The 144179-nt window shown below is 42.2% G+C and overlaps 1 protein-coding gene across 1 annotated transcript; it reads right to left on the bottom strand.

Moving 5' to 3' along the window:
- Nucleotides 1–24368: 24368 nt before the first annotated feature.
- LOC126278128 (poly [ADP-ribose] polymerase tankyrase-1-like) lies at nt 24369–131255 on the bottom strand. The gene is made up of 4 exons (XM_049978016.1): nt 131138–131255; nt 75693–76272; nt 47481–47609; nt 24369–27928 (listed from the first exon to the last, which is right to left on the bottom strand). Exons 2-4 carry the CDS (start codon nt 76259–76261, stop codon nt 27448–27450), a joined length of 1179 nt encoding a protein of 392 aa, XP_049833973.1. The 5' UTR covers nt 76262–76272; nt 131138–131255; the 3' UTR covers nt 24369–27447.
- Between the last annotated feature and the right edge of the window lie 12924 nt (nt 131256–144179).

Below are 144179 nucleotides of genomic sequence, written 5' to 3'. Positions count from 1 at the left end.
TCCACAACGCAGTCAAACTCTTCTACTTTCCTTATGTTGTAATTGTCTTTTATTTAAAATCATCCATTGTGTGTCGCGTGTTTTGGTAGCCACAGTAACAAAATGATTTACACCGTGCAATGTCTAGTTTTCTGCGAGGGGCCATGGATCAGAGCGTCTTAATGTCAGTTTAGGACCTGACACAGACCTCAAAGTTGTGGCAGAAAAAGAAAATGTGTGTGAAGCATGTTAGAAAATAATGTTTCAAACAACGACACGGGGTCACAGGGAGCGTCTCTTGCGACTTACAGCATAGTCTGTGGGATACGGTCATCATCGTATAGTACTGGTGATGAAACCTTTAACTGGTCTGCGCAGTTGATCAATACCAGTATATTTAATATGATGGTCACATTTGCTCGATGCCTGCATGCCGTGTTTCTTGACTTCCGCAAGGCGTTTGACACAGTTCCCCACAGTCGTTTAATGAACAAAGTAAGAGCATACGGACTATCAGATCAATTGTGTGATTGGATTGAGGAGTTCCTAGATAACAGAACGCAGCATGTCATTCTCAATGGAGAGAAGTCTTCCGAAGTAAGAGTGATTTCAGGTGTGCCGCAGGGGAGTGTCATAGGACCGTTGCTATTCACAATATACATGAATGACCTGGTGGATGACATCCGAAGTTCACTGAGGCTTTTTGCAGATGCTGTGGTGTATCGAGAGGTTGCAACAATGGAAAATTGTACTGAAATGCAGGAGGATCTGCAGCGAATTGACGCATGGTGCACGGAATGGCAATTGAATCTCAATGTAGACAAGTGTAATGTGATGCGAATACATAGAAAGATAGGTCCCTTATCATTTAGCTATAAAATAGCAGGTCAGCAACTGGAAGCAGTTAATTCCATAAATTATCTGGGAGTACGCATTAGGAGTGATTTAAAATGGAATGATCATATAAAGTTGATCGTCGGTAAAGCAGATGCCAGACTGATATTCATTGGAAGAATCCTAAGGAAATGCAATCCGACAACAAAGGAAGTAGGTTACAGCACGCTTGTTCGCCCAATGCTTGAATACTGCTCAGCAGTGTGGGATCCGCACCAGGTAGGGTTGATAGAAGAGATAGAGAAGATCCAACGGAGAGCAGCGCGCTTCGTTACAGGATCATTTAGTAATTGCGAAAGCGTTACGGAGATGATAGATAAACTCCAGTGGAAGACTCTGCAGGAGAGACGCTCAGTAGCTCGGTACGGGCTTTTGTTAAAGTTTCGAGAACATACCTTCACCGAAGAGTCAAGCAGTATATTGCTCCCTCCTACGTATATCTCGCGAAGAGACCATGAGGATAAAATCAGAGAGATTAGAGCCCACACAGAAGCATACCGACAATCCTTCTTTCCACGTACAATACGAGACTGGAATAGAAGGGAGAACCGATAGAGGTACTCAGGGTACCCTCCGCCACACACCGTCAGGTGGCTTGCGGAGTATGGATGTAGATGTAGATGTAGATGTATTTGGTTTCGATATATGGGAGGAGACAGATGCGTTAAAAGTCTTATATTGTTCTCTATCAGATGAAGTTAGATAAGCTTTCATAGTTCATAATTTTTCTCTGGCTGATCGAACAGAATGACGACGAAGATAGAATGTTGGGGTGGTAGACGTAAATGGACCCTGAGGGACGCGAATCTGTAGTGCCTGCTTGTAGTTTGGAGAAGCACAACAATGCAGTAGCAAAATCCGCGTCCTTCCCCCAGCTCCCGTATTGTCTTTTATACTGCCTTGTGTTGCAGGATAAGGCTTTGTTTCCGTCGAATGATCGAAACGCAGTTCTGTCACAGTAACTCAGCTTCACCTTTTTCTACACGGGTTGCCAAAGGTGGTAGATGTAGCTTTCTCTGACTTCTACTCAGCTCTGACTTACATTGGAACAATCACATGTACAAAGCTGTAGGGGTGGTAGTGCGAGTCTGAAGGGTAGTTGTAAGATACATAGGGGCTACCTAAAACCAAGATAGGTTCCAGAAAGGTGGTTCGTTTTCGAGATATGTGAGTGCCAGAAGTATGATATGGCATCGAGACAGAATGTGTTACAAATACTGGAGAAATATCTAGTGGCGGTGGCGTGAAGGGGTTGCACATATCTGTATCATACCACGCTCCTTAGCCGAATCACTTTCAAAATTCAGCAATTTCATCAAGAGGTTGCATCGTGGGCTACGTGTAACCGCACTGCTGGTATGACAATATACACTCGGGCGATCATCTCGTTATTTGTCCGGATAAAAAAACCACATCATTCATAGCTACTTCCATACGTGGATTCATAAAGCCGGTGTAACTTTCAACATAGATACTTGTGTGCATCTGTAGAACCAAGACTTCTTGTAACAGTAACATACAGTAGTTGTTGAGAGCAGGTTTTTTAAACATATGAGACGATTACGGCTCTCTTTCTAAGACACAGTGATATCACTCACAAGAAAAACTTATGAGACATGTCCACCCATCGCTGATTTTCTCTCAGTATTATTCTGTATCGTAGGTAACCAGTTATTGATGTACTTAGTAGTAGGGGGTGTGTGATAGGTTCACCTTGAGCATCACGCTTATGAAGTAGGTACCGTACTTGTGTTCCGACATATGCAAAGGAAATGACTATGTCCATTCATAAGGGAGGTATGGATTTGACGTCTAGTACTGTGATAGCAAAAGGAAGATTATGTCAAGTCATAAGAATGGTACTCATATTCCTATATCCAGAGCCATAGCTGTCAACGGGGTGTATTTCCGATACTTCGCTCATTGTCGAATTTCGTTCAACATTTAGTTGTAAGTACAGGGATAAAATATGTATGTGACCGATTTCTTGGGATGATTGGTTCTACCTGTGCGTGCTCGGCCTGCAGCGCTGGGGACCTGTGTGGGGGTGATTCACGTTTCCCTTTAACAGTAGGAGCTGTCAGAATGGAGAGGCCTGTTGGAGTGCAGAAATGTAGATGAATGAAATTGTTGCCCTCTAGACTGCCGAACAGCGAACTAATACTTAGTATGTGTTGCATGGCTTTCGTGATCGCATAGAAATTTGAGAAGATTGTGTAAGGAGGTGCGTTTGCATGGGAAAATTATTCTCTCCCATGTAAATTGTTCAGTTGACTGCTTCTGCACATTTCGCGCCTTTATTTAGTTGAGAGAAGGTCGATTGTGAGGTTCGTGTCTAGCATATGGAAGACACGTTTACCGGATCTCTAGACATGAGAAACACCTTAGTTGACTTTGTAAATTATAGGGACGGTTCAAATGGCTCTGAGCACTATGGAACTTAACTTCTAAGGTCATCAGTCCCCTATAACTTAGAACTAATTAAACCTAACTAACCGAAGTACATCAAACACATCCATGCCCGAGGCAGGATTCGAACCTGCGACCGTAGTGGTCGCGCGGTTCCAAACTGTAGTGCCTAGAACCGCTCAGTCACCCCGGCCGGCAATTAAGAGGAAATATCAGTTTTCTATATTTTTCCCGAGTTTCCGCGTAAATGTCTTCACAGACGTGACAAGTTTCTAGTTAGTCAATGGTTTACAACACGCTCCCACCTAGCTAAAGTTTCGGGTTTTGTAGAGAAATAATTTCCGGTCTATATCTTCAGAATAATGTTGCGTGAGCGATCGGTAGGATACTGCTGTGTGCTTGATATCGAGAAGTACCGCGAAAATGGTATAATATTATGGTGAACCATGCGAAAATACATGCATTCTTGTAATCCCAGAGTCTGGAGATCTGGGCAGAAATGCGAGAAAGAAAGCAGTTCCGCACCAGAAACAGTAACGCGTCTTTGCACAGGGGATAGAAGTCCGAATTTGCAAAACAGTTCTGAAAGTGACTTTGGTCTGCTGAGAGCACTCTGCTCAACCGTCGGGGATCGATAACCACCGACCACCGACCTCAGATGGAAATATCCAGTGCTGCGATGAATATATGTCGTGCTGTCTGTCTTTGCGGTATACGTACAGATGATGTAAAAGGGATGATTTTGTATGGCACACGATAGGAAACGTATGTTTACTACATCGACATGGTACTTGGTGATATATTACTGAGTTGCAGATCTGTTTTGCGCTCTAATATTCAAGCTCCTATCCTCAATGGGAGAGCAGTGTACTTGAGTAAGAGTCTTTCTGTATTTTACGATATGCAGGGCACGTTTCAGGGTTTAATTATCGATGCAGTATGGTGATCTGAACAAAATACAATCATAATGCTCTATTAATAATAATAATGAGCATATGGCATAGGTGGCCAGGAGACCCCTCACGGGGTGATTCAGCTGCCACGCCACAAGTTCTTTAACGCCACTACAGCGACTTGCGAGTGAATGAGGATAAGAGACACACAACACCCAGTCATCTCGAGGCAGCGAAAATCCCTGACCACGCCGAGCATCGAACCTAGGACCCCACGCGCGGAAAGCGAGAACGCTACCGCAGACCATGAGCAGCTGACAATACTCTATTCATTCTCAAGACATTGTGCCGGGACAATGGAGTGTCTACAAACTGATTCGAACAAGATGGAGACAAGGTATGTATGGAAAGTTATGAGAAAGCAAGTGTTCAAAGACAAATTGAAGCACACCATCCATCTCTGGCGGGGATGCCGTCACTCATCTGCCACTGTGCTTTTAGGATATCTCCAGACCTGTAGCTGTAGGATACCGACAATTCTGGCCATTTTTTTTCTCTTTTGTAAGACAGTGCTTCGAATTCTGTTCGCGTAACTGTTCTGATTTCCTCTGTCTTTGCTTAAAGAGTGCTCTCTTTCCAAACTACAAGAATGCTTTTATGATTAACAGTGTTTTCGCTATCGTACACAGGCTTTTAGCGGTGAGAACGTTTGCGTATGTTGAAAGCAGGAAGGGTAACACGTGGTGGACGGGCTGCCACGTTATTCTGCCCTATTTTCGTAAACAGGTTCTGTCAGGGCAAGAATTTCCGTGCATACAAGCCGAGACATCACGAAAACTCCAACAAAAGCGCACATTAAGTATTTCTGGGACACCATGCAATTTGCAAGAGTTCGCTATATACTGAGAACCTCAAGATGAGACATTACCTGTACTTCGATCGGTGTCAAACTGTAGCAGCAATCGTAACATTTAATTGTAGTTACACCGGTAAATATGTTTCTGGCTTTCAATATTCTTGTGAGTCTTGTATGTATTTGATGATCTGACGACACCTATTGCGGTGCTTAACTGTCAGTTGTGACGTCGGTAGCATTCGTCACATACAAAGGAAATTACATATATATTTTTATTTTTAATTTATCAGCATGCTTCTTTCTCTCAGGGATATTGTCTTTTCTTATCACTTTTACTTACGTGCATAAGTAAATATGAAACGAGTTCTTGAAGGGCCTCAGTTACTCATGTACCAACTTTAGATTTTGAACGTGATGACTAAAATATAGTTGCCGTTAACTGAATAGAATGTAATTTTGTTAATTTCTGTTTATTGATTGCAGAGCAAGGCTTGAGAGAATTTCGATTGTTGCCGTAGAGTGGCCAAAGATAAAACTTACTGAACTCATGGAACCTATATAGTTTAAAAACATGAACTTTAAAGTAAATTAATTATCTGTTGCAATTTAAAAAGGCCCTTTTAACGAAATCTCTCGCAGTTACAGTTACTGTTAACACTGGAAAATAAATTAATACTTCGGTGCGTAATGGCCGACCAGAGGCTGCATCGAAAGGTGAGCTTCTCGCAACGCAAATTACTGAAAAAATGCTTATTAAAAATAATTAGCCACTGTGAGCATTTGAGGTGACAACTATTACAAAGAAATTCATTTTGTAATAATAATAACAAGTTTATTTTAGCAATAAATACGAATAACTTACATAAAATATGTGTAGCCGCTCAATGGCTGCCTTTCGTATAGCGAAACAAAACAGTGTATCTCCACCACAAAATACGTCCTTCCTCCTCGGCCGTACAATCGCGTCTCTTTCGATCCTTTTTTATTTTCACAGATATTAAATTAAAATGCTATCGCTAAAATGCATATCAGTTGTTTCAAGAACTTTAACTGTATCTTTTATTCCAATTATCTTCGTAAAATACGTAACCTACGATTTACAACCGCTAAAAATGCCAATATTTATGTGACGTACCGTCACACAGTGCAATTTAGCGATCTGCGCAAAATAATTTTACTGCTGAAAGTCTCATCTGCAGAAAACAACGGCGAAAGGACCGCTAGGAACAATGCACCCTGTGCTAATCTGGGAAGGGGGGACGCGGCATGGGGGGTGTCGCACTTTCCCACCAGAGACGTTAATTAATTGACAAATTTAATTAGGTAGCCCATAAAATTGATAAGAATGAGAGGGGGCCCCTTCCAATAACTCAGACCTAAAAGTGTACCTGTAGCAGCGAGAGGGGTGGGGGGGGGGGGGAAGGGGAAGGGGGGGGGGGGCAATCGGTTAAGTGCCTATCAATCAGAACAATAGGTTTGCCTCTTAGTGCATACCTGCCCCTGATGTAGGCAACTCGCACTAACAAAATGGCCGAGCACTTCCTTCCTGAGAGGGGAGGGGAGTAGGGGGGGTAGGGGGACAATAGGTTAAGAGTAGCGACATGGAAAACCACTTAGCAGAACAATAGGTTAAGTACCTGCCAATCAAAGGAGAACAATAGGTGTGCCCCTGAGTACATACCTGTCCCTGATGTAGGCAACGTGCACTAAAAAAATGCACCAGAAATGTCTTGTTTCAGAACTTTTATATACCAAAAAGAATTCATGACTTTAATGTTTTTTCTTGCTAGAGATATGGTGGGTTTTCACAAGTACTTTTTGTTCTTCACAGCCTTCAAATTGCTCAGTGCCAATTTTCCTAGATGTTGATGTTGTACTCTGGATACTGGTGGGAATTTAATTATTTTCCAGATATGCCCCTGTCCTATATACATCATCTGACTTGTGTATCAATACTGGTATTGCCAATTGCGCATTATCCTCTTCGCAGACCATTTCTCTCTTTGTTTCGTATAAGTGAACTACATTCCTCACAGTTTGGTCATCATCAGTTTTTGTACAGCTGCCGACATTACCTGTTGACAACTCTTGTTCCTCATCATTGGACGATTCCCCATTAATTGTCTCCCAGCATGTTGGTATTTGTATCTGATCACCCCCTAAACTTACTTCAGAATCTTTTTGATTAAAGCTAAGTCTGCCAGCCGTTGTGGCCGAGGGGGAATAGGTGCTTCAGTCCGGAACCACATGACCAGTATGGATGCAGGTTCAAATCCTGCCCTGGGCATGGCTGTGTGTGATGTCCTTAGGTTAGTTAGGTTCAAGTAGTTGTAAGTTCTAGGGGACCTCAGATGTTGAGCCCCTTAGTGCTCAGAGCTATTTTGAAAGCTAAGTCTCTTTACATATTTAATTATAAAATCAACTTCATTTGACCATTGGATCTCTTGTGACCGATCTTCATACCTTTCATCTCGTCAACTCTGTCTTTTGCCAGGATTTGGCGGCCTCAACTCGACTTCCTATACCAGTGCGGCTCGCGTGTGTTGTCCTACTGAAGTCTCATTCTCCCAAAACATTCTGCGTTCTAGGCATTCTTGTTCCACCCAAATAATCTGGGTTTTGGGATGAAAACCTTTAAATCTTCCTGCTTCGTTTGCATGGTGATCATATCACGAATTATAGTCACCACCATAATTTCTGGAACCAAAGCCATTATTGTAATTCCGCGGCGCACCAAAACCATAATTATTGTTTGATCTCTGTGAGTTGCCAAAACCATCCCATGGGCGATTACTATTCGCCGGCCTCCGTGGCCGAGCGGTTATAGGCGCTTCACCAGCGCTGTTACTACAGTGGCAGGTTTGAACCCCGTCTCTGGCATTGGCGTGTGTGATGTCCTTAGGTTAGTTAGGTTTAAGTAGTTCTAAGTCTAGGGGACTGATGGCCTCAGATGTTAAGTCCCACAGTGTTTAGAGCCATTTGAACCATTTGATTACTATTCTTCCCAAAACGATTACCTTTCCCGACATTACTATTTCCATTGTAAGCATTATTAAAGGCCAGTCGGTTGCTTATATTCCCCCTACCATTGGTTTCTCTCAATGCACGTTGTTTCTTCACATCATCTTCACTGAAGATGAATTCAGGTTCTCTTAACATCCGTTTAAATGCCTGTACATTATCTCCAGCTCTGCCAACCAACGATTGCTTACAACGCATAATAACTTCATTGTGCACATACGTTATCACTTTCCCATCACTGCATGGATTGTCTATACACTGATTCTTTTTCGTCATTTCTTCAAAAAATCTAACTGGCTTCTTTTCTCGCGAGTTTCAGATGACGTCTTCTGCAACAATGCTTATTTTATCCTATTTTGGGTATCCGCGGACGGGTATCGCTCTAAGAATGCAGACTCAAATTGTTCATACGACTGACAATTTGCAGCGACTCTTTGCATCGTTTCCGCTATTGCGCTTTCCATATGACCACAATTGAAATGAAGTTTATGTCTAAGTGACTAATGTTCTGGTAAAACGATTTGGAATTGATGTATAAACGTGCGGGGTTGTAAGCCGTTCCCGTTTTCCTTGTAATGTTGGAATTTTCTGACTGCCAAAAAATGATCATTGTCATATTTTTCTACTGCACCATATGGCGTTTGTGTTTTCGCAACACTTTCCGTTTCCTTCAATTGCATCACGTTTTCCTTTGTTCGTACTATCACATTTGGATCCTGAGACGACATACTTGAGTCACATCTAGCATCGCACCTACGCAGTGGTGTGCAATTATCTAAACAGTACCGTTCCTTGTGTATCGGACTGGAAGATACGTTTAAATTTCCCGTTGCGGGATCAGTGTTCTGTCTTTGTACTTGCGTCATATTGACCTACAGTATATAACCTATTATACTGTAACTCGTAAATTGAGAATTTGGTATGTGTCGCCCAGTAAACTGCTGCGTTATCGCGTCATTCGCGTACGTTCTGAGGGTCGGCTGCCGCTCTGTTGGAATGCACGCACTTACCGCTTCTCGTACCATTGTCTGCTGTGAACGCACATTATCTGCTTCGCTCACCTGTCTCAACTGTACTCCAACCATTTTCTTCTGTTTCGGAACGGAAAATACTGACGCAACATCTTGTGGACATACAAGTGTAAGCTCATGATTTTTTTTGTTTTTCTGCAACTGACACGGAAGATTGGATAACGATTTTGGTTACCCCTGAATTTTTTTCTACCACTATGTCAGACGATACTACCAATTCCATCGCCTCACTACTGCTATCTCTACGGTTCTCAATATACTGCTTCAGTCCTGTACGAAGCTGTTCATACTGCTGCTTATTGTTCGAGAAGATGTTTATAACGCGTGTATCGAATCTTTTAACGTGGCTCGTGTGACACGTTTTCTGACATTGAGTTCTTCCACAATTTGTTGGGCCTTACCAGACGCCTTATGTGCTAAATTACCAACTCTTTGTTTGATATTAGACGCTGCACCCTGTGCCAGGTCAAATTCAGTACGCATCTTTTTCTGATCGTTCATAAGCGATTGAATTAGTTCGCGCGAGTCTCTCGCCTCTTTCCGGATTTCAATAAACTGTTCATTAACTTCCGTTCTCATATTTTGCTGATCTTCGCGAACATTTTCGAACCCAGCATTGGTTTCAAATTTGCGACATTCAAAGCAGCATTTGTGGCCGCTAACACTATATTTGCTTCTGTTTTTAAATTCGCCGTTTCGGTTTTTAAATCTGCTAACCCTGCTCTCATCGTTTCACTTGTTTGCTTGACAATAATAGTGCATTGCTTCAGCATTGCGAACACACTATCAGACTCTTCGTCATTGACATCTGTCACCATTTGGTGTAAATTTTGCCATTCACGTCTTTCATGTGACGTCTACCGACTTCTGCGCTTAGTGCTGACGCACTTAACACACATTCTCTCCGTAGGAAACTGTCCTGTTTGTTTCAGAATTACAACATTTAAATCAACGTACCGAAGTTGCGCGTCCTCTGATTCTGCTTCTGAACCACTAGATCCGTCATCTGTTCGGTTTTGTACTCTCGCAGCCTGAGATACCGATCGCAAGACTGCCACTACTCCCTCTGCATTGTCACTTGGTTCGATTTCGTGACTTGCATTCGATACATTTTGTTGCACATCATTTTCTGTCCTATCAAGATCTGCAGTTTGCCCTATATGCGATAGTCTACGTTTGTCCGCCATCTCAGACCGTCTAACTAACCTCTGTCTTCCACGATTTCCGCAAGCCTGAGCTCTAGTCAACTGGATTTCTATCACTTGACACGTCTCCAAAATATCATGGGAAGTATAGATCATTATCAACACCTTTCACTGTTTTCGGGTATTCAAACCAACTCAACAACACCATGGATAACTTCACGCGCTCCAGAAAGGTCATGCACAAGCTCTGTTTACCCAAACCACAATTTTTTTCACATTTACAGTAATCTAACCACTATGCAGACACATACATTGAGTAACCTTGTCACTTTTTGTTTTTCAAAGATATTTTTTTGCCAAAGTTTAGTTACACTTTCTAATTTGACTAATTGCCAACCTGGCAGACCAACTGCCATCCTGGCAGGGTCGCCATTATTTGGCACTCCACTCCTTTTCAGATTCGTCAGACATCAGCAAAATCACCCTGTGACTGCGTTAGCATCACTACAATCAGTAAATGGGGTTAGGAGCGGACTCTTATTCTAGGACAGAGCACATTGGTGTTTAGCTGTAAAATTTGTTTATTCCTATTTTGTTGTTAAAGAAGCACATGAGTTTACATAGACTGTAACATGATAATTTCAGGACAGTTGTCAATACAACGCATTATGTCCTGTTTAGCAGAAATAACACTGAACACAACAATATCAAATTTAAATAGAAGGTTCTCTACAAGATTTTTCTTGATAAAATCTTCTCAGGTTGACAACCGAGTCAATGTGTTGTTTTCCAGCAACGTTTCAGCAAGTTTCTTACTTGCCACTTCGCCTGAAGATGGCAAGTAAGAAACTTACTGAATCGTTGCTGGAAAACAACACATTGACTCGACTGTCAACCCGAGAAGATTTTATCATCGAAATTCGCCGAGGAAGCCTGCATTCTCATATAAGAGTTTTCTTACTTATACACAGTGAAATTATCCAGTGTTATGACAAATATAAGCTCAATACTATTTAGGACGACATTTAAGTCTATTTAGGATGGTTAGTTTTTGTGACAAGATGAGCAATAGATTACTCAAGGTTGCTCGAGTTCACAGTGGACACACGCTGGTGAACCAACAAGTTTAAGTCTCTGACAGCGGCATTTACCTTTAGCTGTGACATGATGTTGGCTGCTTGGCTGCTCTCGCCCACTGGAAATCCTATAAAACACTAATCAAAATCTTTATGATTTTGTCAGCTGAAACTGTCCTATGTTTCTCATTAGACAAGAAAACATGCACACATCCCTAGTCTGGAAAATATGGCGACATACACGTGCATAGATGGAGCAGTGTGTATATTTCAATGCCCTCTCAGTTCTTGCAAGAACAATCAACTATATGGCTGTTTCGTTCCTCCACTGGCGGAGCTCAAATACTCTTCAGCTAATTTCTAGCTGAATGTCAGCCAAAGTGAATGCAGTATTTACACAAAATTCCTCTTTTGGCGTCGTATGGAGCGTGATGTGCCCTGTTCTACACTTGATGCTGGTTCAGAGGAGAGTCCCCCTAGTTTTCGGTCTTGTGTCTTTTGTAGCAATCTGTCCCCCCACCTGTGTCCTTTCGTGCTTCACGTCATGCCTTTTTCAAACCAATGGGAGCGTTTCTTTCATGTTGTGGAAACTACTGCGTCAAAATATCATTCCTTTTTACTCCTTCCGAGTTTATTTCAGCCAATCGGACATTTTGCGTCCGCTCCTGACGCCTACACACGTACATCACAACTGTGCCACAGGCATTTCATATGATCAACTGCTGCTGGTCTGTTTGTATCCATCTGGAAATTCCCCAAAGCAGTTTTCTAAAGAATTTCTCCGTAACAAGCAGTGCTGCGCCGCTACCTGCTGCCCTCGACGTATCGCCCGGCGCTTTTGTTGCCCCTCTCGCCATGGGTCACCAACCCATTTTAGAAGCCTTACACTGTACGCAGGACACGATGGCGCAACTCGCGTTTGCCCCCATACTAAAACGTTTCTTCCAGCAGCTTTTTTTACCTTTTGCTCGTTGACATGGGTTCGATGTGTCAATACTGTCGAATCGAGTGTCATCCATTTGCATGACAAGTGTACATTTTGATAAGCAAATCTGCTCATTATCGCCGAAGTAGTGACATATTCATCTACTTGTTATGATGTATAAAATCTCATGTAAGGTGCGAAATTGATATTCACTCAAACTGCCACCTTACAGATCGCAACTTTTATCTTTGACATTGTTTATATGAGACTGCCCTAACAAGTGCCGATTATTCGATACAAGCACTGTAGCAGCCTCTTTCCTGCATGACAAATGCAGATTTATGTTTTTGCTATATCAGATGGATTTCGATCTGTTTGAATCATTTGCCGTTTTGCCTATATTATCTTCTTTGTTTGAAAGAGAATTCACCGTTTCTGTTTTACATTCGATGCCTTCTGGTGTTTCAGATTTGTTACATTCTCTTGAGGTGAGCCGTACGTGGAGAGACGATAGCTTTGTATTGGCTGAGGGTATTGCAATTTATTTGGTGTGGTGAAGTTAGATATTGTGTGTGAGATTAAACTGGTATTATTAGGTAAAAATCAATAGACACGAAGAAACCGAGCTATGTGTTTATGAATAGTACACTTAAGCGCCAAAGAAACTGGTATAGGCATGCGTATTCAAATAAAGATGTATGTAAACAGGCAGAATACGGCGCAACAACACCTATATGAGACAACAAGTGCCTGGCGCAGTTGTTAGAACCGTTGCTGCTGCTACAATGGCAGGCTATAAAGATTTAAGTGAGTTTGAACATGGTGTCATAGTCTGCGCACGAGCGATTGGATACAGCATCTTCCAGGTAGCGATGAAGTGGGGATTTTCCTGTACGAACATTTCACGATTGTGCCGTGAATATTAGGAATCCAGCAAAATATCAAATCTCTGACATCGCTGCTGCCGGAGAAAGGTCCTCCAAGAATGGGACACCAACAACTGAAGAGAATCGTTCAACGTGGCAGAAGTGCAACCCTTCTACAAACTGCTGCAGGTTTCGATGCTGAGCCATCAACAAGGGTCAGCGTGCGAGCCATTCAAAGTAACCATCTACTGTATATGGCCTTTTGGAGCCGAAGGCCCACTCGTGTACCCTTGTTGACTGCATGACACAAAGCATTACACCTCGCCTGGGCCATTCAACACCGACATTGAACTGTTGACGACTGGAAACATGTTGCCTAATCGGACGAGCCACGTTTCAAATTGTATCGAGGGGATGGACGTGTGTGGGTATGGAGACAACCTGATGAATCCATGGACGTTGCAGGGAACTGTTCAAGCTGGTGGAGGCTCTGTAATGGTGTGGGGCGTGTGAAGTTGGAGTATTTGGGAACACTGGTGACGTCTAGATACGACTCTGACAGGTGACACGTATGTAAGCATCCTGTCTGATCACCTGCAACCATTCATGTCCATTGTGCATTACGACGGAATTGGGCAATTCCAGCAGGGCAATACGACACCGTACACGCCCAGAATTTCTACAGAGTGGCTCCAGGAACAGTCTTCTGACTTGAAACACTTCCGCTGGCCACCAAACTCCCCAGGCATTATTGAGCAGTCCTGGATGCCTTGCAGCGTGTTTTTCAGAAGAGATCTCCACTCCCTCGTACTCTTACAGATTTATTTATTCTTGGTGTCAATTCCCCTCAGCACGGCTTCCTGTCCGTGCCACGTCGTGATGTGGCACTTCTACGTGCTCGCGGGGTCCTACAGGGTATTAGAAAGGTGTGCCAGTTTCTTTGGCTCTTCAGAGTAGAATGGGAGCTCTTACATTACCAATAGTTATTTGGATGGAAGATGATTACAGCAATGTAGATTACTTTTTCATGTTGTCATACTATACGTACATTCAAGAGTATTGTCCTCTCCCACAGTACTCTTCTTAGGAAACTTTGAATGCTAAGTCAAATAGGCGTTTAAGAAATCATTAACCATAGAGAATCGTACAAACATACTGTGGTTCGAACTTGGTACTGACTTCCCTCTGACAAGAAACAAGCATCCTTGGCGTACAGAACAAACTAAAAGAAAATAAAATAAAAATGTAAGTCGGCAGTTCCAGACGGAAGTCCAATTTAGTTTTACTGACAGTACTATATGGTATTATCCTCTTACTTTGCTCTCTTTTATAGCAAATCGCTCGCGCAGTGCAGGGCCCTAAACACCTACAAGAAAAGACAGTGAGTCCTATATGCAGGAGGGGTAGAAGGACCTACCCACAAAATTACACACCAGCATCTTTAACTTCGGTTTTCTGCAGAATTCTCAGCAGGAGGGGTAGAAGGACCTACTATAATATAATAAAATAATGGAATAGATGATAATAAAATGTTGAAATGCGTGGCTTTTTAAAATGTATTGAATTAATGAGATTAATTTTTCGGCACGAATGACAAGCACAATAAGCTGAGTTATGCCTGGAAATAAGTTCGTAGTAGTTCATTTTATTTGCAAGGCGAAGTAGTTTGTTCCTCCGCTGTAGATTTGTGCTTACCATTCTTTATAATGCTACGTTTGGTCGCCGTGTTCACCTCTGAAGTCTTGACCGTGTACCCATTAAGCTAATCGGATCTTCGTAATTTTCCAAAGTACACAGGTGGGCTTCAGTTCTTGTAATTATCGTACTATTTGAAATAACAACTCACACGACCTTTCTGTTAATAAAACAATACTGTATTTTTCTAAGCGGTGCACATATGAAATACATACTCCTCACTTATTCATAGCGGCCCCAAAATGGCGGTCTACAATTACTCGCTAAAAATGGCGTGCTTCTCACTCGTTCACTAGCTGAGTGCGAATCCTTCCTTCCTCCTACTGGTAACAGAAAATCTCCTCCCTTTTTTAACAACTGAGAATCAAAAATACCTGACAGTAGGCATAGGTTCTATGATAGGCTACCGCTTCATCTTTCCTCATTGCCTTTAAGAAGACGAAAACATAAAAGAAATGCAAAAGGTTTACCACAAATACCCACAAAATTACACACCAGCATCTTTAACATCGGTTTTCTGCAGAATTCTCGAACAAATTCTGAGTTCGAATGTAAATTTCCTTGAGACTTTTAAGCTTCTGTCCACTAATAAGCACATTTCGGAAGCGTCGCTATAGCGAAACCAGCCATTTTCTAGCATGAAGTCCTACGTTCCGTGGGTGAAGGGCAACATGTAGTTTCCATAGTCAGAGTATTCTGGAATATGTTTGATTCTGCAGACTGTTAATGAAGGTATGAGCATGCGCAGTAGTCGCTCGAAGACTTCTTAAGTAAAGAGCCCAGCACGTTCTCGACGACGGCCAGTGTTCACCAGCGATAAGGATATCGTCACTAATGCTCCAGGCAAGTGTAATAGAAGCGTTCATACCCTCTATGCATTTACTCGTAAATGGTCTGGCTGTCTGGGTGAGAGGCTGTGTATGGCTGTTTTCTGATGATGTTGTGACTTCAGTGACTTTAGGAGGATACAAAGTGACTCAGACAATATTTCTAATTTTGTTGTTGAATGATATCGTGCCGTACACGTAGAAGAATAAAAGTTAATACCGAGCAGATAAAACAGTCATGTTAAATTCGAGTACAGCCGTGGTAGGGTGGTGCTTGACCGAGTCACCTCAATTAAATACCTAGGCATTACACTGTTGCAGTTTCCCTGTTTGACTCCTCTCTGCACTGCAAAACGGACTCCCAAACTTCAGTCGTCACAAACCATATTGGACGTTTCATAAATAGTATAATTTCAGATGTGATTGAAACCAATGAATCTGCCACTTCAGAGTTCTTAAAAATAATAAACGTGAATAAATACCAGATACACATACAGAGGCGACAGGCTGGCCTGGCGAGTTACCATAGCAGTCTCCGTCTCCGTCATCGTCTCCAGGGCTAAACTCACTGACTGCTGGCCTGGCAGTGCACCGCGCGTGTGTAGGAGGGGACAGCCGCGTCTGAAGCCGTACTGACAAGGGGGCAACCGAGTAGGGTAGCTTCTGGCAGTTGTGGCATATACATGACTTGCATTTGGAACTGCTAATATAAGTTACATGTTAACGAATGATCGTAGGTCGGTCTTTGTACCATGTATTGAAGAAATCAAGGAGTGCTTGTATTCAAAATATCCACGGGTGTACTGTCGGTCTATAGTGTCCAACGGGCACAATATTTCGGCGATCAAACATGTCGCCATCATCAGGTGATTATGGCGACATGTTTGATCGCCGAAATATTGTGCCCGTTGGACACTATAGACCGGCAGTACACCCGTGGATATTTTGATTATCAAATACGCCGGGAGAAACTCAAGAATCAGTGCTTGTATTATTTGTCAAAGCATGTAGAAAATTGTTCTACAGCATCATAAACACACGTGGCACAACTGCTGATCTAAGTTACTGTTAGAGTGGACTTATGTACATGGTCTTAAGTCTGTCTCATCTCAATATGAAAGTCATCCAGACGTTGTAGTGACCCTCACGTCGGGGAGTTAACATTATCTTGCAGTACAAAACATTTACCATCCTTTGTTGATAATGCTGACATACGTCATCGTACAGTGGAGACTACAACACGTTTATAATGTTACTTAAAAACCGTCTTGATTGCATTTTTTTTTATTCATATGACCGGTTTCGGTTCATTCAGAACCATCTTCAGATCTGTAAAAATAATGATACTAATTTACTATTTAACGGAAGCAACTCTTTTTCATCCTATCTAATCAACATCAAATGTACCAGAGCGTACCTGATATTTCAGTTACAGGAGTAACCCGTCCAAATCCAGCAATTTTCACATGCTACGTCACATAAAATTGGTTGGGAGAGCGCACGTCATTTGTATTAATTATAACACTATTACCTACAGGTGGCGTCTAGTACATTTCTTACATTCCATTTGCACATACTGTATTCAGAAGATCTTTTTTTAATTAAAAACACTTAATTAAAATATGTAGATGTCAAGGTTAAAATCTGTTCTTGTCAGCATTAAAAAACAGTAAAATTATCATTTTTATACGACTTAAAAAAACATAGGGCGATTTATATATCTATGGTGATGGTGTGAACTTGTTTTCCTCTACGGTCTGCTTCCATAGTTCCCGCCATTTCGGTGTTGTGCTAAATAATTGTATATTACAGGAGATACGTTGAAGACTCCATTTTATTATACAAAGGAGATAAAAATGATATCGAAAACTTAGCACAAAAAATGAGCTCTCAACACCCGAAAATTAGATTCACCATGGAATTTGAAGAAAACAACCGTATAGATTACTTAGATTTAACACTAATAAAGAAAGATGGCAAGCATGAATTTAGCATATTCAGAAAACCTACGTGTACAGATCTAGTTATCAATGAGCGGTCTTGTCACCCACCGCAATACAAATGGGCATATTTTACTTCGATGGTACACAGGCTACTAAGATTGCCACTAAGCCAACAGTAAGTAGAAAAGGAGTTAAGTGTTTTAATAAAAGTGGCCGTAGCGAACGGATATACGTGTAAGCATGTGATGAATATTTATAGGAAGGTAAAGAAGAGGCAAATGGAACAAATAAAAGGAAGTCAAGTAGCAATTAAGAGGAACAACAAGAAAAAATATGTAGCTCTCACTTACAATGGAAGAATTACAGATAAAATTGAAAGATGCTTTCGTAAATCCGACGTTAAAATAGGGTTCCGAACAAATAACACGTTAAAATTGAAGCTCCGGCATAGAATATGTAATAGTAGGAATAAATTTCAGGATTCAGGTGTATATAAGATCAAATGTAATGACTGCTGTAAACAATATATAGGGCAGACTGGTAGGAACTTTGAAACCAGATTCAGGGAGCACACCTACTCTCAAAACAAAACAGCTTTTGGGGCGCATATGGCTGCGACAAAGCACTCAGTCACCAAAATTGAACACAATTTAGACATCCTGCATAGAGCTCATAAGGGCGGTTTCTTAACATTTTGGAAGAAATTGAAATATACACCCACAAAAATAAAGATCCGGATTTAATCCTCAACGAGCAAAGCGAATTCAATCATAACGCCTATTTTAGCATTTATGACGACCTACTAAGATGACAACTGTTGCGTGTGGAGATCCAGGCCGAGGGATGAGAGATTGTGCGCGGTGGAGAAGCCGGAAGACGCGTGCAGTGCCTGGCGTCGTTGAGGGGGCCCTCCTGTGCGGCCCTCTTGCCCGCGGCGATAGACATCACACGACTGAGCGGACCGCGGCACAACACCGAAATGGCGGGAAATACGGAAGCAGACCGTAGAGGAAAACAAGTTCACACCATCACCATAGATATATAAATCGCCCTATGTTTTTTTAGATCGTATAAAAATGATAATTTTACTGTTTTTTAATGCTGACAAGTACAGATTTTAATCTTGACATCTACATATTTTAATTTAAAAAAATCTTCTGAATACAGTATGTGCAAATGGAATGTAAGAAATGTACTAGACGCCACCTGTCGGTAATAGTGTTATAATTAATACAAATGACGTGCGCTCTCCCAACCAATTTTATGTGACGTAGCATGTGAAAATTGCTGGATTTGAACGGGTTACTCCTGTAACTGAAATATCAGGTACGCTCTGGTACATTTGATGTTGATTAGATAGGATGAAAAAGATTTGCTTCCGTGAAATAGTAAACTAGTATCATTATTTTTACAGATCTGAAGATGGTTCTGAATGAACCGAAACCGGTCATATGAATAAAAAAAAAAATTGCAATCAAGACGGTTTTTAAGTAACATTATAAAATCACTGATTGCTGTTATCCCATAAGACATTATGTCTATTTTTACAACACATTTCTCACACTATGCTTCGTCATTTTGCAGAAACCTATCGCAAATGGTGCTGACTTCATGGTACAAGAAATAGTAAAAGCTTCTGACAATTTGGTGTAACATGGAGATGTGTAGGGTATTATACAATAGTTTTCGAGTAGCACATTGAAGTATGCCTCAAGTTATTAAAATTTAGGTGGAGCATGTGTAGTTGTTGAGTGGTTAGTTACAATTTGGAGTAACTTGTTACGATTTGTGATAACACGCTGAAGTATAAGGTATTTTCTTATATACTGGGCAATTTGTTACAACTTTGTTGTATAATAGCACAATTTTGTTACAATTTTGCTGTGGCAGAGCGATGTTTGTGGTAATATGTTACAATATTGCTGCAATGAAATGATGTTTGGAGCACTTTGTAACAATTTTGCTGTAAACAAGACGATGTAAGAGGCAATTTCTTAGAACTTTGCTGTGACATGGGATAATCTATTTTAATTTTACTGGAACCTAGTAATACTCGAGGTAATTTGTTATAATTGTCCAATGGCAGAAATAGTTGATTTCTTTGTTTGGGGGTCACTGTGATGTTTGGTTGACTTCGATATTGGTTTTAGTTGAACTAAGATTAGTTTTGGCAAGTAATGCAGACGATTTAGCTGTGGAACTAACGCTGTTCAATTTCGTACGAACACTGATATGTTCTCACTGACAAGTGCTCTTTAGGCTCGCAGTCAGATTTTTGTATTCTTCTAGGAGACAGTTCTAAATATTTTGTTAAATAATACATATAACTCTGCCCTCTTTAATCTGTGGTGCAAGACTCAGCATGAAATCGTTGATAAACATGAAAGTTGTATGGCTGTTGCCAACATATGAGTCAAATGTATTGTGCAGACTAATACAGACAATTTATCTTAGGAAGGAGTTCTAAGCACTTTGATAAATAATGCACATAACGTCTCGCGTCCGTCGGTCGTCATAATTTAATTTATTATTTATTGGTAATGTTTACTGTTGCCGACTTACGTGGTGGGCCTTGATCAAAATATTTCATTCAATTTTGATTTACAAGTAAATGCTTCAGTGAAGTTCTCCTTTTTAATAAAGCAAAAAATCTTTAGTTATTACTGTAATTACAATTGCGGCTGTAAAGGAACTGAAAATATTGTGATTTAATCGCAGAGGTGCTGAAAAATTGTTCCAGTGACACACCAGAGAAATATCTGGTAAACTTTTTATCTTTGAGAGACATAGGAACAATTTCGCCCTTCGTTTTTTTATTTCTTGTATGAACGACTACTTTTTGTTCTGATGGGCTGGTGGGATGTCGTACTGTCTAATTACTTGTGTGTGTGTGTGTGGTAAATGAATGAGGTAAAAGACGCAAGATGTGTTTTATATTATTTTCATCGCACAACAAGCCTTATTCCCATGCCTATGGAGTATTTATGTTAAGCAGAGAAGGCGAGTTTTAGATGGAACCGAAGATCTTCAAAACGGCGCTGCTCAACAATAAAGGTACGTGATTGTGCTCTCTACTTTCCTTTCGTGGCCGCTAAAATTACTTCCGATTCGTTTTGCCGAGACATTCAGAACCTGCAATCTTTTTTTTTTCTTATAAAAATACTAGTCCGATGCAAAAGAAATACTCTTAGATTTAAATAATTGCCATTCTTTTACCCAGGCCACGGGGAATGATAGAACGTACGTGCATCTACTCTGAATGTACGTTCGCAATCTCCGAGTGTGTTACGACGAAATTATTTCACAATGAAAATTTCTCATCAGACCGCAACCACTCGCACGCGAATGAACGTACCCTCTGAATGTATCTAGTCAGTCACGCGCGTTGTTCAAAAGCTTTACTTTTAATATTCAGTGGATTACATTTCCGAAATTAATTTTTGTTTATGCTGCAAATCGTACTTCACGCGAAGTATTTATTACGTAAGTTTCAGGCTCAATTTAATAAAAAAAAAAAGATTCCGAATAATAGAAATAAAGAATAACAATCAAACAAATCAAACCTAAATAAACAGAAAGAGGGAACGTTACACGGCCCACACACGCGCGAGAGTATTCCTTCTTACCTCCGTTAACCATTGCCTCGTAGTCGGAGTCCTGGCTCTGGCTCTCGGCTGTTGTACTGAAAATAAGAATCTTTGAGCTACGTATTTTCTGCAACGTCGGGCGGCTGTGGAGAAAAATGAATTTTATGTTAATAGCGGGCGAGGTTTTTCGCTTCCGCTAATTTTTCATAAGTTAATATTGCCACGTAATAGCGTCGTTGGCTGCATCGGCCGCTGCGATTGTTGTACTGTAAATTACTCGAATGCAGGTTAATTTAAGGAAGGCGGACATGAAATCGGGATCACCTCTTACAAATTAAAAGTGAACAATAATATTAAATCAATATATTATTTGCTTAATTAGTACAAATATGCTTACATTTGCCAGCACTCGCAAGATGTCCGTCAACACGCAACCAAGACAAGAGAAGTGAAGACGACTAAAAAATTAACAAAAGAGCGTATCTTGCCGTCTCTTTAGATCATTTTGTTATGATGTTTCTTTGCCCTCGAAACTTACACAGAGAAATTATTATTTTACGGGTACATGAGAAAAATGCATATTATTCAGTTTTTAAATGTCTCTTCTTTATAAATACTGTTTTTAAGTCTTTTCGTATTATTTCACTGGGGACGCTATACCCTGCAAATGAAGTCAGCCTACCTATCACCGAAAAAAAAGTTATCTGCAATGACAAAATTTCGTGTGCGTAAGCTCAAAGCGGCTGCTCTGAAAGCTCTCTTACACAAAGAAGAGTCACCGGTGATCAATTTTTTTTTTTCGACTGTCAGAAGAATATGGTCTTGTCCAAGTTATCAGATCAAGTGGCATATTACTCCAGGCAGTTACATTCATATAGCCTTACAATCTGCACAGGTGGGTCAAAATCTCCTCAGAGCAAAGAAACAGTTACGATCTATAACTGGTTCGAACATGAAAGCCCCAAAGGGTGCAATGAAATTGTTTCCGCTTTGCACTAGCAGCTGAACTATTGTAATCCACGGAAGGTTACAACTGTTGAACTGTATGCAGACGGCTGCCCTGGCCAAAATAAGAAATCTGCAATGGTTGGAATGCTGTGTTATTGGTTACAGCTTGAATCACCCAGTTACGTTCAGGAAGTACATCTAACGTTTCCTGTTGTTGGACATTGTTTACTGCCTCCTGACCATGTATTTCGAAGAATAGAGAAGAAGACGCGGAGAAGAAATGTCATTGTGGATCCTGCAGAATACGTTGAACTGTTTGAGGAAGAAGGTACTGTTCTGAAGCTCGGAAGTGATCTCCCCTTACAAAACTGGAAACATGGATTGCATTTCCGACTTCGCCTTGTGTACAAGAATTATCTTCAAGAAAGGCAAGTCTGCAGTTTTGCTTAGAGGTGTGCCCATTTATAGAAGTGAGATTGGTGTTTTCCGTTCTCCCTTGAGGAAACATCAGAAAATTAACAATATTACCTTAAGTACCCTACCGAAAAGTGTGCCACTAAAACCGGAAAAAGTAAAGGGTATCGATAAATTGCACCCGCAACGGTTTGGCAAAGCTTGGAAAAGTAATGAGAACCTCATCTTGTATTCCAGCCTGATGAAAGAGAAACATGCAGAGAATGAAAATTTCGCTGAAGAGCTATACGAAGGGGAAAATGAATGTGGTAATGAAGAAGACACTGACTTCAGAATATGAATGATTTGCTGTTAAATCAGCACTTAAATTGTTTTCTGGATACACATTATTACACTTTAAAAAATATGTAGGATAGTAATGCATATCGTGCATCATTTACTTGTCATTTTTGGAAAATTTTGTTACATTGTGATTGATATTGAGTTTAATTATTGGCGTTTAATATTTTTATGTACTATGACTGAAATATTTTGTGATTTCAAATTACATAAATGATAAAAGAACGTCAATAATAATTCCAATTAATGACGAAAATTACCATTATTAAGAGTTAGCTACATTTGCAAAACCCGCCCTTATCTATGATGACAGTTCCAAACTCCTTACCCAATGTTGATGCCGGCCATTGTGGCAGAGCGGTTCTACGTGCTTCAGTCCAGAACTGCGCGACTGCTACGATCGCAGATTCGAATCCTGCCTCGGGCATGGATGTGTGTGATGTCCTTAGGTTAGTTAGGTTTAAGTACTTCTAAGTTCTAGGGGACTAATGACCACAGCAGTTGAGTCCCATAGTGCTCAGAGCCATTTGAACCAATGTTGAGTTCCAAAACAAGCCTTAACCAATCATAATTTGTAAATATCTTCCTTACATGTCACGAATTATATCCAGCACTCAGATATAACAATACATGTAACTACCTCGATATAATAAACATGAATAAACACATTTGCTTTACTGAAGGCGAACAAGAAACGTTTTCTTCGTTTCCTGAAAAATTTTGCAAAATTGGATAACAAGGGACTTTGGAACTGTGCGCCTCAAATGTGGCTGCAGATGACAGATCTTCATACCACATAATGGACTAATGGTATAATGCAGTTAAACACACAAACTATTACACAATCAGTACTGCAGTCAGGGAAATAGAATCAGCATTAGATTGGTACTGAAGTTGTATATAACCACGCAGGTTATATGGCAGTTGTGATGTCGGTGGCATTTGGTATGTCATATGCAAAAGAAATTACATATATATATATTTATTTTCAATTTCTCAGCATGATTCTTTCTCTCAGGGATATTGTCTTTTCTTATCACTTTTACTTACGTGCATTAGCAAATATGAAATGGGTTCTTGAAGGGCCGCAGTTATTTGTGTACCAACATTAAATTTTGAGTGTGATGGTTAAAATATAGTTGCCATTAACTAAATTGATGTAATTTTGTTAATTTTTATTTATTGATTGCAATTAAGGCTTGAGAGAATTTCAATTGTTGCCGTGGAGCGGCCAAGATAAAACTTACTGAACTCATGGAATCTGTATAAATTAAAAAACATGAACTTTAACGTAAATTAATCATCTGTCGCAATTGAAAAAGGTTCTTATATCGAAATCTCTCATATTTACAGCTACTGTTAACACTTTGAAAAATAAATTAATACTTCGGCGCGTAATGGCCGATCAGAGGCTGCATCAGAAGATGAGCTTCTCGCAGTGCAAATTGCTGAAAAAATGCTTATTCAATATAATTAGCCACTTTGAGCATTTGAGGTGACAACTATTACAAAGAAATTGATTTTGTGATAATAATAACAATTTTATTTTAGCAATCAATACGAATAACTTACATAAAATATGTGTAGCTGCTCAATGGCTGCCTTCCGTACCACGAAACAAAAACAATGTGAGTACCATAAAATATGTCCTTCCTCCTCGGCCGTACATACGCGTCTCTTTCGATCCTTTTTTATTTTCATAAACATTAAATAAATATGCTACTCTTAATTATGGCTGCATATCAGTTGTTTCAAGGACATTAACTATATCTTTTAGACTAATTATATTCATAAAATACTTAAACTACCGCTTACAACCGATAAAAATGTCAATATTTATGTGACAAAAAGAACGTCGATAATAATTCCAATTAATGACGAAAATTACCATTATTAAGTTTTAGCTACATTTGCAAAACCCACCCTTACCCATGATGACAGTTCCAAACTCCTTATCCAATGGTGAGTTCCAAAACAAGCCTTATCCAATCATAATTTGTCAATATCTTCCTTACATGTCACGAATTATATCCAGCACTCAGGTATAACAATGTATGTAAGGACCTCGATATAATAAACATGAATAAACACATTTGCTTTACTGAAGGCGAACCAGAAATGTTTTTTTCGTTTCCTGAAAAATTTGCAAAAATGGATAAGGGGGATTTTGGAACTGTGCACCTCAAATGTGGTAGCAGATGACAGATCTTCACACCATATAATGGACTAATGGTACAATGGAGTTAAACACACAAACTATTACACAATCCATACTGCAGTCAGGGAAGTAGGTTCATCATGAGATTGGGACTGAAGTTGTATTATAACCACACAGGTTATATGGCAGTGATCTGGGTATAGTGTAATCCACATTAGTTTAAGATAGCACATGCCTTTTCTGTAATCGAATAATGCAAAGGATTAGTTCACTCAACTGATGAGCGTGCAATAGTGTCACATCTTCGACACTTGCCGACATTTCGCCGTTTGTGACTAAAATGTTTAGGTGTTCACAGTCAAAGTTGTAAGATGGCAAGAACTATGCCCCTTACATGAAGTCATTAAAGATCACCTAACTCATGTTGAGCGAACAGTAGGGCTGAACAAAAATGACTGATAAGGCACAATGCATGTTGTACAGGGTATATAGTATGGACGTATTGGAATAATTAATGTTGGGTGATGGGTTTAAAGTAATTCACACAACATGAAAACTTTGTGGAAACGTGTCAATTTACTGGATGCTAGTTTATCCCAGGGAAGTATTCGAGTTGACCACGGGATGCAGCTGGGGAGCGGTGAAGCGAAGCGTCAATAGGCAGCTTAGGGCGGCTCAAACTCTTGAGAATGCGGTAAAGGGGCACGAGCTTCAGCTGCCTTAAGATGAGTGACATTGAGGGGGTGGTTGACCCCATGCTGGTGTACCGGGACGCAGCGGAGAACTTGTACACCTGTTGATAAATGTCCGTCGTCCCATTTTCAGTGAAACATGCGAGAAAGCCACGCAAAGCTACATTGGAACGGTCAACAGCGGCCAAAATATGCGTGTTCTTGACTATAGCAACTTCACGCTGAATTCATGGTCCGCAGAGTCTGAAGTAAATCAGATGAAGAGCGACAGAATGAAATACGCCGGCCTCCGATGGGAACATGGGACCAAGGAATTTGAAGTACTCTCCTGGGAGTCAGAATTCCAGAAAAATTCGTGTTTTGTGCAGATGCTAACCTTCATGGATGGCCTGGGAGGAGCTAAATAGCAGAAGTTGAGAGGGAGGGAAATTTTGTGGAAATTTGTTTACTTCCCAGAGCAGGCATTGGTCGGCACTGGGAAGTGACGCATAATTAACGTGACTTGCGCTGCAATTGGCATAAGTGATTTTGATGGACGGGAAACTTAGGCAATGAGCGGACTGGGAGCAGTCTCCATAGTGGTCTTCCGTTCCCAGCTTGCCTAGAGTGCGGACGTGGCATACTCAGCTTGCCTGAGAGAGAGTGAGCATCTCTGTAGTTTAGGACTTAGCAAACAGAACGATTGAGCTTGGAGATAGAAAGTTTTCGTTCAGCTATATACTGAGCAAGATATCTAAAAGTGAATAGACGAGCGCAGCCTTGCAGCACCACAAGGCTGGCCGACGTCTGCATAACGACGATGCGCCGCCACACTGAATTTGGTGATATTGCGCCCGCTCTGGCCACTGATTAATTTGTTGGATCACATCAGCAAAGTTTCCACAATGGTTTCATGGGCCGTGTATTGTAGAATTCTTCTCGCACTTTGCATTATGCCTGGGTTAGTCTATAGGAATTACTTTTGATTTACCACGCTTTACTCCACGCAAACGCAATTTATTACCACTGCCTGTTAGGAGAGTCATGTAATGTAATGATTGAAGGTCGTGAGTTAAAATAAATCTGAGCTAATCGACTGTTTCTGTTTTCAATCAAGTAGTCGAAATCCCAAGTCACTTTCTTAATTAATTTTATGTTCAACATTTGCATGTGGTGTTCAATAGCTGAATATAACATCAATGTGCACCCCTTTTTAATTAAAAGGGATCAATTCTCAATCAATTAATGTCAACACTGCCACCGCAGTTCAATCAGAAGTCACAGGGTCTTATTACTTTATTTGCGTTATCCGGCATTGCGCTCTCTGTTGATCTGTTAGTCAATTACCTGGGATGAACACACACCAAAACCAGATAAATGATGGGTGGGGTGTTACAAAGTATTGGCGGTTGTCAAGGACTTCATCTGACTACAACCCTGTAATTTTTTGAACATTTTATGGGCTAGAAGAATCCCTGGCTGATCAAGTTTCAAAGTATCAAAGCAAATATTTTCCAAATGTTGTTCAGTTTTGTAGAGATTGCTGGAGAAATGTTTCTTCAGACTATTTACTCGAAAGAAAGATTACTTGCAAAGTACTTTCATTGTCATGCTTGTTGAAGTGTTGGTAGAAGAGTTATATCTACTATTCAATGATGGTTACAAGTGAATGATATAATTAATTTTTTGCAGTTTTTGTTTATAAATAACGGAAAGCTATGCAGTGAATATTATTCCTTTTGCCAACGTATGTTCATAGGACTGTAAATGTTACGTCAGCAACTCTATCAGCTCCTGGTGATTGTTCTGCCTGGCCAGTTCCAGGGGGCTTTTCCCATCGCTATCTCTGACACTCCTGTCAGCCCCTGCGTACAACAGCGCAGCAGCCGCCTCTGCACGACCGTGGAGTGCCGCCCTGTGCAGCGGCGTCTTCCCAAATGTGTTCCTGGCATTCAGGTCAGCAGAAGAGGCCAGCAGGAGCCGCACCACAGCCACACGGCCTTTCCATGCAGCCAGGTGTAAAGGCGTGTTCTGCAAGTTGCTCCTGGTGTCTACCTGGGCGCCGCCATCCAGCAGACATTTCACCGCCTGCACGTGTCCCTCCCTTGCTGCACAGTGTAGCGAAGTCAGCATCTCATCATCACCAGCCCCAACATCCGCCCCTGCCGCGAGGAGGGCCCGCAGCTTCTCCACTGCCCCATCAGTAGCAGCCTCTCTCAACCTTCTGGCTCTCTCCTCTTCCGAAAGGCTCCTGTAAAAACCAAAGATTATTACACTTTGTGATAAACATGCACGCAAAATGAAGAAAACTATCATACGAGCTAAACTGTGAGCCATTCTGAATATTCATCTGCCCAGTGACAATCTAGAAATCTCCTTTCTATGATAAAGAATAGTCCAAAAGTCAGCGTATATGGTACAGATGTATAGTAGTATCCTATCATCAAAGTCTTCATACAGATTTCATAAAAAATTCCCTTGTGTTGTGTACATAGTTCCGCCTAGTCAGCGTGTACACAACTTTCCCACTAGAGCGCGCCCCGCTAAGCACAACAGCGCAGGCGCAGCGCTCGTCCGACTGCGCTCTACGAGATGGCACTGCCATAAAGACGGACCAAATTCTGCTTCCGCCGATCCGCTTATTAATATGTCATGTAGCCAATGAGATTGCTGCTAACGTAGAACCTTTCCTCCTCACAGATCACACTCGCACAGTGATACCTGAACGCTCGAGGAGTTACAACGACTGTACAGATGTCTGATTAGTCAGGCGATCATTGTAGGCAAAACCACCCCTTCCTTCCGCCTCCTTGATTTCTATCTCACCATCTATGGCCGTCCTATCACCCTCACCCCCACCCTTAAGTCCCTTAGCGTCACCCTCGACCGTCGCCTCTCCTGGACCCCCCATCTCCGGACAATCCAAGCCAAGGCACACTCCCGACTCCGTCTCCTCATGCTCCTTTCCGACCGTACATGGGGTCTGGACCCCTCCACCATACTCCACACCTATAAATCCCTCACCCACCCTATCCTTTGTTACGCCCATCCGGCTTGGATCTCCGCCCCACCCTACCTTTTATAAATCCCTTCAAATCCTTGAACGCCATGCTCTCCGCCTAGCCTATCGCATCCGTCTCCCCTCCCCCACGCGGATCCTGTACGATCTCATTCCATTCCCCCACCTCCTCCTTTACCTTGAAAGGATACGGATCATGTACACCTCCCGTAAACTGATCCTCCTCACCCGCTTGTCTCGCCCATCCTCTCCCACCCCCGCCCGCTGCCGCACCTGTATTCCCACGTCCCACCCGGTCTCCATCTCTCCACCCTCCTTACCCTCTCCCACGGTGGCTTCCGCCAGCTCACCCTCCCTGATGTTGCCCTCCCCTCCTACCAACTTTGATCCTCCCTCCCTCTTCCCGTGTTTGCTCCTTTGGGCACCCTCCCTCCCTTCTCTCCCTCCTCCACTTCTCCCCACTCCTCCCCTGGGCTTCCCCTCCCCTGTCCCTCTCCTCCTCCCCCCATCTCCTCAGCCATTCGCATCCTTGTTCTCCACTCTCCCCCACCTCACCCTCCTTCTCTCTTGGCAGGTCCCCGGACTCGCACACACTAAGTGGACATTCGCGTGCTGGAGATCATTGCCATCAGTGTCTTGTGTGTGCCGTCGTGTTTAGTGTTCAGTGTTCACCGTCGCACTCCATCGTTCATCTGTGCCATCGCCATCTTCACTGTTCGTGCATCGTGTCAACAGTTTGCAGTGTGGTTTATCGTCGAGTGTGAACAGCTCCGTGTTTGTCTTTATGTGTCTACTGTTTTATCACCCACCGTTATGTCACACCGTTATGTCACTTATGTGTATTCTTTCTGTTGTTTATTGATCTATTCTATGGCTGAAGAGCGGCGTAACATGCTCCTGACAGCCTGCCTTTTTGTACGGGTTTGAAAATAACAATAAAGAAAAAAAACTCCGATTAGTCAGTCTGCATTAGTCTGTACCAGTCTGCATTAGTCTGTAGTCAAGTTTCAGTCTGTGCCTAATAAGATTATCATATTCTTGTACATAGCCATGAAGAGATATGTATAGACACTTTGTCAAGTATCAGAGATATGTGAGAATAAGATTAACGTGCCAAGACCAAAGGAACTTCAGATTGTCAGTTGTAAACAGCATCCAGAATCAAGTTATGTACTATCTATGCTTTTTATTATTGTTATAAATGTGTGTGAAAATTAATCAAGTTCTGTTTAAAGTTGGTCACCGTCAATGTGCTACTCTAAGCGTGCAAGTGGCATTTCTATCGTCTGACCTAACGGCAGAAGATAAACACGCCACGATAAGACCACGAGACATATTGCTGACACTGGCCTACTTCGTTAGAGCGACTAGTCAAATAATCTGATGGTGTGTGTACCGAAGGTCTTACAGTACACACACCACACCTTGTCACATTTTTCATAATCCATTTCTCACTGTGACTTACTTCGAGCTCAGGATATTACTGTTAAGTTCTCATTGCCTCCACAGACAGGAATTCTCAACAGTGATTATACTAGTCATCTGTGTGCAGCTATCCCTTCTGACACGTGCTAATGTAACACGCAAATCAAATCATGTCTTGAGATATTTAACACCATGTCCATCTCCATGTCCATAATGTTATGTTGTCTCCTATGGTGGAAAGAATGCCATGTCCATAATATTATGGGCACAACATCTTTGTCCAAACAGCCACACCTGTGATATTATGGACAGCACTCTCCATTCAACTGTTAGCTCTTGTCATTAATATTAATGGTCCAGAAGATAAGAGAAGTCACGTGAATATGTCTAGTATAGTCAGCGTGGTTAACGACAATGTCGTTTGTCAGTCTAAACAGTCGAACTCGTCAGCTTAGTATAAGACCAGTGTGTCCCATTTACGGCAGCTCCCCTCAAACACTGTACCACATGTCTGCTTGATTTTCGTGGGAATTTGCACGTTGTTTACTCTAAGCAAATCCATGACACATATTTTTCGCATTATGAAATGGTTCAAATGGCTGTAAGCACTATGGGGCTTAACATCTGAGGTCATCACTCCCCTAGAACTTAGAACTATTTAAACCTAACTAACCTAAGGACGTCACACACATCCATGCCCGAGGCAGGATTTGAACCTGCGACTGTAGCGGTCACGCGGTTACAGGCCGAAGCGCCTAGAACCTCTCGGCCACAACGGCCGGCGCATTATCAAACAATCTGATTTTAGTGATCATTTTGTTGATGATGATATTTTTCTAAAGTGGCAGCAAAAACTTTCGGTCTAGTCATTCGTAAATTTCATGAAACACTCTTTTTTGAACATAGAAAATTAATGTTTTCAAAGAAGCTATTTGGTACAAATATTTCTGATGTAACTATGAGCTAGTTTTTCTCCAGCCCCCTATACATGAAGCACTTGTTGGCGGATGTAGACTGCACAGGTCAATGTATCTGCATGATAATGAGAACACGTGTATCTACCCTCCCCCCCGCCCCCACCACACACACACACACACACACACACACACACACACAGACGCTCTTTTTAACTAAGTTCTTGTGATGGCCGTGTGTCTCAAGGCACGAGGAAAACTCGTAGACTGTGATAATAAATTCAATTTTCAGGCACTTGTCTAGAATATCATTCGAACTACAGGAAGTAAATTTTCGATTCCTGGACACATTGTATACCTCCAATTGCTTACACATATACTTAGGAACAATACGTCGTCACTGGCACATGACAGCATTACTACGGTCCTAGTAGGCAATACCAACATTCTCACACTTCAAACTGCAAGTTTAATGTTGTGTTGACTAAAGTGGTTTATAGTAGAAAGGCAATTAAGGGGGGAAACCACATTATGAGGTTCAAAAAAGCCGATTTTTTTTATTACATAAATCTTTGGCTTAACTATTCAAGAACACGCTGTCGAAATTTCAAAGCGAAATTCGCATTCTTTTAGATTTTATGAGCATAAAATCGAGTGCACATTATTCCAATATATGAAGATTTATCAAGGGATGAATTACTGGAGAAACTCCAACACTGCCGGTCCCAAGTCCGGGGCCTCACTTTGCAAGTGATGAGGAAGGAGGAGGGGGAGGAGTAACACCTCGTTAAAAAAACCTGGGTCCATCTGGCTCCGGATGGTAGCACCCTGTAAGGGCCCCTGTCTAGTTTTACTGGGTGAAAACTGGTCAACGGTCTCAAAGGCGCAAGAGGAAGTTCTGATTCCCAACGGCGGAGAGAGCGGAAGAACTACCTCCAGGACTCACGATCTTGGTTGTATATTTTGTGGCCTTTGGGCCACACCCAAAATAACTTTCATCAATCATGGAAGTGTGTGATGTAAACTATTTTACCCCAGGTGGACGATCCACCGTACGCCAGTACGTCAGCAGACATTCGGATTCTGGGAAGTCTGCAACATTGCACAAAGACAAGTCGGAGTGTCTTGGAATCTCATCCAAATTTCAACATAGGCAATCAACGTACCTAGCAACTATCAATGCAAACTCATTGTTGAAAACCGGAAAACTAAAACATCTAACAGATACGCTAAAGAACCACAACGTACTCATAGCAGCCATTCAAGAAACACGATACATGGATACAGATACCTTCGATTCCGAAGGTTTTAGGATATACAAAGGGAAAGTGGGACCGAGAGTAATGAAAAATGTACATCTTGGGACAGCCTTTATAATCAACAAACAAATCTTGAACTCAATAGTTGGCTTTGATTCACAATCAGAAAGAATCTCAAGTCTTACATTCACAAGCACAAACAAAATCTACACAATTATCAATGCACATGCCCCAATAAACGAGGATAACAGGAAAAACAAAGAAAAAGTGGAGGCCTTTTGGAATCATCTAGATGACATTATTCAGAAAATTCCAGATAAAAACATCATCATTCTTCTTGGAGATTTTAATGCACAGATTGGTAAAGAAAAAAGATATATGAAAATAGTTGGAAACTATCCTGCACACAAGAGAACAAACAGAAATGGTGTGAGACTAATAGAACTTTGCCAAGCGCACAATTTAATTCTTAAATCCACAGCTTTCAAGAAACTACCACGAAGACAAAAGACATGGGTATCTTCAAATCCTAGCCTTGGGGAATTTCAACTTGATCATGTGGCAATCAAGAAGATTTCTAGCAAAGAAATCATCAACGTTAGGGTACTCAGGGGTGCAAACTTGGATTCAGACCACTACCTCTCTAAAATTAAGTTCAAAGTCATCCCAAACAGGAAACGCAGCATGAAACAAATTAAGGGTCGGAAGTATAGCATAGAAAAGATATTAAAATCAGATGAATTCACAAAAGCAACAGAAACCATTCAGACACGAAGCTGGGGGGATATCAAGGAAAACCTCATTACTACAGCTGAGCGGATAGCACCTAACAAAAAAGTAAAAAACATGCCTGGTGGTCACTGGAATGTGATGCCCTCATTGAAACATGAAAACAGGCATGGCAAAATTGGCAATCACAGAAAACAGAAGAAAGTAGACTGAATTTCATTACAGTTAGAAAACTGGTAGATAAAAATATAAAAAGGATTAAGAAGACACATGAAAACAAAACTCTCCTCCAAATTGATGAAGAATTTGCTAAAAACAACACAAGAAGCTTTTACAGAACTTTCAAACAAAATAACAAAGCACCCACCCTCCAATTTCGAGATGTAAATGGGACCATAGCTCACAACAACACGGAAAACTGCAAAATACTAGCAGGCTACTTTGAGAAACTCTTGAATTGTGAACCCATCCTTGAAAAATTTGAATCCATCCCAAACAACCGTGAGAAGCCGGATTCGGAACCACCGACGACTGAAGAACTACAGAAGGTCATTTCAGAACTTAAAAACAACAAGGCGTCCGGAGAAAATCAAATAGTGACCGAACTATGGAAAAAGGCTGACAAAAATGCAGTTACATCCCTAAAGTGTGTTTTCGATCAAATCTGGAAAGAAGAAGAGATCCCCACAGAATGGAGAACAGCTCTCATCCACCCCATCCACAAGAAAGATTTGAAGACAGACCCCAACAATTACAGAGGAATATCACTACTGGACATAACGTACAAGATTCTTTCTAAAGTCCTTTTGAACAGGGCAGAGCCGCAATTGGATCTGCAAATCGGGGAATGCCAGGGAGGTTTTAGAAAGGGCAGATCATGTTCGGAACAAATACTAAATCTCAAAAACATTATGGCATACCAAAAATCAAGGGCAAAGACGTACGTAATCTCCTTCATTGATTTCAAAAAAGCATATGATTCGATTGATAGAGAATCTCTGTTGTCAGTCCTGGAAGAAATGGGTTTGGATAAGAAAACAACTAATATTATAAAAGCGACCCTTACAAACACATTTTCGAAAGTTAAATTTATGGGCGATCTATCGGAACCCTTTGAAATAAAAACGGGAGTGCGACAGGGCGATGGGCTCTCGCCGTTGCTGTTCAATTGTGCGCTTGAGAAAATAGTCAGAGAATGGAACACAAATATTAACAGTGGTATAAGACTGGGTTGCAAAAAGAAAAACCTTAAAGTTAATTGTATTGCTTTTGCAGATGATATGGCCCTGTTTGCTGAAACTATGGAAGAAGCACGGGAGCAAATCCTTGAACTAAAGAAACAAGCAGCTAAAATTGGTCTTCACATCTCCCCTGAAAAAACTAAGATATTGACAAACACTCATGTAAATACCTCAACGTTCAAGAACAGAAGATTGAAATAGTAAAAGAATTCAAATATCTCGGAGAATGGATTAGTTGGAATGCTGGGGAAAGCAAAGCAATGGAATCCAGAAAAAATAAACTTGAACTGGCCTTCCAACTAACAAAAAATACATACAACAAAAAATCCCTTTCATGGGGGTCAAAAATTACACATTACAAGATAGTGATTAAGCCAGAAGCACTGTATGCAGCAGAAACACTTAACATGAATTTCAAAGGCCAAATGGAGAAACTTGAGGTAAAAGAAAGAAAAATGTTAAGAAAAATCATTGGGCCAAAATTTCAAGACAATATAATTATATACATAAAAAATGAAACTCTCTACACGAAAATTGAAAAACTTTCAGATTCTATGCGAAAAAATAGAATAAATTTTTATGGTCATCTTCTCAGAATGAATTCCAACAGATTAACTAAACAAATCTTTGATTTCTTCCGTAACCGAAAAACGAAGCCCAACTGGTTTAAAGAAACTGAGAAAGACCTAGTGGAATTAAAGATTTCAGAAAATTCACTTATTGAGCGAACTGCTAAATTAATTACTAAAGATGAAAACATAAGGTTCCAAGACAAATCCACACAAAAGTCCAAACCCTTCATACCGGAAGAAGAAAGGAGAAGAAGATCAGAAAGAATGAAGAAATACTGGGCCCTAAAAAAAAAAGAACAACGCACAAAGAAATGATTGATCCAGCGTACCCCAAAGAGGGTGAAACGAAAGAAGAAGAAGAAGAATTACTGGAGATGTTTAGGTGCCCACACACAAAGTACCAATGAAAGTTTTTATTCCACTATTTGGCGATTAACTCCTAATCACTTGCACTCCGGAATAAAAGTCGTTGAATTGGCATCGTATTTAGCAGCGGGCTTATTGAATGAAGGAAATTAGTCCCTTCTGATTGTCATAAACGAGGCAGGAATTGTAGTTGGCACGCAAAGCTTCAATTATACCGAATAAATGGATAACCAGCACTTCATCCGGCAGAATCGACGTAGTTCACTGGAATCGAAAGAAGCTCAGAAAGCACTGCTGCAAGCGCAAAACGAAGCCTATGAGGAAGAAGACGGATTACTATTTGGTGCTGGAATCGCAGATTAATCGGTAAGCAGTTTACATTATTGTTAACTTCCTAAAATTTCTAATTTCCGAGAATTTATTTTTCCGACGCGTTTATCTCGAAATGACTTTTCACATCTGCATGCAGTCTAATTCAAAAAATGTGAAAATTAATAGTATGATTCTTTAAAAAATTACGAATTATATCAATTAACTTGCGAGATGATACCACGATTTTATTAATTTTCACCTGCACTGAGGTTCATATTCTTAGAAAATAAGTTATTAATGTAAAATCAAAACCTTTTTGATTTCAGGTGAAAATTGGGATAGCACGCAATCGGAGAACTATATTCACAACATTCAGCGAACATCACAGCGTAATTTTGTTATTTTTGGCTGAAATTATTCAAGAAGTTTACAAAAACTGTTCGAAATACGAATGAAACGATGTCAAAATTTGATTACATTCTAATTAATTCTTCCTAACGAAAAAATCCCAATAAATCAGTGTCAAACAGCCTCCTAATGTGGTTTCCCCCCTTAAGAACAAATTCATTTCTTATTCTGCCAAGGGAGATATTACAGTTGATAAATCCAGCGTCCAGCTACATTTTCTACAAATATTTTATGCACATGACTCTGATTTGTACTGAAAGTGATTCTGTACAAACAAACAAAATTACTAAGATCTCATACAGTTTGTGAATTAAAAGTAGTTGTTACTCTTGTGACAATTATGCACGCAGCTTCATGATCTTTCCTACTGAATAGTGAGATTGAAAGTTATAATTTCGAATGACTGTACAATGGCCGACAGTCTGAAAATCATTTTGATCCCGATGTTGCTTTCCTAGGTGTGCACATGGTGGAATTAGTGGAGATTTGCAAGCCCCTGGTATATGCGGCAGTTCACTTGGACTCACAGTTTAACATGGAATACTAGCAATGGTGCTATATCCTTTTAAAGCTTAGAGCTCTGCTAGAGGTGAAAGCCAGATGTGCAAATGAGGGTCAAATCCTGAAATGCGGGATCAGCCACTCTGGTATGGAGCAACCAAGGTGGTTCGTGTACATGGTGTCTACCACTGGTGCTGTTGTAATAGTAATCAGCAGTAATTTTATTTGATTCACTAATGTTGTATGTCATTGAGCCTATCACATGCTCTCATTATTATTGTGCATTTTCTTAGACCAGTACTAATTAGCAGCTGGTTGTCCCATGATCACTTCCATTGCAAAAAAATCACCTGCTCCAGTTCTACATGTACTGGAAGGCTCAGTTACATATGTTTTCAATCCATTTGGTTTGTGTACGGGAAACACGTCAAAAATCTACAGTACCTTAAAAGCATTTTTTACTCTAATAAATAACAATACACACATCAAAAAATGTTTTTCATCACCTAGGGTCCGAGAGCTCCGGAAACTGTACAGAAAATTGGAATAGTGATCAACATAAACATCATTTCCGCCATTTTTATTGCTCATGAAAACCACACATTACATGTTGTACCACCATACAGCGAGACCTTCAGAACTGCTGGACCAGATTTCTGTGCACACCGATACCTCGAATACCAAGTAGCACGTCCTCTTGCATGGATGCATGCCTGTATTCGTCGTAGCACACCATCCACAAGTTTATCAAGAGTTTATCAAGACACTTTTGGTCCAGATCGTCCCACTCCTCAACGGCGATTCGGAGTTGATCCCTCTGAGCGGTTGGTGGATCACGTCGTCCATAAACAGCCCTTTTCAATTTAACCCAGGCATGTTCGATAGGCTTCATGTCTGCAGAACATGATGGCCACACTAGTCGAGCGATGTCGTTATCCTGAAGGAAGTGATTCACAAGATGTGCACGATGGGGGTGCGAGTTGTCGTACATGAAGACGAATGCCTCGCCGATATGGTTACACTATCGGTCGGAGGATGGCATTCACGTTTCGGACAGCCATTACGGTGCCTTCCATGATCACCAGCAGCGTAGGACCCACATAATGCCACCCCAAAACAGCAGGGAATCTCCACCTCGCTGTACAATGCGTATAAGGCCTTCAGCCTGACCAGGTTGCCATCCCAAAACGTCTCCAAAGATTGTCCGGCTGAAGGCATATGCGACACTCATCGGTGAAGAGAACGCGATGCCAATCCTGAGCGGTCCAATCGGCATGTTGTTGGGCCCATCTGTACCGCGCTGCATGGTGTCGTGGTTGAAAAGATGGACCTCACCATGGACGTCGGGAATGAAGTTGCGCATCATGCAGCATATTGCGCACAGTTTGAGTCATTACACAACGTCATGTGGCTGCACGAAAAGCATTATTCAACATGGTGGCTTTGATGTCAGGGTTCCTCCGAGCCATAATCCGTAGGTAGCGGTCATCCACTTGGGTGGCCTGAGCGAGGCGTGTCATCGACAGTTCCTGACTCTCTGTATCTTCTCCATCTCCGAACATCATCGCTTGGTTCACTCCGAGACGCCTGGACACTTCCCTTTGGGCGAGTTTAGTGACATCTCTTAATAGTCAAAGGGACTGTGTCTGTGATACAATATCAGCAGTCAACGTCTATCTTCAGGAGTTCTGGAAATAGGGGTCATCCAAAACTTTTTGGTGTGTGTATAACACTAAAATAATGTACAGTTGTTAGTACATTGGACTCGTATTCACGTGGACGATGGGTCAAATCTGCGTCCGGCCATCCTGATATAGCGTTTCCGTGATTTCCCTTAATCGCTTCAGGCAAATGCTGGGGTGGTTCCTCTGAAAGGGCACAACCGACTTTCTTCCACATCATTCCCTAATCTGATGGGACGGATGACCTCGCTGTTTGGTCCCCTCCCTCAAATCAACCAACCAACCAACTAAAATGATATGCTTTGAGATATGGAACACATTACATCCAGCTCAAATTTCCAGTTTGTCCTGCACGAATTCATACGTACGTCCTAGCAATAATATTTCACTGTCAGCCTCGTAACTTCCCGTTAAGTGAACCTACATTCACCAGTATTAATTTGTTCCCTTGTAATTTATTATAAATTTATTGAGGTCCTTAGGTGTACAGCTTGAAACGGTGGGTGGGAAGTATAAAATTTTCGTTGTTTCTTTCGTCATGCAAATGACCAAAATATTTTCTTCGAATAATTCATGTGGCGCACAAAAAGACAATAATCTCATAAATATATAGGGGCGGCAATGTTAATGTAAATAATATAAATAACTTATGACATGGTTGTTAATGATTTACAGTGACATACAGGTATATTTCAAACAGTTCTTTCTGTATTTTTAGTTTTTGCACTATGTTCGCCAAATTACCGAAAAAAGTAAACCATACCTAATAATGGATTTAAAGTAGCTTATATATGCTACTTTTCGTATTTCTGTGTAAGGTATTTTCCATATCAGTGCTGTTCACCTTGCAGATTTCGGTAAGCCCTAAACAGTAACTTTTTTTCTTTGTTCATCTCAATATGATGTTCGGGATTTGCTTTAATTTGGTAACTACCTCCAGGTACGTATGGATTGGGTCTCTGTTGTCTGTAGTGCCAAGTCAAAGTTGTTCTTGCAACTATGTCAGCATGACGTGCCTACTTTAATGGTGATCAGTCCAGTTTCGTGGAAAGGTGTGCTGCAGTTCAATGTGCTTGCCGTTTACTATGCTGATTGATGTTATTTTCATCGTCATCCAGTTTCATATGGCATTCTGTAGACTAGATGGCATTACAGGCATTGTGAACCTGCGCTTAATAGAATCCTGAATAGCTTCCCACTGGCAGAGGAGTGTTGTCTCGTGCCTGCTGGCCTTGATTAATGCAGTCTGTAAGGAAATATTAATTTTTTCTTGGAAGTAACTGGTTTCCATGTGTTACTGATGAATAAACCTAGTTGTGGATTTATCTGTCCTCTGTTCATTGGGATATCTTTCTCAGGGGCCACAGTGTCATAAGATATTTGAATATACGGTAGTGTTTGTTTTGAACTGTTTCCTTGCTTCTTCTGATGTTCAGTGCTATTGATTGAGTTCCACCCAGTAGTACATGAGCGTGCTGCAATGTTCAGGCTGAGAAGATAGTGCTGAGGATGTTGGCACTCTCTATAGTCTAACATACCTTTGACTCTCTCTTCTTTTAACAAATGTGGTAGGTATTAGAAGAACTGCTTGTAAATAACTTATTTTGATGACATATTTTTGAGTATACCGTCGTTTTCATTCCATACTCCTTTATTGGTGCACTAATTTCATTAAGTTTATGCTCTTAATTAAACTACGCATTTCGCGCCGGGTACGATATTATATCCCAGTTACATCTCTCTTCAGTTATGTGAGTACAAGTTATGTTAGGTTGTTAGTAGACACATCTAGTTTTGAGAGTTAGGAACTCCTACACTTCCTTTTCACTCCTGTCATTTGGACATATGTTGTTAATCTTTGTTTGACTCCCTCCAACTCAACCACCTTGTTTATCACCAGACTTACTGCATATTCCAGAAGCATCATCTTGCTGTTAATAACCTTGGGTCCTTGAAGCATTTCAATGAGTGGTTCCACGTCAGTTGGCTATATTGTTGCTGCATGCAAGCATTCCTGTCGAATCCCCATTTTATTGATAATGGTGCTGTAAGTCAGCCTGCTAAAATTTTATAACCTCTCAGAGTTATGTAATCGATTGGCAGGTTTCTTTAGTTATTTATGCTTGACTCCATCAGCCCCGTAGTAAAGTGTCTAAGACACATCAGTGTGGCTAATAGTTCATGAGACAAACATGTGACGTAGGTGTCAGTTAATGACCATAGCTTCTCATAAAATTGTAAAGGCACACCAACAATATTGCCTCTTTTTTTTTAATATGAGCTCATTATAACTCAGCATTCTTGTTTAATTAAAGAGAGTACTCCGCTGTCAGCTTTCGCGGTTATTACGCCTGTAGTGACAGCGTGCAACTGTTCTAGCCATCTGTGGAAAGTGTGGTAAATCTCCTAAAAATGTGATGGATAATTGCTTCCTGCGTCCTTCGAAGCATTCACCCGTTAACTGTCCCGTTGGTGAACGCTTTGTCCTTTTATTTTCTTGTGTAGTGTGGGAAGCCGAAGTTTACTCTTCACTGTAATAATTTCATGCTCATATCGGTCTCGATTGTAAAAAGTTGTTGTCTTCTATTTGTTGCTGTCGCTTCTGTCTGCTTAATTCTCAAAAACCTACATAATCTGTTCACACTTTTTGTAGATAAGTTCGATTCAGCTTTGATGAGCCAGAGATCTGCAGAGATCTGTATGGAATCTAGTTCATCCGAAGTGTTGTCAGAGGGATTTCCCCTAGTAACTCTGCAGTCCTTTCGCATTATGAAATGAGAGGTATCCTATACAAATACTGTTCACCACTTTTTTCGTGTTACCCCCAGGGTCGACAGAAAATTATTTTCAATGCAGAATTTCACGTGCCCATTCGACACAGCTCTCACAGAGCGGTTTTGTGCGACACTCTTTTTATCGATACTTATGAACAGGGACAGTAAAACGCGAAGCACAGCCGATACTGCGGCAGTGGCAGAACGTCCCTGGCCTGCGCTGGCTGCTGCTGCCGTGCAGCGGCGGTCCTCGGTTGCTGCTGGAGTACTCGTCACTCTTCGCGTTATTGTCCCTGTTCATAGGTACCAATAAATACCGAATCGGCATATGTAATTCCGATGAAAATAATTTTATTTGTGACAGGAAACACGCTGATTGCTTCCGTCGACATGCGCGTCACATGAAAGGAGTGATTAGCCATGTTTGCTTGGTCTTATCCCACTTACACAGCGCAAAAACTAAACTGCAGACATTTGCTGAAACACAAGACAATGTGTCTTATTCTTAGTTACAAAAAGGTACGGCTAAAAATTCAGGAAACATTCCTCACAGCCGGCCGCGGTGGTCTCGCGGTTAAGGCGCGCAGTTCGGAACCGTGCGACTGCTACGGTCGCAGGTTCGAATCCTGCCTCGGGCATGGATGTGTGTGTTGTCCTTAGGTTAGTTAGGTTTAAGTAGTTCTAAGTTCTAGGGGACTAATGACCACAGCAGTTGAGTCCCATAGTGCTCAGAGCCATTTGAACCATTTGAACCATTCCTCACACGCAAAGAAAGAAAATACGTTATGTGGACATGTGTCCGGAAACGCTTACTTTCCATGTTAGAGCTCATTTTATTACTTCTCTTCAAATCACATTAATCATGGAATGGAAACACACAGCAACAGAACGTACCAGCGTGACTTCAAACACTTTGTTACAGGAACTGTTCAAAATGTCCTCCGTTAGCGAGGATACATGCAACCACCCTCCGTCGCATGGAACCCCTGATGTGCTGATGCAGCCCTGGAGAATGTCGTATTGTATCATAGCCGTACACAATACGAGCACGAAGAGTCGGGGTTGCGTAGACAAGAGCTTTCAAATGCCGCCATAAATGAAAGTCAAGAGGGTTGAGGTCAGGAGAGCGTGGAGGCCATGGAATTGGTCCGCCTCTACCAATCCATCGGTCGCCGAATCTGTTGTTGAGAAGCGTACCAACACTTCGACTGAAATGTGCAGGAGCTCCATCGTGCATGAACCACATGTTGTGTAGTACTTGTAAAGGCACATGTTCTAGCAGCACAGGTAGAGTATCCTGTATGAAATCGTGATAACGTGCTCCATTGAGCGTAGGTGGAAGAACATGGGGCCCAATCAAGACATCACCAACAATGCCTGCCCAAACGTTCACAGAAAATCTGTGTTGATGACGTGATTGCACAATTGCGTGCGGATTCTCGTCAGCCCACACATGTTGATTGTGAAAATTTACAATTTGATCACGTTTGAATGAGGTCTCATCCGTAAAGTGAACATTTGCACTGAAATGAGGATTGACACATTGTTGGATGAACCATTCGCACAAGTGTACCCGTGGAGAGCAATCAGCTGCTGATAGCGCCTGCACACGCTGTGCATGGTACGGAAACAACTGGTTCTCCCGTAGCACTCTCCATACAGTGACGTGATCAACGTTACCTTGTACAGCAGCAACTTCTCTGACGCTGACACTAGGGTTATCGTCAACTGCACGAAGAATTACCTCGTCCATTGCAGGTGTCCTCGTCGTTCTAGGTCTTCCCCAGTCGCGAGTCATAGGCTAGAATGTTCCGTGCTCCCTAAGACGCCCATCAATTGCTTCGAACGTCTTCCTGTCGGTACACCTTCGTTCTGGAAATCTGTCTCGAAACAAACGTACCGCACCACGGCTATTGCTCCGTGCTAATCCATACATCAAATGACCATCTGCCAACTCCGCATTTGTAAACATTGCACTGACTGCAAAACCACGTTCGTGATGAACACTAACCTGTTGATGCTACGTACTGATGTGCTTGATGCTAGTACTGTAGAGCAACACAAGCACCGAAGTCAACATTACCTTCCTTCAATTGGGCCAACTGGCGGTAAATCGAGGAAGTACAGTACATACTGGCAAAACTAAAATGAGCTCTAACATGGAAATTAAGCCTTTCCGGACACATGTCCACATAACATATTCTCTTTATTTGTGTGTGAGGAATGTTTCCTGAATTTTTGGCCGTACCTTTTTGTAATGAGTCAGACAAATTATCTGGTGTTTCGGCAAATGTCTGCAATTTAGTTTTCTTGTCAAGTTGTGCCACAAAATTCTCTTCTCCCCAATCCTATTCAATACCTCCTCATTACTTATATGATCTACCCATCTAATCTTCAGCATTCTTCTGTAGCACCACATTTCGAAAGCTTCTATTCTCTTCTTGTCCAAACTAGTTATCGCCCATGTTTCACTTCCATACATGGCTACACTCCATACAAATACTATAAGAAATGACTTCCTGACACTTAAATCAATACTCGATGTTAACAAATTTCTCTTCTTCAGAAACGCTTTCCTTGCCATTACCAGTATACATTTTATATCCTCTCTACTTCGACCATCATCAGTTATTTTGCTCCCCAAATAGCAAAACTCCTTTACTACTTTAAGTGTCTCACTTCCTAATCTAATTCCTTCAGCATCACCCGACTTAATTTGACAACATTCCATTATCCTCGTTTTGCTTTTGTTGATGTTCATCTTATACCCTCCTTTCAAGACACTGTCCATTCCGTTCAACTGCTCATCCAAGTCCATTGCTGTCTCTGACAGAATTACAATGTCATCAGCGAACCTCAAAAGTTTTTAATTCTTCTCCATGGATTTTAATACCTACTCCGAACTTTTCTTTTGTTTCCTTTATTGCTTGCTCAATATGCAGATTCAATAACATCGGGGATAGGCTACAACCCTGTCTCACTCCCTTCCCAACCACTGCTTCCCTTTCATACACCTCGACTCTTATAACTGCCGTCTGCTCTCTATACAGATTGTAAATAGCCTTTCGATCCCTGTATTTTACCCCTGCAACCTTCAGAATTCGAATGAGAGTATTCCAATCAACATTTTAATTAGGATAAGACTACTAAATAATACTCAGCAGTCGAATAAGTATATGACACGTTTTGGTGTGTGTGTGTGTGTGTGTAAATATGGCGACTTTTCTAAATTTTTCTTTAAATGGCTTTTTTTGGACACTTCCACGTGTAATAACCATAGAAAATTTGCGGCCAATTGTGACTCGAATGTAGATTTCTTGTTTATGAAATGGAGTTGCCTGAAGATTAAGCTACTGCATCACATGTCCAGGCCTATCGCAAACCCCTATTGTCGATGGTATTTCCACCTTTGCGTTCTAAACATTAGGAACATACTTTCTGGCACAGGGTACGTCTTAACAACATCACTGCGGAAGCAGTCGATGTAAGATATGGCTTATCTTCTATGAGCGACATATATAGGATGTTACAAAACGGTACGGCCAAACTTTTAGGAAACATTCCTCACACACAAAGAAAGAAAATATGTTATGTGGGCATGTGTCCGGAAACGCTTACTTTTCATGTTAGAGCTCATTTTATTACTTCTCTTCAAATCACATTAATCATGGAATGGAAACACACAGCAACAGAACGTACCAGCGTGACTTCAAACACTTTGTTACAGGAAATGTTCAAAATGTCCTCTGTTAGCGAGGATACATGCATCCACCCTCCGTCGTATGGAATCCTTGATGCGCTGATGCAGCCCTGGAGAATTTCGTACTGTATCACAGCCGTCCACAATACGAGCACGAAGAGTCTCTACATTTAGTACCGGGGATGCGTAGACAAGAGCTTTCAAATGCCCCCATAAATGAAAGTCAAGAGGGTTGAGGTCAGGAGAGCGTGGAGGCCATGGAATTGGTCCGCCTCTACCAATCCATCGCTCACCGAATCTGTTGTTGAGAAGCGTCCGAACACTTCGACTAAAATGTGCAGGAGCTCCATCGTGCATGAACCACATGTTGTGACGTACTTGTAAAGGCACATGTTCCATCAGCACAGGTAGAGTATCCCGTATGAAATCATGGCGGTGAATCGAGAAAGTACAGTACATACTGACGAAACTAAAATGAGCTCTAACATGGAAATTAAGCCTTTCCAGACACATGTCCACATAACATCTTTTCTTTATTTGTGTGCGAGGAATGTTTCCTGAAAGTTGGGCCGTACCTTTTAGTAACACCCTGTATGAGAAACGCTTGGTGATTGTGTTCAGAAAACATTCCTGCAGTCAGTTTTTTTTCTATCAGAAACACCGTCTTCACGAATGTATTAATGAGATTTACCATAGCAGGAAGAGCAGCGTCGGTCGTAAATTTTAATATGGTTATTGCAGATCGATTTCCGCTACTGTGGAGCTATCTGGAGTGATTTATATCAAAGTCATGACCACTCATCATAAATATAATAGCACATGACACCACTTGACATTACAGATAAAAAAATCAGTTAAACTGACTTGGATATAGTGCACTGAGATAGGTGCACAGTAGCTGAAGTCGACCTGCAATAAACGGATTAAAATTTACGACCGGTGCTGCGCTTCATTCTGTCGCGAATTCCTGGACTCACCGGCAGTAATGGATTGTGGTGTGAGGTCTATAGGCATGCTCAGCTGGTCTAATGATTAAGGCACCCGGTCACCGTAAGCCGGTAACCCTGCCAGTCCTGTTGTGGCCGTGACTGTGTGACGACATGTGCTTCGTTGCGTGCCTCACCAGTTGTAAACAACATCCTGCAGCTCGCGGCCTTTCCTTGGTGTCCTGATTACAGCTTTTAGGTTCATCACAAAGCAATACTAAATCCATTTGTCTTTTTTGGACATCAATGTTTGGAGTGGACGTCGATATTTGGCTTTGCGAATAATCTCGTCAGCTGACGGTGAATTGATAAGTTCACAACATGCCTTCATTTCCAATGCAGCCCATGTTAAAATAAGAGACAGTGTAGTTGGTTACAAACAATTAAATATTCCGGACGATTAAGTTGTGGTTGGATGGCTAATGATTGCATCAAAATTCCGGTTCGGCATGCTTCCACGCAATGGCGTGACGTGACATGCTTTGAATACAAGGGTGAAATTGGCCGTTTGTCGACTGCCGTCGTCCGCTGTTGCTGTCACCCCATGGTGGAAGACTGATACACATTTTCTTCATCACCAAGATGCAGATGTCGTTCAATTTCATGCCCTCCTCCTTTCCACTGAAACTCCTGGCGTGTTTTAGAGTCTCTATGGCAGTTCTGTATAGCATTTGTGGCTGCCACTTGACTCCTATCAAAATGAGTGCCGTGGTCTCCTGGCTGCAAACCATGTTCCGCAACAGCTAGTCTGTGGTCTTGGAGTATTTTTTATCGTTCTTTTTGCAATACCCACGTACGCCTCCCTACACGAAACCCTACCAATTCTTGCAGTTTCCAGCGGTTTCGAGCACTTTTGTCCAATTTTAGGTGATCCAATCTTCCAGGTGGGTTTGTAGATTACCGAGATGTTACTTTTTTTCATTTTTCCTATGGGGGTCAGTAACGAAAGGTACGAAAACTTTCGATTTCACAGAGGCATGTGCATTGCTATGATTTTTACATGTCTGTATAATGCTCTTTCTACCACATCGGATGATAACCATTCTTGAGCAACGCATTGACGAGATGTTTTAATTCCATGTCAAGCAGCTCTGGTTCGCAGATATTCCTTGCTCTCTCCGCCTGCGTTTCTATGATGCCTCTCTTTTGTTCTTTACGGTGGTTCGAATCCTGGTGTAGGTAACGGTCTGTATGTGTTGTTTTTCTATAAACTGTGTGGCCCAAACTACCACCTTCTTTCTTGAAAAATAGCGCATCAAGAAAATTTGGTCTCCTGATTGCCTTCACCTCCTTTCTAAACTTGAGTCTTCGAATTAATCGCGTAGAGATGCTTTGGAAGACGACCTATTTCCTCTCTGCGAAGTCTCCACAATAGAAACGCACCATCTACGTAGTTGAACGAAGTATTCAGTCTTTTGTTGGCAGTTTCCAAGGCCTGCTCCTCGAATTTTTCCACACAGACTTTCGATATAACTTCTCCCCATAGCCACGCCGTACTTCTGTTTACAGAGCTCATCGTTCCATTTGAAGTACATGTTGTTTGGCAATATGTGAACAGCAATATCAGGAGGAAAAAACCTGATTCAGCTGTTTCAACACTTCATTGAGCGGAACCATAGTAGGTAGCTGTACCACATCAAAACTAACTAATGTCCTCTGCCTGGACCACTATGACGTTTAATTTACAGATAACTTATGCTGAACTTCCTGGCAGATTAAAACTGTGTGCCCGACCGAGACTCGAGTTCGAGTCTCACAGTTTTAATCGGCCAAAAAGTTTCATATCAGCGCACACTCCGCTGCAGAGTGAAAATCTCATTCTGGATATGATAGTGTGTTTGAATAAACTTTGTTAATGCCAATATAAGTGGTACTATAAATGTGGGAACCGAGCACGTCTGCTGACACAACTCACCGATAGTAGGAGACGGCAACGTCAAACAGTGGAGGAGTGTCGCAGGCATCCGTGGGCTGCTCAGCTGAGGTAGCGGTAAGGCCGTGCCCGCCGGCCGGTTGGCGGCGAGCGGCTTGGGTGGCTGACGTGCTGCACACACAAACCCAAGGGGGCTGTTTACTGAACACTGCGCTGCTGACGGACTGTCTACGATCAGGCAACACAACGCACACTGCCAACAAGAACAGTCCGTCAATTAACATGAACGACTTACCGCTGAACCTGTCAGATTCTACACAGCACAAAACAAAGTACAACAATGGTAAGCATAAGGCATAAAAGAATTATTAGACTCACTGGAGAATTATTGGACATGACAGCTTAAATACATCGCTATAGCAATAACCGGACACAAATGAGAAGCGCACTAATCAGACTGTATCTGACCTTCAGATATACTATTTCGATCAGACGGTTTTGAAAGTGTTTGCTGCTTGTGTCTCAGAACTTCGCTATACGGTGCATAGCTAAAACGCGTGGTCGGAGGTTTCCCTTTTAGCAAAAATGGCTCTGAGCACTATGGCAATTAACATTTGAAGTCATCAGTCCCCTAGAACTTGTTGTTGTTGTTGTTGTTGTTGTTGTTGTGGTCTTCAGTCCTGAGACTGGTTTGATGCAGCTCTCCATGCTACTCTATCCTGTGCAAGCTCCTTCAACTCCCAGTACCTACTGCAACCTACATCCTTCTGAATCTGTTTAGTGTATTCATCTCTTGGTCTCCCTCTACGATTTTTACCCTCCAAGCCAAAATTGATAGGCAAGGCGTAGGTTTGGAGTTTAAAGAGGAGACCGGCATGCCATACACGGTCATAGGCATTTTGGAGGTCAAGTGAAACAAAAATGGCGGAGAGACTGGAGTTGAGCTGGAGGGACAGAAGGTGAACAAGGTTTAGGAGTTGGTCTTCAGCAGATAAGGAGGGTCGGAAGCCACACTGGGTAAGGGGGAGGAGGTGGTGTTGAGCAAGGTGCTGATGGATACGGTGGGAGAGGATGGATTCCAAGACTTTACTGAAGACGGAGGTGAGGCAGATGGGACGATAGGAAGAGGCGGCAGAAGGGGGTTTGTTGGGTTTGAGGAATAAGAGGACGCGGGAGGTCTTCCACGGGTCAGGGTAGAATCCAGTAGAGAGGATGACATTATAGAGATGGGCGAGGACAGTGAGGAAGGAATAGGGGCTTTCTCGAAGGTGACGGTAGGTGACACAGTCGTGACGAGGGGCCGTGTTGCGTTTGGCCCGGGGAATAAGTTTAATGTCTTGTGCTGTGATGGGAATGTTTATGTCGGAGGGGGGCAACTGCCCTTGCTTCTGTAACATCCTCCTCCTGTATACAGAATTACTATAACATCAATGGGAATGAAACACAGTTATACCTATTTACAAGCCGACAGAAACACAGGAGATACAGAGTACACGGCACAACATTTTTTACGTATGTAGTGCTCATTATCTTACCTGAACACGGCGTCTCAAGATGGAACAGAAAAACGACCAGTCAGCTCTAGTGAAGCCCTGCGCCATCTACTGAGTATATTGTGTACCTGAACAGCTGGGAAGCTGGCGAACGTCACAGGCCAAGCCAATTTGCGAACTGCTTTTGCCTGACATCCTCATGACTACTTACAAAAGACCCAGCCAGTTCCACCTCAATATAGACCCCACACTTTAAAAAATCCCGGACAGGGATGTTGTTGACTATACACCTCGAGTTTCTCGTTACTTTTTGTGAAAATCCTGCACAACACTATGGCATAGGCTATATTTTCTCTAAGTATTCATCATCAGGTAGAAAAATTTGTTCTTATCTGTTGCAGGCCGGGGTAGCCGAGCGGTTCTAGGCGCTACAGTCTGGAACCGCACGACCGCTACGGTCGCAGGTTCGAATCCTGCCTCGGGCATGGATGTGTGTGATGTCCTTAGGTTGGTTAGTTTAAGTAGTTCTAAGTTCTAGGGGACTGATGACCACAGATGTTAAGTCCCATAGTGCTCAGAGCAATTTGAACCATTTTGAATCGTCGAAATGCACAATGGACATGACTGGACGAAGGTGATCAGACAGGATGCTTACGTAGGTGTCACTTGTCGTAGTTCTATCTAGACGTACCAGGGGTCCCATATCACTCCAACAGCATACGTACCACACCATTACGGAGCCTCCACCAGCTTGAACAGCCCCCTGTTGAAATGAAGGGCCCAGGGATTGATGAGGTTGTCTCCATACCCAAACACGTCCATCCGGTCGACACAATTTGAAACGAGACTCGTGCGACCAGGCAACATGTTTACAGTCATGAACAGTCCACTGGCGGTGTTGTGGAGTCATCGAGGGTACACTATTGTGCCATCGGCTCCAAATTCCCGTGTCGATGATGTTTCGTTGAATGCACACTGACACTTGTTGGTGGCCCAGCATTGAAATCTGCAGCAATTTGACGAAGGGTTGCACTTTTGGCACGTTGAACGATTTTCTTCAGTCGTCGTTGGTCCCGTTTTCCGGGATCATTTTCTGGCCACATCGATGTCAGAGATTTTATGGTTTACCAGATTCCTGGTATTCATGGTACACTCGTGAAATGGTCGTATGGCAAAATCCCTACATCAAAAAAAAAAAAAAAAAAAAAAAAAAAAAAAAAAAAAAAAAAAAGAGGTTCAAATGGCTCTGAGCACTATGGGACTTAACATCTATGGTCATCAGTCCCCTAGAACGTAGAACTACTTAAACCTAACTAACCTAAGGACATCACACAACACCCAGCCACCACGAGGCAGAGAAAATCTCTGAGGCCGCCGGGAATCGAACCCGGGAACCCGGGCGTGGAAAGCGTGAACGCTACCGCACGACCACGAGCTGCGGACCCTACTTCATTGCTAGCTCGGAGATGCTGTGTCCCATCGCTCGTGGGCCGACTATAACGCCACATTCAATCTCACTTAATTGTTGATAGCCTGCCATTGTAGCAGCAATAACCGATCTAACAACTGCGGCAGACTCTTGTCTTTATATAGGCGTTGCCGACCTCAGCGCCGTATTCTGCATTTGTACGTGTCTCTGTATTTGAATATGCATGCCTATACCAGTTTCAGTGCCGCCTACATCTACCATCTACATGGCTACTCTGCAATTTACACTTAAGTGCCTGGCAGAGGGTTCATCGAACTATTTTCATACTACTTCTCTACCATTCCACTCTCGAATGGCGCGTGGGAAAAAGGAACACCTAAATCTTTCCGTTCGAGCTTTGTTTTGTCTTATTTTATTATGATGATCATTTCTCCCTACGTAGATGGGTGTCAACTAAATATTTTCGCATTCGGAAGAGAAAGTTGGTGATTGAAATTTCGTAAATAGATCTCGCCGCAAAGAGAACCGCCTTTGTTTCAGTGACTGCCACCCCAACTCGCGTATCTTATCAGTGACACTCTCACCCCTATTGCGCGATAATACGAGACGAGTTGCCATTCTTTGCACTTTTTCGATGTCCTCCGTCAATCCTACCTGGTAAGGACCCCATACCGCGCAGCAATATTCCAGCAGAGGACGGACAAGTGTAATTTAGGCTGTCTAGTGCGTTTGTCGCATCTTCTAAGTGTTATGCCAACCTAACTAATCTAAGGACATCACACACATCCATGCCCGAGGCAGGATTCGAACCTGCGACCGTAGCATTCGCGCGGTTCCGGACTGAGCGCCTAGAACCGCTAGACCACCGCGGCCGGCCATTTCGACGAACTTGGGCAATTCCAGCAGGATAACTGGACACCCCACACGTCCAGAACTGCTACAGTGTAGGTCCAGGAACACTCTTCTGAGTTTAAAGGCGTCCGGTGGCTACCAAACTCCCCAGACATGAACATTATTAGGCGCATATGGGATGCCTTGCAACGTGCTATTCAGAAGAGATCTCTACCACCTTATACTGTTACGTATTTATGGACAGCCCTGCAGGATTCAGGGTGTCAGTTCCCTCCAGCACTACTTCAGACATCAGTCGAGTCCACGCCACGTCGTGTTGTGGCACTTCTGCGTGCTCGCAGGGGCCCCTACACGATATTAGGCAAGTGTACCTGTTTCTTTGGCTCTTCAATGTAGATGTAAATGTAAATTTAGTTTACCTATTAAGATTTCAAACCATCCACGTGTAGGAACAGAAAACTCACGGAAGCGTGTTGTCTCTTATTTATCGAGAAAACAAAAGACGGAACTTCTGCTGCTGCTTGTATCTCTGTAGAAAACTTTCGCATTAGTCCTCAAGTTTCACACTGCAGTCTCCGCACAAGACTTGTGTGAGAGGTTTTAACAGGTTTGTCCACAGTGCTTAGAGGAAAGGGTATAGAGCTCACATGTAAACTCCACTTTCATCAGAGTATCGCTTATCTGCCGTATTCTCAGGAATCTTTGAGTCTTCGATGTACAGCATTTGAATCCACCTCATTTTGACGAGTAAGAGATGTCTCATGTCAAGTTACAGACCCATGCTAATTTCCTCGAAATCCCAGCTCGTTCCAGCAGCACTATTCCATTACTTAGAAGGCTGACAGGTAGAGAGCCTTCATAACGAGAAAAATAGCACGTTAACGTACAGGAGGAAATTCACAACCATGAGAGTATACACAGACTGCACAAAGAAATTCACAAGCATGACACCTACAATTCATTGACATCGAGTGACGGTCACAGATAACACTCTGTACATGTCCTAATCTCCTTTATCGAATTCCTATGAAATAGTTCAAAATTGCTCTGAGCACTGTGGGACTTAACATCTGAGGTCATCAGTCCCCTAGAATTTAAAACTACTTAAACCTAACTAACCTAAGGACATCACACACATCCATGCCCCAGGCAGGATTCGAACCTGCGACCGTAGCAGTCCCGCGGTTCCGGACTGCAGCGCCTAGAACCGCAAGACCACCGCGGCCGGCGAATTCCTATGATTACGATGCTAGAAATACGACAGTGTAAGGGTGACCGAGTCTTCGCTGACAGCACAGTGTCTCTCTCTCTCTCTCTCTCTCTCTCTCTCTCTCTCTCTCTCTCTTATCATTATTTTTTGAAACATCGAATGGCGTAAACTTCGCTAACATCACCTGGTAGAGAACTCAATTAGATTTTACCCCATCTCTCTCTTCTGATATGTCGGGGACAAACATTTTCCGTGCATTGACCTCGGCCATATGTGACAATGCCATTAAATATACATGTATTGGTCTACTGGAGAAGACGTCCAGTGATGGAAGTCACTTTCACGGACCTGTCTACAGTTCTGCCGCCTTTACTGGAGGAAGACCTTATCGACCATGAGTCACAAGGAGAGGGTTCTTGTGGTGTTATTTCAGAAGCAGTTTGTTACATTATTTTTTGCTGTAACCGATCGAAGCAGTGTATGATGGCAGCTGTGTACACAATCATACATTTCTTTCTTCTGCCATGACTCTGGGCGTGTGTCAGGTGCCAAACAGACCTTAACATGTTTCAATCCATTGGCTCTCACAAGGAGTTGGACAGTGCATCATGCAACCTATGCTACTCTCACAACACACAGGCTAGTTGAAATAAAAGACGCAGGAAGTGTTCTTATTAACAAAAGCGTGGAAGAGGAACATATGGAAATTGGAAAAGGTTGTGGAGTATTTCTAAACAGCTGTTCGAACCTGATGACCTCAACATTTAATCACATCTTCCACGCTGACAGTGTAGCAGATGTCTCAGTGTTCTGTTTTGAAGGGACCAAGAGCATTGATTCCTCATATTGCAGCCATGCATTCCATCCCTCTTTCAGTGCTGGCCCTCCCCAAAACGTATTGCTCTCACCAAGACTCCCTCCATCTCAAACATGTGGTCACAGTCGATCATTATGTGGTAATCAACAGTACACCAGTGGGGATGGAAAAACAGTGTCGATATGGGTGGATGTGCTGTGATAAGCACCACAGTTGATAGTGGAATCAATTTTAGCAATTTTGCCAGTTTTTCCAGAATTTCAACGCCAACCAATGACACGGCTGAATGATTCCCAATTTCTGTATCATCGCTAAACCATCCGTCCACTACTTTGCGAGTACTGTATACTAGACTGAGAATGTAGATAGATGACTGTGCAGTATGTACACTCATGGTTAATTCCCAGACATACACAACGATGTGTACCAGGGAGCGTTTTTTACTGATGCAATTAGGTTGTTTACATATTTCGAGTAACTTACGATTACGATTGGCCATTTTATCCTACGTGGATGGGAGTCACTGAGTGTTCTCGAATTCACTGGATAATTTTGGAGATTGAAAGATCTTCCTGGACTGTCTTTGACCAACACTGCAACACTGTTGTCGATTAAATTTGCAACTGACCGGAAGTAGGATGGTACTATAACCACTACACTCCAAGTCTCGTGAAGGTACAGAGCGATTTGAGCCGATAACTGCTGTTAACACCAATCCTACTCATGGCACCCATCCTAATGCACAAGATCCCTCCAGATCCTGCATGTTTTAGAGTTTCACACCTCTTTCGGTATACCATGTATATGAGACTGTTATGGCGTTATAACAGATGGTTAACAAGGAATGTATGGTTTGTTTATGATGGAGCTCCAGATGGATGGAGTTTGAAGCATTTTATGTAAATCGACTGTATGATCAATTCTAAGGTATTGTTATAGTTTCTGGGGTCAGTACTAAGAATGTATTGGCAAGAGAGATATAATCTTAAAACACAAAAATATGCACTCATAAGGCCACATGCTTTTGCACTAACCCGCTATAATGCTTAAGCCATGTGGTTTCCGAAATAATAATCATGCAGGTGGTTCCGTCTTTGGATATAGAACACATATCTGGATGTAAGGCACATTGGACCAACTTATAACCCAATCCCACACGTAAACCGTTGTTGGTCCACTGTTCGAGATACAATGTGTGTTGGATGTAACACATTGTGGATCTGGCTCTGAAGATCGCTCCAGATATAACACATGGTGGATCCACACTTGACGCTAACTTGGGTCTACTATGGATCATTTGAGCCATTTGCGATACAGGCATACAGAAAGCAGAGCAAATGTATTGCAGCTGTAGAATATGAGATCGAAGTGACTGGATGCATTCGAGTGTAGTGCCATACTGTACAGTGTGACTAATGTGCTGTCCTATATCGTACAAGGATGATACTCACAAGGACTAACTCCATCCGTCTACTGGACATCAAGCACACAATATTGCGTGATTGGGCTGATAATGTGCCGTCATTGTGGGTCTATAGAGTATAGAAGGACGTGTGATAGGTGCAGTGGGGTGCCTTGGATGGTTGTTACTAAAGGATGATCTAGACAATTTTGTTACAAATATTAGAAATATAAATTATATCGAAGATATTATGTTCTGTACCATAATGAATTTAAATGTGCTTTCACCCATTGGACAACCATTTTGCAAAGAGTATTTCGCTATTTGCAGAGCTTTAGCGCTGTTGAAAATAGGCATATTATCTGCACGTGAGGACTGCAACCCAACATCGGACCATGGCTTTTGTGTACAAGAGGAAGATAACTTGGCTAGGTGGTAAACTGTGGTAAGACTGTTTCATCTCCTCTGGCTACTGATTGTGGCGTATATTTCCTCGTAAGATGTCGCAGATTCTTTGTATGCATTTTCAGCTTCTGACGATCATATTATAGGACGGTTGTGAACATATCATAATTTCCGAACCGTAATCCAGCTTAAATTTCTTGGTGTGGTCACTGACAGAGGTTTATGAGGTACAGCAAACGCTTTGTGTGTAAATTTTCTTGACATTTCTCTGTTTACAGAGCTAGTGCAGCATGGTGGGATAATTTACATGTCAAACACTGCTGCTATGGATTTATCTGTTTCTTCATAAGTTATATTTTCCGTTGCTGGCGGTCATTTTGTAGGAATGATGCGAGTATAGCATAATTTCTGAACCGTAATAGGGTGTGATCACTGGGCGCTTTGCGCCTTCAGAAAGTATATTGTGCTTGTATCACAAAGAACCTATACAGGGTGTTACAAAAAGGTAAGGCCAAACTTTCAGGAAACATTCCTCACACACAAAGAAAGAAAATGTGTTATGTGGACATGTGTCCGGAAACGCTTACTTTCCATGTTAGAGCTCATTTTATTACTTCTCTTCAAATCACATTAATCATGGAATGGAAACACACAGCAACAGAACGTACCAGCGTGACTTCAAATACTTTGTTACAGGAAATGTTCAAAATATCCTCCGTTAGCGAGGATACATGCATCCACCCTCCGTCGCATGGAATCCCTGATGCGGTGATGAACCCCTTGAGAATGGCGTATTGCATCACAGCCGTCCACAGTACGAGCACGAAGAGTCTCTACATTTGGTACCGGGGTTGCGTAGACAAGAGCTTTTAAATGCCCCCATAGATGAAAGTCAAGAGGGTTGAGGTCAGGAGAGCCGGAGGCCATAGAATTGGTCCGCCTATACCAATCCATCGGTCACCGAATCTGTTTATGAGAAGCGTACCAACACTTCAACTGAAATGTGCAGGAGCTCCATCGTGCATGAACCACATGTTGTGTCGTACTTGTAAAGGCACATGTTCTAGCAGCACAGGTAGAGTATCCCGTATGAAATCATGGCGGTGAATCGAGGAAGTACAATACATACTGACGAACCTAAAATGCGCTCTAACATGGAAATTAAGCGTTTCCGGAGACATGTCCACATAACATCTTTTCTTTATTTGTGAGTGAGGAATGTTTCCTGTCCTGCATTAGAGTATTAAGAGCGTTGCATTCAGCATGACTAATATTTTGTAAACCACATGGATTTCTAGGGTGTTTAAGAGCAGAACTGAGTAGCCTTGGAAGTGCTTGTGTCTATGTTCTATCATCATTTCTCTCTTGCGAATACGTTCTTTGTACCGATCCCAGAAACTAAAACAATACTTTAGACTTTATAGCACAGTTTAGTTACATAAAATTCTTCAAACTCCATCCGTCTGGAGCTCCGTCATAAAGAAACTACACATTTCTTCCTAAAAGTCTGTTACACCGCAATAACAATCTCGTATATACTGTATGTCGATAAGGGATGCTACCCTCGGCAACATGCACTGCCTGGAGAGGCCTTGTGAGCTTGGATGGGTGCCATGAGTAGGACTGGTGTGGAGCAGTCTTTGCTGAACAGCAGTTATGGGCTCAAATCACCCTCTTCCTTCACGATACCTCGACTCTTGTGGTTATAGTACCCTGCTACTTCTGGTCAGTTGCAAATTAAATTGGCAACAGTGTTGCAGGGCCGGCCGCGGTGGTCTCGAGGTTCTAGGCGCTTAGTCACGCACCGCGCGACTGCTACGGTCGCAGGTTCGAATCCTGCTTCGGGCATGGATGTGTGTGATGTCCTTAGGTTAGTTAGGCTTAAATAGTTCTAAGTTCTAGGGGACTGATGACCACAGATGTTAAGTCCCATAGTGCTCAGAACCATTTGAACAGTGTTGCAGGGAGGACTGGTCAAAGACAGTGCGGGACGATCTTTCAGTCTCCAACTTTAGAGTAAGAATGCATGAACACTCTGTGACTTCCATTCACACAGCAAAGGATGACCATTTGTAATCGTAAATTCCACACTGTGATGGAAGTGCTAGAAACGTATAGATAACCTAACTGCATCAGTGTAGGATCCTGTCTGGTGTACTTTGGTGTATATGTCCGAGAATTAACCTTGACTGAACGTACTGCTCACTCATCTACCTACATTCGCAATCTAGCAAACGATATTCGCAAGGTAGTGGACGGTTGCTTTAGTGATGATACAGGAATTGGGAAGCATGCTTCCGTGTCACTAACAAGTCTTGAAATTACGGAAAAACTGGTAAAATTGCTAAAATTGATCCCAATATCAAATTTGGTGCTTCTTACAGTCTCCACCCGTATCTAAAATGTCTTACCACCCCATCCTCCCAGTGGATCGCTGTTGGTTAGCACATAATAACTGAGTGACATCACTTCTTTGAGATGGAGAGAATCTCGGTGGGACCGACATCTTCCGAGGATGGCCAGCACTGAAACAGTGATTGTGTATATGGCTGCAAATGAAGAATCGATGCTCTTTGTCTCTTTGAAACGGAATACCGAGACATCTGCTACCTTGTCACTGTGGAGAATGACACTGAATGTCGAGGTCATCACCTTTCGACAGCTGTTTGGAAACGCTCCATACTGCTACAAACTCTTCATTTCCTTATATTGCGACGTTTTCAACATTTTTGTCAGTAAGAAACACCGCCTATATCTTCTATTTCAAACAGCATTGATGTTGTGGGAGCAGCATAGTTAACACTATGTGATGTCCAACTTTCTGTGAGAGAGAATGGATCGAAACATGTCGTAAGACGTCATGGTCTCCTGACCTTTATTGCTTACATATTCCGCCCTCGCAATCACATTCCGCACATCAAGACGCTTCATTCGAACCCGAACTCGATAAGATAAAGTCAATGTTGTATGAATTCATGTAAACAATACGCAAATAACAAGTGCGCACCGGGGATGAGATATTCGAAGCTGCCGTACACAGACACACATTCAAGACATTACGGTCACAAGAGTTTGAGAGAGGCGGACCACACGCCGAGAGGCTGGTCCCTTCAGAGGACGATTCAGCCTATCTACGTTGGACGGCGACCGCCTGTGGAGCAGGCAGCGTTTGCCCAAGTGAAAGAAAGAACGAGCCCGTGTTCGGCTTAAAAGCAAATTCCGCTACATTGTGTGGGAGCGCCCAGCCTACGCATTCTATACAAACATAGCACGCAGTTTCAGAGGTTTCACAGGGAGACAGAAAACGCCAAACTCCGATGCTACAGATTTCTGGATTGGTCGCCTTAAACGAAATGTCATTCTCCCGATTTAGAAGAGCAATGCTGATTGGCAAACGATATTCCTGAAGCCTTGAGCTGAAGGAGTAATGGAAGAGACCATAGATATACCCCTTCACGTCTGGCGTGGAGAGGGGCCGTTCCGTTGTCGCTCTTGGAGCGAGAACACATAACCAGAGCGTGCGCCTCGTACATGTATTCAAAGATCGAGGAACAAGTCTCTCCTCAGTACTTCACTGGGAGAGCACCTCTGTCGAGAGCGTTTCGGAGTGCAACTCTATATTGAGTCCTTGTGATTAAGTGTTGTGCACTGTGTTGGCCGCCACACTTATTGTGCGGTTTGAACAGACAGAGTTATAGTTAAATGCCTGCGTGCGAATTTCTGACTGGTGTACCCTAGTTAGACTAGGGGCGAATAGGAGTCCTTGACTTCATCAAGGAGCAGGGAGAGTTTGATTGGCAAAGGTCAATCCAGATAGAACGAGAGTTATCTGTCATCAGCGAGCGGCGCAGACAGCAGTCATCGCAGCTCACGGTGGTGTGCGCCACAGCTCTTGCGAGCCCCGTATTTCCTCCACAACAATACACTTCACTGCATTTCACATGCAACTGCCTCAACCGCACCTAGCAGCATTCTAACGGATAATTATTCCAGTTGAGTCGACAAAAAGGTGGAACGTTTTACGAAATAAGCCACTCGAACAGCAATACAAATTTCGGAAGAACAAGCAATTCAAAGCAAGGTCGCAAAGGTTACACTGAAAAAATATGATCAGCGGATCAATAAAATAGAACTTAAAAACAAAGATCAGTTTCAAAAACTTCGAACAGAGTTGATACAAACTATCGAAGAAAATATCGGGATCGATTACACCTGTAGCGAAACACCTGACACGTCAAGCATTAATTCAGTACACGAGCACGCGCTTTTTAAGAAAGTTCAAGTAGAACCAAGGCTAGACGTAACACTCGCACAGAAATCGATACAGAAAACCCCAATTAAAGTAATACATGACATGCTACAGGACCAGGTACAGTATCTAGAAAAACACAACACATTCACTCAGCCGATACCAATCGAAAGACAAGCAACTGAACCAGTAAATCCAGTGGCACGACATAATAGCAGCACAGGTACTATACCGCGAACGACGAGAGTGGAAACACACGAACAACACTTTTGTTCACCAATGATACGATATGACGCGGATTAGATTATCAGAGAATAAACACGACGACACAAGCAGTGGCAGATTATTTGAGTCCATGAATCAGCCACAAACCGGATTTATGAGTAGATATGATACAGACCACTTCCTTACAGTTAGAAAATTTCAACATTTCAAGGAAGAAAGCGGCAGCTTGCATACATGCACATTCATCGATTAGTTTCAAGCAGGCTTTCCAAACCACTGGAGCGTAGCTCACAAACTTGACTTCATTTGTGTACACATTTCAGGGACAGTAGCAGAGGTGATGGAAAAGATCGCGGCTACCTGTACATCTTACCTACAGTTCAGAACCGTATTTCTCGAAAGATATTGGTCCAAGGAGGCGCAAAACAAAATTAAATACGAGTTACTCCAGATGACACCATATGAAAACTCAGGAGAGAAAAGCGTGGTAAAATTCTTTGATACAATGGACGAAAAGAATCAATGCCTACACAAACCATACAGTAACGGAGAGCTCATACGTCTATGTAGAATGAAATTACCGGTAAAGTATCAACAGGCAACAGCGGGAAAAAATGAAAATACCGAAGAATTCAAAGCGGTTTTGAGGGAGCTTGAATTTATGTTTAAAGTAGACGAGGTGAAAGAAAAAAGAAAGGGAAGGGAACAGCAAAAGGAGAGGACTAGGAACGAATATTCCAATAGTAATAATCGTAATCCTAACACCAATAATTTCAGGTAATTTAACACACAAGGACAGTGGCACAATGGAGACAATTGGCATAGAAACGTTAACCAGAATAGTTGGTACCGAAATAGGAACGGTAATGGACACTCATACAATGGCGGATATGGGTTTAGGAATCAAAATGCCAACGGTCAAGGGGACTTTGAAAGAGGTCAAGATGTTAGAAACAGCAACTGGCGAGACCAGGGCGCGAATAATTACCGCGGAAATTTTGGTCCACAAAGACAAGAACAACACAGCAAAGGGAAACCAGAAGTAGAAGTTAGGCCACCGAATACGGCAAAACGTAAAGATTGACGTGAAAAAAGCGGAAGACGTTAGGCAAACCAACGTCCACCCTATCTTATACTAACCACTAAATCAAAAAATAAATTAAGAATCAACGAAATAACACATTAATTAAAAGAAAAAGAGACACAATACACACCAACAATCTCTTGCAGTATCAATTACACTACAAAATGCACACAAATAATGAATGGTTCACAACAATTGAAAGAATGAAGAAGTGGTAGGACATGATTAGAATAAAGAAAAGAAATTATATATATATATATATATATATATATATATATATATATATATATATATTTCTTGCATTATATAAAATCAGAGTCTTTTTTTAATAACAAATATATGTAAAACAAAAATTGTAAATAGTTCTACACATCAGAGGGACATCGCCACCAGCACCAGTCAAATGGTTCAAATTACTCTGAACACTATGGGACTTAACATCTATGGTCATCAGTCCCCTAGAACTTAGAACTACTGAAACCTAACTAACCTAAGGACATCACACAACACCCAGCCATAACGAGGCAGAGAAAATGGCTGACCCCGAAGGGAATCGAACCCGGGAACCCGGGCGTGGGAAGCGAGAACGCTACCACACGACCCAGCACCAGTCACCAGCTCCCTTAAAAACAGATGCTTCGAGATAGCGATGGAGAGGGAACAGACATGTTGAGAAAGCACTTAGGGCAATAACAACAACATGAAGACCAACGTCACACTGGAAATGCAGGTTGCAACCAGGTTGGGCTTCAGGAGGACAACACGCAGCACGGACATTTCATACGTCACGACACTGCTACACAATGGAAGAGCGTGGGGAGAATCATAATACGACAAGACGACAATGAAGGTACAAAAAGTTACTAAGATCTACAAACTGATCAAGTAACATTTGGAAAGGCAGTCAGATTCTACAAATTCTATATCACTCCTACACTAAAATTCACATATTCCTAGCCCAAGAAGAACAGAAGAATGCAAGAAAGAAGAGAAGAACAGAAGATGCAAGATGAAGAAGGGCAGAAGACAGCAAGATACCTGTCTTTCCATGAACTTTGAGGCATGGCAGCTACCACCACCACCTGTCCCTTGCGCAGAATGACAGAATAGCCCCCACACGCTCACAATGTTAATGCCGGATTAGCACCTGACACAGACCTCAAAGTCATGGTAGAAAAACAAAATGTATGGCTGTGTAGTCATATTCTACTTCTATGTGGTACAACAAAGAAAACGCAATGTATCAAACTGCTTATGAGACAGCAGCACAAGAACCCTCCTTTTGTGAGTCTCGTCTCGTCTCGCTTAATTCACGGACAGCCTCTGTCCGGAGATGATGGAGGCTAAGCAGCGGTGCTGCTGTTCCTCCTTTCTCCTCTGTGTTGTGGTGTGGATGGCCTCACGATTTGAATGGGCCTCTGGCTACTCCGCTGAGTTTAAAGCAGCGAAGTAGTTTGTCGCTGGCATGTCCTCTGGGGCAGGCTTACGCCTGCCGGAGCGCCACTCCTCTTTCACCCACTTCTCTGCGACCAGGTAGATGTGTTCCCAGTCGGAGGGGGTGAAGATGGGGCGGCTGTTGAGCAGTATTAGCTCCTTCCTCGTTACCACCTCACGCAACATGCCTCGCGTGTGGCGAAGATCGCACGGTTGGTGAGGTAGTGATGGTTTTGCGTGTGCCGGCGTGAAGGGGTACGGGTTGTCCCCATGAGGATACGACCCGTCCTTCAGCGACGCCACGATCTTTTTCAGGAAGGGCTGCACGCTCCGCTCGTCCGGAAGCGGAAGGGGCAGTTCTTCGACGGTTTCCTCTTCTTCGGCTTGCGAAGAAGCCGGCGGCATCTCTTCCTCGGATTGTGCTGCTTCTTCCACGTCTGTCTCCGAGGGAGTGGACAGCGCAGGCGTCCAGACGTCGACTTCCATGCTCGAAGCCGCCTGCATCGTTGCAGGAGGCGAGTCAGTGGACGTCTGTGTGGCGGCGTCTACCCCCACTGGCCGCCTCACGGGGGCGGCGGGCGCAGGGACAGGCGGCGCCTTCTTGAAAAGTCGCAGCTCCTCTCGCAACTCTTGCAGCTGCCGGTGGAGACCGACGATCTCCTTCTGCATGGCCGCTCTCTCTGCCGCCATCGCGGTTTTGAGGGCTGCCACGGCGTCGTCGGTAGCGGCGCTGGGCGAGATTGCGGCCGCCCCGTTGTCCCTCTTGGGCGGGGGTGGCGGAACGGCCGCCTCTTCTTCGTGTACCGCTTTCTTGGCGGTTGTTGTTGGTGGTCTCCGCTGCTTCAGATATGCGCACCTGCGTGCGTTTGCGGCGTGCGAGCCGCCGCAGTTTACGCACGTTGGCGCGACGTCTGAAGGCTTGTCGCAGTCACGTGTATCGTGTGCCTTTGCACATTTCAAACACGCAACTGCTTCCCTGCACGACCTGGCGACGTGACCCATCTTCTGGCAGCGGTAGCACTGCCTCTTGTGCTGCGGTCGGCTGCGATTCTTCTTCTTGTTGCTGCCGCGGCCGTCTCCTGCCAGCGTGAGCAGAAGCTTTGCCACAGCAGCAAGTTTGCCTCCCTTTCCGCGTCCGGACATGGCGATGGGCTAGTTTCGAAAGAAGCGAGAAAGAAAAGCACAACGCAAACGGTGCGAGCCGCAGCGAGTCGAGCAGCGGAGTGTGTGATAGTCGGTATCGTCTTCCTCCAGTACAGGCAACAAAAGTTTAGGCAGGTCTGTGGAAGCGACTTAGATGACTGTTCGTCTGCTCCAGTGGACCAATACATGTATATACTGGGTGTCCCAGCTATCTTGTCCACCCAAAATATCTCTGGAAAAATAACAGCTATTGGAAAAACACTTTCACCGGTATCACAGTAGGGCTGGGGCCCATGAATGTACATATTTGGGAACATAGTAAAACGAAAGCATATGTGTTTTTTAACACAAACTTATGTTTTTTTAAATGGGCCTCCTATATTTTTTCTTCCTCAATCCATAGCATGACAAAGCACATACACTATGGCGTTGATTGCATCGAAATATTCCCATTACATCCCGAGATATTGAGACGCGAAGTTGACGCTTGAAACACCCGACAGGCGCTGCTAGCGCACGTCCTGAGTCTCAGGCGTGAACCCCATGCTGCCCGTAATCGCGATGTGATTGACATGTGTAATCACACCTCCATACTTATCAAGAGGGACACTTACTTGTCAATCACATCGCGATTACGGGCAGCGTGGGGTTCACGCCTGAGACTCAGGACGTGAGCTAGCAGCGCATGTGTTTCAAGCGTCAACTTTGCGTCTCAATATCTCGGGATGTAATGGGAATATTGCGATGCAATCAACGCCATAGTGTATGTGCTTCGTCATGCTATGGATTGCTGAAGAAAAAATATAGGAGGTCAATTTAAAAAAAATTAAGTTTGTATTAAAAAACACATATGCTTTCGTTTTAGAATGTTTCCAAATATGTACATTCATGGGCCCCAGCCCTACATTGATACCGGTGAAAGTCGTTTTCCAATAGCTGTTATTGTTCCAGAGATATTTTGGGTGGCCAAGATAGCTGGGACACCCTGTATAGTGGGATTGTCACATATGGTCGATGTCAGCACGCAGACGGTATCTGTTTCCTTGTATACTGTAAGAGAGAAATGCAGTAAAATCTTATTGAGGCTTCTTGAGCCATGTGGAGGCCAGACGGTATCGTTTAGCTGACATGTTTGCGGGTGTTTGTCTTCTTGTCATGTTGACTGGCGCCACTCGGTTTTGAAAGCGTCTGCTAGTGGGAGCAGCGGCCTTTATCCATATTTTGTAACTGTAGCACTATCTTTGGGGCGAGGTCGTTGTTTTCCCAGGTCGTGTGAGTGGGCCAGTTCTGTTGGGAACTGAGGAGGAGCAAGGTCCGCGCAGTGCCACAACATGCTGGCACCGCTGGCAGCATCCTTGGACTGCCGGATGGAATAGCTGTGGTCACGAGGGTGAACGACCTCACCATAAACCGGATCCAGCAAGCTTTAAGATGAGTGCATTTCGACCCCAGAAGAGAAACCTCCGCCGCTGTGATATCTCGCGATTCTCCAGTCACTTGGGTTCGTGTTGCTGCTCGAAGTGTCACCGAGGTGAAGAGCACGTGTGATTCCTCTGCTCTGGTGGTAATTACTCCTTTCTCGTTACAGGCGCCCTAAACACAGTATTTTGGATGTAGGGCAGACCGCCGATTCCTGTTTTGACGTGTTGTTCCATCGATGCATTTTGTTTGTCGGACGTCAGGTAGCTTCAGCAAGATTATCATTAGTCATTCGTTAGACTGTCAGTAGTCTGAGTTACCACCTTGTGAAGTGAATGCAACTATTGGCTGCCTATCTCAGCGCTCGCGAAACTGTTTGTTGCCGGACCTCATTTCCGTTCCTGACGTGTAAGGCCTTCAGCCATGATTGTGGTCATTTGCTTTAAAATTATAATTTGGTATTTTTAATTTAGCAGTAAGCCTTAAACCCTTATTTACTGCCATTCCTGGGGTCTGATGTCTTCTGCTGTGTTTATGGCGACTTACTTTAATATTTCAATACCAGTAACTTGTAAATTGCAGTGAGTTCTTAAACAATTCTTAATTTATTGCCATTCTTGGCGTGTAAGGCCTTCAGCCATGATTATGGTCGTTTACCTTAAAATTCTAATTTGGTATTTGTATTTACGCACTAAGCCTTTAAAACCTTATTTACTGCCATTCCCGGCGTCTGATGCCGTCTGCTGTGTTTATGGTGACTTGCCTTTAATATTTCAATACCTATAACTTGTAAGTTGCAGCGAGTTTTAACAACTCTTAATTTATTGCCATTTCTGGCGTGTAAGGCCTTCTGCCCAGATCACAGTGGCTTGCTTTTAAAACATTATCTGTTGTTATAATGGTAATATGCTAAATTGTAACTCACTGAAAACAATATTATTTACACTGTTGTTTATTCCTTCATTAATAACGTGTGGTATTTTTTATTTATTGTTGAGTCTGGAATTACTGATTTAAAATAAATTGTAACTGTAAAAGGTAACCAATAGTATAATTGATTACGGCCCCGTCCACAAACGTAACCGAATCTTGCCTTCCCTTGACTACCATGTTTTATTTCTACCAGCTGATGTTACAAAAAATAACAATCAGATAGAGAGACAGACACTGTTATGTCAATGAACACTCAGTAACCATTACACTGTCGTATTTCTAGCATGGTAATCATAGGAAGACAAAGAAACAGATTAGGACACATACAGCGTGATATTTATAGAATGTCACTAGACATCGATGAATTGTATGTGTTATGCTTGTGAATTTCTTTGTGCAGTCCATGTTTACTTTCGTGGTTGTGAATTTCCTCCTATACGTTAATGTGCTATTTTTCTCATTATGAAAGCTCTCTACCTGTCAGACTTCTAACTGATGGAATAGTGCTGTTGGAACGTGCTGGGATTTCGAGGAAATTAGCATGGGTCTGTAACTTGACATGAGACATCTCTTACTCGTCAAAATGAGGTGGATTCAAATGCTGTACATCGAAGACTCAAAGATTCCTGAGAATACGGCAGATAAGCGATACTCTGATGAAAGGGAAGTTTAGAAGTGAGCTCTATACCGTTTCCTCTAAGCTCTGTGGACAAACCTGGTAAAATCTCTCACACAAGTCTTTTGCGGTGACTGCAGTGTGAAACTTGAGGACTAATGCGAAAGTTTTCTACAGAGATACAAGCAGCGGCAGAAGTTCCGTCTTTTGTTTTCTCGATAAATAAGAGACAACACGCTTCCGTGAGATGGATGGTTTGAAATCGTAATATGTAAACTAAATTTACATTTACTTCTACACTGAAGGGCCAAAGAAACTGGTTCACCTGCCCAATATCGTGTAGGGCCCCCTGCGAGCGCGCCTATGTGCCGCAACACGAAGTGGCATGGACTCAACTATATGTCTGAAGTAGTGCTGGAGGGAACTGACACCATGAATCCTGCAGAGCTGTCCGTAAATCCGTAACAGTATGACGGGATAGAGATCTCTTCTGAACACCACGTTGCAAGGCATCACAGGTATGCTCTGTAATGTTCATGTCTCGGGAGTTTGGTGGCCACCGAAAGTCTTTAAACTCACGAGAGTGTTCCTGGAGCCACTCTGTAGCAGTTCTGGACGTGTGGGTTGTCCAATTATCCTGCTGGAATTGCCCACGTCCGTTGGAACGCACGACAGACATGACTCGACGCAGGTGATCAGACAGGAAGCTAACGCACGTGTCACCTGTCATACACGTATCTAGACCTATCAGGGGTCACATACCACTCCAACTGCACGCGCACTACACCATTATAGAACCTCAACCAGCTTGAACAGTCCCCTCCTGACATGCAGGGTCCATGGATTCATGAGGTTGTCTCCATACCCGTACACGTCCATCCGCTCGATACAATTTGAAACGAGACTCTTGCGAGCAGCCAACATATTTGTACTCATGAACAGTCCAATGTCGGTGTTGTCAGGCCCAGGCGAGGCGTAAAGCTTCGTGTCGTGGAGTCATGAATGGTACATGAGTATGCCTTCGGCTCCAAATTCCCATGTCGGTGATGTTTCGTGTCGTGGAGTCATGAATGGTACATGAGTATGCCTTCGGCTCCAAATTCCCATGTCGGTGATGTTTCGTTTAATGTTTTGCACACTGAAACTTGTTGATGGCCCAACATTCAAATCTGCAGCAATTTGTGGCAACGTTGCACTTGTGCCACGTTGAACGATTCCCTTCAGTCGTCGTTCGTGCCGGTTTGCAGGCTCTTTTCCCGGCCACAGCGGTGTCAGAGATTTTCTGTTTTACCAGATTCCTGATATTCATGGTACACTCGTGAAATGGTCGTATGGGAAAATCCCTACTTCATCGCTACCTCGGAGATGCTGTGTCCCATCGCTCTTGCGGCGACTATGTCACGTTGAAACACACTTAATTCTTGATAACTTGCCATTGTAGCAGCAACAACCGATCTAACAACAGCGGCAGGCACTTGTCTTTATATAGGCGTTGCCGAGCGCAGCGCCGTATTCTGCCTGTTTACGTGTCTCTGTATTTGAATACGCATGCCTATGCCCGTTTCTTTAGCGCCTCAGTGTATGTGGTTACTTCGCAAGCCATCATACGGTGTGTGGTGGAGGGTATCTTGTACCGCTAGTGGTCATTCCCTTTCCTATTACGCTCGTTAAATAGAGCGAGTGAAAAAGATTACCTACATGCCTTCCCATGTGCGATTGTATCAAAAATGGTACAAATGGCTCTGAGCACTATGGGACTTAACATCTATGGTCATCAGTCCCCTAGAACTTAGAACTACTTAAACCTAACTAACCTAAGGACATCACACAACGCCCAGTCATCACGAAGCAGAGAAAATCCCTGACCCCGCCGGGAATCGAACCCGGGCGCGGGAATGCGGTGGTTTCTGATATCTTATCCTCATGGGTCTTATGCAAAATGTATGTTGGCGACAGTCACTTCTGCTAAATGTTGCTTCTTAATAGTGTTTCTCGATAAACACATTGTCTTACCTCTGGGGATTACCATCTGAGTTCTCGAATCATCCTTCCACTAATTTGACGGTAGCCTATAGGAACACTTCTACAGGGCCATATTCTGAGGGAAAATTAGGTCTGCAGATCACACACATTTGGAATGCGGCGGTCAGTAGACAGGTGTGAACATTTCGGTTTGCAGGAAGGATGAGGAGAAGCATATTGTTCAACATCCTGGTGTTTATCTCAGCAATATTTAAAGCATACGGAACTTATAAGATGGATAGGACAAGTTTAGGGAGTCTGGAACCATTAATAGCTCTCTGGCACGGCGAGGGTGGGATGTCAGCCAGGATTTGTACAGCCCTGTGGAGGGGTGAGGTTTGCAACACGGTTCAGTAGGGGCAGCTATTCCCATGCATTCCGGAGCATTAGTTCGGAAGCAGTATACAAGAATTGTAAGTGACTTACTTCCACCAGCATGACAACACAATGAAGAGAAAAAACGCAATTCGCATTGGATATCTTCAGCTATTTGACGACCATTGCCACCCATTTCGGGGAAGCCTTCAGAGATGTCACGGAAGCGTCTGTAATGGTAACCAGGAGAGTGCAACCTGACTGCAGGAAAAAATTACTCACCATGTAAATGGTCTCACGTGATCAGTTTAATTAATTAGCCTATCAGTTTGATATCAATGACGTGCCACCAGGCGTGTGGAGGGGGAGTGAGAGTACCACAGATATGATTTGAGAGTTGGAGCGGAAATCAGGAGTTTTTCGGTTGCGGCCTAATTTTTTAACGAAATTTCAGTCTACACCTACACAGAAAGAGATGACCATCTTTAAAAAAAACAGATGTATTTCCGAATTTATAAAGTTACAGGTGGTATAAACCTGATATTTACAACTTCTCTGTGCTGTTACCTTAAGAGAGTTCGTATCTGACAAAGCATTTGTTTACTCTACTAGGGTTCGAAACTGAGGAGGCATCCTGTGTCTGAGGTAGATTTTAGCGGTCCGTTATGAGGCAGAAATGAGTTAAATAATCTAGTCCTGTGATGCATGACATAACAGATAAGAACAGATTTTTCTACCTGATGAGGAATACTTAGAGAAAATATAGCCTATGCCATAGTGCTGTGCAAGATTTTCACAACAAATAAGGAGAAACTCGAGGTGTGTGGTCAACAACATCCCTCTCTGGGAGTTTTTAACCTCTATGTCCTCATCGAATTAGTCTGAACTGCTGAATGCAGGGTGTTACAAAAAGGTACGACCAAACTTTCAGGAAACATTCCTCACACACAAATAAAGAAAAGATGTTATGTGGACATGTGTCCGGAAACGCTTAATTTCCATGTTAGAGCTCATTTTAGTTTCGTCAGTATGTACTGTACTTCCTCGATTCACCGCCAGTTGGCCAATTGAAGGAAGGTAATGTTGACTTCTGTGCTTGTGTTGACATGCGACTCATTGCTCTACAGTACTAGCATCAAGCACATTAGTACGTAGCATCAACAGGTTAGTGTTCATCACAAACGTAGTTTTGCAGTCAGTGGAATGTTTACAAATGCGCAGTTGGCAGATGCCCATTTGATGTATGGATTAGCACGGGGCAATAGCCATCGCGCGGTACGTTTGTGTCGAGACAGGTTTCTAGAACGAAAGTGTCCCGATAGGAAGACGTTCGGAGCAATTGATCGGCGTCGTAGGGAGCACGGAACATTCCAGCCCTATAATTCGCGACTGGGGAAGACTTAGAACGACGAGGACACATGCAATGGACGAGGCAATTCTTCGTGCAGTTGGCGATAACCCTAATGTCAGCGTCAGAGAAGTTGCTGCTGTACAACGTAACGTTGGCCACGTCACTGTATGGAGAGTGCTACGGGAGAACCAGTTGTTTCCGTACCATGTACAGCGTGTGCAGGCACTATCAGCAGCTGATTGGCCTCCACGGGTACACTTCTGCGAATGGTTCACCCAACAATGTGTCAATCCTCATTTCAGTGCAAATGTTCTCTTTACGGATGAGGCTTCATTCCAACGTAATGAAATTGAAAATTTTCACAATCAACATGTGTGGGCTGACGAGAATCACGTCATCGACACAGATTTTCTGTGAACGTTTGGGCAGGCATTGTTGGTGATGTCTTAATTGGGCCCCATGTTCTTCCACCTACGCTCGATGGAGCACGTTATCATGATTTCATACGGGACACTCTACCTGTGCTGCTAGAACATGTGCCTTTACAAGTTCGAAACAACATGTGGTTAATGCACGATGGAGCCCCTGCACATTTCAGTCGAAGTGTTCGTACGCTTGTCAACAACAGGTTCGGTGACCGATGGATTGGTAGAGGCGGACCAATTCCATGGCCTCAACCCTCTTGACTTTCATTTATGGGGGCATTTGAAAGCTCTTGTCTACGCAACCCCGGTAGCAAATGTAGAGACTCTTCGTGCTCGTATTGTGGACGGCTGTGATACAACACGCCATTCTCCAGGGATTCCACGCGACCTTTTTGTAACACCCTGTATATCCAAGCCACTGGTACTTGACTGTCAGATCAGGACGACTGGCAGCATGAGTGGTCATGAGGATGTTGTACAACAGGAAGTTGTGGATTAGCTTGGGCTGTGATGGGCAGCAGTTCTCCTGCCGGGCGGCCCTTCAGGTACACAATACGCTCAGTAGATGGTGTTGGACTAGACTGGAGGTGATCGGTAATTTTCTTTTCTCTTGAAACACCGTGTTCACGTAAGATAATGAGCACTGCCTTTTTAAAAATTGTTGTACGGTATATTTCTGATCTTTCTGTTGGCTAGGATGCTACTTGTCAATAGGTGTAAGTGTGATTAATTCCAAATGATGTTTTTACAGGAGTCTTGTATATAGCAGTAGAATGTTACAGGCACATTGAGACAGTGGGTCATTGTAGATTCGCAGGACGCTACTCCCTTGCACTTCAGTGATAGCTTGCTATCCTATTATCATCATCAACACCGATCCTAGCCACATAGGGCTATTGGCTAGATCGGCTAGAGCAACTGTCTAGTGCTAGGCTAAAAGCGAAAATATCTTCTCCACATCCAACACTTATTCATTTATAGATCGACAGGAGACTACTCCTGTTTGTTTCAGTAATAGCTTCCTCTCCTATTATTACCTCCCACCCTCCCTGTACAGGGTTATTGACTAGACTGGCTGGAGCAACTAACTAGTGCATGATCAATGGCAACTCAAATTGTTTAAACAAACAATATACTGCTCTGCATACAAAATAAAGACTTTCATCTGTCCGATACAGCAGCCTGGCACTGACAGTCCTTTTCTTTTTATCGCTCTCATTTCCATATGGGGGATGGGAGGGGACGTTGGTTGTGTTGTGAACAAGGTCAGTTGGTCTCAAAACCTCAAGGTGAACATACAAAATTTGATGTTCCTGCCAATAAGTTCTAATTTCCTGCCAAAATTTCAATTTCCCGCCATTTCCAGGGATGGGGTGGGGGGCGGAGGGTGGTGGTAGGAGATTGGAGGGAAGGAAATCACGTGCCAGCTGCGGAAACACATGACGTCATTAGGGGGTGTGATAATTAATTGATAAATTTGCATAATTAATTTGATATCAGTTTCACAACAAAATTTTCCTCGAAGCTCCACTGCCCCACTACTAAGGCCAGCTTTCGGATACACTGACAGATACATCCCGCTCCTGGATGGGCAGCTTATGCTTGTGAGATACTGAGTTTTAATATCTTTCAGTGCACATATTTTCAGTACTGCAAGTCGGCCATTTGTGTTGTCACGTCATTGTTTGTTTGTGAAAGCTGGGACTGTCAGCTACTAAGCCGCTGGCATGTGCAAAGATCGGCCTGACAGGTATAAGGTGTTGTCTTGCAAACTACGGAGATGTGAATGTGTGGCTGACATTGCAGTGGCCATATACTTTACTACATCTTGACGTTGCAACCAGTGAGCGTTTAAAGCCTAGCGACATGAGAAATGGGAAACTGTGATTATGTTGCTACACTCACTGATTCATCTTGCAGCATACTAAAACGATCTTCTGCTGCTAAAGAAAGATACACAAAGCCCTCTTCTTGAACTTCATTTTATGGAGCATGGTTCCACTTATAGCTTCCTTAATGTAAACAGAAGTAAGAGCGACAGAAAACAACTAAAGTGTTCTTACAGTAAAGGGGTTTAAAGTGAGTTTTAGATCATGCAGAACAAGTCCAGTGAAGGTCACTGCTTCTATGCTGGGCATCACATCTTTGTTCCCAAAGCAAGAGTGTCGCCTGGGTGTAGAGTGTTACGGTTTAATTTTTTCAGAAACTTGATGCCAAATCTAAAGGCCGGTCCACACGCAACGACCTGTCAGCGCAGATGTCTGTACATGCAAAAGATCGCTGCAAACGTGTTGTGTTCACACGACACAAACTCCAGCCTACTACTCGCCTGCCATCTGTCGGTGTAGAAAAGAAATGTCAGTGGCAAGCGACTACGCTCACCGAAAACGTCAGAAATTTAAGTAATTTGTTTTGAAATTTAAGAATTGAAGAAATTCTGTTGTGGTCTGTGTTCGCAACTTGTGTTGCAAAAACATTCAGACAAAACGCAGGAAACAGAGAGAGTGGTCAAAATGGTATACATAGTGGCTGCTAAAGCGAAAGCATTTTTCGCACGTACATTTACTGCGACAGTTGCAATGCCACCCTAACGACTGGCAAATTATTTACAGATAGATGTCGAAACTTATAATTGTCTCTTAACGCTCGTAACCTCTCATATTATACGAAATAATACTTGAATGAGAAGATCAGTTTCTCTCCACGAACGGCTGACGGTGACATTAAGATCCCTGGCAACAGGAAGGAGCTATAAGGACTTCAAATTTTCAACTGCAATTTCTAAACAAGCATCGAGTAAAATTATACCCAAGACAAGTGCAGCTATTTACGCTATCCTGAAGGATGAGTTCATGAAGGCAAGTCAAGTACATTAATTCTGTCGAGTTATAAATAATATTTTTGCTGATGAAGAATCACAATATTTTTGCTGTTTTAGACGTGTTTGAATCACAAAATACCACAAACTTAGCTGGTATATTTCATCCACTCCAACACCAGATCTTCGAGATTTTTGAACTTTTGATAATTATTTAAAGTAAACAGTCCGCAACAATTTTTATTATTATCGTTTCTCATTTCGCCGGTGCGTCAACTTCTCGTAATTTTTCAATTAATGCACTGTATGCAGCTGTCTTTTTGTTCCTGTCACTGTACTCTTTACTTTTAATCTTCCACAAACAGGGGTCATTTCTATAAAATTCAATGAATTCACTGATAAACTGCCTGGAACACTGACGAGCGTCAGCCATTTTAATGCTCCGTGCGCACAAAGACAAACACTAGATTGAACAAGCAGCTGTTTCGCGCCAGATTTGCGGCGATCTCCGGTCCACACTCTCCAACTTGTCTGCGCAGATGTGGTTTGAACTCACAGGTTTGAGACGATTCGCTCAAACCTCCAACTCAAACTTCGATGTTTGCACACACCTCATGTCGGTGCAAATCTCCTGTGCACTCGATCTGTCTGCGCAGTAGAGTTGTGGCGATTCGTGAATGAGTCGTTCATTTGAACGACTCTAAATAAAGAATGGAATCGTGATACGGACGAATCGTCGTTCAAAAGAATCGTAAGAACGATTGCGTGTTTCCGAGTCGTGACGATTCCAAGTTCCACCGATTCATCAATCTCCCCATCGCACCTCCCTCAGATTTAGTTATAAGTTGGCATAGTGGATAGGCCTTGAAAAACGGAACACAGATCAATCGAGAAAACAGTAAGAAGTTGTGTGGAACTATGAAAAAAAAGCAAAATATATAAACTGAGTAGTCCATGTGCAAGACAGGCAACATCAAGGAAAGACTGGGCTACGGAGCGCCGTGGTCTCGTGGTTTGCGTGAGCGGCTGCAGAACGAGGGGTCCTTGATTCAAGTCCTCCCTCGAGTGGTAAGTTTACTTTTTTATCTTCGTAAAGTTATGATCTGTCCGTTCGCTCATTGAGGCCTCTATTCACTGTAATAAGTTTAGTGTCTGTTTTTTGCGACCGCACAGCAAAACCGAGCGATTAGTAGACGAAAGAACGTGCCTCTCCAATGGGAACTGAAAACATTTGATCGCAAGGTCATAGGTCAACCGATTCCTCTACAGGAAAACACGTCTGATATATTCTATACGACACTGGTGACGGCATGTGCGTCACACGATAGGAATATGTTATTGACCCACCAAACTTGTACACTTGGCGAATGGGTAAAAAGATTCGTCTACCTTGCCCGATTTAGGTTTTTTTGTGGCTGTGATAATCACTCCCAAAAAAGTGATGAAAACATAACGGGCGGATAGATAATAATTGTCTGAAAATAAAAAATTAAACTTTTCACTCGAGGGACAACTTAAAGCAAAGACTTCTGGTTCTGTAGCCTCTCACGCTAACCACGGGACCACGGCGCTCTTTAGCTCACACTCTCCTTTATGTTGCCTATCTTGCACATGGACTACTCAGTTTGTATATTTTGCTTATTTTTTTCATAGTTCCACACAATTTCTTCCTGTTTTCTCGATTGATCTGTGTTCAGTTTTTCAAGGCCTATCCACTGTGCCAACTTATAACTAAATCTGAGGGGGGTGCGATGGGTAGGTTCCCTCCTTAGTACGCTATGCTTCGAAGGCAACTTCCGAATCATGCCGAGTCGTGCCGAATGATTACGACCGCCAGATGGCAGTCAAGTGGAGGATGCGTGTGAGCAAAGGAAGCCATTTTGCATCACCTTTCGCACAAATCGACTCCTCTTTCCTGGCATACTGAAATAAAACAATAGATGCAATCAAATCAAACGTGACCTTTCATCAATTAAGGCATTACACGTATAAATCACACTTGTAACGTCATATGCATGTTTACTCACAAATAAACTATTTCTGGCATATCTTATCATGACACAGTTCGATTCTAACCCCACTGACAATTTCAGACATGTCCTGCCATCTGAGAGTAAGATGTAGAACTTTTTGCATTCCGTAAGAATCGTGCCATCGCAGACTAGAATCAAACGTGAAAGAATCGTGGACGAATCGTAGGAATCGATTCGCAATGTGAGATTGAATAGTAGGAATCGAATCGGGAAAAAGAATCGTGTTGGCCAACTCTACTGCACAGATGTGATGTGCACAGACATTTGCGCAGACAGATCGTTGCGTGCGGACGGGCCTTAAGGAACAATGTGCTGTCCACATCCATTACAACAGAACTCATTGCTGCAAATAATGACGGGAAGTTTGAAGTCGAAACAATGTTTAAAGCTACGAAAAACTTGGCTGTTCCATGACTTCTGCTAGTTAACTTGTCTTGTAATAAACACAGGTCAATTTAGAGATCGACTGAATCTGTCACGGGAAGGCAGTGAAAGCTTTGTGAACCAGCAGCATGTTACTTTTGAAGCCATCGACAAAGGTGTTAGGAAACACCGATGAGCGCCTCGTCTCGTGCTTACCTGGTTTCTGCAGGTGGGTCAGCAAGCAGCCTACTCACTTCGACTAAGTCTTCAGGCTGGCTGCGCATCGCATCTGCCCATCCCTGCGTGGCCATTACCTGGAAGTTGTGGGCCCTTATGAAGGCGACTGTGGCCGCAGTCAGATTCGGGCAGGAATGCCTCACCGCAAGCACCGCCGTGGCCGCCGCGTTTTCCACGGCGAGCTGAGCGGTCACTTGCTCCTCGCAGACAGCCTTCAACCCAGACACACCATACTTGTCAGCGGCAGTTAGCAGCTTAATAAGTGCCATGTGGGGCAGCTGGGGGGCCTGGAGGGTGTACATGTAGTCCAGCAGCTCCCTCATCACCGGACCCTCCACGTCTGTGACGACGACGTGCCCGCTGTTGGCCTCCAGCGTGTCGTGTTGGAACATTGCCTGGAACACGGGGCTCCTGGCGGCCAGGACAGTCCTATGCGCCGCCAGCCGCGTCTCCCCCGCCACCAGCGTCACGAATACGCCTTCTCCCGCGTCAAGAAGGGCGCCCAGTTTCACGGCTGCAGTCTCTTGAACCTCTTTAACTGCTGCCATTGTGGATGATTCTGAAACATAACGCCACTGAGTACCCCTTTGCCTTGTCCATTTCAAGTCAAATACAACGCCACGTTACTGTGTCAATCTGATGCTGAAGCTCAATAGCTGCAAATTTTCATCAACCCAATAGCAGTATCTCCTGAACACCCATTATACTGCACATCGTGACGGTACGTCACATAAATGGACATTTGGAGAAAGGGAAAGGAAGTTTTTCTTGTGAGACGTGTGAATTATAAATTACTTCAAGACAGTGTACGTGTGCGCGATACACAACAAATAGCAAAGAACGTAAGTTATTATTATCAAAACACAAATATCGATTCATTAACAAAACAGTTTGTTTGGTATAATCTCTGTGTAACATCATAGAGTAAATATCTCTGGAGTGAGCATTCACATGCGCAGAACAGATTTTGTGTTGTCAGCATACATTGCCGGCCTGGTCACAAGATCTCGGGATGTTGTGTGTTTGTCCCTGTATATTTAGAATGTCACTACATCCCTAGTACAGACGGACTCTTTTCATACGTGTCGTGGATTATTTATATATGTTGCGCAGACATTTTAACAGTATCCATTTGATACTGGAAATAAACCAGCTACGTAACTTTTAAGGGCAAGTGTATTACATTCTGCTTCTTTGCGATAGGTGTCACAGTTCAGATGCACTCGATTTTTGGTAGTTTTCGGTATGATACGGCACTTCATAATATTACAGAGCGTGATGTACATTTTTATAGTGATAGTCTTGCGAAACGACTTGACAGTAGGCTAGTACTTTTGCAAGTGTCCGAAAAACACCGAATTTGTCGCACATTAGCGATTATATCCCTGCTAATTCGTCCTTTTTGCTTGTATTTCTGCGTATTTATTTTCTTACTTTTGCGACCTAAAGCACAATTTTTCTTACTGGTGGCACTTTGAGATATTTATTTAACGCATTTTACGTACTTGCTCCTAGTTTATTAAATAAATAGTAGACTGAGTAAGCTATATACATAACCGACAAGTCACTGATAAATGCATGGAGGATAGTATTTACTGAAACAACTAACCATTCCCATTCCTGTTCCACTAGCAAACTTACGAGGGGAAGCGATTGTTCGTAAGGTCTTGTACGAGCCGTAATATCTGTTATATAGTCATGAAATCGTAGAAAAATAGATCTTCAGAATCAAGCCTTAATTATAAGGCGTCTCGAAATTTTTAAACATATACAGTGTCTCTTACTAATTTGATAACTATAATTAGAGCTACATGGTATGTATCCATGAAAAGTTACTATCCCTCATTTCACATATTTTTCTTTGCATCCGTAGCAACAATAGTAATTCACCCTCGCTACTACACAATCAACAAACGGGAAACACAACAAAAACTCTTGATGTTATAATCATCAAACGCTGCAGAAAGCACACACGCACAGTGAAGTCCCGAAAACACGTGACAATCCTGGTTTAATGTTGCCAACATGTGCAGAACGCAATGCTCACTCCAGAGATATTTACTCTATGTGTAACACAGGCCATGAAGATCTGAGACAATGCTTTGATTGAACTAGCTCTCCTGTTTTGTTTCGTCTAGCGGTAGACCACCATTGTAGTGCTGTCTGATAATTAACGTAAGTTTTATCTGTATTTTTGAAAAAATGTAATAGAAATTGTTATTAGAAAGTGTGCATTATTGAAAGTTGTCACCTCTCATGATCGTAACCATTAATTATAACTAACAACGTTTTTACATAACTTCGTAGTGCAGGGAGTTGATCTCCCCTGGCAGGATTTAGTCGGCCATTACACTGATTGTATTATTTAATTAAAATTTCAAGTCATAATATTAAATGTAAATGCGAGAGACTTCTCAGTTTTGATCTTTCATTAATTTCGAAGTTAAAATTATTTCGGTCACCAAAATTCACAGCACTGCATGAGTTCAGTATGTTTTATTTTGGCCGCCTAACGGCAGACGAGATTCTCTCCAGGTTTGCCTTGCAAATAATGAAAAAGAAATATTGAAAATCATTACATTACGCAATATCTCAGTTAATCTTTATGTAATTTGGTACATAAATAACCAGTAACCCCTGAGACTCATATTAATAATTACAGTTTGCGTAAGAATACGCGTATTTTCTTTTCTAAATAGCAGCGCTCACTCAAACTATTTATTAGAAGGCGGTGAGTCGTGCGCTGTGTTTAAAAAATATTATATCGTACGTACTTCGGGGCAGCCGTACGAGTGTCATAGCGTTATAAGTTAATTAAAACTCTCATGCTAACCCACAATATTTAATGCCACCCCAACTAAAATCATAAAATATATAATTATAAAAATAAAAATATACACTTATACCGTGATAACACGTCCACGGAAGTGGTGGAGACCTCATTTCTTACACCGGTAACAAGGTAACAAGGACCTATAGCGGTACTTCACTAAACGTTTTCCCCTTTCTAGTATCTATGGGTATTCCCCTATGGGTATTCCCCACCTATATTTTATGACTTGAATCTGAATTAATCTGCACTTAACAGCTAGTCCTGTATGTTGCTATGCAGGAGCTGGTTCAGACAGTGAATTCCTGATCTGCTAATAATAAAGTCTGGGTGTCTCACTGGGAAGTGTTACCTCAGGAAAACTGTCAGAGACGGACTCCAACTGCTTCTCAACTCGCCTGGCTTATGCCAACATGACAATGTCCAACCAAGCGTAGGGCGATATTTGAGCCAGTAATACAGAATATGCCATCAGTTCAGCTAAAATACGTGCTACCGTTTTCGATGTAATCTCAGGTTACCACAGAACTGCAGATAATACTGTAAAGTGGACAGTTTTCATAGACATTATGAAGTGGTACTGATAGTACACTCCTTTGAGTGCCAATGATATCTGAGTGTCACTAGATTGATTGCTGAGGTACTGTGTGGCATAATAAGAATTTTCTCTATTTAATACTCACGAAATATGGCCTTTGCATATGAGAATGAACCCATCTTTGATTCATTTTAATGTGTCACACTTCGCATTTTGTTTCTATTCCTTTCCATTTGTATTTGACTGCATCAAATTTGAATGTTGTGGATATGGAAAATTGAGAGACTAAGCAAAATTGCTGAAGGGTAGTGGGTTTGCCAAAGTATAACCTATGGAGAAAGTTAAGCAAAGAGATTGCCTCACAGCTTACTAAAACATCGGCATAATTGACTGCAGAGGATGTGAGACGGCTACAGCTCATAGCAGACGTTCCCCTCCAAGTACTTTGAACAAGGACGCGCTCTTGTGGAGCTCTTGCTCGTAAGACGAATAAAAAGTTATCAGTTGCATTGTCGTCGACGATATCTGCAATGTGTCGTTTAAATCCGATGTAGACAGCGAAGTGGCATAATTTTGATGATATAGAGTAACTGGCACAACTCACGTTGTGGCCATTGAGACTGAATTTGGCCATCACCTCCGCAATCTGTTTTGTGAATAATGGGCGGTGAAAGTTGTTCGTTTGAGAGAACGCGGGTCCCTGCTGCCTTTTAACTGTAGTTTTTGTGGGGCAAAGCTGAATTTTATGCAAGTTTCTTTGTAACGGGGACATGAGCACATGTTCGTGCCATTTCTGGGAGTAGAGATAAACGAGTAGAAATTCAAACTTCCGTGGATGTTTAATCTTGTTACATGTTTGCCAAAGTAGACAGAAACGGGTCAGAGTATTTTGCCAAGTGAGTCTGTCCATTTGGGTAGCAGTAGTTCATGTAGAAAATAAATCGAGAGTAATTCAGGAGTTGTTTAACATCCTGTAGTTTCATATAATGACTTTGATGATCCTCAGCCACGTCTTACGTAACAATTTGATAATTTTCGGTGAGTTGTCTTTGTGAGTTCTAACGGATTCCGTGGTTCCTGCCATTCTGTTACTTCCGCTGTGCTTGTTTAATTAATTTGTTTCAGTCCTTCTGAATGAAATAATGGCAATTGAAGCCAAATTCATCCCAGCACTTGAGATTTTAAACTCCACATTCCATTTTATTTGTGAAGCCAATCCACTTCACTTTCTTAACGAGGACAATATCAAATATGTTGGCCCATCATAGTAGTGTGCAGCACAAATTCGGTACTCGCCGTCGTGGAGTTGCGTGAAACCGCTCAGGAAGCCCAGTTTTGCTGCATTTTCCGACAGTGTAAGTTAATGCAATTAGTCGCGCATCCCCCACCGTACTCCCTCCTGTAGTTTTTATGCGTTGATGTGTTGTGAATGTTATGCTGCGTGCTGCTAGGCTGAAAGGTATTAAGATTAATACATACCCATATCGTATAGTGTGTCCGAAGTTTCTTTTGTACGAACTAGACGAAATAAGGGAAGAAAGTTAACTGTTTCTTTATTTGACATGTGATTCCTACATCGTGAATACATATTACAGCAGCTGTGGTAATTACTGCACCAATAATCTACAGGGTGTTACAAAAAGGTGCAGCCAAACTTTCAGGAAACATTCCTCACACACAAATAAAGAAAAGATGTTATGTGGACATGTGTCAGGAAACGCTTAATTTCCATGTTAGAGCTCATTTTAGTTTCGTCAGTATGTACTGTACTTCCTCGATTCACCGCCAGTTGGCTAAATTGGAGGAAGGTAATGTTGACTTCGGTGCTTGTGTTGACATGCGACTCATTGCTCTACAGTACTAGCATCAAGCACATCAGTACGTAGCATCAACAGGTTAGTGTTCATCACAAACGTGATTTTTCAGTCAGTGAATGTTTACAAATGTGGAGTTGGCAGATGCCCATTTGATGTATGGATTAGCACGGGGCAATAGCCGTGGCGTGGTACGTTTGTATCGAGACAGATTTCCAGAACGAAGGTGTCCCGACAGGAAGACGTTCGGAGCAATTGATCGGCGTCTTAGGGAGCACGGAACATTCCAGCCTATGACTCGCGACTGGGGAAGACCTAGAACGACGAGGACACCTGCAATGGACAAGGCAATTCTTCGTGCAGTTGACGATAACCCTAGTGTCAGCGTCAGAGAAGTTGCTGCTGTACAAGGTAACGTTGGCCACGTCACTGTATAGAGAGTGCTACGGGAGAACCAGTTGGTTCCGCACCATGTACAAAGTGTGCAGGCACTATCAGCAGCTGATTGGCCTCCACGGGTACACTTCTGCGAATGGTTCATCCAACAATGTGTCAATCCTCATTTCAGTGCAAATGTTCTCTTTACGGATGAGGCTTCATTCCAACGTGATCAAATTGTAAATTTTCACAATCAACATGTGTGGGCTGACGAGAATCCGCACGCAATTGTGCAATCACGTCATCAACACAGATTTTCTGTGAACGTTTGGGCAGGCGTTGTTGTTGATGTATTGATTGGGCCCCATGTTCTTCCACCTACGCTCGATGGAGCACGTTATCATGATTTCATACGTGATACTCTACCTGTGCTGCTAGAACATGTGCCTTTACAAGTACGACACAACATGTGGTTCATGCACGATGGAGCTCCTGCACATTTCAGTCGAAGTGTGCGTACGCTTCTCAACAAGCAAGATTCGGTGACCGATGGATTGGTAGAGGCGTACCAGTTCCATGGCTTCTACGCTCTCCTGACCTCAACCCTCTTGACTTTCATTTATGGGGGCATTTGAAAGCTCTTGTCTACGGAACCCCGGTAGCAAATGTAGAGACTCTTTGTGCTCGTGTTGTGGACGGCTGTGATACAATACGCCATTCTCCAGGGCTGCATCAGCGCATCAGGGATTCCATGCGACGGAGCGTGGATTCATGTATCCTCGCTAACGGAGGAGATTTTGAACACTTCCTGTAGGAAAGTGTTTGAAGTCACGCTGGTACGTTCTGTTGCTGTGTGTTTCCATTCCATGATTAATGTGATTTGAAGAGAAGTAATAAAATGAGCTCAAACATGGAAAATAAGCGTTTTCGGACATATGTCCACATAACATATTTTCTTTCTTTGCGTGTGACGAATGTTTTCTGAAAGTTTGGCCGTAAGTTTTTCTAACACCCTGTATATTATACAGGGTGAAGCGAAAGTCGCTCACTCGGACTTCGCAGCGCGACTCCTCACATGCCAGCGATAAAAAAATGTCTTTTACAAAATTTCGTCCGGCGAGTACATCTGGAAGAAAAAGGACATTAAAGAGTGGCAATGTGGCAACACTGTAACCACATGTATGGTAACTACCTCTGCCAGCACCTATTAACTGTACATTTGGTGCAGTGGATACAGTTTTGGGTTAGCATGCAGGACGTTAAGGGTTCGATCCTCAGATGGGGAATGGGTTTTTTATTTGGTAAATGTAGTCCAGGTGGTATGGTATCTGGCATTTTAATCGTCAACAGCGATTGCAGCGGGTCCTCTAGGAATAATTTGCACTTTCATACTACAATCGTAGAAATGGAAGATTGTTCAGCTTTGAAACAAGCATGACATTATTCGCACCAATTCATCTACTAGATGCGAAAGCTGATTTGTTTGTACCCTCCTCCAATGGTCCCATAGATTAGTACCAACTAATATTCTTGCCTCGTGTAGGTCCATTACATTCCGTTAGGGCCTTACGTTACCAGTAGGACTAGCAATGTGCTTTGCGAATAATGTCCAAACTCTGCTACTATTTGTATATGTTATCCCACTAATTATGCCTTTAAATACTGAGTCTCGTAACCACATGCTGCTTAGTACAAATCTCAATGCATCATTATTATTATTATTGTGTGTGAGAGAGAGAGATCTTATGGGACTTAATTGCTAAGGTCATCAGTCCCTAAGCTTACACACTACTTAACCTAAATTAGCCTAAGGACAAACACACACACCCATGCCCAAGTGAGAACTCGAACCTCTGCCGGGATCAGCCGCACAGTCCATGGCTGCAGCGCCCTAGACCGCTTGGCTAATCCCGCGCGGCTATTATTCTATAGATGGATCGTGGAAACATCACCTCTATTACCGTTAGGGAAACATTGTAATTCGAAACTGAACATTTCACAATTAGCGGTATCCGGATGAATCATGCAGAACAATATCTGTCAGAGGGGTAATGCGCGCCGGCTGAAGTGGCCGTGCGATTCTAGGCGCTGCAGTCTGGAACCGCGAGACAGCTACGGTCGCAGGTTCGAATCCTGCCTCGGGCATGGATGTGTGTGATGTCCTTGGGTTAGTTAAGTTTAACTAGTTCTAAGTTCTAGGGGACTAATGACCTCAGTAACTGAGTCCCATAGTGCTCAGAGCCATTTGGTAATGCGCATTGGGTGGAACATCGCGCAGGACTAACGGCGTATTTATGCGCTGTCCACCAGTCGGGACTAGTTGCAACCGGAGAAACACGCCCGTGACAGACTCCAATACACATGCGTATACGTACCGAATTTTCTCATTGTAAGCCTCTAAACCAGTGTGGCAGACGTATGGCATACACAAACGATGAATATGTGGATATGCTTCTGGTCCTTGGTGCGTCTGATAACCGGTCCGGTGTTCCGCTCATGAATATGCTGTTAGATATCCTCGTCGACGCCACTCAGATAAAAATGTTTTTTGTCGTCCGGAGCTGGGCCTTCGGTAGTGAGGACTCGCTGTACTCCAGCTACTGAAGTAGCTGTTCTGGAGGTCATACACCAAGAACCTCAGAGAAGTATATGTAGCGCAGCGAGGCACTGCGTGTCTCGCAACGCATGGTAGTTAACTTGCTGCGCGGGCATGGTCTGCACCCCTATCATTATGCTTTCATGCAACATCTGCAGCCTGCAGATCGCCATCAGTGAATGGTTCCAACAACAACAGGACGCCAACAATGACTTCGTGAACACCGTAATATTGTCGGATGAAGCAGCATTCATTCGTGAGGGTGTCTTCAATATGCACAATGCCCACGATTGGTGTGAGGTTAACCCGCACATCACCCACGCCTGTGGATATCAAGTTCACTTTGGTATTAACGTCTCGGCAGGAATATTGGGCGAAAGGCCCCTACATGTTGCCTGACCGGTTGAGTGCATGGAGGAATCACGCATTCCTCTGTAACTATCTGCCTGGAAGATGTTGTTCGGCAGAGGATATGGTTCCAACGTGATGGTGCACCTCGACACTCTGGAATTAATGTGCGACAGTATTTGGACAGAACATTTCCAGGTAAATCGATCAGACGTCGAGGTCCAGTTGTATGGCCACTGCGTTCACCTGACCTAAATCCCTTGGAATTCTTCCAGTGGGGACACTGAAGGAACACGCGTACTCTACTCCGCCGACGAATGTGGAAGAATTGGTAGTGCGTGTTTATGCTGTTTTTGTTCATATGGGCCCGCATCTCGTGGTCGTGCGGTAGCGTTCTCGCTTCCCACGCCCGGGTTCCCGGGTTCGATTCGCGGCGGGGTCAGGGATTTTCTCTGCCTCGTGATGGCTGGGTGTTGTGTGATGTCCTTGGGTTAGTTAGGTTTAAGTAGTTCTAAGTTCTAGGGGACTGATGAACTAAGATGTTAAGTCCCATAGTGCTCAGAGCCATTTGAACCATTTGTTAATGTGGGCGCACCTTTGCTGCGAATGGTCCAGATCTGTGTGATCCCGTGGGTTGCTCAATATTTGGACGTGCAGGGAGGTCGCTTTGAGCATCTGTTGTTCTGAGGGCAACGTATTCTTTTGTGAGGGTCATGCGGTCATTTATATGGACATTATTATTGTCACTGGTTGCTAATGTGCGACATCTGAGAGCTCATATTACATGTAGTATAAATGACAAGTAATGTTGTGTTATTGTACTGTGCTATCACCTTTAGCATCTCGAAATTGATACTGTTTTTATAGTTATTCTGTTCTATGACAGGTTATCTGTTTCAACTCTCTATTTTTTATTTGTCGAAGCACGTATTTGTTATGTTCAGCGTTACAAAATGTTGCAAATTTAGGGTACATGTGAACTAAGAAACGGTATTTATTACAGTATGAAATGTCTGAATGAAATTAGCAAATAAAAAAAATGCGCCCTAACTCAGGATCTAACCCTCGACCTCCCGCATGCTAACTCAAAACTCTATCCACTGCACCAACTTTTTTTGTTAATTTTTCACATTCATGCCCATCACACATAAAAACAATTTAATAATGTTATTAGACATTTTGTGAAATACTTGAGAATGGCGGAAAGGAGATATTATTGAGTTGACTAGCCTTTCAACTACACTTTCTGGACATTATTTCAATGTTAAGTATCTGAAGTGATCACATCTGTATAATAAGTCTTTCACTGCAAAACTGACTTACACATCACAGTGTAAAGATGAACAGAGCAATGTGTCAGCCATTAAATATCACATATATCAGAGAGAATCTTATGGTTTTAACCAATCGATAAGGACATTTCCATAAAAACTGTCACTTTCCAGAGTTCTAATATAAACCAATAATGCAGCTTTAATGTTTTGTTGTGTATGAATGCATGCTTTCACGGCGAAGTCCGTTAATAAAACATTCTCGAGATTCAAGCCACGTCAAGTGGCTTACTGCCCACACGCGTTCGCCAGACATCTCCTCTGTCATTGTCAAGTGGATGACTGTTGTGTAGCTGTCATTACCGTGCTTATATAGCCGCCCGTCGCTCGTAATGTCACTGGTGCTCGGGCCCGCAACGCACCATATATGGTAATTTTTTGGCCGTGCGACCGCCGGCCCGCTTCAACTCCCTCAACACCGGATCAGCTGCAGTCCACCGTCTTTATTGAAGGTGCTGTCAGAAATTCTAATCTCTATGGCCTCGTTTATCACGCTATCCCAGAAACTATGTCCGTTTAATAATTGACGTCTCATCGTGTGCAATTCGGTGTCCGTTTTCCAGAGCATGTTCTGCTACAGCTGACTTTTCGGGATAGCGCACACGACAACGCCTTTCATGTTGTATGCGGCGCTGTTCAACAGTGCGATCAGTCTGTCCGACATAGAACTGCTCATATTCACACGGTATCTTGTAAATTCCTGGCGTTCTGAGACCTACATCGTCTTTCACAGGTTTCATTAGTTGCCGTATCTTTGCCGGAGGCCTGAAGATTGCGTCTATTTTATGCCTCTTCAGTAGCCGACTAATTTTCCCTGCTGTCGAACCAAAAAACGGTAAGAATGAAACCTGCTTGGTGTCTTCTTCGGAGGTCGTCTTTCTTTGACGCTTGGATGACACTGCTTGTGAGATCCGTTTGTTGTTGTAACCGTTTTCCTTAAAAAGTTTGGGTAAGTGGCTCAACTCTCTCGGCAAGTTTTCAGCTCGATGTACTAAGGTCCTCAGAACTGACTGTTTCTGTGCTGGGTGATGGAAGCTGGTGGCGTGTAGATACCGATCCGTGTGGATGGGCTTGCGGAAAACGCTATGACCTAGAGACCCATTGGGATACAAGCACGTCCAAGAAAGGCAGGTAACCCTTCTTCTCTACATCCAATGTGAAGTTGATGTGGTCGTGGATGCTGTTGAAGTGCTCCAGGAACTCTTCTAACTTTTCTTGTCCGTGTGGCCAAATGACGAAGGTATCTTCGCCGCAGCGATAAGAACAGTTCGCCTTTGCAGGAGCCGTGTACAAAACGATGTCTTCGAAATGCTCCATAAAGAGGTTGGCTACTACTGGAGCTAATGGACTTCCCTTCGCCACGCCATCAGTTTGGCTAAAATATTCTCCATCATGTAAGAAATAAGATGACGACAGAGTGTGCCTAAATAAATCCACGATGGAGTCCTCAAAGAGCTGGGACAGCAAGTCAATAGATTCTGTGATGGGGACACACGTGAATAAAGATACCACATAGAAGCTAACCATAATATCCCCTTCAGCAAGTCGCAGACTTTTAATCCGATTGATGAAGTCCGCTGTATTCTTTATATGGTGTCTACAGTGTCCAATGTGCGTAGAGAGGAGGCTGGCCAGATGTTTAGCAAGTTTATAGGTCGGCGATCCGATGGAACTCACTATCGGCCTCAACGGTGTGTCCTTCTTATGTCCCTTCGGCAGACCATAGAACGTGGGCGGTGTTGGTGCCTTGGGGAGCAGGTTCTTAATAGTATTCTCTTCCAGCGATGACTGACTGAGAAGCTCTGAAGTCCTCCTCACTATTCTGGATGTGTTATGTTCTGAAAATGTTAAGCTTTTTAATCTAGCATGGACATGTCGGAGGAAAGGTTCGAGCGGAGTGGCGAAGAGCGACATGGACAGAGGACTTCCTTGACGAACACCTCGTTGTATTTGCATCGGCCTGAATTGTTGGCAATTCATCGCTATTTTAGCATTTATTCCAGTTGCAACTGTATGACTCTATCGTTCAAACCTACTTTCTTCAATGTCTGTAGCAGATATTCATGATTTAGTACATCGAGCGCTGTATAAAAATCTAAAAAAATAAAGCACACTTTATGTTTGTTAGAGGAGTTATTGCAAAGATATCCCTGAATTCTGCAAGAATAGAAAAATGGTTCTGCCTTGCGCGCAGTTCTGATGTTGACTAATAATTTTATCTGTAAGGCATGAAATTCTCTTGTTTACTATTCTGGCTATTAATTTATAAACAGAATTCAGCAGTGAAATTGGACGAAAATTATTTAAATCTTTGTTTCCATTGTTTTTGGCACCAGAACAATTTTACTCTCCTTAAACTCAGCCGGAACCATTTTACAATGAATAGCCTCATTTACAATGTCCGTGATTTTCGCACCTATTATTGGGCAGTAGCGGATGTAAAACACTGCTGGCAGACCATCCGGTCCTGGGGATTTTTTTGGTGGTGAGGCTCACAGAGTCTCATACACATCCTCTCCACTGACAACCTCGAGAAAATTTTCGTTGCCATCTTCTGTCAGCTGTGGGGTTAGGATGTCAAGGAATTCTTCCAAGGAAGCATCACTACTTTGATGTACAGAATATAGCTCACAACAATAGCGATAAATATCGTCCATGATACCCTGATGTGTTCTGAGAATCGTACCGTGTTTTGTTCGAATTTCATCAATAAAAGTGCTTCTCCCGTTTTTCGTATGCTTCACTAAATGATACAGGGAAGTAGTTTCATCTTCTGATACCAAATTTGCCTTCGATTTTATTTTAAACCCTTCTATTTGACCTTGTGGCGTCGCAACTAGTGCGAGCGCACAGTTTTCTATCAAATATTTACTGTGAAATGTAGACAGACTGTAAAGTAGCCATCAGATTAGCATATGTGCTGTAGCGGGCAGATTACCGGTGTCCGTTCGTCTGACGTCACGACCATATGGCATGTCTGTACCGTGAGAATGTAAGACCTGTGCGCTAACTAGCCGCGTGTATAACGTGGAACTTTCATCTTTAATAACTTCTAACTGAGGAACCTGAGGAAATTAAAAGTTAATATACTAGTTTCTGTTATGAATAAAAATAAGTCATCCAAATTTGAGCTTTGAAACCTGCATATTTTGGGAATTAGAAAAATCTTACAGAAAACGCAAATTTCTACAATTTTCGAGTCTAAATAAATACCATTATGTATAGATCACCTTCAGTGACCATCCAACTATGAAACAAAATCACCTTCCGTGCTTTTGTATTTATTTTGAGAATTTTACTTTTAGAAATTCACCTATAACTTTGTTAAAACCATAAATGTTTTGAATTTTTGTGAACAGTTATTTTATATGCGTAGGTGAGAGTGAATGAGTGTGCCTGAGTGAATGAAAGAGGGACATTCGCCATTCTTTGCAAGTGTATAAAATCTAGGTTGGAACTCGCAAGTGTTCAGACGATGTAACCGTGGGAACAGAGTCGCCAGTGGTTCCCCATCTTAGTGAATGTCGGATGTCCAAGAGTGTATGGTATTGTACAAGCAGCCAGAACGTTCGCGAGTATTTAAATAATTTCTGGAAATAAAGTAAAGTCTAGTTTTCCTTTCGGTTTGTTAAATTATACAGTAAATTTTGTGTAACAAGAAATCATGACGTAAATGATTCAGAAGTCATGACTGGTGCGTGCTAGATTTTGGCGCGAGGCGCACCCAAAGAGTTAATTCTGATTGGCTGTGTGATGTGTGAGCCAATGAGATGCGAGGACGGTTAGCAGACTAGGAGAGTGAGTCGCGAGTGGATGAGGAGTCGCGAAGGAACTGTGATCGAGAAGAGACATGCTTGATGTGTCCTCGCGAATAATGTGTAAAATGAAGTCATAAAACGGCTTCATCGGTTCGGTACTGTGCGATTTGAGACTGGAAGAGTCCAGTAACGCGTAGTGTGAGTTTGAGCGAGTTGTGACTTTTCGTTCCGCGAAAGACGCGAGTAACTTTAATAATTAAAAGCGTGGCGGTACTTCGTAAACTTTTACTAAGTGCTTATGGCGAGCATTAACGTTAAAAAACGAACTATTATTGAACATCGACTGCAAACGTGTATGTTAGAAAATCGTCTGTGTTGCAGTTAAGTAAATTCCGTAACTTTGAAAGCTAATTCTGGCGGGGTTTGAGTGTGGATAGAATTGTGAACTGAACTTTCTTCAAACGTAGATCAGCGGGCTGATGATCAGGCTTAAAGACAATAAAGAGCTTAAATAGAATTACCAACTTCGCGTTCTCGTTTGAGTAAACAATTACTACCATTCCAATAACTCAATTTATTTAGGAAGATTGCTCATAGATTGTATTTCAGCAAACATGTATCGCGGCCTCCGGTGAGCGGCTATTAAATTGCAGTTTCTTCAACACTGCTTTTCTGCAATTTTTCCAGTAGCTGCTATCAGGAGAGGCGAGTGCAGCAACTACCTAAGAAACGAGGTAGGTGGATTTTCTTTCAGGGAAAGGAAACTGCGCGATAAGAGCCTGACCCGTCGCAAGTGGTGCATCGGCCGGGAAATAAAAATAGTAAATTCCAGTGAATTTCAAAAAAAGCAGTAGTGACAATTACCGGACAATACAGAAGTGCTCGCTATGTGTAGGAACTGTGTAGCGTACAAATTGATATCGCCACGTGAATAGGAAGGACAGTGAAAGTGTCCGTGAACTGTAATGTGTTGTACGGAACGGAAGAATTTTTCGGTGACTACGCGCCGATTGGAATAGCAGCCTACGACGGCGTCTGGCAGACGACGAGCTACGGAGACTACGCAGAGGCGACGACAGTAGTGGCAGTTGGCAGCGCTGATTCGAGCGGGGGCCCGGAAACTGGTACAGCATTGCAGTGTATGGTGAACGGACCCGCAGTTTCATCTAGCAGCAACGCAGCACGCCGAAGCACAAAGTTAAGTACAGTGCTTTTGAAAACTTTGTGTGTTTGTGGAGTCAAACTGAGAAAAATGGCTGAGTTTCAACCAAGTGACAAAAAGGCGGAACTAAGTTGTGATAGTGGGATGGAGACAGGTGAAAATGACCCCATGAATTTTAGTTTAGACGTGTCTCAACCCAATTTCAGTAGTAGTTTGACTGATTCATCCTATGTTAATTATAGTTTGGAGTCAGATCCAAATATGTCAGTGCCCAGTGAGTTACAGTTACCCATGCCGGTAGTTAATGTTAATAGGGACATTGTATCAGCAAATGAGGGGGCGAAGGATAATGTCGCCAGTATGCTGATGAATCTATTAACTAAGATGAACGTGTTGGATTCCAATATGTCAAGTAAGATGGATTCCAGTATGTCAAAAATGGATTCCAGTATATCAAAATTGGAAACTAATATGTCACAAATGGAAACTAATATGTCAAGTAAAATGGATTCAAAAATGTCTAAATTAGGATCTGATTTAAGTAATGAGATGACTAAAATGGGCGCTGATTTAGATTCCAAAATATCCGATCTCAGAGACTGTTGGAAGCAAGATTTAGCAGTGCTCAGTAGTAAAGTATATGTTGAAATACAGCAGGTTAAACTAGAATGTACAGAAAATATTGTTCAAGTGCAAAGTGAATTGACGACACGAATCGAACAGGTTACTGAGGATCAACAGCAATTTAAATCCCATGTTGATGCAGAATTAGATAAAGTATGTGAGCACATAAAAGTGGTAGAGAATTCCAATGAAATTAATCATGCCGCCTTAGAATGTAAAGTAAATGATACCAAAATTCGGTGTGAGAAACTTGGAGAGCAAGTTGTAAATAAGGTCAATAATTTAGAGACTCACATAAGCCATTTCAGTGAAAGTGTGAATGAGCAACTTTGTGGGCATGAATGCAGACTAACCAATGTAGAACAGTGTGTTTCTAACCATAGTGGTAGTATAATTTCCAGTGGAATAATTGAATCTACCGAGGTTGCGTATGTTACCCACAGACAGTTTTTAAAATTTGACCCAAGTAAGAACATGCACCCCAGAGAATTTTGGAACGATTTTGAAGACGTTTTGCCGAAAGTATGGAGCGATAAACAAAAGGAAGTGAGGCTACGAAAGTAAACAGAGCTGAGGCGACGTTGGTAACTCAGGAGGTGGATGTATGTTAGAAAGTATGGGTAACGAGGTTTCGCAGATTAGTAGGAAACGCTTTAACAAATACTAACCTGAGTGTGTGAAGTATGAGTATGAGAGTTGTAAATTAAACCCGAATGTGACTAGAGAAAACCTGATGTTGACAAGAAATTGAAGTAACTCCAGATATGTGAGATGAGGAAAGTACCCATGACATCGATTCCATTTTTGACCAGAGACACACAAAGCTCCCCAAGTTTGTCGTAGAGATTAGTATAAGGATTGTAGTGTTGATAAATGAATAAGTAAATATGTATTTTTCAGTGTTTAATTTATGATACAGGACTACAGGAGATTGCCTGGAGACAGAATTGTAATATTGATAATTTTGTGTATATTTTATATTGTTGTGTATTCTACAGGAACTGGAGAGTCACCAGTGCTGGCGGAGATTTATTATGTATTTGTGAACTATTTGTAGGAATTGTTTTTCTTAGTATTTCTTATGTAACCATAACTTGTTTGATTATGAGATGAAGAAGTAATTAAAGAGTAAATGTGCCACTTCGGTACTGCATTAGGAAAGTCAATTCACTTTTCACTTAAAAAAAAAAAAAAAAAAATTTTGAAAATTGTACATACTGTAAAGTAAATTTTATCAAAAATATGAGACTTTAGAGTCAAGCAGATAGCGCCATTTATCGCTGCTGTAGGTTAAGACGTAGCAGTTAGAAAGGGAACTGAGGCCAGCTGATGTTTCAGGTGCGCCGAAGTAAACAGAGGTGGTAGCACGAGACTTGAAATGGACCTCCCAAGCAGGACCCGGTCGAACTACGAGTGCTATCAAAATCTTAAGTGTAAGTGGTAAAAAAGTGACGCTCACCATAGCGATAGTAGTGTTAGTGTGCGTGTGACGTACATCAAGATAGTATTTAGGTTTGTTTTCTCTTTCAGGAATTTGTAAATAGAATTTTGTAATCTGAAAAATTTTTTTTTGAATGATGATAAAAGTGCATGTTTAGATATAAGATGTTTTGTAGGTCGTCAGCCCTAGGTATAAGTGGATGATTGATGTACAGGAACTATAAATGTTAAATAGCTGTTTGAGTAAATCTTTAATAGAAATTTTTTTTAGAAAACTAAAAGTTTGTCATGGATGAAAAAATTTAGTTTCCTCAGGAGGTGTGTGGCGTCGCAACTAGTGCGAGCGCACAGTTTTCTATCAAATATTTACTGTGAAATGTAGACAGACTGTAAAGTAGCCATCAGATTAGCATATGTGCTGTAGCGGGCAGATTACCGGTGTCCGTTCGTCTGACGTCACGACCATATGGCATGTCTGTACCGTGAGAATGTAAGACCTGTGCGCTAACTAGCCGCGTGTATAACGTGGAACTTTCATCTTTAATAACTTCTAACTGAGGAACCTGAGGAAATTAAAAGTTAATATACTAGTTTCTGTTATGAATAAAAATAAGTCATCCAAATTTGAGCTTTGAAACCTGCATATTTTGGGAATTAGAAAAATCTTACAGAAAACGCAAATTTCTACAATTTTCGAGTCTAAATAAATACCATTATGTATAGATCACCTTCAGTGACCATCCAACTATGAAACAAAATCACCTTCCGTGCTTTTGTATTTATTTTGAGAATTTTACTTTTAGAAATTCACCTATAACTTTGTTAAAACCATAAATGTTTTGAATTTTTGTGAACAGTTATTTTATATGCGTAGGTGAGAGTGAATGAGTGTGCCTGAGTGAATGAAAGAGGGACATTCGCCATTCTTTGCAAGTGTATAAAATCTAGGTTGGAACTCGCAAGTGTTCAGACGATGTAACCGTGGGAACAGAGTCGCCAGTGGTTCCCCATCTTAGTGAATGTCGGATGTCCAAGAGTGTATGGTATTGTACAAGCAGCCAGAACGTTCGCGAGTATTTAAATAATTTCTGGAAATAAAGTAAAGTCTAGTTTTCCTTTCGGTTTGTTAAATTATACAGTAAATTTTGTGTAACAAGAAATCATGACGTAAATGATTCAGAAGTCATGACTGGTGCGTGCTAGATTTTGGCGCGAGGCGCACCCAAAGAGTTAATTCTGATTGGCTGTGTGATGTGTGAGCCAATGAGATGCGAGGACGGTTAGCAGACTAGGAGAGTGAGTCGCGAGTGGATGAGGAGTCGCGAAGGAACTGTGATCGAGAAGAGACATGCTTGATGTGTCCTCGCGAATAATGTGTAAAATGAAGTCATAAAACGGCTTCATCGGTTCGGTACTGTGCGATTTGAGACTGGAAGAGTCCAGTAACGCGTAGTGTGAGTTTGAGCGAGTTGTGACTTTTCGTTCCGCGAAAGACGCGAGTAACTTTAATAATTAAAAGCGTGGCGGTACTTCGTAAACTTTTACTAAGTGCTTATGGCGAGCATTAACGTTAAAAAACGAACTATTATTGAACATCGACTGCAAACGTGTATGTTAGAAAATCGTCTGTGTTGCAGTTAAGTAAATTCCGTAACTTTGAAAGCTAATTCTGGCGGGGTTTGAGTGTGGATAGAATTGTGAACTGAACTTTCTTCAAACGTAGATCAGCGGGCTGATGATCAGGCTTAAAGACAATAAAGAGCTTAAATAGAATTACCAACTTCGCGTTCTCGTTTGAGTAAACAATTACTACCATTCCAATAACTCAATTTATTTAGGAAGATTGCTCATAGATTGTATTTCAGCAAACATGTATCGCGGCCTCCGGTGAGCGGCTATTAAATTGCAGTTTCTTCAACACTGCTTTTCTGCAATTTTTCCAGTAGCTGCTATCAGGAGAGGCGAGTGCAGCAACTACCTAAGAAACGAGGTAGGTGGATTTTCTTTCAGGGAAAGGAAACTGCGCGATAAGAGCCTGACCCGTCGCAACCTCTCTTCATATTAAGTAACTTGGCACTGACTTTTTTGATGTCTGCTATCCGAAGTGAGGAACCTGCTGAGACTTAATCATATAAATCTCTCAAAACGGAACAGTAATATTCTATAGTGCATTTCATTTCTCTTGCGCTCTGGGCACTGTATTGAATAAGAACGTTCCTCAACTTTGGCTTCGCCATTTTAACCCACTAGTCGATAGCAGAGGCATATATACCACGAACACGCAGGCATATTGCCCATGTTTCTTTAATCAGGTCTTCTAAACCATGATTTACTAACAAGGAAGTGTTCAAATTCCACTGATTTTTTAATCGGCGAACTGGCTGTCTTGTTAGATTTATGCAAGCTAAGACACTTGAATGGTCTGAAAAGTACGCAGGAATGGTTTCTACTTTTGTCACTGAAGTTTCAAGATTTCTAGAAATATATAATCTATCAATCCTACTACGTGGTATTGTCGTGACAAGTGAACTCAACAATGGAGGGGTATTTGATTTCCCATATATCCTTCAATTCAAAACCAGTAACTAGATGTTTTAGCACACTTGAGAAATTAAAATTAGGTAACTGATCTTTTCGATTTAAAACACAATTAAATTCACCTCCAAGTAATAACTGTCTTGGAGTTTTCCTTAACAAGTATAACAGGTCATCTTTGAAGAAACGTGCCCTGTCAGCTCGGAGAGAACTTCCTGAAGGGGCATACAAATTGATGGTAGTCACATCATAGATATTTAGTGCTATTCCCGTTCCGGATTCCAGTCGTTCCACATCTCTTACTGTAATCTCTTCCCTCACCAAAACAACTGTTCCAACACTTGTTTCGGGAGACACATTTATGTAGCTGACAAAATCGGGAACTACTAAATTCGAAATTAGAAGTTCTTGTAACAGGGCAATATCAGTCTTCGTACAAAAATTCCTTAAGGGCCGATAATTTCGAACTAGACGTAATTTTATTTATGTTTATAGTGGTGACAGAAAATAAGATTGTGTCATTGCGCTGTCACTATGTAGTTGTTTTGATGAACGAATTAAGTTTCCTGTGGTTCAGAGTTCAGTTAAGCTATAACAGTTTTCTCGGAAGGCTGAACATGGATTAACACTTCAATCAGTTTATTAGTTACTGTCCCGTTTTTTTCCTACTTCTCATGTTTTCTCTTGTACCGCAAGCAGACTGGTTTCCTGGTAAACTTTCTGATTTTTCCTCCACTGATTCGTATAGGACCGTTTCGGACCGAACATCCTTTGGGCTTGGGTCGCCCTTTCCTGATTTACCCTTGCCTTGGTTACGAGCTACATTCTCATTTGGTTGCGTCTGTATTTTACTTCGTGGCTCATCTGGAGCAGTAGCAGACGCTTTCCCAATTTCTGTTGCCGGCGCCTGCCTTGAAGTGTTGACCGTGATTTCAGTTTGCCCACCACTTCCTCGTTCTTTATTGATATCACTTACTTCCTGATCGAGAGAAACAAATGGAAACTGCAGTTTTGACCTCTCCCTGAATTTGTTTATTAACAGATAGCTGCTGATCTTTGCAATCGGCTACTACACCAGTTGTTTCTTGCAAACTAATACTGATTACACGCCCTTCATTTTCTGGTACTGTATGTGTATTATCTTTCTGTTCATCACTTTCCATTCGCATTTCGCCTACCCGTTCCTCTGCCTCCTCATCGCACTGTTTTTGCTTGTGAAGTGAGGGAATTGGACAGGACAGCTCGTCCTCTGAACTGTCAGTTGTCTCCAGAGGTAGTTTTCTCGGTTTTCTCGGTGGAAACAGGGTTTCTCTTTGTTGTTAAGGGGGGAAATTGACTGTTATCGTGAAGGGAGACATTAGCTTGGCCCACCACGTTAACATCTTCAACCAGTTGATACGGGCTATTCTTTGATAACAGATCATTTAAGGTAAGCTTCTGTCGCTGTATCAAATTACTTTTAAGAACAACAGTTCGCCGCGAACATTCCTGTCTGAAGTAGCCGGTTTTGTTACATAAATGAAATGTAGCTTCTTGACCTATATAAACAATTTGTGCCTTATACCCACAACAGTTATGTGAGACGGAATATTCCTCTTAACGACCATCTCTACACAGCGGACCCCGTTAAAACACTGCAGTTTAAAGCGAGGCGACCATATTTCATTTGCAATTGATTTAACGTCTCCGTAGCTTGAAAGGGCTTCCTTAATCTTCTCATTTTCAATTTCAATGGGAAGATTCAAGACACAAACGATTTTGTAATGAATGTCCGCTCTATAGATGGAAACCATACTTTTATAACCATTTCTATGCACAAAATCTACTTCATAACCCCACTTTCGTAATACTTTATCAACAGTCGAAGCACTGATTAACTTGACAAAAACACAGTATTTTTCCTGATCCAGTTGCCAGGTATGGACAGTTTCAGAATTTAGACCAATTACCTGTGTAATCCAGTTATCTATTTCCATGGATGTCGCCTGAACAGGACGGGATTCCTTGTCAAAAGCAAATACAAGAGTATTCTTCCTGAGGTTTGTGGCCATAGTTAACCCAGCGAAGCAATTTCGGTTAAACAACCGCGACCACAAAGAGCGATCAGATTACAAGGAATAGGAACGAACACCGAGATTAACGGACGGATGGCACTCGGCGAAGCACAAGTACAGCGATATAAACACGAAGTGCAGCGCAACAGTCAACAGCGGCAACTCGCGAGCGCGGCTGAAACGGAACTGGAACGTGCCTCTCCAATGGGAACCGAAAACATTTGATCGCAAGGTCATAGGTCAACCGATTCCTCCACAGGTAAACACGTCTGATATATTCTATACGACACTGGTGACGGCATGTGCGTCACATGACAGGAATATGTTGTCGACCCACCTAACTTGTACACTTGGCGAATGGGCAAAAAGATTCATCTACGTTGCCTGATGTAGGTTTTCTTGTGGATGTCACAATCACTCCCAAAAAAGTGGTGAAAACATAACAGTTTTTCGGATAATAATCGAAAATAAAAAATTAAACTATTCACTTTTTTTTGTAATCTCATTTGTTTCGTTGTAATTGTTCGTGGCGGAAGTTTCCTGACGCCCGTTGGGAGTTCATTACTGATCTAGTCACTTAGTTTATTTATTACAGAGGACAGCTAACCCTGTGACCCAATACGCTGAGCTACCGTGCCGGCTATCACTCGTGGGAAGACTTGAACCAAGGACCTCTCGCTCTTCAGACGCTCACGCTAACCACGGGACCACGGCGCTCCTGAGATCACATAACCCTTGATTTTGCCTATCTTACCATGGACTACTCAGTATGTATATTTTGCTTATTTTTTTCATAGTTTCACACAACTTCTTCCTGTTTTCTCGATTAATCTGTGTTCAGTTTTTCAAGGCCTATCCACTGTCCCAACTTATAGCTAAATCTGTGGGGAGTGCGATGGGGAGGTTCCCTTGTTAGATCTCGCAGGATGCGTACTAACTCGCCGACGTCCAAGTCGAAGTCCTCTCCCTTCGAATACGATGGCCAAGACGTCGTCTTCAAGTCCCAAGTCCGTACTACTCGATAGCTGAAGGCGAAGACCCCTCTCACCACTATTATCCTGTCTTCCACTCGTACGAAAACGCGGCGGAAGAATACTCAGTTTCGGCCAATGACGAACGCTCTAACATCGCCGAAATCCCTTCAACACCATTTTTGCCCCTAGGCAAACGAAATTCTCGTCTTCGCCACATGCTGCCAAGCACAAGTAGCTCCGGAAGCCGGGCTACCCCCAAAAGCGCCATATTGTCCCGCGATTCCGGTGACTGCTACCTGCCCGGCCACACCGGACCGGCGACCTACGGCCAGCTGTGGACTTCATATTCTAAAATTCTCAACTTCGACACTTTTCACCAACGCTTTAAGTTAGTGGCTCAATCGTGCAGACATGTACGGAATACTACTCGAGAGAGCCTCATATTCATCATAAGTCAATAACGTCATGACCTGATGCCTTTGCCAGTCCCTTTATTATTAATACTAACTTTGACAAGCTAACGTGTAAGTGCCCAAATCCTGGCACCTTACATCCGTTCGCCATTGCGTCAGCCTCGAAGCCCACTCCCTGCCTCCTTCCCTCCCTCTTTCCAATTATGCTGCCAAACAGAACAAGTCCTATCAGGAAGGCCGCGGAGCAAGCTGTGAGCAGCAAGGCGCGAGCACGGAGCAGCGCGAGCACGCTACCCCCACTACCGGACCAGAGCAGAGAGTGGGGAGAGTCACGTGGGGCACACGACAGCTGCCGCCAGTCAATGTAAATCCGCGGGCACCTGCTGGGATATCACTCACGAATTATTACTGCGACAAATGAAACAAATAAAGGAGACTGTACACGTGCCACATAATTTTATTAGCTTAGTGTATGCCTCTACATTCGTATTAATTTGTGAACTGTTACACAATAAAAGGTGTCCCTGAAGTGTGGGTTCAAATGGTTCAAATGGCTCTGAGCACTATGGGACTCAACTGCTGTGGTCATTAGTCCCCTAGAACTTATAACTACTTAAACCTAACTAACCTAAGGACATCACACACATCCATGCCCGAGGCAGGATTCGAACCTGCGACCGTAGCAGTCGCACGGTTCCGGACTGCGCGCCTAGAACCGCGAGACCACCGCGGCCGGCCCCTGAAGTGTGGGATTCTCGGTTCTCTTGTACTTTTTGCCCTTTACAATTGCGTCTATGTTCGGATAATTGTTCTTGTGCATTGTAGGCGCAGCGTGCAGTTTAAATTTCGATCAGTCAATGCGTTTCTCAGGCGCGTCTTGTTACATTTCATTGCAGAGAACAGTTGTTCACAAACATACATGGAACCGAACATCGATATTATTGTAGCCGCCAGTTTGTACAAACGAGGAAATCTATCCTGAGGGAAGTGTCTGTAGAATTCCAAAATGTTTTTCTTGTTCTGAAATTTGTCTCTGTATTCTCTGTCACACTGGAGGTCAATATTTTCTAGTTGCAGCTCAGGATGAATCTCTTCAATATTCGCTGAATATGGAGAGGAGAACAGATCAAAATCACTGTCTAGTGCTGTCAGATCTTGAAAGCGTTGATCAAATTCTTCCTTAAGGGCAACTAAACTATCTGAATAACGTTCACAGTCTTTGTGAACATCTTGCATTGATAATTTAGGAAAATGAGCTAGATTTCGTGTTTCCAGCTGACTCACCCAAAGTGTCAATTTCATTTTAAAAGCTCGTATTCGATCTGTGAAATCAGTAACTAGCAGATCTTTACCTTGTAGTGAAATGTTCAAAGCATTCAGATGGCTAGTTAAATCTGCGAAGAACGCGAGATCACATTTCCATGAAGGCTCTTTCAATTCAAGAACACACGTTATTTATTTCCATGAACATATTTATCTCATCTAATAGGCAAAAAAATCGATTTAATAATTCGTCACGACTAAGCCAGCGGACCTCGCTATAATAAGGCAGGCTACCATACTGGCTTTCTACATTCTCAAGAAAGCTTTTAAATTGCCTGTGTTGTAGCCCATGCTTCCTTATATAACTGTACGAACAAAAACACTCATCACATTTTTAGAGTGATACTCTTTGCACATAAGTTTTCCTGGTGGATCACACAGTGAACGCCCCTTATTTCATTCGGCACGGTCAGTTTTTGCATTTTCTCCTTCAACAACGCAACAAAACCTGATTTTTTCCTGTCGTCGCTGCTGCACCGTCTGTAAACACTGAAACTAAAGAATTCCACGACAATCCTATATTTTCAACACTTTCTTCTACACTACTTAAAATATCACCTCCGGTTGTAGTGTTCTTCATGACTACTACATCGAGGAGCTCCTTCCCTCACCTGAAGATCTCTATTAACACCTCTAATAAATATGGCAAGCTGCGCTATTCCAGTGATATCAACACTTTCGTCCAGAGCTAGAGTATACGCCCTAAAATCTTTAGATATTTGCAAGCAGGCTCTGGACGTCGTCTGCCGTGTCCTGTATGCGACGCATAATGGTCATGTTAGATAATGGTACAATCCGAAACTGTTCAACCTGAGATGAACACAAATGTTCCGCTGGAACTAGCAAACATTCTTTTATTAAATCGCCATCAGTGAGGGGCGCAGGGATTTTGCTAAAAGTAAAGCAATTTTGTAACTCACTCTGAGAGCTGCCTCAGTTGATTTTTCTTCGTCGTCCAGATCTTCTTCGGATAGCTTCCTTTTAAGTTTAATAACTTCCTGTGTACGATCTGGTCCATCACATTTTCCACTTCGGTAGTCTGTCGCGTGGTACGACATATAACGTCGCTGCAAATTAAATTTCCTAAAAGAATTCAGCGTTTTACATACTAAACATTTTGCAACACCATCTTTTTCTGTAAACAGATACAATTCCTCCCAATGGGAGGCGACTTGACATGATTCTTAACCAGCGAAGTGACTGTTGGAGCTGATCGTAGTACTTTTAAACGTTACACAGTCGGCGCGAATTCAATAGACACGCTGCGGCCCTATTCAAACGTGCGCGCGCATTTCCCCTCCCTCCCTACTCCGCGACCTTGCACCTGCTCGCGAGCACGTGCCCGAGCAAACGCGAGTACTCGCGCTCAAAACCGGCCAGTTAAGCCCTGGCATAACTTGTCTGTCGCTGCGTTCCGAAACGCACCGACTGCATGCGGCAGCGTTGCCATTTGTCTTCTGCAGCCGCTGTCGCCGTGTTCGGAATCGCACCTACTGTGACTCTCGCAGAACCGCCGACCTCCTTGTCATGAGAATACTGTGGCACGAACACCGCTACAACAAGGCCCGCTGCTTCGCCTGACAGGGCAGCACGTTAATAATGTCGACCTGGGAAGTGGCTGAACCACGACTTTGAATGGCGCCGCACACTCTCAGCCTGGGGCCACGTGAGGCGGGGTGTTGCCGCGGCGGAAGTTTTTCAGTAAATCGTTCAGTTTTTGAGTAAATAAAAAAAACACGTTTCTTCGATTCGCGTGTGATCTGCGCTGTAAAGTCTCCTGAGGAAACCACTCGGCAATTCTTTTTTTAAAAAAATCCTTTCGCATCTTACAGTCCCACATCGTAGCTCAATAATGAACTGGCCCACTTGTCGTTATGTCTCGTAGATACTGTGGCAGCATGTTGAACGGCAGTGTGTCGCCGAAATAATGTTGCCTTCAATACCGCAGCAATGTGGCTACAATATACGGCACGGCCGGCCAAACGCTGCACAGTGTGCAGACGCGGAAGTGCTGCACATGTGCGACAGCGACATCTGTTATTAGACATGTGTCCTAAATGAACGGCGGCGGTTCCACTTCCCTGTTTAAGTGGTACAAGCAAGATAGCAACATATCCAGTCTCGTTTACCCCTGGTGACCGTAACCTTAACACAGAAGTACTGAGAAATGGCAAGTGCTGAGAAAAAGCAAAGGACGAGGACAGGAGATCTATGTTCTCAGTCGTTTAAAAATGACTGGGAACTGCAATTCTTTTTTGTAGCCGTTGGTGAAAACTCACAGTGTTTTCTGTGTCGCCGAATAATAGGCGGCCAGCGTACGTTTTCTATTGAAAGACATTACAATACGTATCACAAAGACGAGTGTAGTGTACTCAACAGTGAAAAACGGCAAGCAAAATTAAATGTCCTTAAGAAAATGGATGAGACACATCAACTCGATTTTACTGTACGTCAAAGTAACTGATACTTCTTGAACTCTTTCGTTTCTTGTGTTACATTTATGTCTGTTTTACTGTACGCTGTACTGTTTTCAATTTTCCAGAATGTCAACCACACTAAATCTTCACTGCGAGCAAGTTTTAAAATCGCATTAAGAATTGCACAATCTGGGAAGCCCTTTTCCGAAGAGGAGTTTGTGAAAGGGTGTCTGATTGATGCTGCAGAACTTGTGTGTCCCACTAACGTTAGCAGGTTTCAAGAAATCAGTCTATCCAAACAAACAGTGACAAGACGTATCAGTGCTATGGCCGGCGATCTGCACAGGCAGTTAATAAATAAGGCTAAATACTTTGTTGCTTTCTCTGTTGCGTTCGATGAAGTAACAGATGTTACAGATACAGCCCAGGTTGTGATATACATACGAGGTGTCGATAACGCACTTTGTGTAACAGAGGAGCGACAACTGTGCGTAGAAACATGCACTACATGAACGCTGACGGCTGCGGCGTGCACGCTATGACCCGGAAGTTGCACATGTGCAAGAGCACCGCACGCGTGCAGAATTTCTGGCCGGCCCTGATATACGGCAATACTGGCCTAAGACCGCACAATATTGCTGATGAAGTAGATTGTTGCAGACAGTTCCCCGGGTGTAGCCGAGGTGTTCACGGTCTTGTCCAGCAGGGAGAGGGGAATGTTTCGTACGGCCGGGCCATACCTACCTGTGTCCTGACTCCCTCAGCCTTGCCTCGTGCTTGCGCTGCAGTCTCCAGTCACGAAATCTGGCCGAAATATTTCTCGAGTCATGTAACATTTATCGAAAAGACTGGATGGGCACCATAGCAGAGCAGTATTCACTGCAGTCGGCAAGAACATTGCGTTTATCGAGGTTGAATTTGAGTCTGACTACGAGGTCATCTGGAAGTGCGTATCAGGCAGCTGAAGTTTTTACTGGCTACCGGATTTCGTCGTAACAGCTATAGAACCATTTACAGAAAGTGTACGCTCAGTGGCGTGGAAATACTTCGGTAATACGATATTAATCGGTGGCGACTTTAACCTACATAGTATAGTCTGGAATTTCTATGGGTTCACTGCAGGTGCCCCAGAGACAGTGTTGTGAGGTAGGACGGAATAGCAATGCAATTATTTTAGATCTCTCAGATACAAACAGGCTTGACCTCAACGACAGTAACAGTGTAGAGACAGGAATTAGTGATCATGATATCATAGTGACGATGGCTGCTACAGTTAATAAATCTATCACGAAGGCTAGGAGTGTTCTTTTGTCGGAAAGATCACATGAACAGCTGTTGCCGTTTTAGACAATGAATGGGGTATCATAAAGTTCCAATTTGATGAACGTAGAGGAACTATGAGCAAAGTTTAAACTGACTGTAAATGTCGCGCTGGAGAAGAATATCTCGAGGTAGTGGGTTAAAGACGGTAAAGACCCACCATTCCTTAATTTACAAACTTCGAAAAATGCCAAGGAAGCAGAGACTGTTGCACTTCCGGTTCAAAAAAGAACACAGTAAATGTTAGCACTGCAAAGTTAGTAGAAATTTGCGTGTTTATAACATCATCGATGCGCGAAGCATACAACTTTATCAATCATACGTTAGTGAAAGATCTTGCGGAGTAACCAAGAGAATTATGCTGCCACTTTAACATTGCTAAACTTGTCTTCCACTTCTGTTCCTTCACTCATCGACCAAGCTTGGCATGGCAACAGAAGACAGCAAAAGGAGTTTCAAACATTGCGTTTAAAAAATCGTTCAGGCAGGGGATTGGTACAGACATACCGTCGTTGCACATCGCACGCTCACCCCTGCAGTACCTGGCGTTGAGAACGAACTTGAATCGTTGAGAAACAAGTTAAGTCGCCAGGTCGGCATGGAAGCACAGTACGGCATTGGCTCGTTCCTCACCTTGCGAATCTCTGGTCCTGCACAAAGTCCCGAGAGACTCGAGAAAAAGCAAAGCGCTCCTGTCTCCCGTTTATTTATTTATTTTTGAGTCATCAGTCTCCTAACTGTTTGCTTGCGGCTCGCGACGAATTCCTCTTCTGGGCTAACCTCTTCATCTTGTTGGATGTATTCCAATCTCTGTCTTCCTCTACAGTTTTTATCCTCCTCAGCTCCCTCTACTACCATCGAAGCCATTTCCCGGATATCAACCTGTCCCTTCTCCTTGTCAGTACTTTCCACATATTCCTTTCCTCTCCGATTCCGCGCAGAACCTCCTCATTCCTTACCTTATTAGTCGACCTAATTTTCAACATTCGTCTGTAGCACAAAATCTCAAATGGTCCGATTCTCTTCTGTTCCGGTTTCTCCACAGTCCACTTTCACTACCACAATTGCTGTGCTCCAAACGTACATTCTCAGAAATTTCTTTCTCAAATTAAGGGCTATGTTTGATACTAGTAAATTTCTCTTGGCCAGGAATGCTCTTTTTGCCAGTGCTAGTCTGCTTTTGATGTCCTCCTTGTTCCGTTAGTCATTGGTTATTTTGTTGCCTAGGTGTAGAATTCCTTAACTTCATCAATCCTGATGTTAATTTTCTCGCTGTTTTCATTTCTGGTACTTCTCATTACTTTAGTCTTTCTTCGATTACTCTCAATTCACATTAAGTACGCATTAGACTGTTCATTCCATTTTGCAAATGGTTCAAATGGCACTGAGCACTATGGGACTCAACATCTTTGGTCACAAGTCCCCTAGAACTTAGAACTACTTAAACCTAACTAACCTAAGGACATCACAAACATTCATGCCCGAGGCAGGACTCGAACCTGCGACCGTAGCAGTCCCGCGGTTCCGGACTGCAGTGCCAGAACCGCACGGCCACCGCGGCCGGCCTCCATTTTGCAGATCATGTAATTCTTCTTCACTTTCACTCACGATAGCAATCTCATCAGCGTGCCTTATCATTGATATCTTTCACCTTGAATTTTGACTCCGCTCTTGAATCTTTCTTTTATTTAGCACTGCTTCTTCGATGTACAGATTGAACAAACTATATCCCTGTCTTACATCTTTTTAATCCAAGCGCTTCGTTCTTAGTCGTCCACTCTCATTATTCCCTCTTGGCTCTTGTACATATTGTTTATTACCCATCTTTCCCTATAGCTTACCCCATTCTTCTCAGAATTTCAAACATCTTGCACGATTTTACATTGTCGAACGCTTTTTCCTTGTCGACAAATCCTAAGAACGTGTCTCGATTTTTCTTTAGTCTTGCTTCCATTATCAACCGCAACGCCAGAATTGCCTTTCTGGTGCCTTTAGCTTTTCTAAAGCCAAACTGATCGTCATCTAACACATCCGCAATATTCTTTCTTATTCTCCTGCATATTATTCTTGTGAGCAACTTGGATGCATGAGCTGTTAATATGACTGTGCCATAATTCTCGCACTTGTCAGTTCTTGGAGTCTTCGGAATTGTGTGGATGATATTTTTCCGAAAGTTATATGTTATGTTGCCAGACTCATATATTCTTCATACCAACGTGAAAAATCATTTTGTTACCACTTGTCCGAGTGATTTCAGATATTCTTATGGAATGTTATCTATCCCCTCTGCCTTATTTTATCTTGAGTCCTCCAAAGCTTTCTTAAATTATGACTGTAATACTTTATTGCTTTTTCTTCTTCTATCACATCAGACAAATCTTCTCCTTCATAGAAGCCTTCGGTACGCTTTCGACCTTTCTGCCCTCTCCTCTGCATTTAACAGTGTAATTCCTGTTGCACTCTTAATGTTAGCACCCTTGTTTTTAATTTTGCAGAAGGTCGTTTTGATTTTCCTACATGCTGTATCAACCCTTCCACAATCATTTCTATTTCGACTTCACAATTTTCATGCAGCCATTTCGTTTTAGCTCCCTGCACTTCCTATTTATTTCATTCCTCAGCGACATTGAAACGTCCCCTTAGAAAAATTGGAAAGGAGTGTGCTTAAATTGACACACACTATTTTTAGCGCAACGCAATATGACTTTCAAAAATCCCTACATAAGAATGGCCCTGACGAACAAAACATATACCTTTCATGAATCAATTACCTCACAAAAATCTTCGTTACTTGAACTACTGAAATACAGCGTGCGCCAATATTGCCAGCTTAATAGTGTTCAAAAGTCAGTTCATGACATCCAGTCTTACAAATTTACTCTTTCTGGCGCACACACGTCCAGATCGTCCGCTCTTAAAATTCTGCGATCTCTCTCCCCACATCCACCACTACTGGCGGCTCACCTCCAAGTGCCCAACGCTACGCGCTGTTAATAGCCAACTGCCCAACACTACAATAGCAAATTCCAACAATGCAAACCAGCCACAGGCTGCACACAGCACAGTCAGTGATTTTCATATAGAGCGCTACATGACGTTACCAACATAAAAAACTAAACAGCCTACTTACAACTTGTATTTCTGTATTCCTCAATTTCGCCGAACATTTTTGTACTTTATTCTTACGTCGATCAAATGTATTTCTTCGGTTACACATGGTTTCTTCGCAGTTACTCTCTTTGTTGCTATGTTTTTTGTTCCCAACTTCTGTGTTTGCCCTTTTTAGAGATGCCTATTCCTCTTCAACTGTACTGCCTACTGAGCTATTCTTTACTGCTGTATCTATAGCCTTACAGAACTATAATCGTATCTTGTCACTCCTTAGTACCTCTGTACCCCACTTCTTTTCGTACTAATTCTTCCTGACTAATCTCTTAAACTTCAACATACTCTTCATCACTACATTTTGATCTGAGTCTATATATGCTCCTAGATACACCTTACATCCAATCTGATTTCGTAATCTCCGTCTTACCTTGATGTAATCTACCTGAAATCTTCCCGCATCACCTGGCATTTTCCAAGTATACCACCTGCTCTTGTGATTCTTGAACAGAGTACTCGCTATTAGTAACTGAAATTTATTGCAGGACTCAATTAGTCTTTCTCCTGTCTCATTCCCTGCCGTAAGCCCATATTCTACTCTAACCTTTTCTTCTACGCCTTCCCATGCAACTGGATTCCAGTCCGCCGTGACAATTGGATTTTCATCTCCCTTTATGTACTGTATTAAGCTTTTAGTATCGTCATATACTGTACTTTCTGTACCTCTTCCTCTTCAGCTTGCGATGTCGGCATGTATACGTGAACTATCGTTGTCGGTGTTGCTTTGCTCACGATTCTGATAAGAACAATCTCTCTGCTCTACCACCGTATTCATAACGACCCCTATTCCCGTTATACCACTTTCTGTTGCTGTTGAGACTACCCTATATTGGTCTGAGCAGAAATCTTGGTCTTCTTTCCATTTCACTTCATCGACCCCTACTATACCTAGAGTGAGCCTTTGTATTTGCCTTTTCAGATTTTCTAGCTTCCCAACCACGTTCAAGCTTCTGACATTCCATGCCCCGACTCGTAGAACGTTATCCTTTCGTTGGTTATTCAATCTTTCTCTCATGATCACCTCTCCCTTGGCAGTCCCGTCCCGAAAATCCGAATGGGGAACTATTCCGGAATGTTTTGCCAACGGAAAAACCACCATGAAACTTTTTTCAATTACAGACCACATGTTCTGTGAATACACGATATTAGTCTTTAATTCAGTGGTTTCCATTGTCTTTTGCATCCTTATGCCATTGATCATTGCTGATTCTTCCGCCTTTAGGGACAGTTTTCCACCTCAAAGACAAGAGAGTGCCCGGAACCTCTATCTGCTCCTCCGCCCTCTTTGACAAGGACACTGACAGAATGAGGGTGACTTCTTATGCCGTATTTGAGAGGGGTGAAGGGACGGACTCACGAAATTCTAGACCAATATGCCTAACAGCGGTTTGCTATAGCTTTGTTGAGCATATTGAACGGTCAAACATAAAATTCTCTTCAGACAGAATAGCTTCTTCCCACAGATCAGCACGAATTTAGAAAGCATCGCTAACACAAAACTAAGCGTGCCCTTTTTTTCACATGATATCCTCCGAACCGTGGGTGAAGATCAAGCGGCAGATTCCATATTCCTTGATAGCTGGCTCTGAGCACTATGGGACTTAACTTCTGAGGTCATCAGTCCCCTAGAACTTAGAACTACTTAAACTTAACTAACCTAAGGACATCACACACACCCATGCCCGAGGTAGGATGCGAACCTGCGACCGTAGCGGTCGCGCTGTTCCAGACTGTAGCGCCTAGAACCAATCGGCCACCCCGGCCGGCCTGTTCTTTGATATTGGAATGTGTTTTACACAATGCCTCACTGCAGACTTAACAAACGGCGTAGCATGTGGATTACGTTTCCAGACGTATGCACAGCTAGAATTTTTTTCAAATAATAGACGTTAGTACGTTATCGTCGACGAAAAGTGTTCCTCAGAGAGAAAGGAAATTCAGGACCGACACAGTCACGTGATACAGGATCGCTCTTGTTTTCTGTGTGCATAAGCGATCTGACGGACGGGGTGAGCAGAAGTCTGCGACTGTTGGGTGATGACGCTGTGTACCACGGTGAAGAGTTTCCGTTGGGTGACTGCAGGAGGATACAAGGATGACGAGAATGCCTAAAGGAAGACACTTCTATTTAAATAATTTTCCGACATTGACACTTGCTGAACCTTGTGGCTCTCTAAACTTCCAGAGGGTCTTGCAAGAAGTTTCAAATCAGCGTACAGTTTGCTGCAGGGTCAAAATTCATTGCAGAAAAGATACACTAGTCTGTGGATTACCCATTTCTCTGCAGTACCCTCGCCTCTAGGAGTGATCATCCCGCAAGGTATGCAGGAGAACTTGTGTGAAGTTTAGAAAGTAGAAGGAGAGCTACAGGAGGAAGTAAAGCTGTGAGGAGGGATAGTGAGTCATGCTTGGGTAGCTCAGCCGGTAGAGCGCTGCCCCCAAAGGCCAAGAGCTCAGGTTCGAGGCCCGGTCTGGCAACCAGCTTTGATATGCCATGGAGTTTCATATCGGCGCACACCTAGCTGCAAAGTGAAAATTTGTTTAGTGGCTGTTGTTCAGTTACAGACTGTTGAGACTGACCGGGAGGAGCCACATATGTTTTTCACAAACTTTATTTTATTGGTATGACAGGCCGTTATGTCCTCCTTCAGATGGGTACACTTGGCTTAGTACAGTCTGTATGCTTACAGGCAAAAGCACTGCGGCTAAAGCACATGGCTGCAGCTGTCAACAGGAATATTACGCAACATTTGCACGCCAGACTTAACTGTGCAGTGTATGCGTGCTGTTCACATTTCAACATTTTGTGTGTCTTCCCAAATGTGTACAACGATAGAGAGTAACAAAACACGGCTCACTACTTGTGTACATAGTTCCGCATAGTCAGCGCGTACACAACTTTCTCACCAGAGCGCGCCTCGCTAAGCACAACAGCGAAGGCGCAGCGCTCGTCCGTCTCCGCACTACGAGATGGCGCTGTCTTAGAGACGGACCAAATTCTGCTTCCGCCGATCCGCGTATTAATATGTAACGCAGCCAATGAGATTGCTGCTAACGTAGAACCTTTTCTCCTCGCGGATCACACTTGCGCAGAGATACCTGAACGCGCGAGGTATTATAACGAGTGTACATCCCTCCGATTAGTCAGTCTTCATTTGTCTGCATTAGTCTGCGTTAGTCTGCATTAGTCTGTACATGTCTATAGTCAAGTTTCAGTTTTGCGCCTAATAAGATTATCATATTCCTGTACATAGCCATGAAGAGAAGTGTATAGACACTTTGTCAAGTATCAGAGACATGTGAGAATAAGATTAACGTACCAACACCAAAGGAAATTCAGATTGTCAATTGCAAATAGCGTCCAGAATCAAGTTAAGTAGTTTCTATGCCTTTTATTATTTTAATAAATGTGTGTGAAAATTAATCAAGTTCTGTTTAAAGTTGGTCACCGTCAATCTGCTACTCTAAGCGTGCAAGTGGCATTTCTATTGTCTGACATAATGCCAGAAAATAAACACGCCACAACAAGACCACGAGTCATATTGCTGACACTTGCCTACTTCGTTAGAGCGACAAGTCAAATAATCTGATGGTGTGTGTACCGAAGGTCTTACAGTACGCGCACCACACTACTATAAATTACAGGAGTGGACGACAAGCTGTGGATGACTCTCACACTACACTGAAGAAAGTGGTGACGGGTGTAATGGCTCTAAACATGTAGTGGTGAAAAAATACTGTTTCATAAAGGTATTAGTGTCTGGTTGCGGTCTCCCTCAATGATCTTTACCTCAATTTTCGTTCTACAGTTTATCCAGATGCTAAATTTTCTTGTTTCTACTTGTAAGGTGGCACACTGAATGAAGATCGATTTCGCACCTTACATGACAGTTTTTATACATCCTAACGGGAAGGTCCTCCCCCCATGAACCATGGACCTTGCCGTTGGTGGGGAGGCTTGCGCGCCTCAGCGATACAGATAGCCATACCGTAGGTGCAACCACAACGGAGGGGTATCTGTTGAGAGGCCAGATAAACGTGTGGTTCCTGAAGAGGGGCAGCAGCCTTTTCAGTAGTTGCAGGGGCAACAGTCTGGATGATTGACTGATCTGGCCTTGTAACAATAACCAAAACGGCCTTCCTGTGCTGGTACTGTGAACGGCTGAAAGCAAGGGGAAACTACAGCTGTAATCTTTCCTGAGGGCATGCAGCTTTACTGTATGATTAAATGATGATGGATGATAGCGTCCTCTTGGGTAAAATATTCCGGAGGTAAAATAGTCCCCCATTCGGATCTCTGGGTGGGGACTACTCAAGAGGATGTCGTTATCAGGAGAAAGAAAACTGGCGTTCTACGGATTGGAGCGTGGAATGTCAGATCCCTTAATCGGGCAGGTAGGTTAGAAAATTTAAAAAGGGAAATGGATAGGTTAAAGTTAGATATAGCGTGAATTAGTGAAGTGCGGTGGCAGGAGGAACAAGACTTTTGGTCAGGTGACTACAGTGTTATAAACACAAAATCAAATACGGGTAATGCAGGAGTAGGTTTAATAATGAATAGGAAAATAGGAATCCGGGTAAGCTACTACAAACAGCATAGTGAACGCATTATTGTGGCCAAGATAGATACGAAGCCCACACCTACTACAGTAGTACAAGTTTATTTGCCAACTAGCTCTGCAGATGACGAAGAAATTGAAGAAATGTACGATCAAATAAAAGAAATTATTCAGATAGTGAAGGGTGACGAAAATTTAATAGTCATGGGTGACTGGAATTCGGTAGTAGGAAAAGGGAGAGAAGGAAACGTAGTAGGTGAATATGGACTGGGGCAAAGAAATGAAAGAGGAAGCCGCCTGGTAGAATTTTGCACAGAGCACAACTTAATCATAGCTTGGTTCAAGAACCATAAAAGAAGGCTGTATACATGGAAGAAGCCTGGAGATACTGACAGGTTTCAAATAGATTATATAATGGTAAGACAGAGATTTAGGAACCAGGTTTTAAATTGTAAGACATTTCCAGGGGCAGATGTGGACTCTGACCACAATCTATTGGTTATGACCTGTAGATTAAAACTAAAGAAACTGCAAAAAGGTGGGAATTTAAGGAGATGGGACCTGGATAAACTGACTAAACCAGAGGTTGTACAGAGTTTCAGGAAGAGCATAAGGGAACAATTGACAAGAATGGGGGCAAGAAATACAGTAGGAGAACAATGGGTAGCTTTGAGGGATGAAGTAGTGAAGGCAGCAGAGGATGAAGTAGGTAAAAAGACGAGGGCTAGTAGAAATCCTTGGGTGACAGAAGAAATACTGAATTTAATTGATGAAAGGAGAAAATATAAGAATGCAGTAAATGAAGCAGGCAAAAGGAATACAAACGTCTCACAAATGAGATCGACAGGAAGTGCAAAACGGCTAAGCAGGGATGGGTAGAGGAAAAAAGGTAAGGATGTAGAGGCTTATCTTACTAGGGGTAAGATAGATACTGCCTACAGGAAAATTAAAGAGACCTTTGGAGAAAAGAGAACCACTTGTATGAATATCAAGAGCGCAGATGGAAACCCAGTTCTAAGCAAAGAAGGGAAAGAAGAATGGTGGAAGGAGTATATAGAGGGTCTATACAAGGGCGATGTACTTGAGGACAATATTATGGAAATGGAAGAGGATGTAGATGAAGATGAAATGGGAGATACGATACTGCGTGAAGAGTTTGACAGAGCAATCAAAGACCTGAGTCGAAACAAGGCCCCCGGAGTAGACAACATTCCATTGGAACTACTGACGGCCTTGGGAGAGCCAGTCCTGACAAAATTCTACCATCTGGCGAGCAAGATGTATGAGACAGGCGAAATACCCTCAGACTTCAAGAAGAATATAATAATTACAATCCCAAAGAAAGCAGGTGTTGACAGATGTGAAAATTACCGAACTATCAGTTTAATAAGTCACAGCTGCAAAATACTAACGCGAACTCTTTACAGACGAATGGAAAAACTAGTAGAAGCCGACCTCGAGGAAGATCAGTTTGGATTCCGTAGAAATGTTGGAACACGTGAGACAATACTGTCCCTACGACTTATCTTAGAAGCTAGATTAAGGAAGGGCAAACCTACGTTTCTAGCATTTGTAGACTTAGAGAAAGCTTTTGACAATGTTGATTGGAATACTCTCTTTCAAATTCTGAAGGTAGCAGGGGTAAAATGCAGGGAGCGAAAGGCTATTTATAATTTGTACAGAAACCAGATGGCAGTTATAATAGTTGAGGGACATAAAAGGGAAGCAGTGGTTGGGAAGGGAGTGAGACAGGGTTGCAGTCTCTCTCCGATGTTATTCAATCTGTATATTGAGCAAGCAGTAAAGGAAACAAAAGAAAAATTCGGAGTAGGAATTGAAGTCCATGGAGAACAAATTAAAACTTTGAGGTTCACCGATGACATTGTAATTCTGTCAGACAGCAAAGGACTTGGAAGAGCAGTTGAACGGAATGGATAGTGTCTTGAAAGGAGGATATAAGATGAACATCAACAAAAGCAAAACGAGGATAATGGAATGTAGTCGAAAAAAGTCGGGTGAGGCTGAGGGAATTAGATTAGGAAATGAGACAATTGAAGTAGTAAAGGAGTTTTGCTATACATCGAGTATAGATTTAAGTGTCAGGAAGTCATTTCTGAAAGTATTTGTATGGAGTGTAGCCATGTATCAAAGTGAAACATGGACGATAACTAGTTTGGACAAGAAGAGAATAGAAGCTTACGAAATGTGGTGCTACAGACGAATGCTGAAGATTAGATGGGTAGGTCACATAACTAATGAGGAAGTAGTGAATAGGATTGGAGAGAAGAGAAGTTTGCGGCACAACTTGACAAGAAGAAGGGATCGGTTGGTAGGACATGTTCTGAGGCACCAAGGGATCGCAAATTTAGTATTAGAGGGCAGTGTGGAGGGTAAAAATCGTAGAGGGAGACGAAGAGATGACTACACTAAGCAGATTCAGAAGGATGGAGGTTGCAATAGGTACTGGGAGATGAAGAAGCTTGCACAAAATAGAGTAGCATGGAGAGCTGCATCAAACCAGTCTCAGGACTGAAGACCACAACAACAACGGGAAGGTGGATATGTCACCTGACTTACTTCAGCAGATTTGCCTATAAAAATGTACAGTATGCAATGCACAGAATCGACAGTGTCAACACACCGAACTTATATACTGCATGTATTTTGAGCAAAACGTGAAACAACCGGCTGGAGAGAACGGTGCATTTGGAAGCACGCGCGAGGAGCAGACCACGGGTGACAACGGAAAGCTTTTAAAGGCGTCCCACGGCGACAGTCAACGAATGGGCCAGGTGACAGCCAGGAGGGCAAGTAGCGGGCCACCAGAGTTGTACGGAAAGACGCTTTAGAAAACTGTGTTGCGGAATTTCCAAATGGATACAAACAAACCAGTGACACCGTTTATGACGTGAACAGCGTGTGGTATGCTCATGATGTACACATGTAACTTTTAGGCATCTGGAGCGGTCACAAAATGTCCGATTGGCGGAAACGAACTAGGAAGGAGTAAAGTGCCGAGATTTCGACGCAGTTTAATGGTAGGGCCTTCGTGGTTAGCAGAGAGAGTTTCCACAAAATAAGAGGAATGCTCCTGGCTCAAATGGCTCAGCACTACGCGACTTAACTTCTGAGGTCATCAGTCGCCTAGAACTTAGAACTAATTAAATCTAACTATCCTAAGGACATCACACACATCCAAGCCCGAGGCAGTATTCGAACCTGCGACCGTAGCGGTCGCTGCGCTCTAGACTGTAGCGCCTAGAACCGCACGGCCACTCCGGCCGGCGGAATGCTCCTATTGGTCGGAAAAAGCCGTGACGTGGAGCACGAAAGGACCAAGGAGGGGGACAGTTTGGCTACGACAAAGAAAAGACCGAAAATTTTGTGGACTCTCCTCTGAACTGTTGTCAAGTGCAGAAGAGGACTCATAACGCTCTGTACGACGTAGAGGAGAAATTTATGTGAACACTGCGTTCACTGCGGCTGACTTCCAGCTAGATATAAACTGTAGCGACGTTGAGCTCCAACTGTGGAGAGACAAACCAGACAGTTAACTGTTCCTGCGAGAATTGAGAGGGCATTGTAATATACACGTTGCTCCAGCCATGCACATGCATATCGCCATATTTCAAGATTAATGAGTGCATGTTTTCTCACCTAACGAGAAGCATAGTTTCTGCCGCTAAAGTCAGCAAAGGTTTTGATTAGCGTTATAGGAATTTCAGAGGAGGAGAGCAACCATGCAGACGATAGCTCATCACAGCTAAGGTAAATAACGCAAGCCGAAGCATAACCCGTTGGTTCACCAGCTTGCGTCCACTGTGAACTCGAGCAACCTTGAGTAATCCTTTGCTCAGCTTGTCACAAAAACTAACCATCCTCCACAGTCGCCGGCCGGTGTGGCCGTGCGGTTCTAGGCGTTTCAGTCTGGAACCGCGTGACCGCTACGGTCGCAGGTTCGAATCCTGCCTCGGGCATGGATGTGTGTGATGTCCTAGTTCTAACTTCTAGGGGACTGATGACCACAGATGCTCTGAGCCATTTCAACCTCCACATTCCACAGACTTGATTATCATCCTAAATAGTACCGAACTTGGAACTGGAATCGTATGATTTGTCGTAATATTGGCCAACTGGTACAAAACTGTGTATTACAGGACAGCTGATTTACGATTCTCTTGCAACATACAAACAGGCCTCGTTTACCTAGGGAGATGGCGCAGCGGTTAGCACACTGGACCCGGATTAAAAAAAAAAATGGTTCAGATGGCTCTAATGCGACTTTAACATATGAGGTCATCACTCCTCTAGACTTGGAACTGCTTAACGTAACTAACCTAAGGACATCACACACATGCATGTCCGAGGCAGGATTCGAACTTGCGGCCTTAGCAGCAGCGCGGTTCCGGACTGAAGCGCCTAGAACCGCTCGGCCACAACGGCCGGCGGACTCGCATTCCGGAGGACGACGGTTCAAACACGCGTCCGGCCATCCTAATGTACGTTTTGCGTGATTTCTCTAAATCGCATCAGGCAAATACCGGGATCGTTCCTTTGAAAGGGACCGGCCGCCTTCCTTCCCTACTCCGCTGGGATCGATGACCTCGCTGTCTGGTTCCCTCCCCTGACAAACCAACTAATGCAATTTTCCTTTAATACACAATAGAAAAACCGCCAGTAAGCACAATAAGACCCGACCTTTCGCAGAAAGATGTCGTTTACCTACCCAACAACGCGGAGTTCTGTTTTCAACACTCCCAGCTAAACCATTTATTACGCAACGTACGAAACCTGTATGGAATGGAGCACCTACATTATTTAACGAACCGGACAAGCCACCACACCTGTAACTGAAGGTAAAACCACACAGAAGAGATACTAAAACGTCAAAAGCAATAAAACTTTTTTCCCAACGCAAACGAAATCGATTCCGTGACTGTTGCTAAATCTGGGCCACAAACGGCAGGAAACTTCAACACATTCGCTTTTTTAAAAAAAATGGTTCAAATGGCTCTGAGCACTATGGGACTTAATATATGTGGTCATCAGTCCCCTAGAACAAAGAACTACTTCAACCTAACTAACCTAAGGACATCACACACATCTATGCCCGAGGCAGGATTCGAAACTGCGACCGTAGCAGTCGCGCGGTTCCGAACTGCGCGCCTAGAACCGCTAGACCACCGCGGCCGGCTCGCTTTTAAAGCAACAGTAATTCCATATACAAAAGTATTCTTATATTTGGAAGCAGATTGAAGTATAAGAATGGGCCAGTCATGGGACTCCATAAAAAATGTTTGTCAAGGAAAGTGCCTATGATAATAACACCAGAAACAACAGAAATATATGCTTCTCATGCATGAAATATGTATGTACATTCTCTTGATTTCGGCGGAGATAGCTGCAAATATACAAACATTCAAAAGTATTCTTCATAAATAAGTTGTGGCTTACGTCATTGAATCAGTGTGATTCGGCTGCTTTTGCATGTATTTCACGATAATTCTTGGTTATTCACTAGCGCGTGGAACGCAAATATGTAACAACTATTTAGTTAATTAAGTAAAAAATAATTAAAAATGAACATTATCCTAACGGTGCATGTGGCTGCTTTCTCACCACTTGGAGCGCTAGTGTCGCTACTGTGGCACCGACGTAATGCTTTTAAAGCCATGGTGTGATATAGGTTAGTGCCGTCACGAATCATCACCGCGGAAAAAATAAAATAAATAAATAATATATAGCATACACTCAAGGACTAAGTTTTCTGTGAAAATGAATGTATCTTTGGATTTAATGACGTGTAATTCCTCAATAATCCAGCACTTCCACCAATCAATACAAAGGAATGACCGGATTAGCAAGAGTATAGCGTATCTAGAGTAAACGAAGGTGTTTCGTAATCGATACTAACATTATAAACGTGAAAGTAATTCTGTCTGCTACGCTTTCACAACTAAAACGCTGAACCGATTCAATGTTGATGAAATTTGGTATGCAGACTGCCTGAAAGCTAAGGAAGTATTTCAGTTGTCTTTCCGACTTCTTTCAAGTTCTTAGGCTTGTGGTCATCCTTTAATTGGGTTGGCTGTGAAGAGAGCTTCTGGCGACAGTGATATAAGTTGAGCAATGTCAGGTCGACACAAATATCTCGTCAAAGTAAATCAGCAGTACCGAATTAACACTGTTTGTTTTTACTTCTTTTAACATCTGATTTCTTTCTGACATGATCTAAATTTACGCAGGCATTAGATATAGAAAAAAGCCTGTGTTTTTTAAGACTGGTCTAAAGTTATCCTGAATTACAGTGAAATTATGTATCAGCATTAAAATGAAACTTTATTCTTGTATGGCATAGTGAGTACACTTTTCCAAGCACTCTGTAACAACAGATAGAAAATGTTACAATGTCTATTGTGACTTGAAATTTATTTAATGCCCAGTATTTTCAAAAAGCGGTTCAAAGTTACCCCGATTTACTGTGCTTTAGAAAGTGTGAGGTGCAACATATTTACTGATCTGATCTACCTCTCCTCCCACCCCCACCCCCCTCCCGCGATTCGCCTGGTTTATTGATAGTTTCTTATAAGTGTAACTGTAATGACCAAAGTTACTGGATATCTTTCTTTTCCGTCCCATAAGAACTGTAAGACGTCGTGGTATCCTGACCTCCATTGCTTAAATATTCCGCCCTCACAATCATATTTCGCACATCAAGACGCTTCATTCGAACCCAAACTCGATAAGATAAAGTCAATGTTGTATGAATTCATGTAAACGATACGCAAATAACTAATAAATCGCAAGTGCGCATCGTGGTTGAAATACTCGAGGCTGGCATAGGCACATACATTCCAGACACAACGGTCACAGGAGCTTTTAGTTCGAGAGAGGCAACCGTACACCAGGAGGCCGATCCCAACCTATCTACGTCAGCCGGTGACCGCCCATAGAACAGACAGCGTTTGCCGGAGTGAAAGGACGACCCTGTGTTCAGCTTAAACGCAAATTCCGCTGCATTCTGTGGGAGAGCGAGCCTACGTATTCTTTACACATAGCACACAGTTTCAGAGATTTTCACAGGGAGATAGCAAACTAAATGCCGATACTACAGATTTCCGGATTGTTCGCCTTAAACGAAACGTCATTCTCCCGTTTTAGAAGAGCAATGCTGATTGGCAGACGATATTTCTGACGACTTGAGCTGAAGGAGTAATGGAAGAGACCGAAAGATATACCACTTCACGTCTGGCGTGGAGAGGGGCCGTTCCGTTGTCGCTCTTGGAGCGAGAACACGTAACGAGAGCGTGCGCCTCGTACGTGTACTCAAAGAGCGAGGAACAAGTCTCTCCTCAGTACTTCACTGGGAGAGCACCTCTGCAGAGAGCTAATCGAAGTGCGACTCTAAATTGAGTCCTTGCGATTATGCGTTGTTACTGTGCTGACCGCGACACTTATTGTGCGGTGTGAATGGACAGAGTTATAGTTAAACGCCTACAAGCGAATTTTTGAGTGGCATCGCAGTGGACTGGCTATCTGACCGGTGTACCACGCCAATAGTTAGACTAGGGGCGAATAGGAGTCCTTGAATTCATCAAGGCGTAGGGAGAGTTTGATCGGCGAAGGTCAATCCAGATAGAACGAGAGTTATCTTACTTGTCAGCAGCAAGTGGCGCAGACAGCAGTCATCGCAGCTTACGGTATTGTGCACTACAGCTCTTGGGAGCCCCGTATTTCCTCCACAACAGTACACTTCAATGCATTTCACACGTGACAGCCTCGACCGTACCTAGCAACATTCTAACGGATAATTATTCAAGTTGAGTAGGCGCAGCTCTCAGCAATTCTGCCAAGTCAATAACAATCTTAAATTTTGTATAGAAATTTCATTAGCGAATCCTATCCGTGAGAGGTAACTTCACATTCCGAAAAGAACCAGGAAATAACGTGTTCAGTTCATAACCAAAAGTGCCATTGTGACTTCTCAGAATTTCTGCAAAATAAATAATAATTTTCGTTAGTTTCATGTTTTTCTTACACTAACTAACACTACTCCAGTACCCAAGTATCCCACAAGTTACATAAGAAATTTTGTGAATTTTTGTGTCATTTCCTTACAGTGGACGACTCCAGAAGATATTTATTGATGAAAGTTATTCAGGCATTTCTCTTTAGAACGTTAGGAGCGTCTGTCTGACTTCTGTAGTAGTGTGGTGGTGGAAATTGCATCTTGCAGGAGCCACAGGGTAAAGGGTACATCTCAGATTAATCCGTTGCACAGAATGACAGAATAGTACCCATACGCTCAAAGAATATATATTGTTTATTTTGTTTAATAAAGAAGTTTTAGTTTTTTGACATAAGACTATCTTATGAAGAGGACTGAGAAATTAAAATGACTTGACATTTAGTTGCTATGACAACTGCAAAATTATAATGCTTTTTACTGATTGTTTTTTTGAGCACGTTTAAGTTTAATCTCGCAAAAAACTAACTGTAACTGATTATTAACAAACAACTTAAAATATGTCACTGACTATTTCTGTTCAAAATAGGCGTCTGGTTTTTAGGGCAAAATGTACAACTAAATATGATGCACAGTCCCACTTTTGTATTTTTGAATCTGCTAACCCTACCTCGGACATCAGTTGTGTTGTAGAATGGTACTAACCCTAGTTTTGAATTATTTTTGAACTACAGTGGCATTTATGTGCTTTAAATGATTAAATACTCCATATAAGTAGAAAACATCAAGAGTGATTCTTGGAACAGAAGGCAAATTTGATCGATTTTTATTGACATACTATATACTTGGCATATTTTTATTGACGTACTTTATACTTGACATAATATCTGAATCCTTAATTTTGGGTTTGCCTCAGGGTGAAAACTTGATGCCATCCAAAAATGACGATGAGGGAGCGCCGTATCCGTCTCCCTCACCTTCGGCATCTTTGCTGGAGACAGTGAGATCGATTTCTGCTGCCCCCTCAACCCCATATCAAAAGTGATCACCTTCATTTACATATTTGAACCTTTGTTCGAAATCTACATTTATTACTGGAAGTAACAGCAATAAGAAACCGAAAATAGGTTATTTCAGAAAGCTGTTATTTTGCGCAGTTTTAACAGTCGGGTCAGGCTGGTCGCGAAAAGAATGGGTGCAACCGAGACCCGGTTGTTTCAGCGATAACCATCATCGCTGTTCTGAATTGGCGAGTGAAGAGAATCTGAGAAAAGACGTGCCGACTGATAGCCCAAGATCTACTTTCGCTTCATATCTGGCGAACTTCCTGTTATAAATAACAAACTGAAGAGACTTCAGGAAAATTATAACTCGATGAGCAAATCTCCGTAGAGTATTGCGCTGCACGTTATGAACATACATTGCACATCAACTACGAATATTGCAGAGGTGTGATGTAATTTGGGGGGGGGGGGTGAAATAACAAAACTGTTGGAGCGTAGCTCATAAATTTAGCTGACGGGGAAATGTACCTAGTTCACGAATTCGCTGTGTTCCAGAGCACTGATTACCACAATGGACTCGCATTCGGGAGGACGACGGTTCAATCCCGCGTCTGTCCATCCTGATTTAGGTTTTCCGTGATTTCCCTAAATCGCTCCAGGCAAATGCCGGGATGGTTCCTCCGAAAGGGCAGGGCCGACTTCCTTCCCCGTCCTTGCCTAATACGATGAGACCGATGACCTCGATGTTTGGTCTCTTCCTCCAAACAATCCAAAAATCCAGAACACTGAATTTGGCTCAAATGAACAACGCTGAACGATGCTCTAAATTAGAGCGAAACGCTCGGCAACACAGCTTTCGGGAAGATATTAATAGTACATCGATGATTCACAGAGTTTGTTCTTCAAGGTTTCGAGCTGTAAAGATGGAGGACAATAAGCATACTTCTCCAGAGACTGGAAGTGTTTGTTGCTGGAAATCGGCCAGTACAATGACATATCTGAAGGGGAAAAAAAAAAAAAAAAAACTGATAAGCTAACTGCGACAAAAAAAGTGGAAAAATTTTCCGTTCACTATAATTCACGTGACATCGGAAGTCACGACTGAAAAACCTTAAAAGGTCATAAATTTCAAATATACTATTAGTTCCCTCATTTTTACTATAAACAATGTTCAAGTTTTCTGTTTAATGCAGACATTCCATTTCCAACTCTTGCTCGTTACGAGATATAAAAACTTAATTTTAATTGTTCCTATAGAATTTTGTCCAAATGAAAAAGTATAACTTTTTTCTTGTTTAATTCCGAGAGTGTTTTCCTCTTTTGCAAAACACTCCGAGAGCTCGCTTGGAGACATTCTCGTGCTCAGTAGTGTGATATCTCTGACTTTAACAGCTTCTCTTTCTAATGTTAACATTAGCGACAGCCCGGACTGTGCACAAGTCCCGTCTAATCACCCCCCCCTCCACACCAATCGTATATCCTAAGCTCCGTCCATGGTCCGCCGCATGTTCCAACATCAAAGTTGTTCATATCACAGATATGCCAGTCATAATAAGGGAGAAAATCAGTAGTTAGTACGAAATGCAGTTTTTCTGGTACCATTGTGAAAAGAATTAGAAATATATTCATTGAATATGCGAGTTGCAAATCATCAATAAGAACCAAAACTGAAAATGGTATCCACACTGTCTTTTTTTATTTCATGAGCTTTCATCTGCACTATATCAAAGAATCTGATATTTGTTAACTGCAGTGAGCGCAAATTTCCGCCACCTCGCTTTGTGAAATAAACTATGTTAGGAAATATTAATTGGTAGTAAAGGATGCTGTCCATTATCTCGATTGTCTAAAGTCAATGTTGTCTTGGTTTGTTTCTGATTACCTCATTAAGACTAAAGAAAATAAGAGTGGGATAATGTAAAAATGCGTAATGCAAGCAGTCAGATATTTATAGAGTGACATTCTACATTTATATTTACTTGTATAACGGATGAATTTTTACTTGTGAACTCTTATGACTGCTTGCTTATAGCAGACACGAGATTACTTTGAGTTCTTCTTCAGTGTTTGAGAGCCTTAGAGCTGCCTATTGTTAAACATGTACATAATTTCGTCAGTGTCATTCCAACACATCTTATCGTACTTTAATGTCTGTTAGATATCAGTTTTGACAGCAGTTGGCCACAACAGTCAAGATTAGGTACCTTGTGTATGATACCTTTATTGAGAGTGCATATCTATGTTTCATTTTGACAGCATTACACAAACTGCTAAGAAGTAGTAACAGCACCACACTGCTAGTATGAACAACCGCGGTAAAACAAAAAACGACGAACAAAAACACGACAGCGACGAGGACTACCAAAGATCATATTGATGCACTCTTGGTTGGTGTGGCGGGGGGTAGGTGTGCAGATGTCCGGGGCTGTCGCTAACGTTTCCTCTCTTTCTAGCTGCAAGATTCTGTCCTCGGAGCAGTTCAGACTGCACCATTACGTAGTGACGCAATAAGAAGTGCCAGGTACCCCTTTCGTGGGAAAGGCCGCCCGAACTGTAGTCCATCACTCTGATTGGCTGCTCTGTTCGGAGACAGCGTGACAAAACGTTAATTTTGTATTATTAATATTATGAAAGCTATGCATTAAACTTCCTTGACATTCAAATACAGGCATCTCCAAATGGCAGGCTATCGCGCACTTACTTCATAACAATATTCAAAACTAAGAACAAAAGTTCAAGCACTACGAATCCAGACTAAAATACGCGAACAAGCGAAGTGGACTGCGCTGCCTAATCACTGCGGAATTAGCAGTCGTAAGGCACAGATACGTTGTCTGGTGCGATTGATTGTCTTTATATTGTCTTAGGAAATGTTAAGCCTAGAACAAGCAAGTGAATAAGTAAATGTGTTAATAAATGCCGGTGTTTAGAGAGCGAACATGTGAAATTTTTAATGACGTGTGAATTGTTAAATAGGCCATGGACAAACATTTTAATTTACAGTTTCCAGTGTTCTGCTAGAATAAATAGAACTGGCATTCCAAAAAAATGAAAGACCCGGTCGTGTGCATAGAGTCAGCTCCTCGCATAACAGTTCATTACAGTCTGCAGACAGCGGATCTGCGACTTGGTGCTGTTTTCTGCACAGCGGGTATGTATTGAAGACTCCAGGTAGGTGAACTTTATCGGAAACCCTTTGCATTTCACTCCGATCGCTGAAAGCAACTAGACACCTTGCGCGTACTGTATTCTCACTACAAATCGGAACGGTTACACGTAATATGCGCTAACAGAGAAGGTAGATGTTTGGGAAGGCACAGATAGTCTTTCTAAAAGTAAAATTCTTTCACGCTGTAGTAAACGCACCAAAAAAATCACACTTCCGTAAAGGAAAAGAAACGCAATGCAGGCTAGCTGTGAGCGCTTTGGCTTCTGCACATTAAATGCTTGCTACTACAGCACTGCTGATTAATGTCCTGATGTCAACGTCGTAAGCAAAATCGGAGACTAATCGATGTGTGGCGCCATGACAGGCACACGCTCGACGTTTATCGCTTGCAGTGCCTCTAGGAAATTACCAGACTTTTATTCGAAAAAAAAATTATAAAAACTATCAACATATAATTCTCAAGTGCTTTTCTGTACATATGACGTGACGTGCCGTGATTTGGTGACAGTCAGGGCCGTCTTTAACCTATAGGAGGCCGTGGGCACATTACCATTGACAAAGAAAGTAGACAAGCGAGGTTCTAAATGTATTTTTATTTCTTTAGTCACATTAAATGATTAGATAATGTAATATAATCCACAAAAGTAACTCTTTTCGCATTTACAGGTTAGTGCTTAAAAATCTATTTTGATTGAAGAAGTACCCTTCTAGATTTGTGACGGACAAAATTGTTAATCACTTTTTCAAAATCTACATTTCTGAGCATACTATGTTCTATGGACATCAGCGATAAACTGGTTAATCTCTCTTGAAGCATTGTACTCCTTAATTCGTTTTTTATTCTTTTCAATTTGGAGAACGAGCGTTATGCTGTGCAGTTGGTTACCATTATGCCTCAAAAGATTCTCAATGCGATTTCCACATTTGGAAATGTGTCTTCAATTTTATTTTCTTTCAAAAGGTCATAAATTTCAAATATACTATTAGTTCCCTCATTTTTACTATAAACAATGTTCAAGTTTTCTGTTAAATGCAGACATTCCATTTCCAACTCTTGCTCGTTAACGTATTCGTATTAAATTTCAGAAAATTCTATGTACATTTGTCTCAGCTCTTCGGAATTCAGTGTTTTCAAGCGAAAAAATAAAACAAAAAGCTGACTAATGTTCTCATATGAACTTAATCGCTGTTTTAGATGAACGCTCAGGATATCAATTATACAAAAAATGTTTCTATTTGAATTTCTCTTCTTATTCAGTTAGACTGGCAGTACAGAGCCACCAAAAAAAACCTGGCTTGAGCTTCTACGTTTTGTTCTTTGGGATAGGTCCCTGTAATCAGATTCCGGGTTTCTTTCTTTGGTGGACGATTCGAAGGCATCAACTTTATACCTGAGGTTAACTATAAAATCATCAAGTGAAGCGAACAAATTAGTTGCAACGTGCAAGTGTTATTGTTTCTTTCTGAAGATAATTTCTTGTGTTGTCTATTCTTTCCAATACAGAACTCTAAATTTCCGTTGTTGTTGTTGTGATCTTCAGTCCTGAGACTGGTTTGATGCAGCTCTCCATGCTACTCTATCCTGTGCAAGCCTCTTCATCTCCCAGTACCTACTGCAGCCTACATCCTTCTGAATCTGCTTAGTGTATTCATCTCTTGGTCTCCCTCTACGATTTTTATCCTCCACGCTGCCCTCCAATACTAAATTGGTAATCCCTGATGCCTCGGAACATGCCCTACCAACCGATCCCTTCTTCTAGTCAACTTGTGCCACAAACTCCTCTTCTCCCCTATTATATTCAACAAATCCTCATTAGTTATGTGATCTACCCATCTAATCTTCAGCATTCTTCTGTAGCACCACATTCCGAAAGCTTCTATTCTCTTCTTGTCTAACTATTTATCGTCGATGTTTCATTTCCATACATGGGCACACTCCATACAAATACTTTCAGAAACGACTTCCTGACACTTAAATCAATACTCGATGTTAACAAATTTCTCTTCTTCAGAAACACTTTCCTTGACATTGCCAGTCTACATTTTATATCCTCTCTACTTCGACCATCATGAGCTATTTTGCTCCCCAGATAGCAAAACTCCTTTACTACTTTAAGTGTCTCATTTCCTAATCTAATTCCCGCAGCATCACCAGACTTAATTCGACTCCATTCCATTATCCTCGTTTTGCTTTCCCAATAAATTTCCGTTAGTATAACAAATTCTAGCTTTCCCATTTTTCTGGACAGCCTAAGGGCTTCGTCTCTAGTTTCTATTGCCTGTTCTGTATCTTCTGCGATGCACATCAAAGTTTGTACAATTTCTGTTTGACCTTCGTGCAAGGCGCTTCTGCATCAGCTCGGTCTGGCCATCTGATTTGTAAAAGACTTTTAACAACTTTTTTTGACCTAAATGTTCTGTCAACATATTCCATCGGCGGATGTAGCTCGGCAAAAAGTTGTTCACTTTCTGTATTAGCTCAAAAAACTGTTTCCTCTAATACACACCCAGCACATTGAACATGTTCCAAGTTTAGTGAATGTCCCGAACGTGATACAAAGGTGGCAAACTCTCATTTCTCCTTGAGTCTTGCTTGTACACCAGTACACTTCCCTGACATACACTATGTGATGAAAAGTATCCGGACCCACCCAGAACATACGTCTTTCACATTAGGTGTATTGTGCTGCCACCTGCTGCCAGGTACTCCTATCACCGACCTCAGTAGTCATTAGACATCGTGAGAGAGCAGATGGGGCCATCCGCAGAACTCATGCACTTCGAAAGTGGTCAGGTGATTATGTGTCACATGTGTCATACGTTTGCATGCGAGATTTCCACACTTCTAAATATCCCTAGGTCCACAGTTTTCGATATGATAGTGAAGTGGAAACGGGAAGGGAAACGTACAGCACAAAAGCGTACAGGCCGACCTCGTCTGTTGACTGTCAGAGACCGCCGACAGTTGAAGAGGGTCATAATGTGTGATAGGCAGACATCTATCCAGAGCATTACACAGGTATTCCTAACTGCATCAGCATCCACTGCAGTTAGTTGGGAGGTGAGAAAACATGGATTTCATGGTCGAGTGGCTGCTCATAAGCAACACATCACGCCGGTAAATGCCAAACGGCGCCTCGCTTGGTGGAAAGAGCGTAAACATTGGAAGACTGAAAAGCGGAAAAACGTTGTGTGGATGACGTATCACGCTACACAATGTAGTGATCCGATGGCAGGGTGTAGGTATGGCGAATGCCCTGTGAACGTCATCTGCCAGCGTGTGTAGTGCCAACAGTAGCCGGCCGCTGTGGTCGATCGGTTCTAGGCGCTTCAGTCCAGAACCACGCAGCTGCTACGGTCGCAGGTTCGAATCCTGCTTCGGGCATGGATGTGTGAGATGTCCTTAGGTTAGTTTGGTTTACGTGGTTCTAACTCTACTGGAATGATGACCTCAGATGTTAAGTCCCATAGTGCTTAGAGCCATTTGAACCATCAGTAAAATTCGGAGGCGGTGGTGCTATGTTGTGGTCGTGTTTTACATGGAGGGGGCTTGCACCCCTTCTTGTTTTGCGTGGCACTAACACAGCACAGGCTTACATTGATGTTTTAAGCACCTTCTTGCCTCCCACTGTTGAAGAGCAATTCGGGGATGGTGAGTGCATCTTTCAACACGATCGAGCACCTGTTCATAATGCACAGCCTGTGGGGGAAGTGGTTACGCGACAATAACATTCCTGTAATGGGCTGGCCTGCACACATTCCTGACCTGAATCCTACAGAACGCCTTTGGGATGTTTTGGAACGCTGACGTCGTGCCAGGCCTCACCGACCGGCATCGATACCTCTGCTCAGTGCAGCACTCCGTGAAGAATAGGCTGCCATTCCCCTAGAAAACTTCCAGCACCTGATTGAACATATGCCTGCGAGATTGGAAGCTGTTCAATTGGCCCTGAGCACTAAGGGACTTAACTTCTGAGGTCATCAGTCCCCTAGAAATTAGATCTACTTAAACCTAAGTAACCTAAGGACATCACACACATCCATGTCCGATGCAGGATTCGAACCTGCGACCGTAGCAGCTGCGTGGTTCTGGACTGAAGCGCCTAGAACCGATCGACCACAGCTATACTTTCAGAAATTCCCGCAATTTGTGAACGACACGACTCATCATGTGGACGATTTATTATTTGACTGCTACTTACAGAAGTTGCTCCCAACAGTAGTAGTAAAATACGCTGTTAATTTTGGTAACTTTTGAAGTACTTCCTTCTGATGTACAGGTTTTTTCCTTTTTGCAGATCCACTAGAATATTACCGTTTCGACATTTTATATTATAATTCAGTATTCATTTTTACACCGAAAATAGTCGCTATCACAAAACTAAACAGGAAAACGACGATTTAATCAAATAATACCGTGGGGCACAGTCAGTAACAATTACAAACAAAACAAATGTCACACCACCGCTCACAGAAACAGGGGAATTCCCGATCGTGGAGTCGGTTTATTTAAATCGGTCGGTCACGTTAAATTTTACGTCGATATTCGTTCTGTGCAGAGATGTGCACTGTGCAAAGCCAATGAGCAAGTAGGTTTGTAGTCAGTCATTATCGTTCGACTTTTTCGAAGTAAATTTATTTTTCGATAATAAATATCGGTTATCGTTTAGTGATCTGACAGAACTATGGGAGCCCTATCGATCACAGGGTCCTGGGCACGTGCCCAGAGTGCCGAGTGGGAAAGAGGGGCCTCCTTACAGTAGTTGGGCAACATGCTTCCTTTTCCCGATTCGATTCCTAAGATTCAATCTCACATTGCGAATCGATTCTTTCACGATTCATTCTAGTCTGCGATGGCACTATTCTTACAGAATGCAAAAAGTTCTACACCTTACTCACAGATGGCAGGACATGTCTGAAATCTTCAATGGGGTTAGAATCGAATTGTGTCAGAAATAGTTTATTTAGAGTAAACATGCATATGACGTTACAAGTGTGATTCTCGATTTATACGTGTAATGCCTTAATTGACGAAAGGTCACGTTTGATTTAATTGAATCTATTGTTTTATTTCAGTATGCCAGGAAAGAGGAGTCGATTTGTGCGAAAGGTGGTGCAAAATTGCTACCTTTGTTCACATGCATCCTCCACTTGGCTAGTGATGGGGAGCTCGTGAATGAGTTGTTCAAATGAACGCTTCACTCCAGTGAAGTGTGAAACTAACCACTCAATTTCAATGAACTGGTACTTCAAACTTTTCACAGATAGCACACTCCACACTTTTTACTAGTTCACTCACTCTCTTCCCCTCTCCCTCTCCCACTACATTGGCGCTACCTTACTCGTCCTCCCTTCACTTCAGTCCTCCCTCTACTGCCTGTCGACGAATCGCGCGGTGTTTGTGGGGAACTATAGGTTCAGGTGGGGTTGCGAGGTGAGGAGTGACGGGAAGGCAGCGTCAGCTGCTTCCTGCAGTGCTGGCTGGCATCATTACCCGTGACCATTTGTGCAGCTATACTTTGCGTCTACGGGTCTACGGGTAGCCTGGGTCTACGGGTAGCCTACCGTTGGCAGCGCTTGCAGACAAATGAATTTTAAAGATACAAACGAAGATGAAAATAAAAGGTTTGTTAATAACACTGGAGGAGGGATTTTACTTGAAATCGTACCAATGACTACAGGTGACAGTTTACGTTTTAAATGTGGAGGGTTATTATTCTCAACAAAAATAAAATCTACAGGAAAACTTCTGAATAATTACTTAACGTAGGTGTGTAGACTTTGTGACAGTGGTAAACATACTCATTCGATTTTGGATTAAATTTTAAAAGGAACATAAAATTGGACTGCATTTCGTTGGTAGCCCTAGCTTTCAGTCCACGAATAAAACAAATAATGTTTCACTTGGCAGATACAGACTTTTTTGGGCGCTTCATGAAAATATGTCGAGCAAGATCACCTTCTTTATATGTGACAGGCTTCTCTCTTTATCTTTCCTTTGTCCCCTTCGACCGTGCTCTATTTAAGTTAACTCAGACGCTGTAAGAGCGTAAAACGTTGGGTGCACGTTACTGCATAGTTCGGCCATCTGTTGGTAAAATTATGAAGTAACACGAAGCTTTATTTACGAGCGAGGCGAAGCGGGCGTAGCCGCGACTGAGCGGCGAACTGGGCAACTTCACCAGGCTTCCGTACTTCATGAATGAACTACTTCACTTGAACGCTTCATGGAAAAGAGTGAAACGAATGAAGTAGTTCACGGGAATGAACGAGTTCCACTCACCTCTACACTTGACTGCCATCTGGCGGTCGTAATCATTCGGCACGCCTCGGCATGATTCGGAAGTTGCCTTCGAAGCATAGCGAATAGACTTGGCCACTGTTTCTATGTTTTGATACAGTGTATCAATACGTGGAACTGTTTCAGTGTTTCGGATTGGCTGGGGCTCACTGTTTCTCAACAGTGGTGTTTCATTCCGCCTCTGTCTCGGATAACTGTACCATATTCGATCTCGAGCCAGACACAGACACTGTATCGTTTCAAAATAAGGCTGTTTCAGTCCACCTGCGCTTGGAACGGACTAATTGTATACGGTAACAGTGTTGTGTCATTCCGCTCTGTGTAGTACGAGATTCGGGCTCGGCACAGATACTGAAACACAACATAACACTTCATGAAACACTTTAAAGAGTGTCAAAATCTTTTTGACAAGCAATAGCATGAAGCTTGAGATATCCGAAAATAAAGCTTCGTTTCCAGCTGACTGTCATATTCCGAAATGGCGTAACATCTGCTTTATAAACACTAACCAAGCAATAAATCAACGCATACTATTCACATTCAAAATAATAAATAAGTGAAAATCATTCAGTTAAATTACACTTTTTGATAAAATACGCTTCTCTGTTCATGTACAGTAATCATATTAAGAAACATAAGTAAGCCTACAACATTTTGAATAAAAAAAGGCGTAGAGTGACAGTTATTAGACATATATGTAGGTATAATTGCAAGCAATCTGTTTGACATATCACTGATAGTGTAATGGTGAACGGGACGGACTAGAAAGCATGGTGAATTTATAGTAACGGTTCGAAACACCTTGAAAGACAACATTTTTTCTGCTATATTTTGTTATTTATTCGAATTATTTGGCGATATTTGTGAGTCTATGGTCACTGTGCCTATTATCCTCAATGATCTGTGCATGGAAATTAGCAGGATGGGTACGAATTATTCCGTTCAGCAGGTATTCAAGTTTTTCTTGACATCACGCCTACTGAAAATAGAAGGAAAACGTTTCGTTCTACTGCAGAAAGTATTTTTTGTTCCATTATCTTGCAGCGTTATTCCTAAGTAACAAGGAGGCTTTTTCTGTACCACATATTTACGAGTACAGTACTACAACTACGTCGTTCCGTACGTTTTACGAAAATGGTGTGCCGCAGATGGCATCTTATTCCCAGCCCAGTACTTTTCATAGTTGTGCATACAATCTGTGAAGCGGCAGAATTAACAGAAATAGCGATAGCTTTGTTAATTTTTGATGCGAAATTCGCGAACAGTTTGAGGGCATAATAACCGAAAATCTTTACTTTATCTACATTAGACTCAATGGTAAAATAACTGAGAACGTGAAACAACCATCGCTACGCAATAAAATTAATTAAAAACCTGCGCGCGAATTAAAAGAAGTCGTCCTTACCTTACTAACGATGTCGGCGTGTCAAATAAAAACCACTTGTCAGCGCAGCAGGCAGCAGCAACAGCAGAAAGGATTGTCGGTTCACCACCTCACTCCACAACTCTCTCGCAAGAAATGCGATGCAGCGTGGAAGCGTCTGGAGATTGCCACACTGTCAGTACCGCCAACCACTCGAAGGACAGGGATACCAACTGCATTCCGCCGCAGAAGAAGATACGGCATGATGTAGTCTCGCTAATCAAGAACCTGCTGCATGAGCTATTGAGGAAAATAAGTTTGTTCCCAGCAAACGTGTGCGCTGTGGTAGCGAGGTCGGGGATGGTGAGATTAACAAATATTTAGCGCGATCAGAAACTGAATCGCAGAAAATGTAATCGAAGTGTACTGTTCCAAAGAGACTAAAACTTCGCTACCAGTTTTTCCTGCACTTTAACGTACTAATACACTGCACAGCACAGCATAGCATTCCGAACAACCAACTGCCACGACGTTTATGAGCGACAACACTGATCAGTTCCATAATCATCGCACATGTTTGAATGTGCGCATTTGAGTATGTGTGTGTGTTTGTGAATTCACACATCCGTACTCTCCAAGCCTCTATGAAGTGCGCGACAGCGGCTACTTTCCAGTATAGCAGCCATTGCTTTTCTGTCTCTTCCCTTACAAACGGTGGAAGGAATGACTGTTTAGTTTCCTTGTGCTCTGTTATCAATGTGATCTGTTTCCGCGGCCTCTACGATTGCGATACATGGGGGGCTGCTGTATGTTTCTAGATGTTTATACTGGTTCTTCAAACTTCCCATTTACTACCGCTACCATCAGCCATCGCGCCGACGTCAGCTTAGTTTGCGCGAGTAATACACAAACTAGTGATGACAGAAACGATATACAGCGAGTACACACCTCCCAATACACACGATTAAAATCAAGAAATATAAGTATGATGAATAAATGGGTACCTCTTATTTGTTGCAGATGCAATGCAAAACACACACACCTTCTTTACACACGAGCAATAGCACTTGGATTCTGCATTACATTTCGTGTATCGAAAACGGCCCTAACGATTTGGATGAAATTTTGTATTTAAACTGGTTTGTGCTTTTTAGTTCATCTACATAGTTCCATTATTTCGTAAAAAGTCAATTTTACAGTATGTATATCCTACATAGTTTCATTCGCAAAAACGCAATTTTATATTATAAAAACTCTTTTTCACATGTTTTTATAACGCCATCTCGTTAAACTTTGTTAGTACTTATTGAATGTAGTTAAGGTTTTGGTTTTTATGTTTATCTGTATATAGCTGTCTTTCCTTACTGCACGCTATTTTACACAAAAGAATTTTTTAAATACAAACGCGAATTTCGTGTTTCTTGGGAACAGCTTTAAGAGTTTGGATAAAATTTTATATTTAGATACGGATTTTTATTTTTAAATGTATCTATATTGGTGTGTTTACTGAAAAAACTCGATTTTACACAATAAGTATTTGATATCGCAATTTGGTAAATCTTTGTTACTATTAGATGTTACAGTAGATGTGTATCAAAATTTTGTGAGATGGCGGTATAATATTATCCGAATACGAACACGCTGGACTTACCGTACATCCAATAGTCACAATCATCCTTGATATGTTTTAGGTTAGACATGGTTTCCTCTGATCGCTGCTATCTCGGAAATGAAAATTTATATTTAGTTAACTATTTGCTTTCAACTTTATTTGAATAAGTAGCTTCTCCCAAAAAATACGATTTTACAAAAAGAAACAGAGTTAAGCTCGGTCTTCCACACATTATGGTAATAACAAGAATAATATGCACATTACAGCATTAGATTACTGATTACTTGCATAACTGTATCAAAGTTTCTTGTCTAAACACAGTTCAAAGCAAGTATTATCTCAAACTTATACAGTTCAGGCTCAGTTTGCGAGAAACATTTAACCCAACAAAGTCTGGCTTTTCGTCGTCGTCATCCTGCCCTAATCTTAAGGGTTGCAGGCCAGCAGCTCGAATAACAATGCGTCCTCCATGGGCGAAATGCTGTATAAATGTAAATTTAGATAAATGTATACTTGTGCAACTTAAGTGCCATAAAATAAAACGAATAGTTGAGACCATAAGTCAGAACACTAATACTGTAGCATAATTCGGTTATAGCTATATGAGAGAACAATTACTCAATGAAAAATGACAATAAAAAATATAACGACTACTTAATAAATATGAACTTAAAGCTCAGAAAATTTAATTAAAACGAACGGCTTCACAAGAAATCAGATAGTTCCCTAAGAGTTTCGCATGGTATTGTCGTCTAGTGTGTACGCACGTATTCGCGTGAGGACTAGCACCCGTGCATCGTCTGATCGGGCAACGTGAATCGGTCTGCAGTTCCCGGTGTTTACGTATAGGCGTATCGTGTAATACGACCTTAAGAGCGTCAACGAGATAGTGCTAGACATATTACAATATCTCAAATAGCGATATCTTAACCTCGACTATGAATGTAAGATTTATCCAGTCACGCCATTGGTAGCGAATCTCGTGAAAAACATACAGCCAAGAGATTGCAATCTACACCTCAGTTCAATTACGCTATACTTAACTTCGTTACATGATTAAATACATCTTTGTTTCCACAAAGCAGGATATTTCTAAAAAACAAAAACTCCGCCGAACATTAAATAAGGAACAAAAAAGTCGAACATACCCGGAAAAAGTCGGACGGATGGTAACCTTGTAAACGCGTAATGATTTAATGGCAAGGTGTTACGACTTAACTGAGTTCATAACAATCGACATTTATTCTAGGGTTGGATCGAATAAATTATCCGTGATTTAAAAAGTGTTGCAAATATTTGGAAACTACTGTAAACATACTATAGTTCGTTGAAAAAGAAAATGATTGCCTAAGGACTGAGAGAATATAAGTTACATGTTTTTTATTTTTCTTCATTTGTTGACTCTCCCGAAAAGGGCAGAAAACAGGAATGTTTAAATACTTTCATCTCTTGAGTTTCTTGCGTCGTCGTAAACAGAAATGATTGTCGTCTTCTTTATATATGTGCATGTTAAAGTGTTAGTGTTTGACACTAAAATGGACCGTGATAAACGAAAAAAAGTGTTATCTGGAAATATTTTCTAAAAATTAATCCTGGTGGTGCTAAATGCGAAATATGTTCTAGTATTTATTCCTTCAAAGCTGGAACGACTTCCAATTTAGCAAAACATTTAAGAACACAGCATCCTACTGTTGCTCTCACATCCGAAGGTCCTCAGTTGGTTATTGAAGACGAAGTGGAGAATGTTACTGAAGTAAGAACATCATTATTTTCAACGTCTGCCATAGTGCCCTCAACATCGTATTCTATACCCTCGACGTCGACCAAAGAACCGATTCAGCCACCAACAAAAAAACAGAGAACAGGACAGAGCACAATTAGTGATTTCGTCACTGACCCCTACCAGTGTCGAAGGTCAGAATTTTGGACGGAATTGTTATGAAATTAATTGTAAAGCAGTTTCACCCTTTCAGAAGAGTTGAACAGCCAGAATTTAGAGAACTGATACACAATCTAAATCCAAATTATGTATTACCTTCGAGAAAGACTCTCTCGAATGCACTGTTGGATTCAACGTAAAATAGTATAAAGAGAAAGTAAAAGAAAACATGTCTCAAGTTGTTGCGTGTTGTGTTACTACAGACAATTGGACTTCGGCTGCTGGCGAAAATAATGTCGCAATAACTGTGCACTATTTAGATGAAACCCCTAAATTATGCAGCGCGTTACTTGATTGTTTTGCGTTCGATGAAAAACACACTGCCGAAAATATCTCCCACGAAATAAGGAGGGTTTGTCAAGAGTAGGAAATTGACAATAAGATTGTCGCAATTGTGACTGACAATGCCGCTAATATGATTTCAGCTGTGAGATATTTGCAGTGGTAAAGTATTCCATGTTTCGCTCACATCCTAAATCTGGTTGTGCCAAATGCAATAGCTGAAATAAAAGAGCTGAGAACAAACGTAAAAACAGCAGTGGAATATTTCAAACGAAGTCCCCATGCACTTTCAAAATTAAAGGAAGTACAAAAACAAATGGGTCTTCCAGAGCAGACTCTGAAACAAGACGTTCAAACAAGGTGGAATTCAACCCTGACAATGTTTGAAAGTGTAGTGAAGAGCGGGGATGCTATTGTTGCAACTTTAGCAATAATGAATCCTGCAATAGTAATTACTAGGGAAGACTTTGAAATGCTCGAAGAAATGTCCAAAATTTTAAAGCCTTTTTTCCATATCACTGAGGATGTGAGTTCTGAGAAACAAGTAACTATATCTAAACTAATTCTATTTTCTTGGTGCTTGAGAAAATTTTTGGGAAATACGATACTGCCAACAAACCTAGACAAGTATTATCTGTTATTAGAAAAATCAAGGACGAACTTGACAGACGTTTCAAAGATATAGAAGATAGAGCTATGTTGACCGAAGCTACCTTGCTTGATCCCAGATTTAAAAAGCAAGTGTTTCTGTCAACAAATTCGTACAACAAAGCAATACAGTCTGTTATACAAAAAGTTGCAGTATTAAGAACATCCAGCGATGATTAGGCAAAACAGCCTGAAGAACAGGAACAATCAGAAGACACAGAGAAAGATTTATTTTGGATTCCGTAGAAATGTTGGAACACGTGAGGCAATACTGACCCTACCACTTATCTTAGGAGAAAGATTAAGGAAAGGCAAACCTACGTTTCTAGCATTTGTAGACTTAGATAAAACTTTTGACAGTGTTGATTGGAATACTCTCTTTCAAATTCTGAAAGTGGCAGCGGTAAAATACAGGGAGCGAAAGGCTATTTACAATTTGTACGGAAAGCAGATGGCAGTTATAAGAGTCGAGGGGTATGAAAGGGAAGCAATGGTCGAGAAGGGAGTGAGACAGAGTTGAAGCCTCTCCTCAATGTTATTCAATCTGTATTTTAAGCAAGCAGTAAAGGAAAAAAAAATTCGGAGTAGGAATTAAAATCCATGGAGAAGAAATAAAAACTTTGAGGTTCGCCGATGACAATTGTAATTCTGTCAGAGATAGCAAAGGACATGGAAGAACAGCTGAACGGAATGGACAGTGGCTTGAAACGAGGAGATAAGATAAACATCGACAAAAGCAAAACGAGGATAATGGAATGTAGTCGAATTAAGTCGGGCGATGCGGAGGGAATTAGATTAGGAAATGAGACACTTAAAGTAGTAAAGAAGTTTTGCTATCTGGGGAGCAAAATAACTGATGATGGTCGAAGTAGAGAGGATATAAAATGTAGGCTGGCAATTGCAAGGAAAGCGTTTCTGAAAAAGAGAAATTTGTTAAAGTCGAGTATTGATTTAAGTGTCAGGAAGTCGTTTTTGAAAGTATTTGTATGGAGTGTAGCCATGTATGGAAGTGAAACATGGACGATGAATAGTTTAGACAAGAAGAGAACAGAAGATTCCGAAATGTGGTGCTACAAAAGAATGCTGAAGATTAGATGGGTAGATCACATAACTAATTAGGAGGTATTGAACAGAATTGGGCAGGAGCTTGTGGCACAACTTGACTAGAATTTACATATTGGTTGTGCTATATTGGTGATACAATGGTTAAGCAAAAGAAACAGATTAAACCGAATGAGCATACTGATGCAGAAATGACATCAGAGACTCGGGTAGAACAATCTACCCATATTTCTGTTGAATTATTAGAACATTTAATTATGAATGATAATTTAGTATACGATGCCAAAACAAACTGACACTCCTGCATTCAACCAGTTAGGAATTAATGTCAATATTTCTTTTGGGCAAGGGGCAGAAGTTAGCAGTGCTCAAGCTATGTCGATACAGGATTTGCTAACAGCATTATTTGAAAATTTTACTATTAAAGAGCAGAAGCGTGAAGAACGTCAGCAGGAAAAGGAAAAACGTAGACAGGAACAGCTTATAGAAAAACAGCAACAGGAGCTCAGGGACCAAGAAAAGGAAAAGAAATTTATGGAAAATATAAACAATATTTTTCTGGAAAGAGATAAAGGAATTGTCCGTAGGACAAATCAAGTGTTGATCGATCGTGATAATGCTATTACTACTCATTTTAAGCAGGAGACCGATGCAGTAAAAACCACTATTGAACCGTTAACAAACATTCCGTTTTAGGTCAATAGCCTTCAAACTAAAGTAGATAGATTAGAGAACCAATTAAAAAGCTTTGGCTACCGCTGTGGAAACAATGCAGGAGGATATTATCTCGGAAATCCGAAAGCAAGTCCGAACAGAAGTAGCTAGGGTGCTGAGCTCTGAAAATCAACACTTTGCAAATCTGTCAGTATGCAGTAAATACAACACTGGTACTGACAGGCAAAAGACCGCAGATAATCTGACGGCGAATTTTAATGCACCACAAGGAAGACCAAATTTTGGTAATCAACCGGTATTACCGGAGCAATATGTGACACCAAGGAACAATAACAGTGGAATAGAATATACTTGTAATAAAGTAACCACACCACCTGCGAATGATAGAAATTCCATGCACTTAGCTACTTTGATGCATGAAGAAAGCCTGATTAAGCATAGTCAGTTTCCAATATTTAACGAAGAAAGCAAGAAAAACATACGTCCAGTAGTTTTCATTTGAAATTTCAAAAGTGTTCTTCCAGAATCATTGCCGGAAGAACAGAAAATACAGTTTGTGGTTTCACATATTTCTGGTGATGTATCGCTCTGGGCATTAAATGCAGCAGAAACTTGCAAGACTTTCCACCACTTTGAAGGCGTTCCTTGATCAATTCTGGTCAGCGTCTACTCAAGAGCGACTCCATAAAGTTGTTTACAATGCATAAATGAACAATCCGAAGTCAGGTTCCTTAAGGAAGTACTTTGAAAAATATATTAACATTACCCGGTACTGAGACGAGCCAGTAACCACCAGAGACTTATTGCGAATGTTAAAGCTAGATTACCCATACATATTAGAGAAAAATTATTTAATGTTATAGACACCGATCTGAAAGAATTTCTGTCTGTAATTGATTCTCTGGATCTAGTGCAAGAAGAAGCCAGAAAAAATTCTGACGTGATCAGATGTACCAATAGTCCTAATAGAAAAAATTCATGGAATGGAAATAGGGGCGAAGGCAGCCCAAAGAAAAATAAATGTAAAGCATATAGTAACGGAAAATAAATAATAATAATAGTAGTAGGAATCCATACAGAAAAAATTTGGTTATGCTAATAATAATAACAGTAATTATCAAAAGGCCGAAGAACAACAACAACCGAATGGTACTCAGAGGCAGTACCACAATGAAAACCCGAACAATAACAATAGCAACTGAAAGAGACGAAATGACAGCAGGTCAGACAGTCCATATGAAGACAAGCCTAAAAATATGAGGGGTGACAGTGAATATTGGCGACAGCCAGGGCCAAGTCATTGGCAGCCGCAGCAAAATTCTTTCATTTCAGGTCAGCCAATAAATTATGTACAGGCTATGCCTATACCAAGCAATCAATATCCACCGTGGTGGGATCCAAGCAGGCCTCCTCCGACTGAAAACGCACAAAATGTTAGAACAGTGGAGGTACCTACAGAAGTAAAACAAAACACACAGAAGGCCTTCGCCAGGTGACCGAGGCCAACAATGTAGGCAATAGGTCTACGAAACAAAAATTAACATGATACGGTATCAGGATGGGAACAGGATCGAAGATGAGTTATCTCAGGAACCTGCTGTCTCTGATAAGCCACTAAGTGAAAATCTCCAAGCAAGTGTCACCGGAGATGTAAATGTTGTAAGAACTATTATTCTGCTTGACACAGGTGCGAATGTATCAGTTATGAACACGCAGTTTTTTAAGAAGGTATCGGAGATACGAAGAGTGCCGATTTACCTGTTGCAAATTGTAAGGCTATAGGGGCATTGGGAAAAAAGGCACAGAGTTTAAAATACCAGACACAGGTGGAAGTTTCCTTGGGAAATGATCGCTTATTATGCACGTTCCTACTAATGGATAACATGTCAGTACCGGTGCTTCTGGGTCTTGAGTTCCTTCGGGAAAGGGAAGCTGTAATTGATCTCGCCCGTGGGACATGTGCATTTAAGTACCAACAGCGACCAGTAACATTAATGCTGAATCGGGAGTTCGGTGCGAATCTTCCTCTGATGAGAAAAATGAATCTTTCTGTCAGCAAACAGAACTAGTTAGTGTTGGGTCATAAGCACCCACAGATGTGTCACAAAAATTGAAATAACGATGCACACAGCAACGTGAGTGACACCGTCACAACAATAGAAGAGAAAGTACAGAAGGCAACTTGCATTAATGCTTCAGAGGCTTGACAATTAACAGAATTATTATCCGGATACCTCGAAGTATTCATTGAACGCCCTGGAATCATAAAAGATTACCAGTATAATATGAAAGTGTATCCGCGCAAGACTTACTGCAGAGCATCTTACTCGGTCCCCTGGACTAAGAAAAACGAAGTGAATATACAAAGGACCAATCAGAAGTGCAAGTGCCCTATCCCATAACTGTAAATATAAAAATATAATGTTTATGGTAAAATAATTAGCAGTAATAATGTGATAATATTATGTATGTATTAGTTTATAAGATTTTATGTCAAGTATTACACTGTAATATTCTTGAATTATTTGAACAAGGAGTAGAGAACCTCCATAATAAATGTATTTTTACTCTAAAAGGGATCAATAACTTGATAAACAATTGAGTGTTATTGCATTAAATGTGAGGAATTTTACCTTTCTATACGTAGCATAGGAATGATTAAAATGCTTATATTTTGTTCGTGTGTAAGAATGGATATTACGAAGTCATTTAAAATGCTCTTATGAGCAACATTCCGGTTAGATAAACCGAACATGGACATCTGTCCCAAAAAACATGGTAAATAACAATCCCAATAGAAATAAAATAAAATAGAAATATATAAATATATTTATGTGTAATAAAAATGGAAATGTACTGTTATCTGGACAGTTCAGTAATGATCTCATGGTCAAGATAATGTAGCAGATTCTGAAAGTTTTATATTGTCTCATGTTTATGTGACAGTGTAAAATTTTAAATTTTGTTATTCAGTCATGGTAATATGAACTTACGTGCAAGTGTACCAGACCTCATTACTTGAAAAGTGTCATTTGCATATAGATTGTCTGTTAAGCACTGTGGAAAACTACTGACAGCAATCAGAACAGTGAAACGTGTTTCGCAGGAACTAGTGGACACGTGAAGGACTGTGATTTACATTGTGAATAATGATGAACAGTGATAAAAACTGTGATCACGTAACCTTATGAACGCTCTTGGAGTGTCGAAGTTAGCAGCAACGCTATGAACGTTGAGTACTATTGACTGTATTAATAATTAACTTGAACCGATAACCTTTAGTAGTTTGATACGAACCGTCTTCGCATGCCAAATTTAATGTGAGATACTGTACAGCCAACCGCGCGGTAAAACAATGATGCAACGTTGGCTGCGCAGCGCGTCGTCAAAATATTTACATTCCGCTTAAGTAAACGAAGCACACTACGGACACTTGTAAGAAAAATAAATTTACATGTGAATCACTACATTGTGTTGAACAGTATCAAAATACAGAACATACTCCAAAAACAGTCTAATTCCATGCGTGTGAATGCGAGTGAAATGGACACTAATAATCTTTTCCACAAGATGAGAATAGTAACTATCTTGTCACTGACGCTTATATTTTGACATTTCATGTACCCCTCTTAAACTGAGGGACGTGGGAAAAGAGAAACAAGACCTGCTGCAGCGCGACTTCTAGCCAGCAGCAGATCCAAACCACGAAGCAGCCGACGCCCCACCGACTCGGCCGGAGGCGGTCCAGCAGCAGCCACTACCTGTCTGCGGTCCAACAGCTCGACAAGGGGGCGGTCTTACGACGTCAGCGGCAAATTGTTATGCTTTACTACCATGAAAAAACATTCATTATCTCAAATGCTTACAACAGAGTCATAAATTTGCATTTTCCAGCATATTTTATTACATTCATGTCAAGCCTGACTGTTAAAAGTAGGTGGCTGTATTTTCTTGAAGCCCCTTGGACGGTTTTATTCCCGGTTTTTCGAGTCCAGTGAACCCAAATGGGAGGGGGGAATAAGATAATCCGGAAAGTATCTGCAGCAACTTCCGAGATAATACAGTCACTGAAGACATTTAAAGTACTCGATTCGACTATAATTTTATCATGTGTAAAACAACATTGAAACTGATCATTTGCATCTTGAGAATAACAAATCTACGTTGATTACGTGGGCTGATAAAAAAGATATACAATAGATAAACTATTTTTTTTTCTCAGCCCAAGGGGCAATGTAACATCCACGAGATAAATTTTAGCTACAGTGCGACGAGAGGAAACTCCAACAGTTATAAACATTATCTACCCGACATATGAAAAATAGTGAAACTACTGACGATAAATATTAATTATTCATAAAATATTTTATGATGTAATTGGACATATCGATGTGTATCATACAAAGACAATGATAATTGTAAATTCCTTTTTTGATATGCGTTTGTCTTCCTTTGTTTTTACCTTTTGTTGGTTGGCTTTTGTAGGTTGCGAACGCAAGACGCATATCAAACTGAGGTCTGTTAAGAAATTGTAAGATTTGTTAATTATTACTTGAGAATAGAGTTCATTATTATTATAAATATGAGTGAATAATTATTCGTAACTTTAATTCCTCTCTCAATAAGCATTATCTCTGTTAATTATTTCTTTTCGCTGCAAGGAGCGCAGCCATTGATGATAGCGATTTGAATCGCGGTTTTATCTGTGTTTCTTAGGAAAAAATCAAAGGTTTGCTTGATAAAAACTAGTCTAAATAGTGCACAATATGAAAGTAGAGTTTAATAAGCATTTCAAATACTTACCCTGTTAAAAGGAAAGTTGATCTAACAATAGAAAGTCTCTATCAATTGTCTGCCGCCATCTTAACAATTATCTCAGCGGCAAATTCAAATTATGCAACTCTGCAGACATAAATGCCGAAGGTAATAAAAATGTGTAAAAATAAATGTGCACCGGTGGTCCCGAAATTATTTTAATGAAAATAGTTCGAATCAGATTGGTTTTTAAAAACAGTGCTCATAGCACAATCCATATAACAAACTTTTTCTTGCTGATGTAGGGAGTCGAAATTAATTCCGCACGAGTTGCGAAGAATATTGTTTCAGCTAACATACGTCAGTGTTGTGCGCGGCTGATATTCGGTGGTTTTAATGATCATTTTGCTGAAGATAACTGTTTCCATCATGATCAATAGTTGTATAGAATCTGTTGTATGAACTGTGATTTAGTGACACTTACACAGCTTATAGGCAACACTTTAACACAACGTTAACTTAGATTTCTTTAGCTACTTGACCAAATCTTTAGCCGGTAGAAAAAATTATTTAGTAATTACTCAATGTGATGAAATAAGATTATCATTTTCATTTACAAATTAGTTAAATACCAAACCAAGGAATAACATGGCGAACCCCACAGCAGCTCTGGAATATACACTATGTGATCAAAAGTATCCGGACCCACCCAGAACATACGTCTTTCACATTAGGTGTATTGTGCTGCCACCTGCTGCCAGGTACTCCTTATCAGCGACCTCAGTAGTCACCAGACATCGTTAGAGAGTAGATGGGGCGATCCGCAGAACTCACGAACTTCGAAAGTGGTCAGGTGATTATGTTTCACATGTGTCATACGTTTGCATGCGAGATTTCCACACTTCTAAATATCCCTAGGTCCACAGTTTTCGATATGATAGTGAAGTGGAAACGTGAAGGGAAACGTACAGCACAAAAGCATACAGGCAGACCTCGTCTGTTGACTGTCAGAGACCGCCGACAGTTGAAGAGTGTCATAACGTGTGATAGGCAGACATCTATCCAGACCATTACACCGGTATTCCTAACTGCATCAGCATCCACTGCACGTACTATGACAGTTAGTCGGGAGGTGAGAAAACATGGATTTCATGGTCGAGTGGCTGCTCATACGCAACACATCACGCCGGTAAATGCCAAACGGCGCCTCGCTTGGTGTAAGGAGCGTAAACATTGGAAGACTGAACAGCGGAAAAACGTTTTGTGGAGTGACGTATCACGATACACAATGTAGTGATCCGATGGCAGGGTGTAGGTATGGCGAATGCCCTGTGAACGTCATCTGCCAGCGTGTGTAGTGCCAACAGTAGCCGGCCGCTGTGGTCGATCGGTTCTAGGCGCTTCAGTCCAGAACCACGCAGCTGCTACAGTTGCAGGTTCGAATCCTGCCTCAGGCATGGATGTGTGTTATGTCCTTAGGTTAGTTAGGTTTACGTAGTTCGAAGTCTACGGGAATGATGACCTAAGATGTTAAGTCCCATAGTGCTTAGATCCATTTGAACCATTGAGCCAAATGTAAAATTCGGAGGCGGTGGTGTTATTTTGTGGTAGTGTTTTACATCGAGGGGGCTTGCACCTCTTCTTGTTTTGCGTGGCACTAATACAGCACAGGCCTACATTGATGTTTTAAGCACCTTCTTGCTTCCCACTGTTGAAGAGCATTTCGGCGATGGCGACTGCATCTTTCAACACGATCGAGCACTTGTTCATAATGCAAGGCCTGTGGAGGAAGTGGTTACACGACAATAACATCTCTGTAATGGACTGGCCTGCACAGATTCCTGACTTGAATCCTACAGAACGCCTTTCGGATGTTTTGGAACACCGACTTCGTACCAGGTCTCACCGACCAGCATCGATACCTCTGCTCAGTGCAGCACTGAATAACTCGGCGAACGCCACAGCAGCTCTGGCATATACACTATGTGATCAAAAGTATCCGGACACCCCACAAAACATACATCTTTCATATTAGGTGTATTGTGCTGCCAGGTACTCCTTATCAGCGACCTCAGTAGTCATTAGACATCGTTAGAGGGCAGATGGGGCTA

Source organism: Schistocerca gregaria, chromosome 6, assembly GCF_023897955.1.
Source record: "Schistocerca gregaria isolate iqSchGreg1 chromosome 6, iqSchGreg1.2, whole genome shotgun sequence".
In the NCBI taxonomy this organism is placed as follows: Eukaryota; Metazoa; Arthropoda; class Insecta; order Orthoptera; family Acrididae; genus Schistocerca; species Schistocerca gregaria.
This window is presented reverse-complemented; position numbering and strand designations above follow the sequence as displayed.

Bases quoted from the DNA above. Each gene is read 5' to 3' on its own strand.
- LOC126278128 (XM_049978016.1), bottom strand. From the start codon at position 76,261: ATGGCAGCAGTTAAAGAGGTTCAAGAGACTGCAGCCGTGAAACTGGGC. The intron at 47,610-75,692 runs GTAAGCACGAGA...TTGTGTGTGCAG, and splicing joins GACCCACCTGCAGAAACCAG to CACGTCAGCCACCCAAGCCG. The intron at 27,929-47,480 runs GTGAGTTGTGTC...TGGTTTTTACAG, and splicing joins GTTGCCGTCTCCTACTATCG to GAGCCTTTCGGAAGAGGAGA.